The sequence below is a fragment of the Acipenser ruthenus genome, chromosome 38 (genome assembly GCF_902713425.1).
Source record: "Acipenser ruthenus chromosome 38, fAciRut3.2 maternal haplotype, whole genome shotgun sequence".
Lineage (NCBI taxonomy): Eukaryota > Metazoa > Chordata > Actinopteri > Acipenseriformes > Acipenseridae > Acipenser > Acipenser ruthenus.
Genome location: NC_081226.1, coordinates 697,319 through 829,678, shown reverse-complemented (window position 1 = coordinate 829,678; position 132,360 = coordinate 697,319). Strand labels below are relative to the sequence as shown.

The following is a 132,360-nucleotide window of genomic DNA, read 5'->3' as shown; positions in this document are numbered from 1 at the left end:
TAAATATAAAGAAAAGAGCACTAAAGTTTTGGATGCACCTAAAGAAAAGTGAATCAGACTCCCTCCAGTATGAGGCCATGCAAACCCAGGCGATATATATATATATATATATATATATATATATATATATATATATATATATATATATATATATATATATATATATATTCATGATGCATTGTATATATACATGTATGTATTGTATAATTGCTTTGGCAACACCTGCTATTGTAAGTCATGCCAATAAAGCACCATTGAATTGAATTGAATTGAATTGAATTGAAATGGGACTGATGATAAACTCGTTTATTCTTCATCTTCAGGTTAGTCTGAAGGGCGCGTTTCACCTGTCTTTTTTAGATGATTAGCGCTCTCTATCTGTAGTCATTAGTCTTAGCTGGTTTATTCATGGGTCGGATCCATAGATTGGATCCGAGGTGACAAAACGCCATGGTGTCAATATTGTGTAAGTTCAGCGTGTAGTCATTTCTTTAGATTTCTACAGAACGATAGATATTCCTTTAGTTATATTCAAAATCTAAACATCGAAAGGAAAATGTTTAAAACAGCATATAGTTTCTTCTCTCTCTCTCTCTCTCTCTCTCTCTCTCTCTCTCTCTCTCTCTCTCTCTCTCTCTCTCTCTCTCTCTCTCTCTCTCTCTCTCAAATTCAAAGGTGCTTTATTGGCATGACCATTATTCACAGTATTGCCAAAGCAATGCATACACAGTACATCATCTAAACATTAAATAGACAATAACACTGATGAGAATAATAATGATAATAATAATGGTAAACAAATATAAATAATAACCACGTTATTAATAAGTTAACAATAACAACAATCTCTCTCTCTCTCTCTCTCTCAAAATGTGTGCTTGTTAATTTTATCCTTGGTCAAGCGAAGTTAGCCATTTATAAATCTCGAAAAAACAAGATTTTAGCCACTGGTTTTACTGATGCCTGGAGTGTTTTTAGAGTTCTGCTTGTTAGCAGGATTCAGGTAGATTTTTTTATTACCGTTTGGTAAAGGACTTGGACAAGTTTAAAAGAGGTGATGTGAGTGAGGAGGTGGAGCTCATTTTGTTATTTTAACCTTGCCACGCTAAAAGATTTATATTGTAACTTTTGTTGTTTTTTGTTTTTTTTTTACTGCTTAATTGTTGTTTTTTGCTGTGATGGTTTCCTTTTGTGGCTGTCTTGTTTTATGTATTTTGTTTTTTTGTTTCAATAAAGGGATTTAAAACACAAAACTCTCTCTCTCTCTTATTAGTAGTCTTAGTCCTCGGAGTAGTGTGAGATAGTTGCAGTATATATATATATATATATATATATATATATATATATATATATATATATATATATATATATATATATATATATATAATTTAACTCTTGTAATTCAAACACACATACACACACAAAGTTGAACACATTACGAAGACACCTAATTTTCCTAACGAGAGTAACTTGGCGCCCCGTTCTTAACACAACTATGTTATTTTTTATTTAACCAGTAGACTACCCTCTTTGCCTGATAACAACATTTGGTCAACATGGATTAATAGTCTTTACTGGGCAAATACAGTAAAAAAAAAAAAACAAACTCAAAAGCAAAACAGATGAACTTTACTGAAATCCGCTTCAAACACTGCGTGGAACGCTTTACGTGCAGGCAGCTGTTACAGGACGGTCTGTAAACGGTGTTACACCAATTCAGCGGCCCTGTTGGGTGCAAAAAAAATAAATACAAATTTTAAAAAGTGTCAACAAAACAAAACATAATTAAACATTTACTGTGGCGTTATAAACATTGTGCTGGCGGCAGTTTTGAAAGGTAAGTTACATTAATAACACTGTCTTTCTATCGATATATTATCTATCTATATATAAACTATATTGACCACAGTGACGCCAGTTCAAAATATATTACCCTTTTATACAGTGTTTGAGGGACGGTTGAAGTTTTCTTCGCTAAGCGGTTACTGTTGAATTTTTAGGATGACGTAGTTTGTACTTTTAACACCTGTCTCACCTGGCGTGACCAAAAGCCACGCAAAACACGCGTGACGTCATTGTTTGGTCGTTGTTTTTATTTATTTAAGTGTTCTTAACGTTGTTCAGCCGTCTCCTCCACGTCATAATGTTTATTTGAATTGCCACAGATCTGCAGAACTGTATGCAAAAAAAAAAATTTAAGTATTATCATATTTTGCTGAATTATGTTAACTGGATGCACCTTATTTACACAATGGGGTGAATTTACAACTCCTACACTGGATTGGAAATAAGACTCCTATTGCACAGCAGCTTCCCCCAGTCCAGGTTTTACTACGAGCGCGATCAGCCCCAGTGTATCGGTAGCAAGCTCAGGTGTGTCTCATTAAACTCGTAGCGAAACCAGGAATGGATCGCACTGCTATGCAATGGGAGCCTAGGTGGGCTCAGTTCTCTCCCTTTGTGGTTTGAACACAGAGCAGCTCAGCGATGCTGTAATTCTGAGGATCTGCGTTTTCAATGTTGCTCCTTATTGGCAGCTCTCCCTTCTTTTTCTTCAGCGCACAGATGCTCCAGTGAGAACGGTTTCGCTTCGTGCCAAAAGAAAACAGCCATGGAATCCCTTTCCATCGCCTCCAATAACGGGGTCGTCTCTGAAGAGGAGGGGAGAGACGACCAGGAGCGGGCTCCACGGTCTGGGCTTTCAAACAGTGGAGAAGGGGAGGCGGAAACGGGCGACTCGAGAAAGCTCTGCGCTGCAGAGGGCAGCACAAACGACAGAGAGAGAGAAGTCAACGTCTCCACCGAGAGCGCCCCTGCCCGCGTTAAAGACGAGGTTCCGGAACTAAAATCCGGGGTTCCGGAACTGGAATCCGAGGTTCCGGAACTGGAATCCGTCACCATTAAGGAAGAGGTCTGTAACGGTGAAGAGGAGGAGACTGAAGTTGAGTCCCTGGAGGTAGCTTGCATGAAAGATGAAAGGTTTGCAGAGGACCACTCTGACTCTAATGAGGGCGATAGGTCTTCCACAGCCAGCAGAGCTGGTAAGTGTCGGACCGGTTCTTAAACAGAAGTTTTTTTATAATCAGTGTCCAATGGCAAGATGTTGATTGTCTTAATACCCAGGAGTTTGATCAGCAACGTGATACCACCGATGATCAGATGTGACAGATGTCACGGAAGTTACTATATCTGTGGTGTAATTGTAGAGACACTAATGCTAACTGCATGCTAAACCAGATTGCAGTTTATTCAGGTGTTGACTTGATTTAGTTCCCTTTAGTGTGTGTTTCGCTGCAGTGCTTAGTCTCTGCTCAAGAAACGTTTGGGTAAAGCTAGCTAAAAAGATTGATATGGATCCCTTCTGTGGAGGAAAGTGAACTCTTTAGTAATAAAGAAAACTCAAAGCCGCGGACTGTTTAACAAACCTAATATTGAAATCTTTTTCCCTATTTTAATTTTTTTTTTTTTTTAACGCAGATCTGTGCAAGGATCGCGTGGATAGCATCGAGGCTGCAAACTTAAACACGCAGCGGGGCACCAGCACCGAAAACGCAAAATGTGGGGGACAAGACGCTCTCAAAAAAACATTGCCGCCTCGTCTACAGACAGAGGAAAAAGACGGGGCGCGAGTGAAGAATCGCCGGGAGTGCAAGGAACGCGAGCAAAGCACCCGGGTTCAGAGGCATCTCCGAGTTAAAATAAGAGTGCCGGGAGGAGGAGGAGGAGGAGGAGGCGGAGAGCGAGCGTACGAGTGCGCGGAATGCCAGCAGAGCTTCGAGACCCGCAGGACCTTCAACCTGCACAAGAAGAGCACTCACCAAGCGGAGTTCATCTGCAGCGAATGCGGCGAGACCTTCGGCAAAATCATCGCCCTTCAAAAACACCAGCGGATCCACGCAGCCGAGAAGCCCTACCCCTGCCCGGAGTGTGGGAAAAACTTCCGTCACTCCCGAGCTCTGAAACGGCACGTGGAGATCCACAGGAGAGTGCGCCGCTACCCCCTGCAACGACTGCTCCAAGAGCTTCAGCCGACCGGACAGCCTGGAGACCCACAAGCTGGTCCACTCGGGGACGAAGCAGCACCGCTGCCCCGAGTGCGCCAAGGGCTTCAGCGATCCGGGGAACCTGAGGCGGCACCAGCGGATCCACACGGAGGACAAGCCGCACCGCTGCTCCGAGTGCGGGAAGAGCTTCAGCCGGATCGGCAACCTGGAGATCCACCGGCGGATCCACACGGGAGAGAAGCCCTATCGGTGCTCCGAGTGCGGGAAGTGCTTCAACCACTCGCAGCACCTCAAGACGCACCTGCGCCTGCACAGCGGGGGAGAAGCCTTACCCCTGCCCGGACTGCGGGAAGCGCTTCATCAACTCGGGGGCCCTGAAGACCCACCGGAGGATCCACACGGGAGAGAAGCCCTACCTGTGCTCCGAGTGCGGGAAGAGCTTCAACCAGTCGGAAAAACCTGAAGACGCACCTGCGGATCCACTCCGGAGAGAAGCCGCACGCCTGCCCGGAGTGCGGGAAGAGCTTCGCTCAGCTGGAGAACCTGAAGACCCACCGGAGGGTTCACACGGGAGAGAAACCCTACCGCTGCCCCGACTGCAGGAGGAGCTTCAGCCAGTCCTGCCACCTGAAGAGACACAAGTGCGGGGGGGGCGACGAGGAGGAGGAGGAGGAGGAGGAGGGAGGGGCCGGCAGAGGAACCCGGGGCCAGCCAATCGGCGGGTCTGACATGAACTTTAAATCCGAAAGAACTAGACAGGCACGTTTCTGCAGCGATCCAGCAGGGTTTGTAGGTAACCCTTAATCGCCCATTTCTAAAGACTCGATTTCATTTCGACGAGTGAAGCCGCCGGGGCTCGGTTGGAAGGTGCTTCCGTTTCTTCCGTTTCTTCCGTCATGAGTCCTACTCCCTTATTGATAGTGTTATGGCAGGTTTTTCCAAGCCCTGCCGATCGTATTTGGGGATCAAAGTGTTAGACTGCAGTACAGTCATGTTATTATTGATTTGGCAGGCACCTTTATGAACAGGTGTTACAGGGCAGTACAAGGTTACAGTGCAAGCTTCATATTTAAACACAGTGCAGTTTACAGTGAGTGCAAATAATACTGCTGCTAGAATACAATATACACCAGGATGCAGCAAGTTATATCTGCAATGACATGTTAGCAGGACAACAGTGCAAGGATAGTGCATCAGCTGAGGGTCCAGTAACGCGGTGCTGAGCTCAGGCAAGTCCAGTACCTAGTTTTGGGGGGGGGGGGGGGGGGGGGGGGGGGGGGGGGGGGTACATCAAGAGATCTACAAGTGCAGTTTAGACAGGGGGGGGTCTGGAGGAGGCAGGGGAATGACATCGTCATGCAGGCTCTTGTATAAACCGCGCGTTTCGTTTTTGTACCAAGCTTCTCCATGTATCAGCGGGTATAAATAAAGGCTCCCATTGGAAGTGGGAATATATTGGTCCTGTTTTTTGAATGCCAGAAGATGCGGGTGTTTTAATGCGTGTATTTCGTCGAAGCCTCTTGTCTGTAGAACACACTGTGCAGTATTAGATTCTGTTACAATAAACGACTGTGCTTTGCAAAGAGACTGGATTGTTTTGTTGCCCTGCTTATCTGTGCATTGCTGTGTAGCGTCACCGCCCTGCTCTTTACTGGTGGGGGGGATGTATTTTTTATGGTGTTATGTTGCCACCTGCTGGACACTTCTGAGAATTGCAGCGGTAGGTTTATTTCTTTTCCCCATAGCCTTGTATGGTATTTTTTTATTTTTTTTATTTAATAAACAAAAATGTTCCGACACCTTAACATCTAAGTGCTGACATCTTCTCTTCACGACTCAGTATTATCAGCCCGCCCTGTCCTGTTTATCACTGTTATTACTTTCGCTGCGGGCAAACGAAAATCAGTACACGCTCACTTACTGTTGGCTGTGTTAGCGAGGCGATACTGTCTACAAACAGAGCCAGCTGTCTATGACTGCTCCTGATACCCTCTCTGTCGTGACTGGTGTGGGTGTCGGAGCATTCCTCCACTTTGTGTGGGAGGAAGCCCAGCCCGCTGTCTCTCTCCTGGGAAGTGTTTTCTCAACAGCGCTGGCAATGCATTAAAACACCTCCTCTGTTCATTCAAGCAGCTGTGGGCTCCCTGTTGTTCTTCCACCTCGCTTTTCGACCTCGACGTTTCTCCGAAGCTGCGTGGCTCAGCATTTTATGGCCAACGGATTTGCATCACCCTATAGGCTTAGGGCAGCAGTGTGTAGTAGTGGTCAGGGCTTTGGACTCTTGACCGGAGGGTCGTGGGTTCAATCCCAGGTGGGGGGACACTGCTGCTGTACCCTTGAGCAAGGTACTTTACCTAGATTGCTCCAGTAAAAAAACCCAACTGTATAAATGGGTAATTGTATGTAAAAAATAATGTGATATCTTGTAACAATTGTAAGTCGCCCTGGATAGGGCGTCTGCTAAGAAATAAATAATATAATAATAACTCGTTGTGCTGCTTAAAGTCGAAATGAAACCTTCTGAATAATGTTACATTAATCGAATTACGTCGTTTTCTCCATATGCTTGACAGAAAAAAAAAAAAAAAACTTGACAAAAATAAATTTCAAACATCTAATATGAAATACTGTTCTGGCTTCCGGTAGATTTGCGATATCATTTTGTAGTTTCTTTTGATTACATGATGTTAAATAAAAGATCTGAATTACGTTCATCTAGGTGTTTTTTCTCTATTGCATTTAATGATGTGTCAGTCCTAAAAGTCTAGGTGATTCAAAACTCTTCCGCTAGAACTGTAGATAGAGTGTGCTCCATACGGGTGCACAGAGCAATGTAATTATCCACCATCGAGGTCAGCCGGGTGGACAGTCCTCATTGCCAGTGAGGATGCTGTCGATTCTCTAAAGACACTTCGAGTGACCCCCACCTCCAGCTGAAGATCAGCTCCTGAACTCAGAGTCAAAGCACTTAAACACAGAGAGGCTCGAATCCCAGAGAGGTTCAAATCCCACCTCAGCCGCTGACTCACTGTGTGCGACCCTGAGCAAGTCACTGAACCTCCTTGTGCTCCGTCCTTCGAATGAGACGTAAAACAAACAAGGTCCTATTGGAAGTGACTCTGCAGCAGCAGTTGTTGATGAAGCAGAGTTCACCCCCCTAGTCTCTGTGAGTCGATTTGGATAAACGTGTCTGCTAAATGACTAATTCATAATAATAATAATAATAATAATAATAATATAATAATTGCCCTAAGAACCACTCACAGTGATTGAAAAAAAAAAAAATCTATTCTTGAATACCATTTCATATGTAATGATTTTGTGAACGTCTCCCAGTTAGTGTTATTAGCTCTGTCTAGCAGGCAGTCTCTCTCTCTCTCTCCCCCCTCGCTGTACCCCGGCTGTGCTGTAGCACCTTGATATGTGAGCCTCATTACGCTGGGTCTTATTGGAAGATGACCTCACCATACACTACCATTAACACCAGTCCTTAGGTGGCTCTTACTAAAACATACATTAGCAACTGCTGGCAGGAGCTACGAGGAAGCAAAGAGGGGACACGATGTGGAAAATGCTATGCCAAGGTGCGGGGGCAACGTGATCAACAGGGCTGTATATAAGACCCAGAGCTGTTAGTCTGTAAAATAGGTAAACAGATGCATCACTGGCGCCCAAGATGTGACACGTTACAGCAAGGTAAGAGTTAATGAAAAGATGATAAGTACAGAAACTACGGCGAGGGTGCAAGCAAGCCGTTATGTCGGCAGTGTGTGCTGCTGCAGGTTTTTACTGCCTGAGAAAGGGGGGCATAAATCGAGCAGACCTGACCTGTGCAAGCAAGAGCTCTCTGTCTAAATATTGAATGAATGTTAAGGTTATATATTGGAGAACATGTTTGTATTGTAAGATTGTATGTGTGTTATTTGAAAATGTAGCACACACACACACATATATATATATATAAGATTGCAGTTCATTTTGGCTTGGTATTCCCTAACCCCCTGTGTATCGTGCAGTGCTGCATGAGAGCTAATCTACACAGCTGACATAGAGAGAGCTCAGGTCAGGATCCAGCCCACACAAACACATGTTATCTCTCTCTCAGCTCACACAGTCACCTGTAACTCAAACTACACAGTGTTTTGACAACAGCCGCAGCGGGAGGGTATCCACACTGCCCTGGTAATGCAGCCTGAACTCCCAGCAGAGCCTCCGTGCACACAAACAAAGACACGTGACACAAAAATCCAATTAGCCAGGAAGACGAGAACATGCACAGAATTTTAAACCACCGACACCAAATACATGCCAAGTCCGGATGGATTGGATAGAAGTAATTATAAAGGCTCTCAGTTGAGTCTCGTTATTAATACCATGGTTTTTTGTATAAGGTTTGCATCTGCTTTTCAGTTCCTGCCATTACTGCACACAGGCCCTGTGGCAGAGTGTGCTGGTAACTTAGACAACGCGCTCTGTCACTTTGCATAAAGTATTTGTTTCGTTGTGAGCACCAGACCGCAGCGCGTCGAGTTCAACACAGAAGAGTTATGCGTTGTAAACTTTGGGTACATTAGACTTCTTGTGATACGTCTGAAATCTCCTAAGATTGATTCCAGCAATGTTTCAGGCGAGGAGAAGTGACAGCGCTATTTGTATTCATGTCTGCTTATTGCTTATTTATGTAAAGTCTTTCCAAAAAAAAAAGCCCTGCACTTCATTAAAAAAAAAACACATTATTATTATTTTATTATTTATTTCTTAGCTGACGCCCTTATCCAGGGCGACTTACAATTGTTACAAGATATCACATTATTTTTACATACAATTACCCATTTATACAGTTGGGTTTTTACTGGAGGCAATCTAGGTAAAGTACCTTGCTCAAGATTGACCGGGGATTGAACCCACGACCCTCCGGTCAAGAGTCCAGAGCCCTAACCACTACTCCACACTGCTGCCCTATACATACCTTGTTAGCTTACCAGTTTGTTTATGTGACCGGAATTAGTTTTAGCTGCAGGTGTTAGATTATGAATTAAGGTAAACCAGGAAGTAACTCGTTCCTTACGTTCAATTTTAACAGTGTTTCACCATCTATCAGTTACATTATATTCTACATTGAATGTTATTGTTTAGATACAATGCGTGCCGCTGGCATTAACAGAGATAGGCAATTGAGGAGATTACCTGAACCCCTGGATCTGCTGATCTGCTGATCTGCAGGTATTGAGAGCTTCTCTGTGTGTGTGTCTCCTCTATGCCCTGTATTTATAGTGATGATCTGGGGGTATTGAGAGCTTCTCTGTGTGTGTGTCTCCTCTATGCCCTGCTATTCATAGTGATGATCTGGAGGGAGCTTCTCTGTGTGTGTCTCCTCTATGACCTGCTATTCACACGCTAGCAGCTCAGAGCCTATGAGACTGTTTTTGTTATCTTACTAATTATAATATAAATTATTATTCAGCTGTCCCTCCATTCAAGTGCAACCAACCGCTAACTACCCTCTCTTACAAGGTTACAGTGATTCATTGTTCCTCATATTTCCTCGTCCCACGCATGCTTATCGCTTCAATCATTCTGTTACCTTAGCAACTCTTTTTGTGCCAGAGTCACCCCAGCAAAACAGGTCTAACGTTCCCATTTTCATATATGATTACCAAATACATTTTCTCTCGCAGAGGCACACAAGTAAACAAGGCCTCTGTATATAGATAGATAGATCTTTATATACAATACACACTGTGCTGGGGCTGACAGAGTGGAAACTGTCCAAGCCTCTATGACCTCCCAACAGGTAATTCAATTTGGATGAAGAGCTGTCACTATATATATGAAGGATGGGAACTTGTGGAAGCACGACAATGAAATGAGAGAGAGAGAGAGAGAGGAGAGAGAGAGAGAGGAGAGAGAGAGAGAGAGAGAGAGAGAGAGAGAGAGAGAGAGAGAGAGAGAGAGGAGAGAGAGAGAGAGAGAGAGAAGGAGAGAGAGAGAGAGAGAGAGAAAGAGAATATGACTGTCTGCCGGAATCACAAACCGAGACAATGCGGCCTCTGGGGTCTGTCATAACACGCTCTGGTAATGTATTGGTGAGATCAGATTATAGTTATGACTCATTATTCGCTTCTGTTTACAGTCTGGCCCCGTTTGATCTATATGAGCAGCTCGGAGTTGTGATTCTCAGGATGTAGCAAGCTTACTGTTTCTAAAAATCACAGATGCGGTGCAGCTTGCATTCATGCAATAGTTCTCAGATATGCCAGCATCTCTCTCTCTCTCTCGGCCCCCTCTCTCTCTCTCCGATATGCTGCTTAATACTGTTCAACTGAAAACAGCGTGTATCGGTGCAGAACCGGACTTCTTGTGGTACAATGTCGCCACCTAGTGGCCGAACTGCGAACTGCAGTGAGTCACAATGAGACCCAGGAGGCAGTGAATAAAGCCTACGTGAATTGTGTTCGTGCGGGAACTCAGCGTGCTTTTCTGTGAAGCTATTGACACTGTATTTCCTAATAGTTGTCGTAATTACGATGAAGTTCTCTACAAGCCATTTATAACTTTGCAACCTTGTGCCTTTTATTAAAGTTTTACATTACGTTGGGTGGTCGTCAGTTGCATTACTGATCAGAGAGAGATAGATTGATGAGCAATCTCCTGGTCTTAATTACAGCGTGTCTGCATTAAAAACGGGGAACGTTACCCAGGGGCGTGACTACCGGCTGCCCTTGAGCTCCTCTGTCAGAAGAACCGGCCACGTGGAACGGAGGTGTGCCTGTTCCGCCTCCGCAGTGTCAGACACAAGCGATGAAAAACGCTTTTAATTACTTTCCAGCGCTTCGTTAAAGGGCAGGAGCTTCGCGTTTCATTTTCTTCGGTTTACCCCCCCCCCCCCCCCCCCCCCGGATATTTTGAAGCTGTTGGCAGTCATTAGTAACGGTTCCTTTTCCAGTTACTCAATCACTGTGTGTGTGTGGGTTTTTAAGTCGGTACTAAGTTGCGTTCACCCGCGTTCATGAGCTGCTCTGCCAGTTTGTTTCCTGCCATAGATATATGTAACACAGGCTGGATCAGACCAAGCATCTTTATCATAAAGTAAGAGCCAGCGCCATCTAGTGGTCTGCTACTTTGGATCAATACACTGCTGTGCTCTAGGTGGTAAACCCGAGCTCCTATTGGACGTGACTCTGCAGCAGCAGCAGCAGCAGCAGCAGCTGTTGATGATGCAGAGTTCACCCCCTTAGTCTCTGTAAATCTCTTTGGATAAAAGCATCTGCTAAATGACTAATTAATAATAATAATAATAATAATAATAATAATAATAATAATAATACAGGCATCTAGAAATGAAGAGCTGTTTCTGAATACATAGTTTAAAGCAATAAATAAATAAAAATAAATAACTCTTTTAAAAAAAAAACTGCTGCATCCTGGTACCCAAGTTACCTCACTTCCTGTACTGTAGGTCACGGGACCTCATTGATCCTCGGAGTGAAGTCGACCTACAGCACACAGGAAGGTACCCGAAAACAAGTTAAAAAATAACCCAGCACAGAAACAGAGGTATTGTTTGAACTCATATAGACGCGATACTGGCTTTTTAAATGTCTCTATAATGTTCCTCTCAAGAGAGAGAGAGAGAGTAGTTTTGTTTCTTAGCTACATGCATCATTTCTTAGCAAATAAACCGGTCCAGCTATTCGTGGTGACTGATCACTGCAATACCACGAGCCCCTGGAGCTGATAGGAAACCAATAAATCATTTACAGAGACGGAAAAGGAACCGTTCATTTATTTTTTCTTTTGTTTGCTAAATTATGCAAAGGTTGCATTGCACACAGACACACACAAAGTGCCCTGTATTGTGAAGGACCGGCCAATCTGAAAGCACGGGAGCGAGACGGGATCAAAACTCTACTCTTCCTCCTTGAAGTCCCCAAGCCTCCCACGGGTATAATTATCTGCTGCTGCTTTGCAAAAAGTATCTTTCTTCAGCGCTAAAAAAAAGCGAAATGCAATTAAAATGACTCGTCTGCTAAGCAGGTTGAAATAACTGCGACTGTTCTGTTTGAAGCTTTGCTCTTCAGACTCGTTTCCTAGCTCTTTGTCATCTCTCTCTCTTTTATATTTTACTTTCCTCGACATTAAAAGAACTGTTTTAATGCCAATTATCTTCCTCCCCCCCCCCCCTTGAGAATTTAGATTTTTTTTAAAAAGCGCCCGGTCTCTCTTCTCCTGTCAGCCAGACCTCCGCAGTCTCCTCTGCCACTCAGCCCAGCTTGGGAGGAGTGAACAGCCCAGGCGGACTGTCCTGTCAGAGAGCAGGGGGAGAGGCAGAGCTGGGGGTTCTCACAGAGGGGTAGAAAACCCTGCTGAGGACCAGAGATTCACCCAGATAATTTCCCAGCTGATTTAGAAATATGTGCCTTATTCAAACCTGTGCTCCGTGTTTTGCATTCATTAGACAGAGACGTGCTGCTCGTACCGTGTCTGTGTTGCTGTAGGCTTGGTCCCTGGTCACGAGACCCGTCTTTCTCAACATGTTACTGCAATGATCAGCCCAGCGACTTGCCGGTGATTTTAAAAAGTCGCGGTAATAACTTATAAGGGTCTTCATGGATTATGGCCACCCCATCTCCAAGAACTACCAAGAGACTGTGCAGTGTGTGCGTGTGTGCAGGAGACTCTTGTCCCACTCTGTACCCCCGTGATGTTTTCCTCTCTCTCTTTCTGGGTTTGATGTGCTCTCACAGTAGGCAGCAATGCCCGCGCCGGTGCCCCTGTGCTGAGAAGTTGGCTGCCAGCTGGCTGGTAGCGTGGACTGGCAGCCAATATGAGAGGATGCGAAAGCTCTTACCTACAGCTATGGCCCACATTCCCTGCATCACCCTACATACAGAATTAACTTTTGCTTCATAAAGTCGAACGAAACCTGCTGAATAACGTTAGTTTAACATCTCGAAGTGCACATCGCTTTGTAGTTTTCCATTTACTGACAAATGTGACCTTTCAAAATCTAACGTTGTACTACAGCTATGGCTTCTGGCAGGCAATTCTGTACATTATGTGCGGGTCAATTTGGGTGCGAATTATCACTTTTCTCTAAATCTGCTTTTTCTTGCTATGCAATAGGAGTCTTATTTCCATCCCTGGACTAGAAATCATCCCGAGCGAAAGTCACAGGACTGAAGAAAGAAGCAGCCTTCGTAGTTTATATATAAATAAATAAATAAATACAACCTTTGTTTTCTGTATTAAAACTTTATTTACATCAAAAGGTTCCCCTTCCCCTTCCACGTTTACAATGCAACGTGTTTTTTTTTTTTTTTTTTCGTATAAACAGCGATCTCATTATATCTTCAGACTACGACCCAATCAGAACACAGCATACAAAGATCACAGTAACCCCACTCGGCACAGAATTAGGGACAGACTCCACCACACAAGGAATGCAGGTTGACTGTAAGGCTAAAGAAGTGTATTGTAGTCTGGTAGAAAACCAAATAGAATTAAAAATAAATGGTTTACAGTTATTTATGGAGAGGTCTGAAGTTACTTGACATAGCAGAGAACTGCGAATACTAAAAACAAATAGCTTGGGCTTTACTGCCATCTAGTGGCGACTTGGGAGAAAACAAATAAACTGTCAACAGTCAATATGTAATTGTTCTGAGAAAACCCGGTCAGAACAGGGAGGGGGGATTTCTCTTGTAACCCTTTTTCTCAGCAGTAAGTACCTTCAAAAGTACTTAGAACGACTGACTGTGTTGTCTGGAGTCACTCCGAGTGGTTCTGGGTTGCTCCGATATTGTTATGGTTTTGTCTCTAAATCTACCCCATTTGCCTGGAGCCAGTTTGCAGATTTAGCTTTTTAAAAAGAGGCAGCCTCTATAAGTGATGCTGGACTCCTCCCACCTCCCGCAGGGACACACACAGACTCATCTCTCCCCCACCCCACACTAACAAACTCCCTCCACCCCTTATCTGGGTGTTCTGTTGCTCTGTAATGGAGTTATTGTGTTTCTCTAGATCTACCCCCTTTGCAGATTTCACCTCCAAGTGAGAGACAATACCACCCCACCCTCCCTCCTCTCCCCTCCCCTCCCCACCGGGACACACAGACCCGACCCTCCCCACCTCACAGACACACAGACCCTCCCCACCCCACATACACACACAGACCCTCCCTCCCTTATCTCAGTCCCAGCTTCTTCTTATCTTTCTGTTTCTTGCGAACGACCTCAATGTTCCGGTCCTTCCACATGCTCTTTCTCAGCTTGATGGGACGACTGCCCACGTATTTACCTGAGAGAGAGAGAGAGAGAGAGAGAGAGAGGGGGGGGGGATGCAATCAGACCTGGGCTCAATCTCAAATCACAGCAGCACTGTTGGCTGAATTCCGCTCACCGTTCATCTCCCGCATGGCGCGCACGTAGTCGTTGGGGTCCTTGAAGCTCACAAAGCCGTAGCCCTTGGTCTTGCCTGTGCGTTTGTCCCGGACCACCTTGGCTTTGAGGAAGGAGGGGTAGCGTCCGAACGCCCGGGTCAGGATGTCATCGTTCACCTCGTTACCCAGGTCACCACAGAAGATCCGGAAATCATCTGAGAGAGGGAGAGGGAGAGGGAGAGAGAGGGGGAGAGAGATAGAGGGGGAGAGAGAGGAGAGAGGGGGAGAGAGAGAGGGGGGAGAGAGAGAGAGAGGGGGGGAGAGAGAGAGGGGGACAGGGGGAGAGAGGGAGAGGGGGAGAGAGATAGAGGGGGAGAGAGATAGAGGGGAGAGAGGGGGAGAGAGAGGGAGAGGGGGAGAGAGAGATAGAGGGGGAGAGAGACAGAGAGAGGGAGCGTGAGAGGGAGAGAGAGAGAGAGAGACAGAGAGAGAGAGAGAGAGAGAGAGAGAAGATGGTTAGGAACGCACACAGTGTAGAAGAAACAGCGTTGGATCCCAATACAAAAACCTGAGATCAAATAGAATTACAAATACAGAAGACCTGTTTGCTGGAATTGTTTTTTTTTTTTTCTTTTTAGCATTAACCTACAAATCCAACAATAAAAAAAATAAAAGTAAATAAATAAATCACAAGAACGCACACAGAATATGACTAATTATAAAGTGCAATTACTGCAGCCTCATTGTAACTGTCATTTGGAATTGAACAGAGGATATTAATGGCAATCTGAGCAAACTGTGCTGCTGTAATTGGAATGTGTAATTGTAATGTGTAATTGTAATTGGAATGTGTAATTGAGCCCAGGTGTGCTTGCTTCACGGGGTCTCACCCGTGTCCCACTCCAGCAGGCTCTGGTCCTCCCAGGACGTCCCGGCCGCCGTGCGGATGCAGCGCTTCGCCTTCTCCTGCTTGCTCTTCTTCCTGTCCTCCGCACTGCTGCCCTCTAGTGCCTGGGGGGGTGAATCGAGACAATTCAGAACATGTGCTGAGGAATGCCCGTACCAAGTGCCATCCCCAAAAAATAAAAAATTATATACATATATAATGGCTTCACTGTGAGTTTAATAAGACACACCTGAGCTTGTTACCTGTACACTGTGGCTAATCAAGCTCGTACTAAAGTCTGGAATGGGTGAAACTGCTGTGCAACTGGAATCTGTCTCTGCTTTCCCCCCTGCCCCCGGTCCCCCCTCCCCTACCTCAGTGTTCACAGGCTCCTGCTCAGGCATGCTGGGTCCGATCACCGACTCGTCCAGCGCAGCGGAGGCCTCCTTCTCTTCCATCAGCGCCGCTGCTGCCGCCAACGCTGCCTGCTGCTGCGCCACAGACGCCAACAGCTCCTCCTGCAGAGCAACACACAGGGGTGAGAGCCACACACACACACAGGGGTGAGAGCCACACACACAGGGATCAGAGCCACACACACAGGGGTGAGAGCTACACACACACACAGGGGTGAGAGCCACACACACAGGGATCAGAGCCACACACACAGGGGTGAGAGCCACACACACAGGGGTGAGAGCCACACACACAGGGGTGAGAGCCACACACAGGGATCAGAGCCACACACACAGGGGTGAGAGCCACACACACAGGGGTGAGAGCCACACACACAGGGATCAGAGCCACACACACAGGGCTCAGAGTCACACACACAGGGCTCAGAGTCACACACAGGGGTGAGAGCCACACACACACAGGGCTCAGAGCCACACACACAGGGCTCAGAGCCACACACACAGGGGTGAGAGTCACACACACACATGGGTCAGAGCCACACACACACAGGGCTCAGAGTCACACACACAGGGATCAGAGCCACACACACAGGGATCAGAGCCACACACACAGGGGTGAGAGCCACACACACAGGGGTGAGAGCCACAGACAGGGCTCAGAGCCACACACACAGGAGTGAGAGCCACACACACAGGGGCGAGAACCATCCTTCAGATGAGACGTCAAACAAACAAGGTCCTACTGGAAGTGACTCTGCATCAACTCCAACCACAAGTACATTGAATTCCAAACGCATCTCACCAGTCCCAGTGCGAGCGAGCCCGGGTGTGGCCAGCAGTGCTGCCGGGCTGTCACTGCAGAGAGAGAGAGACACGGAGAGAGAGCGAGACACGGAGAGCTGCTTCTTACCACGCGGGCCTGGCGGGCTGCATTGCGGGCTTCCTGCTTCCTGCTGACGGGCGCTGCGGAGTAGACGGTGGGGGCCGCCTGGATCACAGTGGGGCTCATCTTAGGAGGAGCCTGCATCACCGGCCTGGACACAGGAACCATGTGGCTCATACCACCCCCCTGGGGAGAGAGGGGGGGTCATTAGTCAGCAGGTGGATGTTTTTTTTTGTGGGGGGGGGGGGTAAACCTCGTTATAACTTGGCCAAGACAGTTTACCTAGACAATGCTGTTTCGGAGGGATCGGTCCCGGACTTCTTTCGAGGGAATCGGAATATTTTAAAAGAGACGTTTTAAGAATTGCCAGCGATTGGTCGAGGGTTTTCATTTTTGAAGCCGATTTTTAAAAAAAAAATAAATCTATGAACAAAAACAGTGACTGTTTATTCAAGTCATTTGAAGACAAGAACGCTCTGCAGTTCTGATCAGTGATGACGTTCTGGAATTGATTTTAAAGAGGGATAGGAATTAAAAGAACAGGAAATGAGCCCAACCCTGGTCAGCAGTGTTCAAAGTACTTACCGGCGACATTGGTCCCATATTCCCCATATTCCCCATGTTGCCCATATTCCCCATGTTGCCCATATTCCCCATGTTGCCCATGTTGCCCATATGCCCCATGTGATGCTGTGGCGGTCCAGGCATGGGGGGTCTCATCATCATGGGGGGAGGCGGAGGGGGTCTGGGCATGGGGGGGGCCACCATGGACTGAGGAGGGGGGCCGCGCATCATCGGCATTCTGTGCCCGCCTGCAGAGAGAGCGGGACGGTTACGAGACGGGTCTGATAACTATGCAGATCTGCAGGAGGCTGGTTCTTCCTGCAGCTGCACTTCTCTCTGCTGAAGTGAATGTCGGAAAACTAGATCCGACATCTGCTTTTTTTTACTTACAGAAAAACACTAAAAAAGAGACTCACATGCACTATACAGAGTTGTCTATTTGACATTTTAGGCAAAATATGTAATTACTATAACTAATCAAATTAGACTTCTATAGGACAGATAGATAGGCTTCCAGTAGACACTTCTGTTTCGTAGTTTCTTTGATTACATGACATTTCAATAAAAAAATATAAATTATGTTCACATTGTTTTCTTCCCCAATCCTAAAATTCTAGGTGAACTTTTTGGCTATAGCTTTGTCTGTCTAACTCTCTTCACCAGGGATGGCAATAAGGCTCCCGTTGCACAGCAGTTTGATCCAGTCCTGGTTTTACTAAGAGTTTAATAAGACACTTGTTACCTAGACGCTGGCGCTAATCAGGCTCATTTTAAAACCTGGAACGGGTGAAACTGCTGTGCAATATGAGTCTTATTTCCACCCCTGATTATTCACACACAGACAACACACTGACAAAAACGTCCTCTGATTTCATAAGCAAAGTTTTTCAGTCGGACGGAGGAACACGGCTGAACAGGAAGCAGTACCTGGTCTCTGGAGGATGTGCGGCACAAACGCTGGCCTCATAACGGAAGGAAGCTGGGGAGGGACAGCTGGCAGAGAAGGACACAGTCAAGGTTGAAGCACTGAACAAAACAGGGTTATAACACAAGAGGGGCCGACTGCACCACCCTCTGCTATTATTATTATGAATGAGTCGTTTAGCACTTTTATCCAAAGCGACTTCCAGAGTCTAGGGGGGTGAACTCTGCTTCATCAACAACTGCTGCTGCTGCTGCTGCAGAGTCACTTCCAATAGGAGCTCGTTTGTTTTACATCTCATCCGAAGGTGAATGAACTGTTTGTTTGTCTCAAAATCCAGAACTCATGGAAAAGGTATTTTGTACACCTCTGATTTATCAACTTGATAGATTTTTTCGTAGACCCACCTGGCCCTACGAAAGCGCCGGGGGGCGGCACCACGAACGCAGCGGCTCTGGCTTCCAGGCTCTGCTGGACCTGCAGGGGAGAGAGCGAGAGAGGACACTGGGTCAGAACACGCAGGAAAGCTCCCTGCTTCACAGACGAGGCCGGACTCTTCGTAAACAACTCCGCTGCCTCCTCCCAAACACAAAACGACCTCTCCTTCAGTCACTGTATCACGTTACCTTTCCTATCCATCTATCTAATTTACAATGCATGCTTTTGCAAAGTGACGGCTGGGCAACTTCTCAAACTCCATAGAGTTCAAAACTCAAATTTCAATTATTAAGAGTCTAGTTTGCATTCTGAAAGCACAGGTTTTTCCCTCACAAAGAACAGCCAGTTTCCATCAGCTGCTGAGACTGACTCACTCAGCCACTCGCTCTCACCTGTCTGTAGGTGTTGGTTCCTATGATGGCCCGGATCACGGGTTCCGTTGGCATGGCGACGGCTACAGGCCCTGTCTCTGTCTCCTCCTCCTCCTCCTCCTCTTCCTCCTCCTCCTCCACCTCCACCTCGTCTGTGACTGGGGGCCCTGAGACTGGCGCGCCCAGCACCTCCTGCTCAAACCTGGGGGGAGAGAGAGGCGCTGCAGGGTAAGGCTCTAGGATCAGGAATGTACCAGACAGACAGCTTCCCCAAAGCAGGGATGGAAGTAAGCCTCCTATTGCACAGCAGTGTCACCCATTCCAGGTTTCAATACCAGCTTGATTAGCCCACAGTGTATAGCTAACAAAATCAAGTGTGTCTGATTAAACTCGCAGTTAAACCAGGAACGGATCACACTGCTACGCAACGGGAGTCTTATTTCCATCCCCTGCGATGTGATATTATCATCACGGGCTTGTCACTGTAGACTCCCATTATGCGCTGGCCCTTGGGGTGACTGTAGTTGTATTGACAAAGGTGGGTCTCAGTAAATGAAACTGAAATACTCACAGAGCCATCTCAGCCTCCATCTCCTTCAAACGGTCCTCTCCTGTCTTGACCGCCATCTTCGCTGTAGTCTGCAAGATGATTTTAAATCGTGATAATTCACTTTAATTCAATATACTGTATCTCTTTCTCGTTACATGTCTTATTGGTTGTTGCACTACAGGGATTTACCATTTTAAAATGATGCTGATATAGAGTAGCCTACATATACTGTATGATCTCTCTCACAACACAAAATCTTGGTTGGTATTTAACTGCAGGTATTTACCACGGTTTAGCAAAGACGTTAACTCTTTAGTTTTTAATTAATGAATTAATGTATTGTTTCTTCCCACACTTGTAATTGAAATACATGCACTATGATAACCAGTCTCCTGTTTGTTTTCTGTCCTAATTATACAAAGTACTGTATGTAAAAATAAATGAAAGAACAAATATAAAATAATAACACTGTATAAGCAACGTTTTTCATGTACATCATGTGATTGCACCGTGGCCTAGTTAGTAATCGCAGCATGGAGCTTCATTTTTTCCGTGATTGAAACTCATGCTTTAACTTTTGGACAATCGCTTGCATACCTGCTGTCCATACTGTAGTGCTTCCCAAAACAAAAACACCTCCAGAAATGCAAAATAAGGTCAATTGGTAACACATTTAGCTAGTTAACATATATTACACAAACAGAAATACACAATCAGAAATGTACAATCATACAATTCACTTTAAATTATTTATTGTTCATTAATATATCCGATCTGCTTATTTCCTAGCCTAGGCTCGTTTACATTAGAAACAATGGAACCCCCCCTTTAAATTCTAGAGCGTGATCAACTTATTTCCTGGGACACCGGCATAGACAGAAATCTGATCTGAAGTGCAGGCAGATATTTTTGAAAAATATGAAAGCATGGCGCTCCTAGGGGGTTTCCCCAAGTCTTCATGACTCAGACAGTGTTTTTTTTTTGTTTTTTTTACTGTATCTACACACTGTTTGACTATGAAGCTCAGAACGCATTCCTCCTCACAGGCACATCACCGGAGCCCCTGTGGAAGTTATTTTGAATGCAGCTCTGTTCGGTGAGTGTTATTTAAATTTCAGTTTTCAACTTGTTACTTACATATCTGATGCTTTGCTGGCGATTTCTATAATGTTGACAACTTCTCTTTACATCGCGATACTAATAAACCTGCGCATGAGATGCATTCTCTGGTCTGAATGCATTTCATTTATATTCTTAAAGCCGTAAAGGTTTAAACGATGAACGAAAATAAAAATCTAAATCAGCACAGCATTTTACTAAACATTTAAACTAAAATGTCCCGTTTAAAGGTAGATTTACAGACTACATTTTTAATTTATCTCTACAAACAAAAGCACTGAAAGTTATCGGTTTAGACTAGTTTCTAAATATGTGGCTAGAAATGTAACACGTTTTGTTTTAATTAGAAGTGCTGTTTTTATATAAGGTTACTCAATTACGGTGCAAATATTTAGGCCTATTTTGGTATATATATATTTCAAAATATATACTTTCGCTCTTCAGTTAATTTCGGCTGACACGCAAAACCGAGGTTCTAGTGGAAGTGACTGGAGCAGATGAGATTCATAATTCACGACCAAGTCTCTCCACTTTCATGATATCTGTATGCTCATATTTACCGATATGTAGCTTCTTTTTTAGCACGATTCACACAGAACTAAAAAACAGACTTCGAGATCTGGTCAAAGCCGAGGACGTTAGTCTCTTTGGATAAAAGCGTTTGTTAAATTACTAACATATCCACAAATAGGGTCATTATTATTATTATTATTATTATTATTATTATTATTATTATTATTATTATTATTATTTATTTATTTATTAGTAGACGCCCTTATCCAGGGCGACTTACAATCGTAAGCAAATACATTTCAAGTGTTACAATAATACAATAAGAGCAAGATAAATACAATGACTTTGTCATAGTTCATTATTCGTTAATAAACAATAAAAAAATAAGCTAAATGTAAAAGCAAGATCTCTTTTAGTAGTGAAAACTGCGGTCAGTAATACTGTCAATATGCCAGCCACAGAAAACACATGATAATGTACCCCCGCATTGTGATATACAGTAGTATTAATTAATCATTAACACATTCAGTGCCACTGCCTAATTTGAGGAATGGCTACTTTAGAATTTGATGGTAATTTTGTCGTATTTGAATTTTCTCTTTAACTATATTCTTACGAGAACTTATTCAAATTGTGTTTGCTGCAAATGGTATCTGTGTGGAAACTGTATACGCTATATTTCCCTGCAGTGTGGGAGCTCTTTAATTTACGTGCTAAACGAGAATATATATGTAGATTCCATCATAACAAAAAACGTAAACGACTCATTAACTTCCTCACCCGGCAGACGCCTCCTGTGTGACCCCGATCTTCTGAAAGAACCCGGTTTTGTTTGTTTAATCTCGTTAAATCTTCAGACTCGCACCTTCCACAAAACAACCTGCGTCCACTAGACCGGACGCGCTCTGAAACCGTCATCAACGCGTTAGACGGAAAGAGGTTTTGTTTCTGTTTCCGGTAACGTGGTGCTCTGGGAGCTTGTGTTTTATGAGAGTGTGCTGATGGCTGATTCTGTGTGTTCAGTTCAAATGTTCGTATAGGGAAATCAAGGAATACCAATACAAACTCTGCGAGATTGGGAGAATGCGCTTAGTTATATTCTCAAACAGCGGTTACATACATGACAAAAGTCCCTGTATATAGTCGCCAAGTAATAGAAACTTCATAATGATGATGAATGTGGGCATATTGGTAATAATGTCGAAACAGTGGAGCGTTTTCGAGAGTAGTCGGGCGGGGTTACGGATTTGGTGAAAAAGCTTCTTTCTTTTAGTACATGTGTTTAAACTGTGTACATTGCTTACATTCCGTATGGTGCGCGTAGAGAAAGCAGGTGGGAATGTGTGTGTGTGTGTGTGTGTGTGTGTGTGTGTGTATACATACACAAAGGAAGACGATTCGAAAGATTGATATATTAAAATGGTGCTAAATAAAATAGACGTAAAGCATTCTATTGAGAGAGACCAATAGGCATACTAGAAAAATAATAATAATTATAAATGCGCTAGCAAATGGTAACTCCCCTGGAAAAGATGGTTCCTCTTTCGAGTTTTTCAAAAATGCCCCAGTTTTGCCAGAAACTTCTTATAAACTCCCATGAGATGGTATGAAGTCAGCATTGCTAGTAAAAAACACACCATTGTAAGCGGCTAAGAGGCATTTTCTTTAAGGTGATTTTTCTTTAAAATATTCTGAAAAAGTTTCCAGTAACACTGTGTGTGTGTGTGTGTGTGTGTGTGTACACACACACACACACACACATACATACATACATACATCCATACACGTGTGTCTCAGACTCTAAACGAATCAGACCGAATGTGTATCTTTTTCATAACATACAGAATACTATGGGCATAGCTGAGTGATATGCAGTGCCTAGTTGAGCCTCCCAGTCTGTTCAGGAGCCTTCTGTCAGAGCTTCCACGCCCGCCTTGAGGACAATAGCAGAAACTCTGATGATTTATTCTATTCGATGCAAATATCAGGACCTTGAAGTTACTGAAATAAGCTTTGAGGCTTTAAGGGAACTGTATGGTATCAGAGCACAAATACACAGTGCCTTTTATTTTATTTTTTTAATAGTTCATTTTTTTTTTCTTAAAGTTTAAGGAGGGTATGTTTTAATGTTTTGCAAGATGTATTAAATGCATATCAAGCAACAGAATCAGTTCATGTAACTGAACAGCACGTATCACATGTTTTGCATCACATATTTTCCACAGCCTCCAGTTTTGCTGTCTGCTCGTCAGCTAACGCCTCAAAGCCGCTCACGCTCAGAGCCAGGCGGAAAAGTATCACAAACAGCGGGGGTAAAAAAAAATGCATTTAGGGGCCCCCTCTCCAGAATAATAAAAACAGAGTGCCTATCGTACAGGCTTCATTTTTGCAAAGATGTCAACCAGGACAGCAAAAACAAGTTGTTGTTGTTTTTTTTTTTTACCAATGATTTTTCAGTTGCGCCACCGATAGTTTCTATTCTCTTTTTGAGCTGGTAAAAAAATACCTGTTTAGTTTTTCGTTCCACTTATTACTCGTTGGGACTCCCCCCACACACTTTACAAAAAAATATATATTTTTAAATTTACTTAGAAAATTTGACAGTGTACTTACTGCAGTTTTTATTTCTTTATTTCTTTATTTTGTAGTCTTTTCCTTCCGTTTTTGACATCCAGATTTGAGTTTCTTTTTATTTGGAGGTTCCAGGGGCTCGGCAAATTTCATTTTTGATGGTTTAAAATCGTAGGATTAGGCGTTATGATAGTGAGGCTCGACAAAAACGCTTCTCAAATGAAAGTCTTGATTGTTTGAAAGCAAATTAATATAATGAATGTCGAGGTCAGCCAATAGCTTTCGGCTTTACAAAGCCCTGTGGATGACGGAAGCCAATCGGGAATGAGAAGAGGCGGGACTAAGGAACAGGCGGCAAACAGGAAAAAAGGAGGGAGATCTGAAAAGCTTCACGGCACTGCGCGTGTTTTTTGTCTGGGTGCTGTCGCAGGCCCTGGCTATTGTTTTTCTGTTTGCTTAGTTGTTGTGACGATAGATCTTAAGAACATAAGAAAGTTTACAAACGAGAGGAGGCCATTCGGCCCATTTTGCTCGTTTGTAGCTTATTGATCCCAGAATCTCATCAAGCAGATTCTTGAAGGATCCCAGGGTGTCAGCTTCAACAACATTACTGGGGAGTTGGTTATTATTATTATTCGTTTATTTAGCAGACGCCTTTATCCAAGACGACTTACAGAGACTAGGGTGTGTGAACTATGCATCAGCTGCAGAGTCACTTACAACTACGTCTCACCCAAAAGACGGAGCGCAAGGAGGTTAAGTGACTTGCTCAGGGTCACACAATGAGTCAGTGGCTGAGGGGGATTTGAACCGGGGACCTTCTGGTTACAAGCCCCTTTTCTTTAACCACTGGACCACCCAGCCTCTTCCAGCCCCTCGCGATTTGTCATTCAACAACATTATGTTAATGTCGGGCTAGTCCCTGCACTCTCGACGTATCGAAGCATGAACACTTACCTTGAAGCCTTTTAACTTCTCACAGAAACTGCCATGTGGGGGCGCCCCTGGCGATCTTGACGCCACATTAATTTTCCCACATCATGACATTTACTGATGTAAAAGGTCAGCTGTGACACGAGTGTTAAACTCATTGAGGGCGTGGGAAGGCTAAACCTCACGGGGTAACTATATATCTTATTTTTACAACGAAAAAATAATAATCTAGCAGTTTCTGAATGCATATACAATGGGAAAATAACAAGAGTTGATTATGAAAAAAAAAATAAGCTTCTGACTTCATGCTGTAATGGTCTAACTGATTCTAGAGACGTTATACATCTAATAAATACAAATACATTTGACATAATAAAAGGTAACAATAAAATAAACTCACACTGCTTTGACTGAGCCATGACTCTTGAATGAAGCAGCCAGGAAGTGGATGGCAGCACATGGAGAGCAGGATGATAATCTTCCAAAAAATTATATATCACCTCTACTGGTTGTTTACTTCTGTTTTATTAGTTATATAAACATGTAAAACACTTGAAGAAAGTATGAAGCAAGAAAAAACAGAGAGGCATAGACTTTGGCAACTGTTGTGACCAGCGGGCTTTTAATGGGGACTTTTCCAATAGCAGTATCACGTGGAATGTGCCCTAAGGGACGGACTCCATGTAGTTTTGTATCGTGAGGTCAGTTGTGTGCGACAGCTGGTCGTTATTAAAATATCTTGGCACATTTTGTATCGGGTCTTTTCACTAAAACACAATGATCACGTTGCAGGTGCGCTGGAATCGAAGGTCTTGCTCTGTCTCTATCCTATGAACAAGCTGCTGTTCATACACGTTTGGCTGCATGGTAAGTTACTGAAAACAAAACAAAAAAAGTTACATTTTATTTTTATTTCTGACAAGCTTGCCCCAGAACTACAGAGTACAGGTAAAGTGGAAAATAATTAGCTGTGAAACATGGTGCGACTATACCATTATTATTATTATTATTATTATTATTATTATTATTATTATTATTATTATTATTATTATTAATTTAGCTATACTATGATCTTCTGTTTTGATTTTTTCTCAAAACCTGTTCAAGTACACATATACATCAATGGCTGCTGTTTTTCGTTCCAGTCTGTGTTGCAGTTACAGTGCCCCGGTCTCCAGTGACGTCACCTCCCGGCAGTGATGTCACTCTCAGCTGCTCTTTCTCCTATAAAGCGGGGGCTGATCTCACCAGAGTGGTGGTTACCTGGCAACGCCCTCCTGCCGATCATGTCGTCCACAGTTTCTATTACGGTCAGGACCAGCTGGCTCTGCAGAATGAAACCTACAGGAATCGGACCCAGCTGTTCCCAGAGCAGCTCAGTGTGGGGAACGCCTCCCTCAGACTGAAACAGGTGCGGGGGGAGGATGAGGGCTGGTACACCTGCTCTGTCACCAACCAAGTGGAGAGCACCAAGGGAGACGTGCAGCTCATAGTGGCAGGTGAGTGTAGTCTTACTGAGAGAGCTGCAACACTCCAGTTCTGCAATGCATTCACACTCCCTGCCACTTGGGTTTTGTAAAATAGAGAATGACTAGACATGACATTTACAGCAAAGTCACTTTGAAGTGCTGAGGTTATTTATTTATTTATTATACAGTAATTGATTTAGCCACTGGCTCATTTCCGTTGATTTGGAAAACATGATTTTAAAATGCTGTTTTCGTTTCTGTTCCCAGCTGAATTCAGCGAGCCTCAGCTGGTCATTACTGACCATCCGGACAGTCCAGACAAGGCTCTCCTGAGCTGCATCTCCACAGGATACCCCAGCGCTTCAGTGCAGTGGCTGAATGAGACAGGATGTGACATCACAGAGAGCAGCAGGACTAGCCAATCCGTGGACAGGGATGGGCTGGTGGAAATCACAAGTCACATTCTAGTGTCCAGGGATGCTAATTATACCTGTGTTCTTACCCACAGCCGACTGAACCAAACCCTCATGAAGACGATCACCTTAACAAAGAAGGGTAAGAATATGACATGACTGGATCATCACTTCAAACCTGAGCCACTAACTCCATTTGTAATGGAGACGTGACTTGCCGTAATAGTTTTTGATGTCAGTTTTTCACTTGTGGGCTTTTTAAAATGAAGCTATCCCACACAACAGAAGGGGGACTGGATTATAGTAATTACAGGGCACTTAACCCCACCTGTCCCCCAGCATCTCTTTATAGACACATTGACTTTCTGCTTTTCTCAATCCCTGTACAGAAGCGTTGGGTTGAAGAAGCATTCCTGATGTTGATCCTCATTTTTTTTTTTTTTTATAATCCACAGGTTATCCGGACAGGCATCGCATTGTTTTGTGGGTTGTCTTGACAGTGGTAGGGGTAGCAACAGTGATCATTGTAATCTGCCTGCTTTTCAAGCGCAGCTGTGATGCCAGCACACCAACAGATCCAACAGAACAACAGAACATGCCCTGTCTGATTTAACGGGTTCCAGGGGTCCATCAGATGTGTAAAAGTATCACATCTCATGGAGTTGTTCTCATACATTGCAGTTGCTTTATTAACAGCTGGGCAGTATTGAGCAATACCGGACCGCTCAAGGGTGTAATGCAGCCCTGACGCCACAGGCACCTTATCGCCCCTGGAAGGTGCGGTATTCCCCAATAACGCCCAACCTGTCGGGTCTTAGAAAATCGGCAACTGTTTACGAAAAAAAAAGACAGAAACAAATTTTATGGTTTAAAACGTGAACATTCAGAGGCTCAAGGATATCTATCCAGGTGAAAAGGCACTTATGCCGGTACTTTTTATTTCGTGGTCATCTATTGAAAGTTAATGGACCCCCCCCCGCCAAGGATACTAGCCAATGAGATGCCAGGAAATACAAAAAAAATGAATGATGTCTAAAACACCAAAGCACGGTACAGCACTTACACTATATGAAGACAATCTGTGAACATTACTGCAAATAAGGACTGCACTTTAATACAGTATTTGGAAATGTACTAAATAGTATTCCAAAAACTGTTCTTGCTGTGCTTTCTCAGCCCTAAAGTATTTTTTCATGTTTTTATTTTTTTGTACTGCCCCGTGTGTGTTAACCCGTGACAGAATCAACAACAAGAAAGCGCGCTCACAAACACAAACTGGCTTTGGACTTTGGCGTAAAAAAATCGTAATTCTATGAATTGCTTGCTTTCTTGTTTTCTTTTATTTAACACGGTTAACTGATTTTTAAACCAGCATGTTGTATATTCAACACATCTATAAATAAAGAAGCCACTCCACTGGACTGGAAAATTGGCAATGTCTGAACTATATTTAAAAAGGGAGATCAATTTCACCCTGGCAACTACAGACCTATGAGCTTAACTTCAATTGTATACAAAGTCATAGAAACTATAATAAGGAGCAAAATATAAAGAATATTTATATAATAACAATATTATAGGGGGCAGCCAACGTGGCTTCAGGAAGGGTAGATCTTGTTTAGATTTATTAGATTTCTTTCAGTGGATGAAGGTCTAAAGTCAACTTGACAAGTTATATAGCCGAGAGAGTTGAATTCAAAGCTAGAGAAGGTATGGTGACCCATTGGAACAGGCTGCCGGACAGCGTTGTTGAAGCAGAGACTCTCGGATCCTTCATGAATAGACTGGATGCTGACATGAACAATCCTGTATCACCTCTCTGTGACCATAATGAGACCTTTAGTTAGCCATCTGGAGGAAGGGCGGCCACTAATTTAAAAGAACTGAATTTAATATATTTTTTTAATGTTTTGTAAAAAAAAAAAAAAAAATCTCAATTTCTATGCAACAACCGTAATTTTCAAATGTTAAATAATACCTGTAAAAGATTTTTGTTTTTACTGAAATGAATACTTCAATGTATTTCACCTTTTTTTCCCTCTATACTGTAAGAAACATTAAAATGTAATGCATTTGACTTTAAAAATACGTTTTGTTTATAAATGAACTGTTAAGTGCGGGTAAAATGAACTGTTTCTACCTTTATTTGTAAATTTACGGTGTTCTACATTTGTGGCTGTTGCCTCCATAGAATCAAAAAATCTTAATCTTGAAAGTTCGTCTTAGTATCTCAAAAATATTGACTTTCAATCTCATAATTATGATTCTAGTTTTGTTGTTAATCAAAGAAAACCTCCTGCATAGTACTTAAGGCTATTATTATTATTATTATTATTATTATTATTATTATTATTATTATTATTATAGACTCGGTGGACCTTGTGTGCTGCAATATGTAAACAGGCGCAAAGGACGCTGGGACTATGATGAGGTTTTTTGGAAAAGGATTTCCTGAGTAAAGCGTGGAGACGTTTCATAACCAAATGCAATACCAGAGGTCATTTTTAAATGCAATACCAGAGCTCATGTTTAAATGCAATACCAGAGCTCATTTTTAAATGCAATACCAGAGCTCATGTTTAAATGCAATACCAGAGCTCATGTTTAAAACGACAATACGTATCTGCTATGTACTTCTTTCTAAACTGCGTATCTGAGACCCATGCAGCTAAGACTGATGGAATCATCTTGTCAGCTACTCTCTGTAACAGCACATCACGTCGGCAAGGAAGACAATCACATGGGGGGTGACAAATTATTGTAATGCGTTTCTTTTGAGTATTACTTTAATTTAGAAGTCTTTCAGAAAGTTTTCCGAAAAAAGTTTTTCGTCTTTGAGAACAGGGTGCGGAGTTTGTGAAACACGAAGGAGAGGAGGCTGCGTCTCTGGTGTGAGTGGCTGTTACAGAGGCTCCCGGTACAGCACTGCTTCCCTCCTCCGACCCTGTCCTTCAGCACGGGATCCTCTGCGCTCACACACACGGGGTCCCAGAAGCACAGCCCCGGATCCGCCACTCCTCCTTCCCGACGGACCCTGCAGGAGGAGAATTCAAGACTAACCCATCCAATTACAACACGAAAAAAGAAACGACAATTAAGAACATGAAGCCACTTTTTTTCAGAACCGCGGCTTGAAACCTGGTTCCAGGAGCTAAGCTTGCCTTGCACCCAACTCGCCTTACAGGTCTCGGTTGAGCTGCACCGCTCGTCTATGTAATACCCCTCGTGTTTATTTCCCCGTTTCTGTACATCCTCAGGATTTGTATTTTTAGAGCACCACCTTGCTTTCCAACGCTAAGAAAAGACATTCCGGCGTCGGGTTGCGTGAGTGGTGCGCTAAGCTGACATCTCGTTTTTATTCTCGGTGTCACAGCACTGGGTTGCTATTTTTAGCTGCGGCTGAAGTACTGTCTTTGGAGTTTGGAGTATGTGTCAGTCTGAAATATTTCCGCTTCAGTTCCGATTTGGAGGACTGCACATTTTAAAGTTTTATTTTGAACTATTGTGTTTGCCATAGACAAACCGGATGTAATAAGGGGGAGAGGGTTACACTGTGGACCTATGCTTTTGTGTTGGATAAACTCCGCTGTGTTCCGCTAAAGAAAATAAAGAAACCATTCATTACAAATACCTACATTACACGAGTTTGCTAGAGAACATGTAGCCGGTATCCTTTCTTACAAATACAGGTTGACCGGATAGCTTATCATTATTATTATTATTATTATTATTATTATTATTATTATTATTATTTATTTCTTAGCAGACGCCCTTATCCAGGGCGATTTACAGTCGTTAGCGTGTTTCTGTGCTTGTAACACCCGCTCCAATCAGAACACGAGCTGTAACTTGATAATTCAGAATTAATATGTATTAGTTTTTCCGGGAGGCGTGCCCACGAACGCACCTGTCATGACCGCTCACGTCGGCTTTTTCTATTGGCTGCAAGATCCAAAGCGGCGAATTCAAATGTAGCACAGGGACCTGCAGACATCCATTCATACACTACATCATCAGAGAAGAGGTTGTGGAGGCGGCTGCTTGTGCGGTTTATAACAGAAGAGTACTCAGGAAGTAAGGATCGTGCATCTGGTGCATATTTTAAGTTTGAGAGAGAGGGGGGTACTGTTTACTATATATATATAAATATGTGTGTGTTTTCTTTGTCTATATATTTTAGTCGGTTGTGCCATGCATGTGCTTTGGCAACACAATTATTTTTATTGTCATGCCAATTTCTATATGAAATTTGTACTAACGAACGACATCGTTGTAATTTATTTTTAACGTGATATTAGTTTTGTGCGGCAGATGGTCCTCATTATATATACAGTGTGTGTTATTTTAAGATTTAACTTAAATCTCGTATTTTTTCCCCAGATTTATAAATGTTGTGAAAATAAATAAATATTTTTTAATGTGTACATTCAGATATAATTTATAAACCTATTTAGCAACTTTTCAACATTTAAATGTTAAATCTTTATTTTAAAAATATTATATAATATATATATATTGTTAAATCTTTATTTTGAGAATCAAGATTTAGCGTTCGCAAATAAATCTTGATTTTGTGAACTTAAATATTTAAGTAAATCTTAAATCTCTTAACTAGATTTAACATGTATAATTTGTGTATATTAAAAAATATTTTAAACACGTATATCACCCCTAGCAGAGGAAGGACATCCTGCATGTTTCACTAAACACAATTATTAAATTGCAGGTGTGCTGAAAATTCCTGTCTCCAGGCTATGAAAAGGCTGCTATTCCTACAACTTTACCTGCATAGTAAGTTACTGAAACAAATACAGTTACATTGTATTTTAATTTCTGACACGTTTGCCCCAGAACTATAGAGTACAGATTAAAGTGAAAAATGATTGTGAGACAGTGTCTTCCGGCAGTCCGACACTCGCTGTCTAACCCGGCTCTTATCCCCAATGTTGTTTCCATCTTCTCTGCTGTTTTGCGACGGCTGGAATGGGTGCAATTTACGTAAAAGTGGCTTCAACAACTATTGTTAGTATTTAAATGAGAAACCTATATATTGAAGATACATTTAATAGAACCAAATAATAATGCAAGTACATCAGGACTCAGAAAAAAAGTACAGTTAGGAGAACTCCTTTTAATATATATTGTATTAAATTATAGTTTGGGTTATGCAGGATTTTTTATACCAAAAAGAAAAATAAGTACATTCATAAATGAATACATAGAAATACATACATACATAGATGTTGAAAAAATATATATACACTGAGGATGGAAGGTGCCCACGTGAAGACCCCAGAGATGTACCCTACTTCGCTCAATCCAGACGGTTGTCCTGCTGATGCGCTGGGGAGACCGCACTGTGGTTGATCCCCGGAGCCAGCATCGCAGCCATTGTGTGTGCTGATGCGCCAGGGAGGCAAAATAAGCTGATCCCTGGAGCCAGCATTACACTTCAGCCATTAACACCAGATAGAAGGATATCTACATCATCAGATGGAAGGAAACGTAAATGGATGGAGACACATATGGATCACATTAGTTTACTGTAAAGCTACGTCTTAGTTGGTGCTTATCTTGGCGAGAGCCGAGTTCAAATCAGCATGAGAGTTTGAACATCTACTCTCATGTAATGGAAATCATAATATATATATATATATATATATATATATATATATATATATATATATATATATATATATATTTTAAGTAAATTTAACGGTCAAATGACTGGCAGCACATAACTTAAAAATAACTGGTGTGATCGCACAAACGGATTTACAGCAAATAGACGATCACACTGTATAAACTGATTTACAGAAAGTAACCGTAAGTCAATGCACACGGTCACACAGTCACACTGTACAAATGACAGTAATTTGTTTACTATACATTTTACAATACCATAAAAATGAGAGTTTGATATTTTATCAGACTACAGGTCTTAAAATTAAGAGACGCTCTGCACAAGTTAGCAGTTTCAATGCTCTTCGATGAACTGAAACAGCCGCGCTGCGAGCACTGAACTCGGCAGAGGAGGGAGACGCAGACACGGGAAAGGGGGTAGCCCACTCTGGGTCCTGACTCTCAGGACAGGGGGGGGGGACCACACACACAGCATGAGGAAAACACATAGAGTGAGGAGACACAAAGGACATGCAAATTTACAAATAACACTGTTAAAGTACAACTACTGATTAGAGGAGAAACCTCAAAATGGAGCGAAGTAACCAGTGGAGAACCACAGGGATCAGTATTAGGTCCTCTGCTCTTCCTAATCTGCATTAATGACTTAGATTCTGATATAGTAAGCAAACTTGTTACATTTGCAGACGACACAAAAATAGGAGGAGTGGCAAACACTGTTGCTGCAACAAAGGTCATTCAAAATGATCTAGACAGCATTCAGAACTGGGCAGACACATGGCAAATGACATTTAATAGAGAAAAGTGTAAAGTATTGCATGCAGGCAATAAAAATGTGCATTATAAATATCATCTGGGAGATACTGAAATTGAAGATGGAATCCTATGAAAAAGACCTAGGAGTTTATGTTGACTCAGAAATGTCTTCATCTAGACAATGTGGGGAAGCTATAAAAAAGGCCAACAAGATGCTCGGATATATTGTGAGAAGTGTTGAATTTAAATCAAGGGAAGTAATGTTAAAACTCTACAATGCATTAGTAAGTTAAAGCCCTGAAACAAAAGCTTTGATATTCAGGGCGACGATTACCTGAATAGACACCTGCTTGGCCCTACAGAAAACCGAGTGCTACGAGTACATGGATAAAGCTACCATATTGCATTTGTCTTTCTTTGCCACCCGTTGTTTGTATGATGTCCTGTTGCACACTCCCGTGTTACTCATTTTCATAAAGTGCAACCGGATTCATGAAAGTATAACTGAATACAGAACATACATTTACAAAATCACATTAAAATGAGCTCTAACTTTACATGCTTTATTTTACTCTGTCCAGATGTACAGCAGAAAAGTGTTTCATTTTATGATGGAAACAGCGTTCAGGATAAGAGTCGGGTTAAAACAAACGGAGCCAGCGAGTTTCAACCTACACCGTGAACTTCTGTTGTGATTTGATATATATTTTTTTTTTCTAAAGGTTTTTCACACTGGCATTTACAGGACCTGTTCAGGTACACATTTACATCAATGGCTGCTGCTGTTTTTTGTTCCAGTCTGTGTTGCAGTTACAGTGCCCTGGTCTCCAGTGACGTCACCTCCCGGCAGTGATGTCACTCTCGACTGCTCTTTCTCCTATAAAGCGGGGGCTGATCTCACCAGAGTGGTGGTTACCTGGCAACGCCCTCCTGCCGATGATGTCGTCCACAGTTACTATTACGGTCAGGACCAGCTGGCTCTGCAGAATGAAACCTACAGGAAACGGACCCAGCTGTTCCCAGAGCAGCTCAGTGTGGGCAACGCCTCCCTCAGACTGAAGCAGGTGCGGGGAGAGGATGAGGGCTGGTACACCTGCGCTGTCACCAACCAAGTGGAGAACACCAAGGGAAACGTGCGCCTCATAGTGGCAGGTCAGTGTCGTCTTACTGACAGAGCTGCAACACTCCAGTTCTCTATTCACAAGCACACTGCCCTGACACTGTTTTGTAAAATAGAGGCTGTGACATTTACAGCAAAGTCACTTTGGAGTGCTGAGGTTATTTATTTATTTATTTATTTAATTGTATTTATTTCTATGTATTTGTCAGGGACAGCTTACAATTACAACACTGGTTCCATGTAAACATGATGTCGGACGCACTCCACTGTGTACAGTAATCGATTTAGCCACTGGCTCATTTCCGTTGATTTGGAAAACATGATTTTAAAATGCTGTTGTCATTTCTGTTCCCAGCTGAATTCAGCGAGCCTCAGCTGGTCGTTACTGACAGTCCGGACAGTCCAGACAAGGCTCTCCTGAGCTGCATCTCCACAGGATACCCCAGCGCTTCAGTGCAGTGGCTGAATGAGACAGGATGTGACATCACAGAGAGCAGCAGGACTAGCCAATCCCTGGCCAGGGATGGGCTGGTGGAAATCACAAGTCACATTCTAGTGTCCAGGGATGCTAATTATACCTGTGTTCTTACCCACAGCCGACTGAACCAAACCCTCAAGAAGACGATCACCTTAACAAAGAAGAGTAAGAATATGACATGACTGGCTCATCACTTCAAACCTGAGCCACTAACTCCATTTGTAATGGAGACGTGACTTGCTGTAAAAGTTTTTGATGTCTGTTTTTCGCTTGTGGGCTTTTTAAAATGAAGCTATCCCACACAACAGAAGGGGGACTGGATTATAGTAATTACAGGGCACTTAACCCCACCTGTCCCCCAGCATCTCTTTATAGTCAAATCGCTTAAAGAAGGAGAGAAAACAAAACCATCTCGGGATCCCTGCCGCTGATCTCGGACCGAGAAGTTTGGGGTCTCGGATTCAGTCCTCTCACCTGGTTTTGTGCAGTAAGTGCCGAGCACCACAGTTTCATTCCCCCAAAAAATCTCATCATAATCGGGCACTTCCGCCAGTTACTCCACAGTACTCTGGATCTCCACCATGATCTGTGTCTCAACTTCCTGCTTTTCTCAATCCCTGTACAGAAGCGTTGGGTTGAAGAAGCATTCCTGATGTTGATCCTCATTTTGTTTTTTTCTAATCCACAGGTTATCCGGACAGGCATCGCATTGTTTTGTGGGTTGTCTTGACAGTGGTAGGGGTAGCAACAGTGATCATTGCAATCTGCCTGCTTTTCAAGCGCCACTGTAATGCCAGCACACCAACAGAGCCAACAGAACATGCCCTGTCTGATTTAACGGGTTCCAGGGGTCCATCAGACTTGTAAAAGTATCACATCTCATGGAGTTGTTCTCATACATTGCAGTTGCTTCATTAGCATCAGGGCATTATAAATGATTCATGTCGGGTACATCAGTGTGTCTAAAACACCAAAGCATGGTACTGCACTTATACTGTACAAAGACAATCTGTGAACATGATTGCAAACGAGCACTGCACTGTAATACAGCATTTTGCAATTTACTAAACAGTATTCCAAAATCGCTGCTTGCCCTACTTTCTAAGTATACCACAATTCGAAGACGACCACCAACATTGCTATGGGATAAAATAGTCTGCTAAGAAAATAATAATAATAATAATAATAATAATAATACATATTTGGCGCCAATCCAGCGTAGCGGGCAAAGTGATTGTTCAATCGACCTCGACCATTGCTGCACTATCTGCTGCCATCACAGTTCCACTTTAAGTTGTTTTCAACGACAAGAGTTTTGAATAATTCCCAAATTTTCCACGAGATCCAATATGGCGGTCGAACCATGTGACTTTTTCATTCGGGGACGCCAGTCTGGTTGTCCAGCCATAGGCATCTACTTAGGTAAGCGTTTTCATAACTCTGCGATGTTTGTGCGGAAAAAAAAAAATAATAATAATAATAATAATAATAACAATAATAATAATAATAATAATAATAATAATAGGCTTCCCAGCCTTTGGCTTGGAAGCCTAATAATATGCCTGCCTATTGGGATCTTTATATAAGAGCTGCCGATAGGCCCCTTCCTGGGATGACGCACTCGGTCCCGCCCAGTGGCCGCGGTACTCCCTCCCCCGCGCTCCTGCGTGGGGCAGGTCTAACCACTGACAAGCTCCTCCGATGTGGACTGCCACCAGGACAGTACCGGTTTCCACGGCTCCAGATTTAAACATTTTATATTATTTTACTATGCCAAATAACTAGTACGTTTCTTTTTTTATAAAGACAATCAGAATTTAAAAAAAAAACCACACACACACTAAAGTTGTACACTCTCAATGTTATACTACAACAGTATTAAGATCTATTATTTGCTCAAAATGACGTGGTGCTGTAGTCTGTTAAATCATTTTAACGTATACAATAACATAAATACATACATTAAATAAATAAATAAATAAATAATACTAAGCAATAAGACCGATAATTGGAAATGATCGCTCTTATTGCTTAAAACACAAACATGTACCACAGGTTATTATTTAAGAGCAGAGATTAGTTGTTTATTGTTTCAACCGGATAAATAAAATACGTATAGCAAAAAAGAATTTATTTTAATACTAAAGCATGTTATTGGATTTATAGCTAGATGTCGACTGCACAAGTAAGCTTTGATGATTATTACACGTGGAGTTTGTAAAAAAAAAAAAAAGATTTCTTCCCTTACCTAAGAAAATTGGAATACTGTTAGAACTTGTTTAAACAAAGCTACGTTGATAATAAGCAGGCTATCCTGCTGCAGTCGTGGGACTCTGCTAGGTTTAACTGCGCTGCACAGAACCGCGGAGATGCGCTGTAGACGTCGCTCAACACCCACAGAAATCTGTGCGGATTCTGCATAGCCCAGCGCAGCTTTGAAAGGTTGCTGCGGGAAGCTGGCTGCGGCTGTGAACCAAAGGGACGATGCAGAGATCATGAGGGACCTGTTCATCGTAATGCAAATAACCACTAAAACTACTGCTGCCACCTTGTTAGCGGAGGCGAACGACGTTTTATCATTATACAATGAAGCCGTGAACAGCCTTGTCAACGTTATATTAAATCAATCAATTATTTAAACTAACATAATGTATTAAATCCGTGATAAGTGGTGTATAATTTTACAATAAAGTTAATGTTAATCAATTACATTAAACTGACTGTTGATAATCCAGACAGAATATAGCACGTTTAAAATGTGTGCTGCGCTGCAAGGTTTGGAGAAGGCCTTTCTCTAAAAGCTGCGTGTGGCGTCAGAAAGACACCAGCCAAGAGCAGCCGGCTCTGGGGAACAGAACAGAGCGATTGAAACGTGTATTCTGTGTCGTTGACAGTTTCAAAAACATTATCAAAATACAGTATCCGTTCACAAAAAGATCTTCCTCAGACACTTTGCTAAGGCTGCAAGTACCATCGCTTGATTTAGAAGAAGCGTGTTTGCAGTTGAAAAACTGCGTTAACCGGTGTATAAAGGAATTACGATAATTGCGGTGCAGAATAAATGAAAGGAACGGTATTAATACCATAATGTACCTAAACCGCGGTAAACCGAAAAGCCGGTATACCGACCCATCCCTATAACGCAGTATAGTGAATAATAGAGAAAAATTGGGTATAAATCAGTAAAAAACGACGTCCAGTTAAAAAAAAAAAAAAAATCTGTAATTTTTAGTTAAATTCGGAAGATCTGGCCAAAGCGCTGGGTCATTAGATAACATGCTGCTATTTGCGGTGCTAGCCGCTGCATGATGCGAGAGACAGGGCCTTCCTAGGTTTCCACGTCATCTGCAGGTGTTTCAGCTCGTGGTCCAGTAACATCTTTAGCTGCAGCCGACGATGTACTACAGCTAGCATCTTCTTATCGCCTGCCGCTTGCTGTGGTGCAAAGAATGATGTTAGATTAGGTAAAGTTGCCATACGCTTTGCTTTATCAGGTGAGTGTTTTTGCTTGCGCCGCTTCGTGTTTCTTTTTCACGCTCCCACACCTTGGTAATTAAAGAACAAGCAACGGTCCGCGCTACAAGGTGGGTTACTCTACTCCTTATGTATGGGGGTTGTTTTTTAGACTACAATTAAATGCACTATGAAATTGAATAGGCCTGTTACACAAATAATCAAATCATTTAACCGGTCTAGGTAATCGCGTGTAAAAATAAGTTCTACCTTCTTTTTAATTGTGTTTGTATTTGTTAATACGTAACCCCCCCCCCCCCCCCCTCTGTTTTTTCAGTCTTGTCAGGTCACGCGGCTGTCAATATTAGTAATGTAGTTTTTCCTCCTAATAGTCGTGTGTGGTGTGCACTCCGCAGCGCTGTGTACCGGCAGAGCACCCTACCCCTGCCCGAACTTCTCGGAATGAGATATATACTACGTTTTGACTTTCTCTAGTCACCAGATGTCTTGACAATGTTTTGAAAGCATTTCATGTTTTACAGTATGTGTCTTGCCGCTCTCAACCATATGATGGAAATGTTGTGCAGCTCGTAGGGTCAGGAAGTTTGGCCTCCCTTGCCCTATACATTTAATTTGACTTTATGATTTGGTTAAATTGGCATTTTGTCCTCTAATTCGGCTGTTCTTTGCATAATTTGGTTTGATTTGGCTTTTTTATCTTCCAATTTGGTTCTATTGGCTATAAAAGAATGAGATCCCTTTCAATTCGTAGACAACCACCAACCAATACATTTGGGATACACCTGCACAGGTCAGGTATTCACTGAGCATTTCATATCAAAGCTGCCGATAGGTCTCTTTTGCCTCTCTCAACCAGGTAGGTAAGGTGGGTATAAACTAACCTCTTCCAGATGTTGATTGTCTCTTAAAAAGAGCCCTTCTCTCCGAGTTTTCTGTAGTTCCCTTGCAATTTATTGCTGGAAGCTGGCTTGCCATTTCCACTGAACCAGAACTTGGCAGCTGAAGCCTGAGCAAAACGCTGCGCAACGGTGCTCCGTTTAATATATATATATATATATATATATATATATATATATATATATATATATATATATATATATATATATGTATATTTCTACAGCCTACGTCGCCTGTCTTTTCTAACCTTGCAGCTTGCTGCCTGTGTTTCTGTCTTTCATCTGCCTCGAGCAGCTTTTTTGGAAAATCCACAGAGAGAAAGACGCTTTCCTCCAGCGAGACTCAGCTCTGCTGCGCCCGCTGTGGAGTCGAGGACTCTGGGCTACCTCGGCACGCACCCTCGCTGTGCAATGCCTAGCCTGCCCCTGCAGGTTGTAGATTACTGTTGAAATTACTGTAAGTAGTTCAAAACAGAAAATACTGCCCCCCCCCCCCCCCCTTACACTCCAGCTTGCTGTCGAGTGTCTGTGCGTGTTACTGCCTTGCAGTTTTAAAAAAAGAGGTTTTTTTTCTTTTTTTTCTTTCTTTCTTCTCCCTCTTTCTCCAGGTCTGTAGGCTGTGCCACCCAGCTGCAAGCTACGCGCTGCACCTGTTGTGTACTGCATGAGTTCCAGACAGCACCTCAGGATTGCTTCACTCCACTGTAAACTTCACGCTGCACCAGTTGTGTGACTGCACTGCAACTGTCTGTAGGCTATGCTCCACACCGTTGCAAGCAACGCACTGCTTCCAGTTGTGTGACTGCAGACGGGTCGCCTCAGAGACTGACGCGACCCCTCTCTCAAGCTCAGTTCGTGCGCTCATGGAGCAAGCCTCCAACTTCCCGGATTTTCTAGAGGAAGTCAACTCCTCCTGGCAAAACCCGGCCTCGGCACCCAGTGTGCAACAGAGTGGCCTCACTGGCCTCCTTGGAAGGTGCAGAAGCGATGAGGCACAGTTCCTGTCGGTGAACTCCACCATAGCAGCCTTGGTGCGAGCCGCCCTGGTAGGAGGCCTGTCCAAGGATCCTGTATGGCCTAACAGCCAATGCAGGATCACAGAAAGCCACCTCAAAAAGGCGTACTCAGCTGAAGCACAAGTGCCAACACAGGAGGGCTCTTGACAGCCTACCTGGATGGCATGCTGCAATCTGTAACCCTTCCCGAACCACTGGCTTCAGAGCTACGCTTGGTCTCGGGTACTCTGCTACAGATCTCCGGCTTCCAAGGGCAAGCCCTGGCAGAAGCCTGGCAGGTTTGGTGGTGGCACGCAGACAGCTGTGGCTTTCTCAGGCGAGGGTCCCAGATGCAGACAAGTCCACCCTATTGGACGCGCCTATCTTCCCAGGCCATGCTTTTGGACCAGCGGTAGAAGAAATATTGCAACGCTCTCATAGGGAGCGAGAGGTGTCTCGACAGGTGGCTGTGATGCTCCCCTCCCGTGCTCCGGCACGAGAGAGGGGGAAGTGATGGCGTCCGGCAGTTACCACGGTAACCCGGACAGTTCCAATCCCCACTGCGCCACGGGGCGAGGCATCGCCTTCACGTCTCCGCGGCAGCTAATACACAGAGCCGTTAGCAAGGACTGGGGACCCCAGCGCTCAGGGAGACAGTTCCAACGGGACCGTCCCAGGCAGCCTCCAAGACAGGCTCCGCCCCAGCCTCCGCAGCCCCAGCAGGGGCCCTGAAGGCTTGCAGCCTCAGACCCACCCGTTCGCAAAACACCAGCTGCAATACTGGCACAACTGCACCTCATATTCCTGGGTGCTCACCACCGTACACAGCGGTGACGTGCTGCAGTTCCGTGCAGAACCTCCTCCCTTTCGAGGGATCACGGTCACATCCGTGAACGACCCACTCCAGGTCTTGGCTCTCAGACAAGAAGTAGAAACGCTACTTATCAAACAAGCCATTCGTAGAACACATCGTCACTTCACAGAGGGGCCTATCGGCAGCTTTGATATGAATTTTTTTTTTTTTATTTTATATAGAGATAATTTGGTCCAATTGGCTCTTTTTGTCCACTAATTCGGATTGATTGGCTGTATAATTTGATCTATTTTGGATTGATTGGCTAATATTTGAATATTAAAATGTTTTAACCTCCCATGTCTTGTGTAAGTCGTCGTTTGTGTGTGTATTGGTTGGGTACAGCATTGTGTCATGAATACTGTCTTAATTTCCATTTCAATAGCCTAGTTTTTTTTTTTTTTGGGTTGGGGGGTATTTTTATAACTTGGAGTACTTCTAAGGGTCGTGGGGGGTACGCAGACGACTGAAAAAATAAAAATGAAAGAAAATAATGATCTCAGTTTAATTCTCCAGTTTTCAGAAAAACAGAATATAGCAAAATCATGAATCTATTTTGTATATACATTTACAAAAACCATAAATGCATCAAATACAACAAAAAAATAAATAATAATTCACTGTTATTAAAACAATATATAACAATAACAACCGATCACAGATGAAAAACAAGCCTGTATCAAGAGAAACTAAAAAAGGAGAAGAGAGAGAGAGGGAGTCACACTTTTTAATGACAGGAGATTGTAAGATTGTGGGATTTGTCAACATAGCAGAGGTTTCCGTGGATCCCAGCAGGGAGGAGGGCTCACAATGCAGGTATTCCTGTTCTGATCATGTGTCGCTATCTCGGTGCGTTTGTTTGGAGCAGGTGTGAGACGGGAAGGGGCGGGCGAAGTTAGTTATTGAGAAGTAGTGCTTATAAATCTTATTGAAATTGACTTTCGCATCCGCAAAATACACTTTGCTATGCGATTTATCTTGTACTTCAGTGAAAACGGAGATCTGTTTGTCATGTCGGTTGAACAGTCCAGTTCCAAGAGGAAAAGATCGTTTTAAGGTAAAAATCTCAGCTGATTTGTAAACCTAACATATATAGCCTAGTACTAGTAGTCATTTATGAATAGTCTAGTTATTCACACGGGGTCGTTTTGTCTTCTGAATTTACCATCCTTACAATTAAACACATTTAATACTGGAACTATTGTTGCATTCGTTTATGTCATTTAGATAAATCGCTACTCGTGGGCTTTGAAAGTATTTCAACAAATGACCAAAGACACAGACCGGACTCGATGTCTTAGCGTCTCTTTTCTCGCTTTTACTGCTCCAGGTAAAGGAAGGTGTGTCATAAGAGCGCCGTAGAGTTACGTGAGGTTGACAGAACGTATTCAATTCTCCAGTTTTATTTTATATACAAAAACAGGACATAATTCACCGTTATTCAAAGATTATTGTGCATATATAAAAATAACAAATCGATACCAGGTGAAAAACAAGCCTATCTCAAGAGAAACTAATAAACAAAAAAAAGAGGAGAGAGAGAGAAAAACAATATATAACAATAACAACCGATCACAGATGAAAGGCAGCAGTGTGGAGTAGTGGTTAGGGCTCTGGACTCTTGACCGGAGGGTCTTGGGTTCAATCTCAGGTGGGGGACACTGCTGCTGTACCCTTGAGCAAGGTACTTTACCTAGATTGCTCCAGTAAAAAACCCAACTGTATACATGGGTAATTGTATGTAAAAAAATAAATAAATAAATAAATAAAAACAATGTGTAAAAAAAAATAAAAAATAATGTGATATCTTGTAACAATTGTAAGTCACCCTGGATAAGGGCGTCTGCTAAGAAATAAATAAGAGAGAGAGATCACGAAACTTGCATTGAATCGAAACTAAAAACACGTTCGCTCTCTGGGTGGTTGTGGTTCTGCAAATCATGTGCTTTTGCTTCCTGTTTGCTTCAAATCTATGAAATATAAGAAACAGTCAAATAGGCATAAAATAATATTCGTTTGTTCCTTTATTCACGGAATTGCTGCTTGAAGATTATTGGACAAATACTATCAATAAAATCTGTGGTGCTTTGTAATAATCAGATCTTGTTCTGATGCGTCCAATGTAGCCTGCCCCTTCTGCTTATTATTTATTTCTTAGCAGACGCCCTTATCCAGGGTTACAATTGTTACAAGATATCACATTATTTTTACATACAATTACCCATGTATACAGTTGGGTTTTTTTTACTGGAGCAATCTAGGTAAAGTACCTTGCTCAAGGGTACAGCAGCAGTGTCCCCCCCACCTGGGATTGAACCCACGACCCTCCGGTCAAGAGTCCAGAGCCCCTGACCGCTACTCCACACTGCTGCTCTACGACACGTTTCCCATAGTAAAAACATATGTGTAATAAACCATAGTGAAAGCATGGTTGTATAGTACCACCCACCTTCACCAAGAGAGAGATACGCTCAATTGTATGTAACATTATTTCACAAGTTCAAAATAAATACAAAATTATTATAACAATAACAAATCAATACCAGGTGAAAAACAAGCCTATCTCAAGAGAAACTAATAAAAAACAGAGAGAGAGAGAGAGAGAGAGAGAGAGAGAGAGAGAGAGAGAGAGAGAGAGAGAGAGAGAGAGAGAGAGAGAGAGAGAGAGAGAGAGAGAGAGAGAGAGAGAGAGAGAGAGAGAGAGAGAGAGAGAGAGAGAGAGAGACTTTTCAACATACAGTTGAAGAGGTTGCCATGCCTTGAATGTTTCCGTGGAGCCCCTCAGAGTGTATGTGTGGGGCTGGGGGCTGGTATAACAAGGCTAAATAAAGAGATCAAGGAAGGTGTGGCATAAAAGTCCCGTAGAATTACGTCAGATTGACCGAACTTGTTACATTGTTTTAAAATCAAATGCCAATATAAAAAGTTTTTTTTTTTCCCTTAAAGCACTAGACATTTGACTAATACCCGTGTCATTTATTACTGTAATCACCATTTCTACAATTTGTAAATTAACTCATTTGCATTTGGTTTTCTTCAAAACGAATTATTGGTACGAAGTCGATGTATTGTTAACTAAACATGATCCTAGAAGGAAGTGTTCTAACTGGATTGAAACAGAGTCGCGTGTTGCTGCCTCCACCTGTGATAATCTGGGATAATCTGGGAAGGCCGGGGCAAAACAAAACGAGGAGAGAATAGAATACTTATCAAACCGTTCGTATTCACGATTATGGAGGACTTGCGGTTGATAAAGGCGACCAACTTTCTGATCGTAGTTTAGTTTCTAATTGTGAATTTACAGCGGGGACCGGGTGTATGATACTGATCTTGTTTCATCTCTATATGATTTTTAATGCACGTGTCTCCTGATGTAACGAACACAATGAATGGGTTTGATATTAAAATAGGAAATCTTGATCTTTAACGTGTTTCCAGACATAAAACTGCATCAGCACAGTGCTCCTGAAATAGACACAGAAAATAGTGCAGCTCAAAACCTGAAAGGTCTGACATTGATTTCATTGGAAACCCAAACTCTTTATATTAAATATCGCTAACAAACCAATACATCTTCTCTATGTATCACTTCGTAGATCTCGCATGTTATTACTGTATAGGAAAGATGTACCCATTACGTTAAACTTGCATAGGATTTTTAATGATATTAACCTCCATGTTGATTTTAAACAAAAATGTTTATTTCATTTCAGGTCATGACTCCAGTCCTGCCTCCAGACTATGAAGAAACTGACATCCTTAATGTACATTCTGCAATTGATCCAGAGTAAGTTACTGAAAATATATTTTTAAAAAGCACTTCCCATGCTCACATTATGTTATACCTGTGGAAAAATCTGTTGGTGCCAAAAAAATCCATAAGGTCGGTGTAGCAGTGGGGCAGGTTAATCGTTACACTCTGGTGTACCAGATGTACTTGGAGATTAGACATGTTTCTGAGAGCTCTACTCAAGCCACAGGGGTGCAGCACACTTCTTAGTTTAGCTTGGCTGGAATTGCTGTGTAATGAGAGGCTTGCATTGTTTCTTCCTCCAGCTTATGTTGCAGTTACAGTGCCCCGGTCTCCAGTGATGTCACCTCCCGGCAGTGATGTCACTCTCGACTGCTCTTTCTCCTATAAAGCGGGGGCTGATCTCACCAGAGTGGTGGTTACCTGGCAACGCCCTGACTATCAGATGGTCCACAGTTTCTATTACGGTCGAGACCAGCTGGCTCTGCAGAATGAAGCCTACAGGAGTCGGACCGAGCTGTTCCCAGAGCAGCTCAGTGTGGGGAATGCCTCCCTCAGACTGAAACAGGTGCGGGGGGAGGATGAGGGCTGGTACACCTGCGCTGTCACCAACCAAGTGGAGAACACCAAGGGAGACGTGCGACTCATAGTGGCAGGTGAGTGTCATCTTACTGAGAGAGCTGCAACACTCTAGTTCTCTATTCACAAGCACACTGCCCTGACACTTTTGTAAAATAGAGGCTGTGACATTTGCAGCAAAGTCACTTTGGAGTGCTGAGGTTATTTATTTATTTATCATACAGTAATCGATTTAGCCACTGGCTCATTTCCGTTGATTTGGAAAACATGATTTTAAAATGCTGTTGTCGTTTCTATTCCCAGCTGAATTCAGCGAGCCTCAGCTGGTCGTTACTGACAGTCCGGACAGTCCAGACAAGGCTCTCCTGAGCTGCATCTCCACAGGATACCCCAGCGCTTCAGTGCAGTGGCTGAATGAGACAGGATGTGACATCACAGAGAGCAGCAACACTAACCAATCCCTGGCCAGGGATGGGCTGGTGGAAATCACAAGTCACATTCTAGTGTCCAGGGATGCTAATTATACCTGTGTTCTTACCCACAGCCGACTGAACCAAACCCTCAAGAAGACGATCACCTTAACAAAGAAGGGTAAGAATATGACATGACTGGCTCATCACTTCAAACCTGAGCCACGAACTCCATTTGTAATGGAGACGTGACTTGCTGTAAAAGTTTTTGATGTCTGTTTTTCGCTTGTGGGCTTTTTAAAATGAAGCTATCCCACACAACAGAAGGGGGACTGGATTATAGTAATTACAGGGCACTTAACCCCACCTGTCCCCCAGCATCTCTTTATAGACACATCGACTTTCTGCTTTTCTCAATCCCTGTACAGAAGCGTTGGGTTGAAGAAGCATTCCTGATGTTGATCCTCATTTTGTTTTTTTCTAATCCACAGGTTATCCGGACAGGCATCGCATTGTTTTGTGGGTTGTCTTGACAGTGGTAGGGGTAGCAACAGTGATCATTGCAATCTGCCTGCTTTTCAAACACCACTGTGATGCCAGCACTTAAACAGATCCAACAGAACAACAGAACATGCCCTGTCTGATTTAACGGGTTCCAGGGGTCCATCAGACATGTAAAAGTATCACATCTCATGGAGTTGTTCTCGTACATTGCAGTTGCTTTATTAGCATCAGGGCATTATAAATGATTCATGTCGGGTACATCGGTGTGTCTAAAACACCAAAGCATGGTACTGCACTTATACTGTACAAAGACAATCTGTGAACATGACTGCAAACGAGCACTGCACTGTAATACAGCATTTTGCAATTTACTAAATAGTATTCCAAAATCGCTGCTTGCCCTGCTTTCTCAGTCTGTACCAATCACGTGACTAACTGTAAACTTCATTTGAATTTATGATTTGGTTAAATTGGCATTTTGTCCTCTAATTTGGCTTCACTGTTCTTTGCATAATTTGGTTGTTTTGGCTCTTAGTCAAACTCGCTCTTATAATTGACTGTATTCTTTATTTTGCTCTTGCTTGAATTTGATCTTATTGTTTTTTTTCATAACTGCTCTTATCTGTATTACGATATTCTGTACTGTGATATTTTATAATGTGATACTTTGTGATATTGTGATGTGATATTTTGTAACAATTGTATTGTCCTGGATATGTTTTTTTTAGTTGATACAAAGTATCCATGAAGAGATAATTTGGTCTATTTGATTCCTTTTGTCCACTAATACAGATTGATTGTCTGTATAATTTGATATATTTTAGATTGATTATCTGTAATTCGGTATCCTATTGCTGCTTGCCACTGAACGTTCAGTTGTAAATGTGTTGTTTGTATCTGATACACATTACACTGACATTTCAGATTAAGTTGAATACATCAGACGTGCTTCTTTATTACTATTTAAATAGTGTCTTATTGTGCAGCACTTTATTAAAGTTTGTACAGTATTTTAATGAAACAAAAAAACGAAACCAATCTCTTCAGAACACTTTGTTCCTCGACTATAATAAATTAGACAAATACTGATTTCCTATCCTATCGCTGCTTTATTACACTTTGCTGTGCTTTTACTATGGTGAACGTGAGTTGACTATGGCTTGTTTTAATATGCTTTACCAGACCTCTCTGTGCTTTACAATGCTTCCCTATGCTTTACCAGACCTCTCTGTGCTTTACAATGCTTCCCTATGCTTTACCAGACCTCTCTGTGCTTTACAATGCTTCCCTATGCTTTACCACACCTCTCTGTGCTTTACAATGCTTCCCTATGCTTTACCAGACCTCTCTGTGCTTTCCAATGCTTCCCTATGCTTTACCAGACCTCTCTGTGCTTTACAATGCTTCCCTATGCTTTACCAGACCTCTCTGTGCTTTACAATGCTTCCCTATGCTTTACCAGACCTCTCTGTGCTTTACAATGCTTCCCTATGCTTTACCAGACCTCTCTGTGCTTTTACTACAGGACACTTTTATAAGGGCTGAATAGTGTGATCTCTCTGTATCTTATTCAAGATGTCGTCTCTTCAGACCACCACCATGTGCTTTCATTGGCAGCGTTCTTACTAGGGGAGTGGTCACATTTTAGTTTTTGAAACACTTTGTTTTGGTGCCAGATAATTATGAAACTCCCTTTGTTCTGATAGAGCTGCTGCTTCATAGATAAGCTCTCCAGTTGGACCCCCATACTGGCATTCTAACCACAGAGCTAATTTACACAGGGAGACACCCCCCTCACTTTCATTATTTCACATAGAATAATCTTTATGCATGCATCCGCTACAGGAACTGCCCCTCCCCCCTTTTGAAACCAAATTTACGCCACTGCTTCCAACGGTTGTTTTATATCTGGGTTTCCGCTGCGGATTGTGGTGATGAGAGAGAGGAAAAAGCTAATCCTATCGAGAAGACGGTGCTGCGTGACGTCGTTGCGCAGGCGCCACGAGGGATGGAGTAAGAGTGGAGGCTGAGTTGAGCTGTTTGTGTTTCTTAATAAGCCTGTGATTAAAATACAAGTTGAATTCAATACTGGGATTTGCGTCAGTTATTCAGAAGAACATAAGAAAGTTTACAAACGAGAGGAGGTCATTCGGCCCATCTTGCTCGTTTGGTTGTTAGTAGCTTATTGATCCCAGGATCTCATCAAGCAGCTTCTTGAAGGATCCCAGGGTGTCAGCTTCAACAACATTACTGGGGAGTTGGTTCTAGACCCTCACAATTCTCTGTGTAAAAAAGTGCCTCCTATTTTCTGTTCTGAATGCACCTCTATCTAATCTCCATTTGTGACCCCTGGTCCTTGTTTCTTTTTTCAGGTCAAAAAAGTCCCTTGGGTCGACATTGTCAATACCTTTTAGGATTTTGAATGCTTGAATCAGATCACCGCGTAGTCTTCTTTGTTCAAGACTGAATAGATTCAATTCTTTTAGCCTGTCTGCATACAACATGCCTTTTAAACACGGGATAATTCTGGTTGCTCTTCTTTGCACTCTTTCTAGAGCAGCAATATCCTTTTTGTAACGAAGTGACCAGAACTGAACACAATATTCTAGGTGAGGTCTTACTAATGCATTGTAGAGTTTTAACATTACTTCCCTTGATTTAAATTCAACACTTCTCACAATATAATTTAAACATATAAAAGCTCAATAAGAAAACAGTTAAAAGACTATATACGAAAAAAATAAATAACAAAAAGTGGAGGCGCTCTCAATCCTATAAAAAGCAGTTGCACAATTCGCTCGGGTGAGCTGCTAAAAAATAAAGCCAACAGTTCCACCCGACAAAACAACTTTTTAAAATTAGCCTCCCTTAGGCGCGTCCCGTTTAATCTTTCTTTTCATGCGGCTCGGCATACAAATACCAAGAATTATAACAGTTAACAAAACAAAACACTGTTCAATCAAAGAAATTAAAAACACACTGGAGAAGAGGAGGAGAGGAGAGGAGAGGAGAGCGCAACTGGTTCAGCAGTGCGGGCTCGACACCCAGGAAAACAGCTACCAGCCGTGAGCGCTCGAAGGCGGGCAGCGTGGGATTTAAAAGGTGTGTGTTACCTGATCGCTTGATTACCTTAGCGAGATCAAGTCAGCAGCGCCTGTGATCCACGATCAGTAAATAACTCGTGCTAGCAACACCCGCTACATAAAATAAACACTGCATGGGGAGAGAGAGGGGAACACCAACAACACATTCAAGCCCTGTGTATAACACGCAGCTTCATGTGTATTGCTATAGGGTTGTGCAGTAACTGGATTTATCAAGCAATTCCCTTTAAGATTTTTTTTTTTTTTTTTTGGTCGGCAGATATTAAATGAACCCAAACAAGCCCGTTAAATCAATGTGAATTTCATAAGAAACGTAAATAAGAAATACTTATACAGATATACAAATAATAACAGAGAATTAGTAACAAAGAAACAAACAAAACGTACCTTCATAAAAGTGTATGCTACCTCCATGTATAAATGAATACTTTACAGTCGCTTGTATAACTATAGTCTTAGATCTCACTAATTATTGTATTTTACGGTTCCTAAAGTGCGTAATGAGGCTGCTAAAAAAAAAAAAAAAACATTTGTTTATTTTTCTCCATGGTCTTGGAATGACTTACAGTCTAAACTTAAGTACAGTCCCGAATAACCTTAGCACGATTATTTCATTGAGAGCTGTGCTTGTTTTAATTAGTGGATTACACCTGTCACTAATTGGTTGTCACTAACTGTTTTTTTTATATATATTGAGTCTGACTTGTCTGTGTTTTAAATGAATTTCATTTCTGTTTTTGTATTGTAATATGTTGTGTTGTATCGCCGCTACCTTTCTTGGCTAGACCACGCTGGCATTGTTGTTGTTGTTCCCAAACAGGATCTGAAGGGGGCGCTGAATCATTCTTTCATTCCTTATCAGAACCGCTTCATCCTTTTACAGGGAGCCGGACGCGGCGCAACGCGGGGTGGCTCTGAATCAGAACATTTGAAATATTTGTAACAGTAATGCATGTATTTTACGATATTATGAGCTAATAATCATTTTTACAATGTTACAAATAGGCCGACATTTATACATATATTAATTTGTCTCTAACATATATTTATATGTGTGCACGTAATAATTTATTTTTTTATTATTTAAGATATAGGCTGTATGCATGGTAAAATACTCCCATGTCAGGGCACACGGACTGCCTCTAAAATACTCAACCAAGTGCAATGCCATGAAATAAACTAGCAAAGCTGGTTTCATTTTATATTCTGGTTTTGATTACATTAGCTTTATGGGCTGTTTTGACACCGATCTCATTGGACCACAACAAGTACAAAACAGGGAAGGGGTGGTATTGCGAAGACGTATCCTAGATAATCACTTCTAAAAACACCCTGAGAAGAGCACTGATTATTTTATTTTTTCAATGTGCCCCCAGGTCCTACTACATAAAATAACACTTAACTCCCATTCTACCCACCGTGTCCCTACTCCTCAATATCCCTGCTCACCCCTAAGAACCACCAGTGTGGAGTCCCATCAAATTAAAGGGAATGAAAAGACTAGTTAGTTTCCTCTAGAGGGCAGCAGCGGTTATTTTTGGGTTCGTTGCAATTGATACCTTTTTTAGTACGCAGCTGGGGACTAACTTCAGCCTCAAAAGTTTGTTGCAATCAGTATTTAACTTGCGTACTAGTTTAGTACGGAGCTGCGTACTAACCACGGGATCATCCCCAGTTAGTACGCTGCTTTCAGTTCAGTGCAGTTAACCCGGCTTGTGCAAGATGGACCAGAGAAAAAAGGAGTTTTGTTTGGATCTCTGGGCATTTGACGGTTCATTAATGGCTGCAGTTTATTTAAATTAACTTTTATGAAAGTATTCTTTTAACACACACATTTATATATATATATATATATATATATATATATATATATATATATATATATATATATATATATATATATGTGTGTGTGTGTGTGTGTGTGTGTGTGTGTGTGAAAAATAAAAAATATATATTTATATTATTTTTCTTAGCAGACCCCCTTATCTAGGGCGACCTACAATTGTTACAAAATATCACATTATTTATTTTTTTACATACAATTACCCATTTATACAGTTGGGTTTTTACTGGAGCAATCTAGGTAAAGTACCTTGCTCAAGGGTACAACAGCGTCCCCCACCTGGGATTGAACCCACGACCCTCCAGTCAAGAGTCCAGAGTCCAGAGTCCAGAGCCATAACCACTACTCCACACTGCTGCCGTGTGTGTGTGTGCGTGCGTGCGTATAAAAGATAATGATAATATAGTGTATTATTATTTTAAACGTGTGTATTACACATAGGGAGCGATTAGATAATGCGCTGGCTTTAACCATGGCTATCTTTAACCATGCGCTGGCCAAAGATAACGGGGACTAGCCTGAATGCGTGTGCAGCACGTTTATCAATGGATTGTTCAGGGTATCGTAGCAACCACAGACTTCCAAAGTTATATTTAAAAGACAAGGAAAACAAACGAATAAAAAAAAACAGGAGCAGCTCCGGACTGTGGAGGATTTCTTCCTCTCTGCTTCAGGAATCATCCTCGTTGAAAAGAGATCACTGAGCTTGATGGAGAAGAGAGTCTATTAAAAATCCCTGTCACTGAAAACACAGTGCGTGTCGCTTGCTTTCATTTATTCAAATATATCTTAACAAGAACATGTGCATCTGTTTAGTTTCAGTGCTGCAGTTCAGCACATCTGATGCCTGGAAATGACTGAGAGGAAGCATCTCAGAGCATTAAAGATCACAGAGCTTACACGGCCGACCCAACGACCTGAAGGAGCGACACTAAAATCTCACTGCTTCTTATACCGTTCCCAGGGGATAATAAAAAATGCGAAGTGGTGTTTCCGTGCTGCTCCAATAGATGGCAGTGTTGCTCCAGCTTTACATCCCGCCTACAATTTGTTCAGTCCAATTGGTAGAGTCATGCTTTGATTGACAGTCCAGCCAGCCAGTACAACCTTGCTGCAGTAGAACTAGACTGATTACTCCCAGGAAGCAAACTCAGAGACAGGAGTTTTGCAGTTGAAGCGGCAGGTGCGCATATTTATTAACAAAAAAACAACAAAACAAAGGAAACAAAAAGGGTTAAACAAATAAACTAAGAAGACAAAAGCAACATCTATCTCTGCGCTTGAGCTGAGAGCACATCCGCCTACGACCATTTCAAGACAAATCACTTTTCACCTCCTTTATACCAGGTGGCTGGGACCGGATTGACCGTCAATGAATCAGTCAAGACCCACATAATACACGTGGGGTCTGGCAGGGGTGAGATTATAACCCCAGCCCTGCCAAACTTAAATTCAAAACATGTCAACTTTATTAACATTGAACACACACACACACACTATTTACCTACAGGGCTTCCACCCTGTCACACTGCTGGAAGTGTGATGTCACCAGCTTCTCCCAAACACAGGCAGATTGCACGCTTGTATATACAACTGCATTTCCAGGTACAAATTAGCTCTCCTGTCTAATTGGCCTGCCCCTCAATAAGCTGGGGACCGACCAATCCACAATACAAAATGTACAATATTTAGTCAGATCTTGTTTTAGGGGTGTTCGGCTCAGGAGATCAGCTGTTATCAGCACTAGGGGGGTGCTAACTGGAGCGGCACGGACAGCTTTCTCCATCGGGGAGGATTGCGGGGTCTGTGTCCTCACTTGACCCCCCCTGGTCCAGCCTTCTTGACCTTCATCTCAGCACAGGACCGGAGTGTCTTAACCGCAATGCAAAAGAGCCGGGCTCGTCTGCATTCATGGCTTTAGAGGTCTTAACCTCATCTCACCAACGGGACAGAATCCGTAACGGCAGTGCATCGTCCAGAATTCCTGGAGGAGTTGCAGGTCAAGATCCTTCAGGCAGAGTTCCCCTGCTCCCTCCATCCATTCACTGCAGTGTAAAGGTATACCCTCAGGGGTAGCTGGGCTGGTTTCTGAGCAGAGGGAGGGATCGCTCAGCCTGTCACAGCTCCATAAAGAAACATGCCGAGCACCAGCAGCAACACAAGCAGCAGTGAGAATGTAACAGGCAGCCGGCTTCTCTGTTCAATACGAACGCCTGCAGAAAGAGGAGACGAGCGCTGACATACTGTACCAACATGGAGCAGAGTGGAGGTGTACAGTGGGAAACTACTGTCCTCAAGGGGGGTTAGTGTCTGACAGGGGACTGCATTGGGAGAGGACACCAGATCAACATGAGGGGGGGTAGTGTCTGACAGGGGACTGCATTGGGAGAGGACACCAGATCAACATGAGGGGGGGTAGTGTCTGACAGGGGACTGCATTGGGAGAGGACACCAGATCAGCATGAGGGGGGTTAGTGTCTGACAGGGGACTGCATTGGGAGAGGACACCAGATCAACATGAGGGGGGGTAGTGTCTGACAGGGGATTGCAAAACAAGGGGTATTTGTTTCTCAAAGCCTGAAGTATACTGTCCAGTCGATATATGATTAATTAAAGCTTCTGCATTCAGTGTCTATATAATATTAACTGAACTGTAAAGGAGAACTCTGCTGCTATCTTAATGAAATGAAACAAAGCTCGCCTTTAATTTCTTTATCTGAGCGTGTTCAACATTTATCAGCGTTCTCTTTGTGAATGTTTTATTTAACAAGGCCAGGCACTTTCACAGTTCATGGCCTGACTACTGCACACATGACTAATCTGAACAGGGTCTGGTAGCAACGGACAAGGAGTCTTCTGTAATCGGCTTCCCGCTGAACTAAAGAGTAAAGAGCTGCAGCGGAGAGGGAACAGAATCGGACGTTCTGAATTGAGGTTGACTCGGGTTGACTGAATTATAAAAACGGTGCACCCTCACCCCCGCGCGCTCAGCCCTGATTTCTCTCCACATGCCCTTACCTGTGCTTGGGTGCAGGGTGACAGCTCGGCTCACTCTCTGCTCCATCACGGGGTGATCCAGCTCGAAGGTGAAGGTCTCTGCTTCATTCACCACCGCCTCCAGCTCGCTCTGGATCTGGTAGAGCCCCCTGCTGTCCACAGACTGGTTGGTGCGGCTCTGGTTTGTGATGTCACTTCCTGCCGCATTCAGCCACAGCAGTGTGGGCCGGGGATAACCGCCCGCCACCCTGACAGTCAGGGTCACAGGATCACCGGGGCGAGGCAGGCCAATCGCTAACTGCGGCTCGCTGAAAGGGGCTGGACAGAAACAGAAACACAGCCAATGAACACTGAGGATTCTGGAGCAGAGAGCCTTCAATAAAGCACATGGTTAATATGCATGGAACACAATGTTAAGAGCACATCAACGTACTATCATGGATTCCCTTGTAAAAGTAATAGCACAGCAAAGTGTAATAAAGCACAGTGAAAGCACGGTAAAGCAGGAGGTAAGTGTTATGAAGCGCAGAAAGGTATGGCAAAGCACATTTAAAAACCATGGCAAACCAGAGTAAACTATGGCAAACGCACTGCATGATCATGGGGAAGCTGCTAAATAACCATGGGAATTTACAGTGATAAACTTGAATAAGGGTATTTCCACACACGCTCAGGTTAGTATTAAAACCAGCACCACTGCAAGTCAGCAATGCAAAAACAAAACAGAGGGGATACAAATGATCCAGACCTGTGATCTTTACAATGCTAGTTAATGAAGTGTCAGCATCAGTGCCGGGGTGAGCGCTCCCCCGTCTCCTATTACAGGTGGTACTGTCTGTAGGAACATGTTGCACAGAAAGCTGGCTGACAGAAGGACTGAATAGGGGGGGACAAACATGCTTAGGCAAGAGAAGCTGCAGCTGCCAAGCTTGTCTGAGTCTGTTTCTTTGTCAGGGACGGTTTCCTCTCATCTGCAGTGCCAGCTAGTGTTGGGATCAATTCCTTTTATCTTTTAAAGCAGTTCCCAGTTGTTATTTTAGAGACTTAATAATAATTGCCGCGATGGTTCAGCTGCTTTCAATTGAAGCCAATGTTAATCGATTAACAAAACAGCGACTGATTGAAGTAATTTGTTGTCACTGTGTGAGGAGCTCGTATGAACAGGATGCTGCTAAATGCAATTTTGATCAATGATGTGTGGGAGCTAATGAAAAGGGGATTGAAAAAAAAGGAATTGACGAATTTCAGCCACCTTCTAAAGAAAAGAAAGCCTCTGCGTCATCAATACAATCAGAATATTTAGCACTGGTATTTACACGTACTAGATCTGAGGACGACCCAAGACCCCAGTGCGGTATTTATCAGGAGGTTTTGTCAAATGAAGCTCTTAAACCTGCAAAATTGATAGGCCATTTATCTACAAAGCATTCAGAATGCGGAAAAGAAAAAACGGGACTTTTTTTAAACAAAAGAAACAGCTTTTCAATGTGCGAAATGACAACATTGCTTGATGAACTGGCGGTGAAAATTCCACCCCAGGGATCTCATTAAGTTAGGTCAGTTATATAAACACTTTACTCTCTAAAATGCCCAATTATTTAACCCCTGATTTGGTCCCCTATGTAGAATGTCCTGTCTCCCCTCACTGTAGCGATTCCCCCCACAGCTCAGGAGAACTGAAGGTTCAGCGGGCATCCTCCGATCCCACGAGCGAGCCAGCTTCCTCTTCCACACCCAGGAACTCCAGAGCGGAGGTCAGCGAGCGACCGGCCTCCGGGGGACAAAGGCCAGCCCTGCAGGTGTCCCCCCGAACTCACTGGACGCCTGGCCGGTAGGGTCCGCTGTAGCACGATGAGCTCGCCTGGCATGTGCTGTGTGTGTGTTTAACATGTCCCCTTCCCCTTGAATTACCTGCCACGGTATAATAGTCAATGTCAGGCTGGTTTATAAACACGGACCTGCCACTATGAGCTGCACGTCTCCCCTGGTGTTCTCCACTTGGTTGGTGACAGCGCAGGTGTACCAGCCCTCATCCTCCTCCCGCACCTGCTTCAGTCTGAGGGAGGCGTTCCCCACACTGAGCTGCTCTGGGAACAGCTGGGTCCGATTCCTGTAGGTTTCATTCTGCAGAGCCAGCTGGTCCTGACCGTAATAGAAACTGTGGACCACCCGATAGTCACGGCGTTGCCAGGTAACCACCACTTTCCCGAGATCAGCCCCCGCTTTATAGGAGAAAGAGCAGCTGAGAGTGACATCACTGCCAGGAGGTGACGTCACTGGAGACCAGGGCACCACCACTGCTAATGAAACTGTGGGAAGGAAGGCAGACAAAGAAGTCACTACATTCTGAATTCAAGCTATCTCTCTCTGTGAGATGTCTGCTCATACATACAATGCCAAGTGTGTGTCAGTGTGTGTGTCAGTGTGTGTGTGCGCGTGTCAGTGTGTGTGTGTGTCAGTGTAAGTGTGTGTCAGTGTGAGTGTGTACGTGTGCGTGTGTCAGTGTGTGTGTGCGTGTGTCTGTGTGCGTTCATTTCATTCAGGTTGGACAGGAGGGGGTATTTCAAGCCACTCTTCGGGGGAGGAAATCGGGGAAAATAATTGGGCACGCTAAATAAACAAAACAAAAACCTAAAGGAAAATGAAAGGAATTGATCTTGTCACCATGAAACAAACTTTTAAAAAGTTCCAGATAGAAGGTACTTCTCTGATGAAATGAACTGTAACACACCACACACACCTGCAGGTTAACCACTAGCTACTGATATATTGCAATCATCAGATTCATATTAAAAATCAAGTTCGCTCGACCATTTTATAAGTAACTTGAACTCTGCAACTGTTTAAGAGCTGAAAACAATTAAAAGGTCTAATTAAGCAAATAATCATTTCAATAAAGGGTCTAGTTGAGTAATTGAGAGCTCGGTTGGAATGGAAACCAGCAGACGCAGGGGGTCCCTAGGACCACAGTTTTGAACCCCTGCTCTAAGGCCGCGCTGTTTACTGTAGGTCAGAATAAAGCTGTATAAAATAATAAATCTCTTACTGGTTAGAAGCAGAGGCAGAGCAAACAGGCAGGAGCTGAGCGTACTCATCATAACAGCACAGAAGAGCTGGGGAAATACAATAATAATAATTTGTGGTTTGTCTGTTTGTTATTGAAGAGGTGCATGTATTGTCTGGGATAGGACCATGCTGGGGAGGTGTCTCTGTGTCTGTGTCTGTGGGGAAGGTTCATGAGTTCTGGCAGTCCAGTCGGATCACCCCCTGGTGAAGAATGGTGCAGCTCCTGCGGTTGCCAGGGAGCAAGGGAGAGTGATGTGCTGCAGTGATTGGTGAGAGTCTTTATATACATTCAAATTCTATTCGCGAACATACGCGTCACTTTACTGACAAGGGCGGTGGTCTCACTGAAAATACAGCTGCCAAAACACGTGTGACAAAATACAGGACATAAGAACATAAGAAAGTTTCCAAACGAGAGGAGGCCATCCAGCCCATCTTGCTCGTTTGGTTGTTAGTAGCTTATTGATCCCAGAATCTCATCAAGCAGCTTCTTGAAGGATCCCAGGGTGTCAGCTTCAACAACATTACTGGGGAGTTGGTTCCAGACCCTCAATTCTCTGTGTAAAAAAGTGCCTCCTATTTTCTGTTCTGAATGCCCCTTTATCTAATCTCCATTTGTGACCCCTGGTCCTTGTTTCTTTTCTCAGGTTGAAAAAGTCCCCTGGGTCGACATTGTCTCTACCTTTCAGGATTTTGAATGCTTGAATCAGATCACCGCGTAGTCTTCTTTGTTCAAGACTGAATAGATTCAATTCTTTTAGCCTGTCTGCATACGACTTGCCATTTAAACCCAGGATAATTCTGGTTGCTCTTCTTTGCACTCTTTCTACAGTGTTGTGCAGTGGATATGCAGCCATGTTTAAAACCAGACCCCCCTTCGTTTTTAAACAAATAACAGCTGCCATCTGCAGCAGTGCATATGAAGCTGCATGTTATACACAGGGCTTGAATTTGTTGGTGTTTAATTTTTTTACCTCTCACAAAAGGCTTGAACAAAACCAAATATTTTACAGTGGTGGGGATGAACATCAGCTGCCTGCTTGTGTGGACCTTGTGATGCAGATCAGATGATGACTGTGAATCCCCCCCCCCCCCCCCCCCCGGCCACATGGAAATGAGTCCTATTACATAAAATCAATCTTGTGATTAAGAACAAAAGCAGTCTTTCTCCTGATGAATGATCTCATGGTCATTTCAAAACAGCACACTTACATTTTCTAGACAACTAAACCAAACTGGAGAGAAGTTATAAACAGGGCAGAAACGTACCATTTATGTTAACCTGGCCAGGTTTAATCCATCCTAATTAAAGAACAGAAAATGCTGTATTTTAACACCATTTATGTAGCAGTTGCCACACTGTAGTCTCGCACACTTTCGTGTTTTAGTGCATCATAAAAAAGGGACAAGTGTTTCTTTCAAAACTACACATCAGAGAGCTGTTGGAGCCAATGAAATGGATATACAGTTAAGACTCCTAGAATGAATATGAAATTAATCATTAGAATATTTATTTTTAAGGGCGGACTGATGAAAAATATTTGACATGTGAAGAATACACACTAAGCAGGAGAATAGGATAATGCAGTCTATATACATTTAAGGCACAGTCCAAAGCACCTTTGACCATTGTTCCATCGTTTCTGTGTTCTTGTGCATATTTTAGCCTTTTAGTCTTGTTCCCCTTTCTTAACAGAGGTATTCTTACTGCAACACATCCTTTCAGTCCTGATTTCAAAAGAGACCTTCGTACTGTTGATTTGATGGACAACGACACCTGTCCCTTCTGCCAGTTCTGTTGTCAAGTCAACGCTTGTCTTCTTTCTATTCTTAAGGATATTATCTTCAAGTATTGCTCATCCTTGTTAGACAGCTTCTTGGGTCTTCCAGTCCTGGGTTTGTCAATTACAGATGATGTTTCTCTCTACTTGTTGATTATGCTTTGGATACCACACCTTGAAAATCGAGTGATGTGAGCGATTTCACTCAATGTGTTTCCTTCGTTATGCAAGTCAAGGTTGTTATAATAGTAGAAAACACTTGTGGAGGCTTTGAGTAAATTGTTGATGCTCATAATGCATCAGAGTAGAAAAATGCAACATGTCTAAGACTTTTGCACAGCAGTGTGTGTGTGTGTATAGATAGATAGAGATAGATAGATAGATAGATATATGTAGGGACCTTAGAATAGACACCCCCCATAACGTATTTTTGCTTGGGTTATTATAGTGAGTAGTCCTGTGGAGGAAAGTAACCTGAAACTCTTATCTAATAATATAAGGTAGTTATGACGGCCTCCAGCCACTAGGGAGCAACAGCAGGTACACTGGAGGTTGGGTTAGTACATTAGACCTGATAGTGCAGTGTAGCTGAGTGAATAAGAGTGAGACTGCCTGTAAAACAAATATTATTGTTATCCGTTTCAGAAATTAAAGCTGGATAATTGAACAGCAGTGGTACTGTGCTTTGTGTCTTAGTTTTAAGCATTGGGAAGAAACTCACAGCAGAGTGCCATTCAAGTAAACATCCAAATCGACTATATATGTGACATAAACTTGCCCGGCCCATCAAGTGTGTTACATATAGATATATATATATATATATATATATATATATATATATATATTCAGACGATATATCGGTCCGTTATTATTATTACTTAGTCATTTAGCAGAGGCTTTCATCTTAAACTGCTGCAGAGGACCTCTGTTTTACGTTTCATCCGAAGGACGGTTCAATGTAAAATACAAAAATAAAAAAAAATTGCAGTCAGGGTATGGTGCGTTTTCTATTTTGCTTTTTTATTTGATATTTTAATGTAACTCCCACGGTAGTACAATTTAACGTTCGTTAGCAGCAGCTGTCTGTATTTGACCGATTGTTGCAGATTAGTACCGCCACACACAGAGTCATCTCAACAGAGCGCTGTTAATCGAATCAGACAGTAGCATCCGGTTCTTGAATTTGTCAAAGTTCTGCCGCATCAATGCCGGCTGCCGCTGCCTCGGGAACATACGGTCTTGTACTTGCTTGAACCAAAGTCATTGTATTTATCTTGCTCTTATTGTATTATTACTTGTACCGTGATACTTGAAATGTATTTTTGTTTACGATTGTAAGTCGCCCTGGATAAGGGCGTCTGCTAAGAAATAAATAATAATAATAATAATAATAATAATAATAATAATAATAATAATATACTGTTACTCATTTCAGCATTTATCCAGAAATTCAAACAATGAATCAGAATTGTTCTTACCTGGTGAAGGGACCGACGGTCGCAGCTGGTTGCGGTCTTCTTTAACGTAACGCTGGCAGCTCGAATCGGTCATAAAACACAAGTATTTATTTCTAAATGGAACTGTATCTCCCTGTATTCTTTATTTATTTAATTAATTACACTATGTAACACAATTTTTGTTCCTGGGTAGTAAGTGTTATTTCCTAATTGCTTATGCCTCAAAAGTATAGAAAATGGCTATTATTCCCCACAAACTTTGCTTTTGTGACCAGGACAGTGATATTTTGAAATTTACCTATTTCCAATGAGAAAGCGGGCGAATTTGTGTCTTTTCGTTCACATAAAGTCAGAAAAAAACAACATATGAATCCAAATTAACATGTATTTATACTAAAGTAATACAAAAATACTACAAAAGATTTAGATGTGAGTAGTTTTTCGAGATTTACGATTATACCGTAAATCACTTTCACGAATCAGCTGCCAAATGTAGTCTCCTATCATGTTCTCGTTATACTGTCCTCCATTGACAGCTTATCCAGGAGCCTCAAAGCCGTGCTGCTCCATAATGGTAACAAGTACCCGTCTCTTCCCCTGGCTCACTCGGTGCACCTCAAAGAGGATTACAACAGCATCAAGACCTTGCTGGACGCCTTGAAGTATGATGAGTACGGCTGGGACCCCCGGAAGGTGCTGATGCCACCACTGCACATCAAATTGGGCCTTATGAAACAATTTGTCAGAGCTCTAGATAAGGAGTCGGCAGCCTTCAAGTACCTTCAAGACTTCTTCCCTAAGCTGTCTGAGGCAAAGGTCAAAGCCGGTGTCTTCATCGGACCACAGATAAAGAAGATCCTGGAGTGCAATGAATTCCCCAAGAAGCTCACTAGTAAGGAGAAAGCGGCTTGGAACAGCTTTGTCGCAGTGGTTCGGGGCTTCCTGGGCAATCACAAGGCCGAAAACTATGTGGAGCTGGTTGAGACTCTGGTGAAGAACTACGGCACAATGGGCTGTAGGATGTCCCTCAAAGTCCATATCCTTGATGCTCATCTTGATAAATTCAAGGAGAACATGGGAGCATACTCGGAGGAGCAAGGCGAGCGCTTCCACCAGGATATACTGGACTTTGAACGCCGCTACCAAGGACAGTATAACGAGAACATGATGGGAGACTACATTTGGGGGCTGATTCGTGAAAGTGATTTACTGTATAATCGTAAAAACTACTCACTTCTAAATCTTTTGTAGTCATTTTTGTATTACTTTAGTATAAATACATGTTAATTTGGATTCATATGTTGTTTTTTTTCTGACTGTGTAAACGAAAAGACACAAATTCTCCCGTTTTCTCATTGGAAATAGGTGAATTTCAAAATATCACTGTCCTGGTCACAACAGTGTTATCTGTGACGTATGCGCCGTGGTAATGATGTTTTAAAAAGTCTAAATATAAAATACTTGTCGATCATCCCGGTCTCAGTTTCCCCATCATCTTTCTTTTGGCACAGTATGGCAATCATGTCTGCAGTAACTAAGTGAGTCATATTGTATGGATTAGACCAGAACGATTCGCTCAATACAACGATTAATCAGTTAAATATTAGTACTTTAAAAGGCAGTTTTGTATACCAGTTTCGGGGAGGACAGCGTGTGCACTCCTGGTTCATTCCTCTGATCCACCAAATAAACTCTAGATGAGACTGTTATTATTATTATTATTTATTTCTTAGCAGACGCTCTTATCCAGGGCGACTTACAATTGTTACAAGATATCACATTATACATTATTTCACATTATACAGATATCACATTATTTATTTTTTTTTAATTTTTTTTTTTTTACATACAACTACTCATTTATACAGTTGGGTTTTTACTGGAGACTGTGGTGACATCATTCTTTAACGACCCATTACTCTTTCAATAGAGCTTGGTATTCCCCTTTTAATAGACATGTATTCATGGTGCGTTTTGATTGGGCTTCGGGTGATTTCCCACGCTCTCTTGTTTTGTATCCCTGGGAGTGTATGTTCAGTTATCATCCCAGGGGGAATTACATTCAGTGCTGGATATAATTATCTTTCTCTCGCTCTCACAGCAGCCGCACTATCCGCAGAGGAAAAACACATAAAAAAAACCGTTAAGCGTGTCAGTTACGGGATGCAGCTGTCAAAAGCAAAATAAAGAAGAAAAACGACGTGGTTACATTTAATAATACGAACTTGTACTGCATTAAGCTAATCTATTCCAGCAAAATGTATGTTGTCATTGGCTAAACCGCCTTGAGTTGCTAGTACTAACTAAACAGCAGCTAACTGTTCTCCCTGTATATCGGGATAATTGATATACAACTTAAATCTTTAGATTCTGATGCCGTCTGTCTGATTGCTATTAGTTGCAATTGCTAATTTGTGAAGACCTGTTAACACTTACCTTCTGTCACGAAGCTGATTAAAACCCTTGAGCCTGGCACGGGGTGGAGAACACATCAAATAAACACTGGTGTTCAGGTAGGCTCCTTGTCTAATCTGCTAAAGGATTAATTGTAGATGTTATTTTTAACAGCTTTTAAGCGAAGCAGCAACACCTCAGGTATTTATAAACGAGGCCAGAGCTCGGGCTTATACTTAATAATGTCCATCTAGACAGAGTATTTTTATCAGTGTGGTTTGTTCTTGCAGTATAGCTCGCTAGAGATGGGTTTTTAAATAAGCGGACTGGAGTCTATTTTGTGTGACGGTGTTGTCAAGCTGGATAACTAACACGCTAAACTTATTAATTAAATGTGATAAGCTTATGATTTGTATTTACTTAAACTAATGTCTTATAATTATATTTACTTAGAGTAGTCTGTGTATTTTGCTTAAACATGTTGAATATTTTGCTACATAAGCTTGATAGCTAGCAGACACATTGTAACCATATACCGCTGTGGTGTGGTGACGTCATAAAAGGTGGGTAGGCAGCTGAAAGAATGGACATAAAAACTTTAATCAATCGATGCCAAAGCATTCTTTTTTCCGACCTCTGACACCCGATACGCATGCCAGCGTCAGTAACACACTGTCGCTGGAGGTGAAAAACGCGCAGTGTCTCCTGGCTCTGGTGTGTAACACCTGTAACATGTTAAACCTTGCTCACACACGCCCACATCCAAGCACACAGCCTCCACTGAGATGATGCAGACAATCTCAGAATATATCACATTACGCTTATTAAGGGTATATAGATTAAGTGTAGGGCAAGTTTACTTTTAAAGAAATTCTTCATACAGCAATATGAGGTAGATTACTTATAGTTACTTCATCAAGTTTCACTAAAAGTTATTTCACATGCAAAGTGTGCAAACTAAACAATTAACAGTTCAATTCTATGTGAATGTGTTAATTAATTAATTTGTCCACGCTACATAACGGATCTCAAGCACCGTACTCGAAACCGCTCTAATTAATCCAGGTCAAAGCGTCCACACTGAAGTACCGTTTCATGTTTAGTCAGGCTTAATGCATCCACACACCATTAAAATAGTTCAGTTACAATTCCCAGCAGCGCAACGAACGAAATTAATATGACAGTATCCCACCATGCACTGTATTTTATTTTCAAATAATGTGTTATGCCCCATATTAAGAGGTCCATATTGCATAAATGAAATATAACAAGTATTGCGGAAAAAGTAAATCCGAACACACACACACACACACACTCACACACACAAGTAGGGCTTAAAGTTTTCAGGTTTTATTTTTAATCAGGTGAAGTCCCTTTAAACAAATTGAGCTGATTCTGTTTTATAATTATTCAGAAAAAGCTGTTAATTACAAAACAATCTTTGTTTTTACCTTCATATCTTGCCTGAGCCTAATTCTGGTCCTCTTAATTTTTTCGAACAGAGCTGACAAATTACTTAATTTGTTCAACCCCGATCCTACTTTTAACTCACATTTCATTTTTGCAGTCGCCTAATTTAACGTTGTGTTTTTATTATTATTTATTATTATTATTTATTATTATTATTATTATTTATTTCTTAGCAGACGCCCTTATCCAGGGCGACTTACAGTCGTAAACAAAAACACATTTCGAGGATCACAGTACAAGTAATAATACGGTTAAGAGCGAGATAAATACAATGACTTTGGTTCTAGCAAGTACAAGTATAATTAAAGAAAAATACGATTTTCCCCACTAGTTTAACAGAGATGTCTTGACAGATTTTTTTGAAGAATAAAAATACTCAGAGCGCCTGCTCTGAGTATTTCGCCAAACATACCACAAAGCATTTTGGGATATTGGAGGATACACAAAACATGTAGTTTGGTATTACATCTAGACTTCTGATAAACCGCACTACCTGATGCGATCTAATTAGAACCGGACTCGGGACTACCTCCTGAGGTGGTCTCGAGTCCGGTTCTCGAGTACGGTATTAAATGCTGCGTAGTGTGGATGCAAACCGTATTTAGCACTTTTAAGCAGGCTTAAATGCAACTAATACGGTTTAAAGGCATAGTGTGGACAGGGCCTTTGTTCTATGAAAGGAAAATGCAACTGGAATTATACTCAACGGTTCCTTGAAGCTTAGATTTTTGGTCCGCTGGTTTGGAAACTCAATCTGTTGATGAAGTGTCCAGTACAAAAACTCTCCTCTCCGCAACGAAGTCTTCAATCCTACACTGGATCAAACTCGGCAACAGAGCTTTCAATTCTCGATAGACTCAACAAACAACTGCAACAAAGTCTTCAGTCCTCGGTATAGGATCCACAACAGCGCCCGTCCGCTCTCTCCTCTTCGCTTAATCTTTTAGCTACACAGATAGCAGAGCACAGTTTATTTTGGCTTGTCTGATAACAGTCTCTTGTAGGGGCGGCGCCACGAGGGGCCTGGGCGCCGCGCGCCTCCCCTTCCCTCCCCTTCCCTCCCCTCCACTAAACAACAGCTGCACATTTCATGTGCAGCTGTTGTTTAGTTATTTTTTACATTTGCAATTAGCTATCTAAGTACCTACACAGGGCAACAGTGTGGCGTAGTGGTTAGGGCTCTGGACTCTTGACCGGAGGGTCGTGGGTTCAATCCCAGGTGGGGGACACTGCTGCTGTACCCTTGAGCAAGGTATAAATCGGTAATTGTATGTAAAAAATGTGATATATTGTAACAATTGTAACCTGCCCTGGATAAGGGCGTCTGCTAAGAAATATAGTACAGAATATTTAGCGAACTTTGCAGTAAACCATAGCTATATTTGTGTCTTACGCATTAGCAATGTCACGACACATTTTGTAAAAAGAAATCAACGAATCAACAAATGCGCCAGTAATGTAAGTACCTTCATTTCATTTTATTTCGATTTTACAATTGTGTATGTAGGCCTACTTATAACCAGTGTACAGCTGGTTACACAATATTTTGTTTTCAAGTGTTTATTTTGTTATAGTTTTTCATTTTTTGAAGTCGTGCTATGCAGTAGGGTAATGTGAAAAAAGCATTTTGTTATTTTTGTAAATAATGACTTCGTTTTCACAATTTTGTGTGTGTATATATATATATATATATATATATATATATATATATATATATATATATATATATAATCAGTTTACACAATATATTCTTTTGAAATGTTTATTTTATTATAGTTTTTCATTTTTTTACGTCATGCATTATATGCGCTAATTACTGTTTTGACAATGTTGTAGGTACATAAAGCAGGAAAAAATAATAAATCATGCCGCGAGTGGTACCGGATCCGGGCTAATTAGGTGCCGGAACGAAAAAAGTCAAATCAAATTAAGCACGGAGGGGGGAGGAAGGAAAAGAAAAAGATGATTGGATATATTAGGGAAACAGGAAAAGCAGGCATTTTATAGATGATAAATTAAGACGATGTGAAAAAAAGAGACTAATGAGGGCACTAATCATCTAAATGTATAGATGGCATGCGCTCCTAATGAATAAATAAATAAATATATAAGCCACACCCCTCGCCCCTGGTCCTCTCCTCTGATGAGATCCAGGCAGACTCGAGCGTGCAGCTGCGACCGCGGGTCCCTTCTCCAGGTAAGAACAGGTATGATTCATGGTTTGACTCGCAATTGTATTTTTAGTGAGACCGCCGGCCTTGTCAGTAAAAGACTCAACAAATAATGTTTATTTGAGGACGGTGTTTATACGTTTAGAGCACCAGAAAAACACGCATAGTGTTTCAGTAACAACACTGATTACTCGGTACAGTGCATATGCTTATCAGATTAGAGTTCTTAATTACAGTGACTCATCTAGGAAAGAAAAACAGAAATAGAAATGAAATCACATTTTCAAACCGTTATGTCTACCACGAGATAATTTATTACTCAATATCCCGAGATCATTGACAGGGTTTTTTTTTTTCCTCGCATTTGTTTCCTAAGATACCGTGGCTTAATGTTCTATCTACCTCAAAAAATAAATGTGAAATGTTTACTTTACATTCAAACAATCACCATGAACACCTGTTCCATCTGTTACAGTTATGTTTAGCTTTTGAATCTGCTTTTGCTGTTTCGTTTTTCGGTTATTTTTTTTCGGTTAGCCTATTTTCTGTTTTGCTTCATCTAATCACACTGGCACCTGTAAGGATGTTAATATGTAAACACATTATCACTGTGTTGGAAAAAAAAGTCGTCTTTGTTCTGTTCTCTGACTAAATATCACAGTATATTTGCCAATTTTTTCTGTGATCTGTAGTGACAGATGAACAAAATATTGTTGGGTGGTTTAAATGCTGTTTCAGTTGTATGTTGACATTTTTACCTACAGAAACACTGTTTAGATCATTGTCACTATTAAGGGGTAGTAATATTAATAGGTCCGGTAAGTAAGTTGGTCTATGATGTCATAGCCGTGGGGTAAGACCATTCTTAGCACATGGTTTATGAACATTGGTTTAATACTGTCAGTGATAATTATATGGAATTATATTGCTCTCTGTATTAGTTTAATTTATTATTATTATTATTATTATTATTGTTGTTATTATTATTGTTGTATTTCCCCAGCTCTTCTGTGGTGTTATGATGAGGATGCTCAGCTCTTCTGTGCTGTTATGATGAGGATGCTCGGCTCTTCTGTGGTGTTATGATGAGGACGCTCAGCTCCTGTCTGTTTGCTCTGCCTCTGCTTCTAACCAGTAAGAGATTTATTCTTTTATACAGCTTTATTCTGACCTACAGTAAACAGCGCGGCCTTGGAATGGTCTGATCCAACAGGGAATGGTACAGTCCTTTAGCGCTGTCACGTCTGCTTTACCTGTGCGACAATCTCGGGATCTGTGATCCTCTTTCTTACAATCCCTCTCTCCAGAACCAGAAGACGACATTTCAGTCTCTTATTTTTATTTATATTAATATATTTGTTTGATTATTCACTGATGGTGAAAATATAATGTATTTACAGCCCTGGGAATGCTGTAGACATGTTGGCTTTATGGTAATAGTTAATGAAGTTTCAAAAGGTTTAATTGTAGTAAGCGGAGGATGCAAAAAACACAGATGGATTTTTATTGTTTGTTTTTTTTAAATCTGATTATTTAAATATATAGGTAGCATGCAGTTAAAAGGGTGTTACTGGTGGTTTCCAGCTCATGAAAGTACCTTCTATTTTGAATTTTGTTCTTTAAGTTTCAGATTCATGGTGACAATAATAATAATAATAATAATAATAATAATAATAATAATAATAATAATATATTTTGTATTGCGCCTTTCTTTAACAGAAGTTCCAAAGCGCTTCACATAAAAAAGGATAGATATATATAGATATGTATGTATGTATGTATGTATGTATGTGTATATGTATATGTGTATATGTGTATATGTATGTAGAGCGGCTGAGAAAGACCGCCTCTCATCCCGAGTCCACAACTGCAAAGTCGCTGATCTGAATGAACCCTGTCCGGTCTGTATCATTGGTATCGTCTCTGGTTTGTTTTTGCTGAACTACAGTAGTTCTGGCTTCATTGTTAGCTCTTAATACTCACCTGTAAATGTATGGAAACACCCTCATTGAAATCAAAATTACACATGACAGTTCCATTGTATTTTAGACAAAGAGGAGTTCCATTGTATTTTAGACAAAGATGAGATACGTTTTATTGGCACCGTTTTTTATCGGGCCTTTTTGTTTGAGTGTAAATAGTCCTTTTTAAATGCATCTCTGAACGCCAGTGATGACCTTGCAGGTGCGCTGGACTCAGAAGGACTTGCTTTGCCTCCAAGCTATGAAACTGCTGTTTCTCTGAACCCCAAACACAAAACACAATGATCACCCTGCAGCTGCGCTGGATTCACAAGGACTTGCTTTGTCTCCAAACTATTAAACACTGGAAAAAAAAAACAAAGGTTACATTTTATTTTTATTTCTGACCGGAACTTTGGAGTACAATAGGCTGTGAGACATGCTGTAGCAGATGCGTTTATCCAAAGGGACTCACAGAGACTAGGAGGTGAACTATGCCTCATCAACCAAGTTATCAAGCCCCTTTCTTTAACCACCAAGCCAACTAAATTATTATTATTATTTATTAATAATTATTAGTCATTTAGCTATACTATGATCTTCCGTTGCGATTTCTTCTATACGTTTTTCACACTGGCATTTACAGGACCTGTTCAGGTACACATATAGCTACATAAATGGCTGCTGCTGTTTTTTGTTCCAGTCTGCGTTGCAGTTACAGTGCCCCGGTCTCCAGTGACGTCACCTCCCGGCAGTGATGTCACTCTCGACTGCTCTTTCTCCTATAAAGCGGGGGCTGATCTCACCAGAGTGGTGGTTACCTGGGAACGCCCTCCTGACTATCGGGTGGTCCACGATTACTATTACGGTCAGGACCAGCTGGCTCTGCAGAATGAAACCTACAGGAATCGGACCCAGCTGTTCCCAGAGCAGCTCAGTGTGGGGAACGCCTCCCTCAGACTGAAGCAGGTGCGGGGGGAAGATGAGGGCTGGTACACCTGCGCTGTCACCAACCAAGGGGAGCTTACCAGTGGAGACGTGAGGCTCATAGTGGCAGGTGAGTGTCGTCTTACTGAGAGAGCTGCAGCAGTCTATTCACAAGCACACTGCCCTGACACTGTTTTGTAAAATAGAGGCTGTGACATTTACAGCAAAGTCACTTTGGAGTGCTGAGGTTATTTATTTATTTAATTATTTAATTGTATTTCTTTCTATGTATTTGTCAGGGACAACTTACAATTACAACACTGTTTCCATGTAAACATGACGTCGGACGCACTCCACTGTGTACAGTAATCGATTTAGCCACTGGCTCATTTCCGTTGATTTGGAAAACATGATTTTAAAATGCTGTTGTCGTTTCTGTTCCCAGCTGAATTCAGCGAGCCTCGGCTGGTCGTTACTGACCGTCCGGACAGTCCAGACAAGGCTCTCCTGAGCTGCATCTCCACAGGATACCCCAGCGCTTCAGTGCAGTGGCTGAATGAGACAGGATGTGACATCACAGAGAGCAGCAAGACTAGCCAATCGCTGGACAGGGATGGGCTGGTGGAAATCACAAGTCACATTCTAGTGTCCAGGGATGCTAATTATACCTGTGTTCTTACCCACAGCCGACTGAACCAAACCCTCATGAAGACGATCACCTTAACAAAGAAGGGTAAGAATATGACATGACTGGCTCATCACTTCAAACCTGAGCCACTAACTCCATTTGTAATGGAGACGTGACTTGCTGTAAAAGTTTTTGATGTCTGTTTTTCGCTTGTGGGCTTTTTAAAATGAAGCTATCCCACACAACAGAAGGGGGACTGCATTATAGTAATTACAGGGCACTTAACCCCACCTGTCCCCCAGCATCTCTTTATAGACACATCGACTTTCTGCTTTTCTCAATCTCTGTACAGAAGAGTTGGGTTGAAGAAGCATTCCTGATGTTGATCCTCATTTTGTTTTTATCTAATCCACAGGTTATCCGGACAGGCATCGCATTGTTTTGTGGGTTGTCTTGACAGTGGTAGGGGTAGCAACAGTGATCATTGTAATCAGCCTGCTTTTCAAACGCCGCTATGATGCCAGCACACCAACAGATCCAACAGAACATGCCCTGTCTGATTTAACGGGTTCCAGGGGTCCATCAGACGTGTAAAAGTATCGCATCTCAGGGAGCTGTTCTCGTACATCAGGGCATTATAAATGATTCATGTCGGGTACATCAGTGTGTCTTAAATACCAAAGCATGGTACTGCACTTATACTGTACAAAGACAATCTGTGAACATGATTGCAAACGAGCACTGCACTGTAATACAGCATTTTGCAATTTACTAAATAGTATTCCAAAATCGCTGCTTGCCCTACTTTCTCAGTCTGTACCAATCACGTGACTAACTGTAAACTTCATTTGACTTTATGATTTGGTTAAATTGGCATTTTGTCCTATAATTTGGTTTGATTTGGCTTTTTTATCTTCCAATTGGGTTGTTTTTGCCTCTTAGTCAAACTCACTCTTAATTTACTGTATTCTTTATTTTGCTCTTACTTGAATTTGATCTTATTGTTTTTTTTCATAACTGCTCTTATCTGTATTATGATATTCTGTACTGTGATATTTTATAATGTGATACTTTGCACTGTGATATTTTGTAACAATTGTATTGCCCTGGATATGTTTTTTTAGTTGATACAAAGTATCTATGAAGAGATAATTTGGTCTAATTGATTCCTTTTGTCCACTGATACAGATTGTGGGCAGCAGTGTGGAGTAGTGGTTAGGGCTCTGGACTCTTGACCGGAGGGTCATGGGTTCAATCCCCGGTGGGGACACTGCTGCTGTACCCTTGAGCAAGGTACTTTACCTAGATTGCTCCAGTAAAAACCCAACTGTATAAATGGGTAATTGTATGTAAAAAAAATGTGATATCTTGTAAGTCGCCCTGGATAAGGGCGTCTGCTAAGAAATAAATTATTATTATTATTATTGATTGTCTGTATAATATGATATATTTTAGATTGATTGGCTGTATAATTTGATCTATTTTAGATTGATTATCTGTAATTCAGTATCCTATTGCTGCTTGCCACTGAATGTTCAGTTGTAAATGTGGTGTTCGTATTTGATACACATTACACTGACATTTCAGATTAAGTTGAATACATCAGACGTGCTTCTTTATTACTATTTAAATAGTGTCTTATTGTGCAGCACTTTAATAAAGTTTGTACAGTATTTTAATGAAACAAAAAAACAAAACCAATCTCTTCAGAACACTTTGTTCCTCGACCATAATAAATTAGACAAATACTGATTTCCTGTCCTATCACTGCTTTATTACACACTGCTGTGCTTTTACTATGGTGAACGTGAGTTGACTATGGCTTGTTTATTAATATGCTTTACCACGCCTCTCTGTGCTTTACAATGCTTCCCTATGCTTTACCATACCTCTCTGTGCTTTACAATGCTTCCCTATGCTTTACCACACCTCTCTGTGCTTTGCAATGCTTCCCTATGCTTTACCACACCTCTCTGTGCTTCCCTGTGCTTTATTACACTCTGCAGTGCTTTTACTACAGGACACTTTTATAAGGGTTGAATAGTGTGATCTCTCTGTATCTTATTCAAGATGTCGTCTCTTCAGACCACCACCATGTGCTTTCATTGGCAGCGTTCTTACTAGGGGAGCGGCCACATTTTAGTTTTTGAAACATTTCTTTTTGGTGCCAGATAATTATGAAACTCCCTTTTGACTAATAGAGCTGCTGCTTCATAGATAAGCTCTCCAGCTGGATCCCCATACTGGCATTCTAACCACAGGGGTAATTTACACAAGGAGACACCCCCCTCACTTTCATTATTTCACACAGAATACTCTTTATGCATGCATCCGCTACAGGAACTGCCCCCCCCCTTCCCCATTTTTGAAACCAAATTTACGCCACTGGTTCTAACGGTTGTTTTATATCTGGGTTTCCGCTGCGGATTGTGGTGATGAGAGAGAGAGGAAAAAGCTAATCCTATCCAGAAGACGGTGCTGCGTGACGTCGTTGCGCAGGCGCCACGAGGGATGGTGTAAGAGGGGAGGCTGAGTTGAGTTGTTTGTGTTTCTTAATAAGCCTGTGATTAAAATACAAGTTGAATTCAATACTGGGATTTGCGTCAGTTATTCATAAGAACATAAGAAAGTTTACAAACGAGAGGAGGCCATTCGGCCCATCTTGCTCGTTTGTTTGTTAGTAGCTTATTGATCCCAGAATCTCATCAAGCAGCTTCTTGAAGGATCCCAGGGTGTCAGCTTCAACAACATTACTGGGGAGTTGGTTCCAGACCCTCACAATTCTCTGTTAAAAAAAGTGCCTCCTATTTTCTGTTCTGAATGCCCTTTTGTCTAATCTCCATTTGTGACCCCTGGTCCTTGTTTCTTTTTTCAGGTCAAAAAAGTCCCCTGGGTCGACATTGTCTATACCTTTTAGGATTTTGAATGTTTGAATCAGATCGCCACGTAGTCTTCTTTGTTCAAGACTGAATAGATTCAATTCTTTTAGCCTGTCTGCATACAACATGCCTTTTAAACCCGGGATAATTCATGTTGCTCTTCTTCGCACTCTTTCTAGAGCAGCAATATCCTTTTTGTAACGAGGTGACACAGTATTCTAGGTGAGGTCTTACTAATGCATTGTAAAGTTTTAACATTACTTCCCTTGATTTAAATTAAACACTTCTCACAATATAATTAAAATATATAAAAGCTCAATAAGAAAACAGTAAAAAGACTATATACGAAAAAAATAAATAAAAACCTACCTTTCTTGGCTAGATCACGCTTGCAAAATGGATTTTAATTTCAATGTGATTTCCTAATAAAATAAAGGAATAATAATAATAATAATAATAATAATAATAATAATAATAATAATAATAATAAATAACTCCAAGAATTAATATACCGTCAAATGCCCACAGATCCAAACAAAGCGTGTTATTATCCAGTTCCTTTATCTCGAGGCGTTTAAAACGATTCCAAATAGGAGAACATGTATCCAATCACAGCAGCCGCTCAGTTTTAGCCACGCCCCCTCGGCCCTGGTCCTCTCCTCTGATGAGATCCAGGCAGACTCGAGCGTGCAGCTGCGACCGCGGGTCCCTTCACCAGGTAAGAACAGGTATGATTCATGGTTTGAAGCTCCGGATAAACGTTGAAACGAGTCCGAGTGCAGACCGTATGTTCCCGGGCAGCGATGCGACAGAACAGATCCAATCTGCTTAAAAACTCAACCGCCGCACATCGCCAGCTGGCAGCTGTTATTTTTATTTATTTATTTATTTATTTTTAAAACTAAACAAAGGTGGCGTTATATATCTTTTCAAACGTGTTTTGACTCGCATCTGTAGTCAGTAAAAGACTTTACTCAACAAAGAATGAAGTATTTCATGTAATGTTTATTTGAGGGCGCTGATAGGACGGTGTTTATACGTTTAAAGCACCAGAAAAACGCGCACAGTGTTTCAGTAACAACACTGATAATCTTTCTTTGTGTTTTTATCTGCTCAGGGATGGAAAACAAGGAAAACACGTCACATTTGCGCGTCAATATATTGTATATCTTTTACATACACCTATTTAAAATGAATTTTATAAACCTCACTGTTTAAAATCTAAACGAAAACGCGTTAAAGCAATTTGATTACAGTAGCGCGTCGCTTATTACTCATTACAGTGCATATGTTTATCAAATTAGAGTTCTTAATTACAGTGACTCATCTAGGAAAGAAACAGAAATAGAAATGAAATCACATTTTCAAACCCTTATGACGACCACGAGATAATTTATTACTCAATATCCCGAGATCATTGACAGGGTTGTTTTTTCCTCGCATTTGTTTCCTAAGCTACCGTGGCTTAATGGTATATCTACCTCAAAAAATAAATGTGAAATGTTTACTTAACATTCAAACAATCACCATGAACACCTGTTCCATTTTTTATATTTGTTTAGCTTTTGAATCTGCTTTTGCTGTTTCGGTTTTCGGTTATTATTTTCGGTTAGCCTATTTTCTGTTTTGCTTAATGTAATCACATGGGCACCTGTAAGGATGTTAGTATGTAAACACATTATCACTGTGTTGGGAAAAAACCCAGCAACGCCATAGTCAAATGAATACACAACTATACGTGGCTGTATTATGTCCTATCCTTACACTGGGGGTTAAGAAATAGTCTCTGAATACATATGTTTTGTATTTATTTGCCTTAAACATTACAGTGAACATTCCCATTTAAAATGGCATTTGGGAAGTGAAATCAGACTGATTTGTTTTGTTTGTGTGTGTGTGTCTGTAGGAAATTATCCTTCTCGGGTTTTGCTGTGTTAAAGAGAAGTTGGTCAATACTTTCAGAGGCTGTTTTCTCATCGATGGCCGGTAATTGGCACCATTTCACTAGATTGTAAACCAGCATTAGATGATATTTGTGGACTAAAAGACTAACGTGTCAGTTTGCACAGTGCCGCAGCCCTTCTGTCCGCTGCACAATAGAATTCTATACCAAACCCGACCGTGTTTAAAAACCCAACGGGGTGTGTCAGCAGAGAGCAGGAGAGATTTGAATTGTGTTTTAAATGTGTTTCTGAAATCGGAGGGTAGTGGTGAGATGTATCTGTGGTCCAGGCCGTAGGTTTGGTTTGAACATTGGTGGGGACACAATTTTTTAGGGGGGTGGAGTCGCGGTCGCTAGGGGGGTTAAGGGGCGTGCCCCCCCGGGAAGACATTTTTTAGGAGACAGCTGTTAAATGGTCACTTCTGGTGGCTTGAAATGAATGAATCGAGGATAATCTGATTGACATGAAGTTGGCTGGTATACACTTAAAACACTATTATAAAGTGTCCCTCCTGGAAGCTGGTTTGACATCCCTGCTATAGAATTACTAATAACCTGAATTACAACCTATCCCAGCCTTACTGTAATCTACCAATACCCCTGGCGCTACAAGCATGAGCACATGCACGCTCACGTGCTCTGCCTGCCTCTCCTGTGTCTGTGCTGCTGCTCGTACCTGGGTGCATTGCTTCATTCACCTGATAAAATAATAAATTGATGCATGCCATATAGAGAGAGAATATATGGCTATGCTAACTTTATTTGCTGAGTATTACTATACAGCATTAGCCTACTATCATATCACAATGTGCCTCAAACAATAATATATCTCAAAACGGAGTCTAACACTTTCACTGTTATAATCACTAAGTCATTACAGACCTCACCGGCGACCCTGTTGCTTCACCAGCCTCTGTACTGCTTTTACCAGGTTGCACTGCTTCACTCGCCTGACAAAATGATAAATTGATGCATGCTGTTTAGAGAGAAAGTATGACTCTGCTAACTTCATTAGTACATTATTTTTACATTTGCTATGAGAATCATTATCAATTGTGTTTATTACTTTAACAACATCTTCCTACTTACACTTTGACTTTTTGTAAAAAAAACTTCCTTATGTCCATCTTTATTTTTTTGGCTGCTATTATGCTTTAGTCACCTAAAGCCAAATTGAAGTGATTAGCTAACGTGAGTTGGTTGACGATATCAAAACATGCTCACGCACACTCACACACACACGCATAATGATTAGCTGTGAAACAAGCTAGCTAGCCACCAAGGACGTGGGGTTAGCAGCTAGCAATGGGTTGCTAACGTAATAAACCTACTTACCTACCCATTAGGTAGGTTTATTCTCTCAAACTATGTTGCTGACGAGCTGACAATACCTTCAGCCCCGGCACCTGGCTTTCATTCAGTCAGTGGCTCACACTCACATCAGACTGACCACCCCCCCTCCCAGTTAATTTGACTTTTTAATATATATTTTTTTATGACTACCTATATAATATAGAGCGTTTATTTAGCCGCCTGGATAGTCACACTGTCCATTCAATCAAATATATGTTCGTGTTCGCTTTTTACACACACGATACAAAAATATCAAGCAAGGAGTAAGTTAGTTAGAAGGGAGGAAGGAGGAGGATTGAAATAATGTGACAACGCATTAACCAACAAACACAAAATAAATATCGAATTTAACTGATTATATTTGTTCTTATTTTTTAAAATAAATGTGAAAAATGTGGCACAATATACACCGTTTAAGATTGACTAGAATGTTCCTTATTTTAAACCCGGAGAATCACCTTTAACTCCCGAGTCCTTGTTCACTTTCGCGCCTCAATGAAAACAGAACACTCTGCTTGGTCCCTGACGTCATCCGCGCACTGAGTCCGTGTTACAGTGATGCATTATGGAATTTGTAGTTTTCTTGTCTGCTGATTACACCCCAAAACCCCACCAAACACCTACAAATCCCAGGGTGCCATTCTTTTTAAAGCTATATCTTTTTCTCTCTTTAATAACTCGCTGCACTCAAAGGGCGAAATCGGGAGTATCGTTGGGCACGTCACTGTTATTATTACTAGTACGTTATTATTCAAACGTTCACCGCCCGGTTGAGAACCTAGTGCCTAAGCCAATCAAATTAGCGTTTTTTTTTTTTTTGGAGTAGGGAGGAGCAGCGAGGGGATCTTGAGAGAGTTAACCCTTTGTGGAGCGGATAAAATAACATGACAAAAGACGTTTCAGAGTTATCAAAATTATTGGTAGGGACAATTCAACGGTCCCTTGACATTGGTAGGGACATGTCCCTACCGTCCCTAGCTAAATCTACGCCAGTGTCTGTGGTGTCTAATTTAAACATGGCATACTCACTAGTCAGGTTTATAAAGTGATATTTATTTTAAGAAGTAGATGCCGCTGCTTCATAACCTGTATATTTTACATGCTGAGTGAGACCTGCGTGTGTGATTTCTCAGATGGCTTTTGAATACAGGGTTACTGCTTCTGCTTACCTCAGAGTTTTCTTTGTTCTGTTCTCTGACTAAATACCACAGTATATTTGCCATTTTTTTCTGTAATCTGTAGTGACAGAGATGAACAAAATAGATTGTTGGGTGGTTTAAATGCTGTTTCAGTTGTATAATGATATTTTTCCTACAGAAACACTGTTTAGATAACTGGTACTATTAAGGGGTAGTAATATTAATAGGTCCGGTAAATAAGTTGGTCTATGATGTCATAGCTGTGGGGTAAGACAATTCTTACCGCATGGTCATGTGATCTTGTTAAGCCAATCACAGCACTTGATTTAAACAAGCCATTTTATAAACTAATAATAATACATAATAATAACAATATGTTTTATAAACATTGGTTTAATATTGTCAGTGATATGTGGAATGATGTTGCTCTCTGTATTAGTTAAAATTATTATTATTATTATTATTATTATTATTATTATTATTATTATTATTATTATTGTTGTTGTTGTTGTTGTATTTCCCCAGCTCTTCTGTGCTGTTATGAAGAGGACGCTCAGCTCTTCTGTGGTGTTATGAAGAGGATGCTCAGCTCTTCTGTGGTGTTATGATGAGGATGCCCAGCTCTTCTGTGCTGTTATGAAGAGGACGCTCAGCTCTTCTGTGGTGTTATGAAGAGGATGCTCAGCTCTTCTGTGGTGTTATGATGAGGATGCCCAGCTCTTCTGTGCTGTTATGAAGAGGATGCTCAGCTCTTCTGTGGTGTTATGATGAGGACGCTCAGCTCCTGTCTGTTTGCTCTGCCTCTGCTTCTAACCAGTAAGATTTATTCTTTTATACAGCTTTATTGAGACCTACAGTAAACAGCATGGCCTTAGAGCAGGGGTTCAAAACTGTGGTCCCACACGCCCTGTTTATTTATTTTTTTCCAACACAGCTTTTTTTTTCTTGCATTAACATTGTAGGGATTCAAAATGGGTTATTTATATTAAACTTCTGATGCCACCTTTGAATGTCACATCAATCTCTCTCTCTGCCCTACTTTCACCTGAAGAAGAGACCTTTGAGGTCTTGAAAGCTTGCGATTCTCAAAATCCTAAAAGGTATTGACAATGTCGACCCAGGGGACTTTTTTGATCTGAAAAAAGAAACAAGGACCAGGGGTCACAAATGGAGATTAGATAAAGGGGCATTCGGAACAGAAAATAGGAGGCACTTTTTTACACAGAATTGTGAGGGTCTGGAACGAACTCCCCAGTAATGTTGTTGAAGCTGACACCCTGAGATCCTTCAAGAAGCTGCTTGATGAGATTTTGGGATCAATAAGCTACTAACAACCAAACGAGCAAGATGGGCTGAATGGCCTCCTCTCGTTTGTAAACTTTCTTATGTTCTTATTAATCATTGTTGAGTTCATCCAATAAAAGTCATCGCCTCTCCTTCTGTCATCTCTGGACAGATGTGGCTCCTGTTTCATCGATCAACGACATTGTATTTTGAAATGGAAACGATGACGCTGGCTGGGCGTTGTGTGTGTAACAGGGTCACTAATGCCCCTGTTATCTTTCACATATGTTTTTTGTCACTTGTGTGTTTAAATTTTTATAATTAACACTTTGTAATTGATTTGTCACTTTTTAGTAGCTTCTCCACTTCATTCACTTGTTATGCCTGATTGGGTACCGACTAATTGAATTGTTGATAGTTTTCCGCATATGTCTGTTATGATGACCTGTTAGTGGACACTGTTGATCACATGGATATTGAACAATGTGTTGGTGCTTCTTTTAACTGCGCTGTCAGATAAAAACGTTCGGCTTTTATATGGATCTGTTGACTCTGTTTTTCTTGGTGACGCTGTTCCCAGTATTTTAACTCTGTATCCAAATAAAAAGAACCTGATCAGTGATCTAATACTGCTGTGTGCTTTTATCGCACTGAACTGGCGTAGTCGGGCTACATGTTCCAAAATAACCCCCTCTGTTTGTAGCCCCCTGTCACAAAGACGGCCGGAGTGGGTGGCGTCAGACCAGAGCCGGGAAATAAATAAACAAAGACTTGGAGTTTTGGTGAAGCTGAGCGCGTGATCGCGCTCAGCATTTAATAATTAACAGACCAGAAAATAAAAGGTTTTAAACATAAAAACAGGACACGGCACTATACGCCAAAATAAAGAGACAAACAAAACAAACACGGTGAGTGAAACACTTATATTTACGTTCTTACTTTCTTTACTATTTAGTTTCTCCTTCTCCACACTCGTTCTCCACTCACCGAACACCCAACCACGAGTGAAAGAAATGTGCATCTATATATACTGTTGTGCTGGGATTCAATTACTAATTAATTATTCACTTGAATCCCAGCACGTGAATTAATTCTGTGCAACCCCGTGCTCACATATTACATTTAACCAGCACGTGAAGTGATCTGTGCCATCCTCGTGCCTAAATATAAATCTACATTTTTAAATACACATGAAACACAGACCCGTTTATATCCCGTGTACCAATGACTATACACCAACATTAACACACGCAACATACAACATATAACACAAATTCACACAGGGGCGGGGCACATTGCCACACCCCCTCTGAGCGAGCAGACATCTCACAGAGAGAGATAGTTTGAATTCAGAATGTAGTGACTTCATTGTCTGCCTTCCTTCCCACAGTTTCATTGGCAGTGGTGGTGCCCCGGTCACCAGTGATGTCACCTCCCGGCAGTGATGTCACTCTCGACTGCTCTTTCTCCTATAAAGCGGGGGCTGATCTCACCAGAGTGGTGGTTACCTGGCAACGCCCTCCTGCCGATCATGTCGTTCACAGTTTCTATTACGGTCAGGACCAGCTGGCTCTGCAGAATGAAACCTACAGGAATCGGACCCAGCTGTTCCCAGAGCAGCTCAGTGTGGGGAACGCCTCCCTCAGACTGAAACAGGTGCGGGGGGAGGATGAGGGCCGGTACACCTGCGCTGTCACCAACCAAGTGGAGAGCACCAAGGGAGACATGCGGCTCATAGTGGCAGGTCAGTGTTTATAAACCAGCCTGACATTGACTATTATACCATGGCAGGTAATTCAAGGGAGAGGGGACATGTTAAACACACACACAGCACATGCCAGGCGAGCTCAGGTTTCTCCTCATCGCGCTGCAGCGGACCCTACCGGCCAGGCGTCCAGTGAGCTCGGACGGACACCTGCAGGGCTGGCCTTTGTCCCCCGGAGGCCGGTCGCTTGCTGACCTCCGCTCTGGAGTTCCTGGGTGTGGAAGAGGAAGCTGGCTCGCTCGTGGGATTGGAGGACGCCCGCTGAACCTTCACTTCTCCTGAGCTGTGTGAGGAATCACTGCGGTGAGGGGAGAAAGGACATTCTACATAGGGGAGCAAATCAGGGGTTAAATAATTGAGTACTCTAAATATATGAAATAAATACACTAGCATGTCATTTGAAGCTGTACACATTTCAAAACAAGGGAAGCGCTGATTGTTATCGACGGAGAAGAGGAACGATGATCTGTATTCCTGCAGAGAAATCGGAAGTCGGTCTGAAGGTAACAGGAACCACACACAACGCTTTGATTCATAACTGCCACCAGGGTTGGGGTCAGTTCCGTTTTTTCAATTCCCTTTCCCTTTTCATTACCTCCCACACCTCATTGATCAAAATTGCATTTATCAGCATCCTGTTCATACGAGCTCCTCACACAGTGACAACAAATTACTTCAATCAGTCGCTGTTTTGTTAATCGATTAACATTGGCTTCAATTGAAAGCAGCTGAACCATCGCGGCAATTATTATTACGTCTCTAAAATAACAACTGGGAGGTTTTTTTTTGTTTTTTTTTAAATAAAGGAATTGGAATTGATTAAAAAAGGAATTGATCCCAACCCTGGCTGGCCATGCAAAAACAAAAGCGTCTCTTTGCAGACGAGAGGCAACCGTCCCTGACAAAGAAACAGACTCAGACAAGCTTGGCGGCTGCAGCTTCTCTTGCCTAAGCATGTTTGTCCCCCCGTATTCAGTCCTTCTGTCAGCCAGCTTTCTGTACAACATGTTCCTACAGACAGTACCACCTGTAATAGGAGACTGGGGAGCACTCACCCCGGCACTGATGCTGACACTTCATTAACTAGCATTGTATAGCTGACAGGTCTGGATCATTTGTATCATCTCTGTTTTGTTTTTGCATTGCTGACTTGCAGTGGTGCTGGTTGTAATACTAACCTGTGCGTGTGTGGAAATGCCCTTATTCAAGTTTATCACTGTAAATTCCCATGGTCATTTAGCAGCTTTCCCATGATCATGCAGTGTGTTTGCCATAGTTTACTCTGGTTTGCCATGGTTTTTAAATGTGCTTTTTCATACCTTTCTGTGCTTCATAACACTTACCTCCTGCTTTACCGTGCTTTCACTGTGCTTTATTACACTTTGCTGTGCTATTACTTTTACAAGGGAGTCCATGATAGTACTGTGATGTGCTCTTAACACTGTGTTCCATGCATATTAACCATGTGCTTTATTGAAGGCTCTCTGCTCCAGAACCCTCAGTGTTCATTGGCTGTGTTTCTGTGTCTGTCCAGCCCCTTTCAGCGAGCCGCAGTTAGCGATTGGCCTGCCTCGCCCCGGTGATCCTGTGACCCTGACTGTCAAGGTGGCGGGCGGTTATCCCCGGCCCACACTGCTGTGGCTGAATGCGGCAGGAAGTGACATCACAAACCAGAGCCGCACCAACCAGTCTGTGGACAGCAGCGGGCTCTACCAGATCCAGAGTGAGCTGGAGGCGGTGGTGAATGAAGCAGAGACCTTCACCTTCGAGCTGGATCACCCCGTGATGGAGCAGAGAGTGAGCCGAGCTGTCACCCTGCACCCAAGCACAGGTAAGGGCATGTGGAGAGAAATCGGGGCTGAGCACGCGGGGGTGAGGGATCATCGTTTTTATAATTCAGTCAACCCGAGTCAACCTCAATTCAGATCATCCGATTCTGTTCCCTCTCTGCTGCAGCTCTTTACTGAAGTTCAGCGGGCAGCCGATTACAGAAGACTCCTTGTCCGTTGCTACCAGACCCTGTTGAGATTAGTCATGTGTGCAGTAGTCAGGCCATGAACTGTGAAAGTGCCTGGCCTTGTTACATAAAACATTCACAAAGAGAACGCTGTTAAATGTTGAACACGCTCAGATAAAGAAATGAAAGGCGAGCTTTGTTTCATTTCATTAAGATAGCAGCAGAGTTCTCCTTTACAGTTCAGTTAATATTATATAGACACTGAATGCAGAAGTTTTAATTAATCATATATCGACTGGACAGTCTACTTCAGGCTTTGAGAAACAAATACCCCCTTGTTTTGATCTAGAGTCCTCTCCCAATGCAATCCCCTGTCAGACACTACCCCCCCTCATGTTGATCTGGTGTCCTCTCCCAATGCAGTCCCCTGTCAGACACTACCCCCCCTCGAGGACAGTAGTTTCCCACTGTACACCTCCACTCTGCTCCATGTTGGTACAGTATGTCAGCGCTCGTCTCCTCTTTCTGCAGGCGTTCGTATTGAACAGAGAAGCCGGCTGCCTGTTACATTCTCACTGCTGCTTGTGTTGCTGCTGGTGCTCGGCATGTTTCTTCATGGAGCTTGAGCAGCTGTGACAGGCTGAGCGATCCCTCCCTCTGCTCAGAAACCAGCCCAGCTACCCCTGAGGGTATACCTTTATGCTGCAGTGACTGGATGGAGGGAGCAGGGGAACTCTGCCTGAAGGAACTTGACCTGCAACTCCTCCAGGATTTCTTTTAACATGCCAGTGATGTGTGATGCTTTGCCGTTACTATGCTGCCCCCTGTCGGTGAGATGAGGCAAGCTCTAAAGCCACCAATGCAGCCGAGCCCTGAAAGTTCATTTCTGTGTGGAAATTCAGTGTATATAAAAGTGTCCCATTTGTCTGCGTTTGGGAGAGAAGCTGGTGACGTCACATTCCCAGCAGCATAACCCTCTTTCTGGGATTAGAAAAAATACACCGCAGCAAGATCGTGTTGGCCGGACTGTCAATCAAAACACGAAAGTGCAAATCAGAGCGACCAGATTGGCAGTTGGTCACGTGATTGCTCAGCTGCCTGATGTGTCTTATTATTTACAAAAGCTATTTATTATTATTATTGTTGTTGTTGTTGTTGTTATTGTTAATTTATTTATTTTTTGAATGTCAGTTTATTAAATGAAATAAGATGTGCCATTGTTCAGTAAAGACAACACAAGCACACGATGGGCGTGTTTGTATTAAACGTAACTTGGTCAGCTGCACTGTCTTTATTCATTCTTGTTTTTGTTTTTGTTTTGTTTGGGGTCTACTTCAGTCTTACACCAGGGCCCCGTCAATCCTAATGCGCCAGGGTTGTTTCTTATTTCCGTTTTTCTATCAAATCCAAATCCATTTCCAATTTCTTTTTAAAACAAATCTCTATTCCCATTTAATCGATTTCTAAAACATCATTGACTAACATTCTGTTAAAATAGAGCTTGGTGACAAATGACCTCAATGGAAGCCACTGTTTGTTAGTCGATTTTAAATCGGCTTCAAACGACAGCAGTTGAACGATCGCAACAATGATGTCTCTAAAATATGAATTCCAGTTCCTTCGAAGGAAAAACCTCAGCGGGGACGGCTGTTCGTCATTCAAACTGATTAAAAGAATGCGCTTGTTTCATGAAGCCAGATTGTCTTCGGAAGTCTGAAACTCAGAGACACCCAACCCCTGTCTTCAGAATGATTCAAATAGTCTCAAATGTTTATTAAAAGTCATAGATTTACTTCCAGACCTCGCCTCTGAGTTCCTCGCTGTATGAATTCAACACCGGACGCTTTACGGAGCAACACTGCCATCTATTGGACCGGCACGGAAACACCACTTCACATTTTTTATTATCACAAGGGAACGGTATAAGAAGCAGTGAGACCCATTTTAAAGTCTCGCTCCTTCAGGTCGTTGGGTCGGCCCTGTAAGCTCTGTGATCTTTAATGCTCTGAGATGCTTCCTCTCAGTCATTTCCAGGCATCAGATGTGCTGAAGTGTAGCACTGAAACTAAACAGATGCACATGTCATGAATGATCAGTTTGTTTGAGTATGGAACGAATTCAATTAGTTTTTAACTATTGTGTGGACTGACTGTTATTTTTCACTCGTATTATTCTGAATGTTTTGTTTTATTCAGTAATTGTTGATTTATGATGCTTGAGCACCAACACCTAATACAGATTGAGCTTGCTGACGCCCGACTCTCACATTAACTATCACAGGTGTGTTCACCTGCCCTAATCTCACTGTAAAACCGAGTGTTTAACTTTAAAACACTTACTTGTAACACTTTTCAAACACGTCATTACGTTTACAATTCTAAATGTGTTTAGGATTTAAACACCTTGTGGTGTTTACTTTGTAAACTCCTGGACGTGTTTATGATTTGTAACACTTAAAACATTTGTACGCGTTTATTATTATTTATTTAGTAGCAGACGCCCTTATCCCTTATAACCGGGCTGCTGTTTAAAATCTAAACATTAAACTTAGCAAAAACGGTAGAGATTAAACACAAAACGTTTAACAGTTATTTAGAGTTCCAAATGACCAAACACCAGTGTTACACCTGATGACGTATAAACACAGCTGTTTAGAAACAGAACGCTTTTATTTTTCTATACACGGGTGCCATTTAGATATTAAGCGCGTAACGCGTTCTTTGGTTTTTACAGTATACCCTTCACAGACAATAACAAGAGGGCTCTGACTCGCATGAACAGAGAGAAAAACACACGAACGGTGCCAAGGTAAGAGAAATACAGACCAGCAAGATCGACCCGCGTACTAGTGGATCAAGTAGGTGCGCAGAGCCGGTGAAAGATGCAAGCCAATCCACACACCTTTAAACCCCCGGAGTGCGAGAGAGGAGCACGGAGACTGGAAGAGACGCCACCAGGGCAGCAAGGAGGGAAGCTGCGTGGATCTGTACTCGTGTCTGGCTGCAGAAGACTATTTGTATTATATGCCACCTTCCTAGCCAGGTCTCACTTGGGGGGGAAAAAAGAGATTAAAATCTCAACAGGACTTTTTTAGTTAAATAAACAAAACAACACAAATAAATAAATAAATAATTCTCTAGCTAACAAGCGTGAGATTCATGCCTCAGCCTCAGCCCTGGCCTCTACCTTCAGCCTCGGTTCTTGCCCTGGCCTGGTAATCTCAGAACCTCACCTTCTTCTCCTCTTTCTCTTTCAGTTCGGGTGTTTTAAAGCTTCCATTTCTCCGGCGTGACGGAGGGCTGTACAGAAGCTCGTCCATAACGCGACTCAGACCCTTTAAATCCAGACTCTCCAAATCCTCCTCCTCTGCTGGGGTCACCTGTATAAAAAACAACAAACAATTGGGCGCTGTGCCTCCTAAAGAAATGAAATCTCTGAATAGGAAAGACTGCAGTGGTTTGACAAAATCTCCAGTGACGTTGACCAGTATTGCTATATCTGCTGAGTTTGAAGGGTGTGGCATCAGTATAAATACATTTTGAGCACTCGCTAGCTAAAAATGTCTGAGATTCATGCCTCAGCTTCAGCCTCAGCCCTGGTCTCTACCTGAGCCTCAGCTCTGGGCTCTACCAGCCTCAGCTCTGGCTTCTACCTTCAGTCTCGTTTCTTGCCCTGGCCTGGTAATCTCAGAACCTCACCTTCTTCTCCTCTTTCTCTTTCAGTTCGGGTGTTTTAAAGCTTCCATTTCTCCGTTGTGGAGGAGGGCTGTTCAGCAGATCGTCGATAATGAGGTCGAAATCCAGAATCAGCGCATCCTCCTCCTTCTCTTCTGAGGTCACCTGTAAAAAAAATAAATAAAATTGGGCGCTGTGCCTCCTAAAGAAATGAAATCTCCGAATAGGAAAGACTGTGATCAAGCAGTGATGTCACTCTTCACAGAATCTCCAGTGCTGTTAAGTGGTATTGCTATTTGCGCAGAGTTCGAAGGGTGTGACATCATTATAATGATTTATTTATTTATTTATTTTAATTTAGTATTGATTTTACCGTTTTCTCCCAATTTGACATATCCAATTATTATTTAGGCTCAGCTCACCGCTGCCACCCCTACGCTGACTCGGGAGCGGTGAAGACGAACACACGCTGTCCTCCGAAGCGTGTGCCGTCAGCCGACCGCTTCTTTTCACACTGCAGGCCTGCCATGCAGCCACCTCAGAGCTGCAGCGTCGGAGGACAACGCAGCTCTTGGGCAGCTTACAAGGTCGGCAGTGGAATAGCCTGGACTCGAACCGACGATGTCCAGGCTATGGCTTTTGTTTTATGCTGGTGCCACACTTTATTACAGTCGTTCTGCAGCGTGGCTGTGTTTACATTACAGGAGTCTGCTTTGAGATGAGAAAGTAAAACTTACGATTTAAAAGACCATTTTGTTGTTTCACAGAAAATAAAACCCTGTCAATTAAATTAATTCTACTATTAACACGTTTCTCTGTGATTAACACACACACAAATGGCTGAACAGGGATCAATTGAATTTGTAAAGGAGAGTGGAAAAGTTGGCGGAAAACACTGAAAATCAGAAGCCCTTATTTATATGTCACCACCTTGACCAGACCTCTCTTGGAGAAAAAAAAAGAGAGATTTAAATCTCAATGGGACATTCCTGGTTAAATAAATACAATAAAATAAAATAAAAATAAATAATAAAATAATTCTCTAGCTAACAAGTCTGGGATTCACACCCCACAGCATTGCCAAAAACACTTTTCAAAATGATGATGTCACGTCATTCCACTAATACCACAGTGATGCAATAACAGCAAGCGATGATGTCATAGAATTCTGAAGTCATTTCATTACATTTTTTTTTTAATAACAGTGTGATACCCACGCCTTAGCTGTCTTACACTGACAAATATATATATATATATATATATATATATATATATATATATATATATATATATATAGACACACACACACTCGGGCAGCACTTAAGACACGTTGATATAGATATAAAATATCTATCTTAATAAGCAGTTTTACCATTTTTTTTTTGTTAAGAGATAATAAATGTACATAATTGTACAGTGACTTACTGTGAACAAGCAGGTTGCCTTGTTACTCTGCGCATCCATTGTGACACAAGGCCTTTTCCCATGGGCCATCTTGAAAAACAAGTTAGACGACATCAGCATGTTTTATCTCAATCCAATGAAAACGGTCTCCTTAAAAAGTCAACTCAAGACCCCCCCCCCAAACATAATCCAGTTAAAGGAATAAAACGTACGGATGAAACTCCACAACCGGTCAGTCTAAATATTATTTAAATCTGTTTAGTTTAAAGACCTTCCTCATCGCGAAGACTTTGTTAGTTATCGTGCTTCCCGCCTTTTTTTTTTTTTTTTTTTTTGAGCGCCGCTCTCGTGCGTTCTAAGTGCGTGTCGCGGGACAACTTATAAAACTGGCACGTGACTCGATCGCAGTGACGTGCTTATGTATTGTATATTATATTCTAAATGCTATATATATATAGGGGCCCCTAAAACATATATAGGGGTTCAAAGAGTCCCCGGCCTGCAGCCCTCCGTGTTATTGGCGACTGTGGGTCAAATTGTTTTTGTTGTCTTTCATTTTCTCAAACAAACCAATAAAAACGACATCTGTGTTGTTTGAAATAAAACACAAATAATCGTTTCTGACAACAACAAAAGTTACACAAACTCTACCACGTATCTCTGATATAAAATAAGCTTGTTTTCTGAAGTCAAGAATATCTGACTAAGGTTTCCCTGACTTTACTACCCAGAAAACAAATATTAACCTCTAGAAAATTAACCGGCTTTCACATTTCCATTTAAATTAGCTTATAAAAGATAAAAGACAAACTCACCTATTTTTTTAAAATCCTTTCGTCTCACTTATGTTTTTTTTTTTTGTATTATTATTATTATTATTATTTAGGAACTTAAATAAATATGAAATACTATATTTTCTAAAGAATATCACACAGAAAAAAAAGTGACCATCTCTGTCAGTACTCTGAAACACAATAAATCAAATCAGGTAACTTTTCAAAAAGATAAGTGACTTTCAAAATTCAACGTCACAAAGACTGACACCCAACGTCACAAAGAAGACACGCGTGGGTCACATGCGTCATTCTTTGTGACGTTAAATTTTAAAAGTCTTGTTTCTTTTATGCCGTGACGTTTTGGTTAAGATGTGTCTTCCGCATCCAGGCTTCGTTTCCAGGTCTGCACGTAACGGATGCTGGAAAAAAAAGTCGAAAAACTGCCATGTGCCTACAAATACTACAAATCGATTATTTTATTACTATTTAAGATCGTTTTTAAACAACACTGACTACCTTCCGGCACGACACTATCCATTTAAAATGTGAACTCCGAGCTGTAGGTCCAATTATTATTTGTTTATTTTCATTTTATCACATAAGCCAATATAAACATCGTCTATGTTGATTTAAATAATAATAATAATAATAATAATAATAATAATAATAATAATAATAATAATAATAATTTTGTTTCAAAATAAGTTACACAAACTCTACATCGTATCTATAAAATAAAATAAATCTTATTTTCGGTATTGGTGTTGAAAGTTAGGCCAGGCTTTTCAGCTACGGGGAAAGACAGATGTTCTGTTTTGCTGAACAGCTGCAATATTGTTTTTTTCTGTGTAAAATACACGCACACGGGGCTGGGCGGCGCTCACTCGGAATACACTGTCGCCATCTCCTGGCACAGAGTGGCATCGCTCCGTCATTGTGCGGTTTAAATGCTGTAATAGGATTATTATAAATAACATACCATTCATTTTCCACATTGTGCACGCTCTGTGTATAACAACGTGCAAACTGTTTCTAACGGGGTCTGGGTATTTAACTTAGCAGAATAGATGTGTTGATGTATCTAACGAAACTAGGGTTCCCACCTGTGACTTACAAAAAACCGGGACACCAGAGTCATTTCGTACAAAAAATTAATTAATTAATTATATACGTTGGCATTTAATGTCCCGGGAAGTCTTACAGATTTCCCAGGACAGCTGCCTCAAAAAGAGAACAATCCAGGCAAAACCAGAACGGGTGGCAACCCTAAATCTAGGACCATAGAAAGAAGGATAGGACAGTCAATCCCGTGATGCAGTTCGGTGCTCAATTACAGGCGCCATTTCTGGAGCCCACTCCATACAGAATACATTGCGGCGATGCTGTGTTGCAGCGCCAGGATATACCGGTATTCTTTTTAATAACAGTACAAAATATCGTTACTATAAAGTGACTGATTGTTATTTATGAGAATTAATGCTTAATTATGTCAAGAGACATTTTGCCAGGGCGAGCGTGAACACGTTAACAGCATTGCGAGTGCGCTGTTAAAGTGATCGACGGGCTCCAGAAATGCGCCACTGTTTGCTAACTCTGCCCACTTGTGACATCATTTTCCTATCCTTCTTATAGTCCTAGCCCTAAATGAAACACATGAACAGAGAGGCAGAGGGTGCGTTCACGGAGATCATTCTGCGCAGGTTCTGTGCAGAATCTGACCAGTTCATAGAAGATCATTGGCTAAATTGGTCAGATTCTGCACAATATCTGCGCAGAATGATCTCCGTGAACGCAGCCTGAGTTCTAGTAACTCCTAAAAATCCCGCGTCGCCTGCGGGAGTCTGCCTCTGACGTCACCGTCTGCGTAGACGAAGCGAGGACAGATTTAGGAGGTTTCCCAGCACCGTCGACTGAGCAAACAGAGCGACCAACTTCATTGCCATTGCAGAAGAGATAGAAGCAATTGAGTTTCCCTTCGTGCTCCACCACCTTCAACAATTACAGCAACCTCGGAAAATAAATAAACACATGCATATATATTGTAACATCGTCATGTCTGTGAAGCAGGGCTCTGGGGAAACAGTGTTAATTCTTAATACAGGTTTATTTGAAAATAAAAGAAAGAGGGGATTCCTGTGAGGCCACAACAAATACCCTGGACAGCAGCAGGACAAAATAAGACAGACAAGACAAACGTTTTGGTTGTTAGTAGCTTATTGATCCCAGAATCTAATCAAGCAGCTTCTTGAAGGATCCCAGGGTGTCAGCTTCAACAACATTACTGGGGAGTTGGTTCCACACCCTCACATTTGGCAAAACTCAATTTCATTTTGTCATGCCAATAAAGCATTTTTTGAATTTGATTCGCTCGGGACGTTTTATTCCGTTAGGGGGGCTGGACAATAACTCAATGAGCCAATGAGAATGAAGATTGCAGCGGCTGCGCGGTCCAGGAAGTTGTGCAGCGCGAAAAGTTTGAATTGATGCTGTTTTTAATTTGAATGCTGGTCAAATCCTGTGCAGTCTAAGGTAAGCGATGATTATAATATTAATTATCAGTGCCGTAGCCATCCATGGATAATATAGAAGACCATAAGGGATGCAACCATGCCAGAATATGCGTTGTAGACACTAGATTTAATTTTACATCCTAATCTTGCAGACCACAAGCCTCTAAATAAAATGAATAATTATTAATTCTGCGTTTGCATTATAAGAGCGCTACTTATGAATGCAGAGCGATTCGTTTTATTCTGCACGTTATTGGCGGGGAGTAGAAGTGAATCCCCGCGTTTAAAAATAAAATAAATATCGAGTGGTTGTCTTTGTAGTCTGCAATGACAGTAAAAGATTATGAAGATAACGGAGGCTGCAGATATCAGCGGGACTTCGGTATTAATGCAGGCACACGACCAGGGAGGAAATGCATTTGATTTTGTCTGCAAATCAACGTGTAAAAGAGCCTTAAAATAAATAAATATATATATAATGATTTTAACCGAGGCTTGTGCCTCATAACTTGCTACGACCTTGATAATAATAATAATAATATAGAAACGATTTGAAAAGTTGTTTTAAGTCTATCAAAACTTAAGTTAATACACAAAACAAAAAAAAAAATACTGTATTCATATAAAACGCGGTGATTAGACCGTTGATAAATGTCCCTGTGTTACATCTACCCTCTATATGGAGTTTTCCTTGTGTTCTGTAGGTTTGGATTTTTCCCAGCGTCTTCATGGGGCGCATCCTGATAGTCTTCTGGTGTGTTTTTCACACGTCTCTTCACGGTAAGTTTGCTTTCGGGGGGGGGGGGGGGGGGGTATGCTTGCAGGAGCTGTATGCACTACTGGGGGAAAAATAATTTCAAAACTTGTTATGTTCCCATCAGTGTTTAAGATGCTTTGACCCGAGTTCAGGAGCTGTTGCTCGCTTCTAATTATTATTTATTATTTGTTTATTTAGCAGATGCCTTTATCCAAGGCGATTTACAGAGACTAGGGTGTGTGAACTATGCATCAGCTGCAGAGTCACTTACAACTACGTCTCACCCGAAAGACGGAGCACAAGGAGGTTAAGTGACTTGCTCAGGGTCACACAATGAGTCAGTGGCTGAGATGGGATTTGAACCGGGGACCTCCTGGTTACAAGCCCTTTTCTTTAAACACTGCCTGTTATAGACACCTAGATAAGACAGCATGTGTTTGTTACGCACCTGCGCTGTGTAATCAACTCCGGCCTGAACTCTAATGCCAGAAATACAAAGGGAGCTGGATGGGACGGAGGGTTACTGACATAAAGACACTGGCTGGTCTAGTCTATGTGACGTGTGTCTGTGACTGGCAACTGAAGAACAGCTTCTCAACTATCATTTAAATCTTGTTCCAGTCTGTGTTGCAGTTACAGTGCCCCGGACTCCAGTGATGTCACCTCCCGGCAGTGATGTCACTCTCAGCTGCTCTTTCTCCTATAAAGCGGGGGCTGATCTCACCAGAGTGGTGGTTACCTGGCAACGCCCTGACTATCGGGTGGTCCACAGTTTCTATTACGGTCAGGACCAGCTGGCTCTGCAGAATGAAACCTACAGGAATCGGACCCAGCTGTTCCCAGAGCAGCTCAGTGTGGGGAACGCCTCCCTCAGACTGAAACAGGTGCGGGGGGAGGATGAGGGCTGGTACACCTGCGCTGTCACCAACCAAGTGGAGAACACCAAGGGAGACGTGCAGCTCATAGTGGCAGGTGAGTGTTTATAAACCAGCCTCTATCAGTATATCCCCCCTGAACTGGAACCAGACACCCATACTGTTCTGCTCTTGCTTCACAACCTCCCCTTTTAATTTAAATTCCACAATCAAGGTTGTTTTTTTTTTTGCTTCCTGCCCCCATGGCTTGCTGTGGAATCCAGGGTAGCGGAGTCATCTGGGCTCAGACACCAACCCTTCTGGAAATCCCCAAACTTCCGCACGATCAAATAATTACACATTTATCTGCCCCAGATTTGTTAGTTTTCAACTTGCATCTCTGAGTGTCTGCTCTGTGTGGTATTGATGCTCGCTCGTTGATTCTCCAGCTGAATTCAGTGAGCCGCGCTTGACCATGGACTTGGCGATGCAGCCCGACTGGGTGGTGCTGAGATTCAGTGCCTGGGGCGGGTATCCCGCGGCGAGGGTGGAGTGGCTCAACGAGACCGGAGAGGGGATCACCCAGCACAGCCACACCACTCAGTCCCTGGAGCCCAGTGGCCACTACAGCATCTCCAGCAAGATGGTCCTGCCCAGCTCTCTGGAGGCCAACTACACCTTTGTGCTGATTCACAGAGTGCTGGAGCAGAGGCTGACCAGACCCCTGACTGTCACAGCAGCCAAGCACAGCACAGGTGAGCATTCACAGCAAGAGCACGGGGGGGAGGGTAGAGGTATTCAGAGCTATCATACAGGGAGGGGGTAGAGGTATTCACAGCTATCATACAGGAGGGGGTAGAGGTATTCACAGCTATCATACAGGAGGGGGTAGAGGTATTCACAGCTATCATACAGGGGGGGTAGAGGTATGCACAGCTATCATACAGGGAGGGGGTAGAGGTATTCACAGCTATCATACAGGAGGGGGTAGAGGTATTCACAGCTATCATACAGGAGGGGGTAGAGGTATTCACAGCTATCATACAGGAGGGGGTAGAGGTATTCACAGCTATCATACAGGAGGGGGTAGAGGTATTCACAGCTATCATACAGGGGGGGGTAGAGGTATTCACAGCTATCATACAGGGAGACCTTATTGTAGATTTCAGTGCGTAGGGTTAACACATGACTCCATGTACACTAGCACAGTTTGGGTCCTATCAGGCTTTTTACCCGCACCCCAGTGCATTCTGGGAAGTGTAGTCCTGCTGTGAGAGGTTCCTTTCTGCTTGCTTACACAGGCCCGGCTTCACTTCCTGCAGATCTGGATTAGTCATAACTTGTATTTATTTATTTTTTCTCTGTTTTGTGTATAGTTCCTCCTCTTGTATTGGGAATGCACCAAAGACAGTTTCGGATCCTCCTAGTCGTGGCTCCAGTGATGGTATCCGCGCTGGCGGTGGTTTTGCTCTTCATGACGAGATGTCGACGGCAGCGCTGTGCTTCTGAACCGTCGACTCCCCTTACAGACCACAACAAACAAACAAGCAGCGTTCCTGAAATCGTTTTGCATGTACCAGTAGATGAAGGGAGGCGGGCAGATGAAAAAGACAGAAATCACTACATTTGTAAAAAAAAAAAAAAAAAAAAAAATACTATTTGTAAATTTGTGTAATTGACTTTTATACATTTTCTACTTCCAATAAGATGCGTGCAGCTGTAAGAAATGTGTAAAGGTTGTAATGTTGTTTTTATTATTATTTTATTTATTTTTTCACCTCATATCGCGCTGCGGCTGCTGAATTGATGCATTTTATTCTGTCACCGACTTTGCGCTCGGTTCAGCCACGAGATTGATTGTCCACGGATGGAAGGTAATTGTGTAAATATTGTGTGATTGTGTGTGCTTTTGTTAAAAAAAAAACATAATTAAAAAATAAATTACTTTGGCAGGTGTGGAATGCGGACAGTTATTAAATGGGTTAATTTGTGCTGATTTGGTATTTGAAGGTGTGTGTTTCGGGGAGGGGGGGAGTTGGTTGGTTGGTTGGTTGGGGGGGGGGTTGTGTTTTCAGGAAGCTGTTTCTTAATTACATCTGCTCCACTTGCTCTGTTTAATTGATCGCGTTTGAGATGATGTGATTTTCTTACTGGCGTTTGTACAAGACAATAAAAATAAAATAATAATAATAATAATAATAATAATAATAATAATAATAAATTCCAAGATAAGCATTTTCACTTTTTTTTTTATTTTTTATTTATTTATTTTTTTAATCTTCAAAACTATTATAAACATGCTTTCCAAGTTACTTTCATCTGGTTTTATTTTTTCCAGTAAGAACATAAACACATTTAGAAACCAGAGCCGCCCTTTCAAGCCAGCCGTGCTCATCCGGGTCCCAGCAGCGGATTAACCCATCAGGTGCCGTTGTCCTCAATGGAGGCCAGGCTACTTTCCCATTTTATTTATTTATTTATTTATTTATTTATTTTGGGAGCATTTTTAACTGGCTGGCATCTACCCGTTACTTTACTTGTGTCTTTTAACTACAGTGCTGTAACTTTCTCTCATGTTTGTTAACCGCAAAACTTAAGCCTAAATGGAATGTATCACATCGCAAAAATAAATATACAAATACAGCTTGCGTGTCGACTTTAAAAAAAGCGTTTCAAAGGACAATGTGTTTGGTATTTAACGGATTCATCTCAAAAAGGGCGCCTCGTGGTTCAGCCTCCACATCACGACCAGCGAGTCCATCCCACCCCCCTCACCACTCTCTCTGTGTGAAGAAGCGTCTCCTCCCCTCTGTCCTGAGTCTGTCTCCTCTTCATGTCCAGTCGTGTGTCCCCTGGTCCTGTTTTCTGTGTGTTAGGGGTTAACTTTACCAGCCCCGCAGATTTTAAAGACAGCAATCACGTCACCCCTCCTCATTACTTGCCGGTATTAATTTCTGCGAGGTCGCGGCACGAGTTTCCAAAGGTTAGCATATATATATATATATTTTTTTTTTTTACGTCATTCACTTGTGATCTGAAGAACGGATTGGATTTGAACAGCACATAAAACTGAGCAAAACTCAAAAATGAGGTACCCTTAATTAGGAACGCCCTTTATACCTCGTACCTCACGGACGTGTTGAAGTCCGGAGCCCGTTTAACAAACAATTCATTCGGGTGTGGGGACTGCCTGCAGTACCGCGTTTCGACCACTAGATGTCAGCGTTGACTCGCATATTACACGCTTGTATAATTAATTCCCTCTCGCCCTCCCACGCCGGAGCTAAACTACACAAAAACAACGACAATGCTCCAGCGAACTGAGTGAGTTCAGAGTCATGGGGTTAGACAGACGGTACTGTAGATTGTAAATGCAGTTCAAGATCACTCTACTGTCGTGAAATAACATTGTAACCACAATTTCTGATTAATAGACCACATTGTAACGCCAGTACTAGAGATCTGTAGGAAAGAGAACTCAACACTGCAGAGCTGTATAGAGGTCTATAGGAAAGAGAACTCAACACTGCAGAGCTGTATAGAGGTCTATAGGAAAGAGAACTCCACACTGCAGAGCTGTATAGAGGTCTATAGGAAAGAGAACTCCACACTGCAGAGCTGTATAGAGGTCTATAGGAAAGAGAACTCCACACTGCAGAGCTGTATAGAGGTCTATAGGAAAGAGAACTCAACACTGCAGAGCTGTATAGAGGTCTATAGGAAAGAGAACTCAACACTGCAGAGCTGTATAGAGGTCTATAGGAAAGAGAACTCCACACTGCAGAGCTGTATAGAGGTCTATAGGAAGGATAACTCCCCTCAACACTGCAGAGCAGAACTGTGTTGTTTATCCTGTGTGCTGCTCTCTAGCTCTGTGCTCTGTTTGTATGTTCTGGGTTCCGATTCCGGGTTCCGGGTTCCGTGCTCCGTGTTCTGTTCTGTTTGTTCCGTGTTCTCTGCACCCTGCTTGGCGTTTCCCTGAAGTGTCAGTGAGATGTCGTGTCACACGGAGGCTCTGTCCCTATTAGACATGAGAGGAGGCTGCGGTTGCTATGAAACCCTCTCCTTCTCTCTCCTCTCTCGCTATTTATACACTTCTGTTTCTCCCTGTCTGGTGCCGGCACCGCGGGAAGCCTGGGTTCCAGTCTGGGGTGCTAGGCGGCGCAGAGTGTGTGTGAGTGTCTGTGTCTCAGTGTGTGTCAGTGTGTGTGTCAGTATTGCTCTCAGCTCCCTGTCTTGCTGGTACAGTGCAGTGTTGTGGTTTCTCTCAGCGTGTCGGTGTGTGTCTCTCTCTCTCGCTGTGGTTTCTCTGCAGAGCTGCAGCAGTGGCTGTGTCTCTGCTCCACCTGCCTGCTTTACCAGCCCTCTCTGTGCTTTACAATGCTTCCCTATGCTTTACCAGACCTCTCTGTGCTTTACAATGCTTCCCTATGCTTTACCAGACCTCTCTGTGCTTTACAATGCTTCCCTATGCTTTACCAGTCCTCTCTGTGCTTTACAATGCTTCCCTATGCTTTACCAGACCTCTCTGTGCTTTACAATGCTTCCCTATGCTTTACCAGACCTCTCTGTGCTTTACAATGCTTCCGTGTGAGAAAGGTGAGGAAGTGGAAGCAGGCAGTGTGGTCTCCGCTGTGTCGTGTGATTTTCGAGAATGCAGAGTTCATGGGGGGGGGGGGGGGTTTCCACGAAAGCATGCGAGCGAGAAGAGAGGTGGGGGGGGCAGAGAGAGAGATAGAGAGGGAGCTGAGGTTAGTGTGGTAACACACACAGCCAGGTTTACCAGCACAAGCAGAGATGCACAGAGGATAGTAAAGCACTGACTCTCATTCAGCTCAGAATACACACTCTCGATATAAAATAAATAAATAAATAATTCTACTTATTCAAGTCATTCAAGGGAGTCCAAGATGGTGTGAAAACACTGATGAAACATTTGCACACATAATGTAGATTTTATTATCTCAGGTTAATAGAGATCTTTTTTTAATTTGCACGGCTCCCAAGAAAGTTGTCTTTTCTTAACTTTTCTGCATTCTACGATTTTACTTCAGAACATACAAGACAGGCACAGTAACTATCCTTCTAAAAGTTTCCCATAGTAAAAGAGAGGTGTGGTAAAGCATAGGGAAGCATTGTAAAGCACAGAGAGGTCTGGTAAAGCATAGGGAAGCATTGTAAAGCACAGAGAGGTGTGGTAAAGCATAGGGAAGCATTGTAAAGCACAGAGAGGTCTGGTAAAGCGTAGGGAAGCATTGTAAAGCACAGAGAGGTGTGGTAAAGCATAGGGAAGCATTGTAAAGCACAGAGAGGTGTGGTAAAGCATAGGGAAGCATTGTAAAGCACAGAGAGGTCTGGTAAAGCATAGGGAAGCATTGTAAAGCACAGAGAGGTCTGGTAAAGCACAGGGAAGCATTGTAAAGCACAGAGTGGTCTGGTAAAGCATAGGGAAGCATTGTAAAGCACAGAGAGGTGTGGTAAAGCATAGGGAAGCATTGTAAAGCACAGAGAGGTGTGGTAAAGTATAGGGAAGCATTGTAAAGCACAGAGAGGTGTGGTAAAGCATAGGGAAGCATTGTAAAGCACAGAGAGGTCTGGTAAAGCATAGGGAAGCATTGTAAAGCACAGAGAGGTCTGGTAAAGCATAGGGAAGCATTGTAAAGCACAGAGAGGTATGGTAAAGCATAGGGAAGCATTGTAAAGCACAGAGAGGTCTGGTAAAGCATAGGGAAGCATTGTAAAGCACAGAGAGGTGTGGTAAAGCATAGGGAAGCATTGTAAAGCACAGAGAGGCGTGGTATCCAAGCTCCCCAGCCCGAGGAGTGGCGTTATATTCTCATGTGTCACACGACCCCATGCAGTATTTTTTTTTATCATCTCTGGTGAGCAATATTATTTTTCCTGCCAAAGTTCTGTGTTGCTTGTTGTGGTGGTGGGGGGGTCGATGCCAGGGAGTTATTAGCTGGATAAGCCCATGGAAAACGTTGCTCAACAGTTTTTATGAAACAGACACCGAAGTAGGATACTTCTCAGGGTACCAGTGTGCCCGCAGCGCCTCAGGGGGAGGTGTGTTTGAAGCAGGACGGGGCTCTGCGCTCAGCAGGTGGGTTTCCTGCCTTGACCACAGAAGCACGAGGCTGCACAGCGATACCAGCAGCAGCACAAGACTTTCTGATCAGAGCATCTCGGGGAAATTCTGCTTCCAAAATTAACTGGTTGTTTCAGCAGTTTCCAGGAAGCTTTTTTTGTTTTCTTCTCCTCCTCCCCCCATGGTGTTCATGCACTGACACACGCTGTGCACATGTGAAGGCACACTGCCATGCACAAGGAGACACACACACACACCCTGTAAAAGGCAATGACTCGTGCACAAACAAGCAGACTCCCATTAAAATGCACACCAACGCAGACCTGCTCTCTCTCTCTGTCACACTCAAACACACAGAGACCTGCTCTCACACACAGAGACCTGCTCTCACACACACACACAGAGACCTGCTCTCTCTCTCACCCCCCCCCCCCCCCCCCCCGACACAAAGACCTGCACTCACACACACACACACTGAGCGAGGCAGCGCGGAGCTGCAAACTCCATTGAACCGAACCCTGAGTCAGCAAACACAGGAGGGACTTTGCGCTTGTAGAAGCACACCTGTGGAATGAGATTAGCCACACAAACAACCGCAGAGACGAGAACGGCTTCCAACCACTTTTAATGAACCCAAAAATACAGTTTAAAAATCACAAGGCAAAATAATAAAAACAGAAAAAAAAAAAAAAAAATTCAATGTTACATCATAATAATAATAATAATAATAAAATCATTATCATCACCTCTCATCATTTATAAATGTTATATTACACCTATTAACAAGAGCGCAGGGCTGGTACAATTACAAGATCAGGTTTGTTTGTTTTTTTTCAAAAGTATTACATTTTATGAAGAATTTTGTGTTTTTTTGTTTGTTTCATTTCTCTCCCCCCCCCACATTATTACTATTATTGTGATGTTTTAAAAAAAAAAAAAAAAATGAATATACCCAGAAAGAAAGAAAAGAGGAAATATTTATATATATATAAAAATAGGAGAAGAGAAAATCCATTAAAAAAAAAATACAATTACTACAATTAATAATACAATCAACGAGGGGGGGGGACGGCTATGAATCAGAGAGATCTAGGGAGCAACAGAGGAAAAATAAACACCATGAGAGAGGGGGCGATCCCCAAGAACAACAACAATAATAATAATAATAACAACAATAATAATAGGACAATTATCAGAAAGATGATAAAACACTAAAAAATAACACGCTGTATAGAAACCCTCTGAGTTGATAAGGCAGCAATCAGTTATATTAGATACAATTCACGTGTGTGTGTGTGTAAAATCAATTCTCTTTTTCTTAAAATATCAGCCCCCCCCCCCACACCCCGCCCCTCCCTGAATTCTCATTTATTTACTATTTATCCAGGTTGCATCTCATTTCAATATATATAGATATATTTTGTTTAAATGTACTTCAATTTATTTATTCCGTTTGTCTAAAATCTTTTTTTTTTTTTATTATAAAAAACAAGGCAAGAAGGTATTAGTATTTGCAGCTCAGCAAAGAACGAAAGAACGAGACTGAATGAACGAAAGTAAGCCCCCCCAAGCGTAGCCCCTATTTGTCAGCTGCCTGTGGTGGATTCAGCCCTCTGCGCTGGTTCGGAGCAGCGCTCCTGCTGTTACTGGACTTGATCTGATTTCTACAGGAACACGACCCACACATGGTGTCCCAACGTGGCGGAGAACTAAAAACACACAGAGTCCCGGCCTATTGCTGTAATATACTGTGATTTTATATTCCTCCTCTTCAGGTCACTGTGTATAATTGTACTATGTTAAAGTCTCCTGTCTGACGTGGATCTGTTTTTATAAAGCTTGTGTGTGTTGATTTATTTTAAAAAGTTATGGCAGGGCAACTTCTCAAACTTTCATGCAAACCGTTTTAAAATTCCTAAAAAAAAATAAAAGAATTAAAAAAAATGAGCCTCGCTTTAGCATTCAAGTGACAGAGAGAGAGAGAGAGAGAGAGAGAGAGAGAGAGAGAGAGACAGAGAGAGAGAGAGAGAGACAGAGACAGAGACAGAGACAGAGACAGAGACAGAGAGACAGAGAGACAGAGAGACAGAGAGACAGAGAGACAGAGAGACAGAGATATAGGCACCTTGATTTAAAGCACAGCAAATGCTTTGTCCATTTTTTGTGACCAGTGCCAACTTCAGACTGGAGTTGTAGACATCCTACAGGAACCCCCTCCTGCCCTACATATAAAAATCTAAAAAACCCAGAAAACTGCTCAAATCAAGTCTGTTTAAATGTTGATTTGTGGAGTGGAGGGGAAGGGGCGACTAATTAAAATGAATGCAGTTTTTAAAAGTTACCTCAGTACTTTTATTTGGCAAACCTCTCTCTCTCTCTCTCTCGAGAACGCGGTCGATGGACTGCTGGTTGAAAACGGGCTTCGATAAAGTTACCGGACTTTTTAATCTGACTGTAATTAAAAACTTTGTTGTTTTGTTTTAAAACGTCACCCCCAACTACCTGGTTCAGCAGACGCTGGATAAGTTATCTTTGCGTTTACTTAGGAAAAAAAAAAAGTGAGGCAGAGAGGGGAAAAATCCTTGATGATGGCTTGAGAGAGAATACAGGTGTGTGCGAGACAGCGTCAGTGTGCGTGTGTCAGAGAGAGAGAGAGAGAGAGAGACAGTCAGTCAGTGTGTGTGTGTGTGTGTGTCCATAAAGTTTTGACAGATCCCCTCAATCCACAAAATCCAGGGCAGGTTTTAAAACTGCAGCCCGTGCACTGGAAACCAAATGGCAAAAATATGAAATATATATACTTGAGTCTCAAACCAAAACCTGGGGTAGGAGGATGACGATGACTGTGTGACTAAACTGGAGCTGTACAACATTGATGAAGAGAACACAGGAGTCAACACCAGCGCACACGCCTGCACAGATGACACAGGGGGGGGGGGTCGCAGGCTGTCTGCCTGCCTGGATCAGCACTCCTTGTTCTCCAGAGAGAGCTGTGCTGTGGCTCTGTGCAGCTCGGTACTCACTCTGCGCGTGGCCACACTGTTCTCCGCTGGGTCAGGGCTGCTGCTGCTGCTGTTATTATTGTAGATTTCAATCTTCCCCTTCTCCTCTCTGCTCCTGCTTTCTGCATCCCTGCTGCCTTCCTCTTCGTGATCCATCATCGCCAGCGGCGTCATCGTCACTTTCCCAGCGCTGCTGCTGCTGCTGCTCCCCCCTCGCTCCCCCTTTCCCCTTTCCTCCTCTCCCCGAGGCGTCTCCTGCTTCTGCTCCTCGCCCCTCACTTTCTTGTCGTCGGACTCCTCGGAGCTCGCCTCCATCCTCTGGTCCTCGCTCCAGCGTCTCTTGAAGCGCAGTTTGAGGGGGATGCACTTGCTGCTGCTCCCACCGACCCCTCCTCCCGTCCCCACTCCGAATCCCGGGCTGGAAGGAACGCTGGCGTTCCCGCCGCTCCTCTCCCCTCCCGCGCTCCCGTTCCCAAATCCCGGCTGCGATTCCAAATCCAGGGGCTCCGGTTTGGGGGAGACTGGGAAACCAGCGGAGGAGGAGGAGGAGGGAGTGTGGTTCCCGGTCCGCGATGAAGCCAAGGGGGAGGCCAGGACAGAGGCAGCCCCTCTCCGGCTGCTGGCTCCTGCTGGCTGCTGGTACTGCTGCAGGTGTCGGCTGTGGGTTTGATGGTAGTGTTGGTGGGGGTGGGGGCTGTGATGGGCCGTGAACTGGTAGCCGTCCAGCAAGCCGCCAGGGGTGTGGGGGGAGGGGGCCGCGGGGGTCTTGAAGACATCCTCGTCCAGATAGTCCTCTTCGTCCCCGAAATCCTCTTCCTCCCCCTCTCTGGAGAAGCTCTCGTCCTCGCTGATACCCTCCACCTCCACCTCCTCCGACTCAGACTCGGAGATGGGCTCCACTTTGATCTGGGGGACCCCCGGAACGGCAGAAGAATGACAACCGGAGGCATTTGAGGAGGAGGAGGAGGAGGAGGAGGAGGAGGAGGAGGAGGAAGGGGCGTTACCCCCTGCGGAGGACGAATTCGGGGTACCGGAAGCCGAGGAGCCGAAAGAGGAGGAGGGAACCCCGCTATGCGCGGTGCTGGTACCGTTCATAACCCGCTCCCTGTGCTTCTTACCCAGCGGAGGAGGCTGGAGCTTGAACTTGAAGGAGGACAAGTGATCCTCTCCCGAGGGCTGCTGCTGCTGCTGCTGCTGGGGGGCTGGGTGGTGCTGCAGGTGGTGAGCGGAGGGCGGGGGTGGTAGAGGGTGCTGGGAGGAGGAAGAGGAGGAGGATGAGGAGTGGTTGCTGTGCAGGCTAGCGTGCAGAGGATGCCCCTTGTCCAGCCTCTGGGGCTGGGGCACTATGATGTTGGGGTAGTGCATGAACGCCCTGGGGGAGAGGTGGTAGTTGTAGACGCTCTGCGTGTGAGCTTGCAGGTACCGCTTCATATCCTCGCTGTTGAAGGAGAAGTGGCTGCTGTACATGGGGCTGAGTGTGGGGGACGGGGTGTAGTTCAGGTGGCCGGGGGTCATGGGCAGGGCCGGGGACAGCTGGGGGCCCATCATTGACCCTCCGGGGCCCGGGAGGGGGGACACGGGGAAGGGGCTGAGGGGGTCCACCCTGTGCGGCCGGCCGTGGGGGTAGACCCTGAAGAGGGAGTCGTGGGACAGCCGCGGGTGGAGGGAAGGGGGGAGTCCGCGGAACCCGCCGGGCACTGGCAGGTCTCTGGGGACCCCGCCCCTGTCTTCGGAGTTGGCTCCCCCTCCGCCTCCCCCTCCCCCTCCGATCCCCTCCTCGATCTCTGAGTTGACGGAGGTGCCGTCGCTGCAGTCGCTCACGGATCCCCGTGCCATGCGCCTCGCCACGGCGGAGAACAGGTTGGGGCTGCGCAGGTCCTCGTTCGGGGAGAGCACGTCCGAGGGGGTGGACGGGAACCGGAAGTGGGGACCTCCTGTGGGGACTGGAGGGGCGCTTTGGGGGACCCCGCCTAGAGAGACAAAGAGAGAGGGAGAGAGAGAGGTGGTCAGGGCTAACACAGACACCCTGATTTAGTCCCTTCATATCAGGGTCTAGTGCTATATATTATAAAGACATTTCAGAGGGCTGGATCTCATCAATATCAGGGTCTAGTGCTGTATATTATAAAGACATTTCAGAGGGCTGGATCTCATCAATATCAGGGTCTAGTGCTATATATTATAAAGACATTTCAGAGGGCTGGATAGCATCAATATCAGGGTCTAGTGCTATATATTATAAAGACATTTCAGATAACTGGATCACATCAATATCAGGGTCTAGTGCTATATACTATAAAGACATTTCAGAGGGCTGGATCTCATCAATATTAGGGTCTGCTGTATATTATAAAGACATTTCAGAGGGCTGGATTTCATCAGTATCAGGGTCTAGTGCTGTATATTATAAAGACATTCCAGAGGGCTGGATCGCATCAATATCAGGGTCTAGTGCTATATATTATAAAAACATTTCAGAGGGCTGAATCTCATCAATATTAGGGTCTGCTATATATTATAAAGACATTTCAGAGGGCTGTATCTCATCAATATCAGGGTCTACTGCTATATATTATAAAGACATTTCAGAGGGTTGGATCTCATCAATATCAAGGTCGGCTACAATGCTAGTTATTAATGTGATGCTTCGTCTCATGACTCAGTGTTAGTTGAACGGCTGAACTGTGAAGTGGAGGAGGAGGGGGAGGATTTGTAACCCTGAGTCACTCATCTCTCAGCCAGACCCCGCCCCCCCGCACCAGTCAGACTGATAGCGAGAAGGTTCCTCTCCAAATCCTGTTGCGTCTGCGGGACACCCCCAGTGGAACCCAGGTCACATGACAGCGCGGGGTGTGCGTGTGTTTGCGTGTCACCACTTACCTCCAGGCCCCATGTCAATGAAGGGGTAGTTAACCAGGACCAGCTTATTGAAGTTGAACTTGTAGGTGAATCGCTTTCCTTTAGTCTTGTGAAGAATACGCTTGTTGTAGTAATACCTGGAGAGAGAGAGAGAGAGAGAGAGAGAGAGACTTTTAGAGACAGTAATTGTTCAACTGCTTTCATTTGAAAGCCAATTTTAATCGACTGACAAACAGCGACTTCGATCTGCAGCGATGCGTTGCCGCTGTGAGAAGCTCTGTTTTAACAGAACGCCGCGTCGTTGGGATTTTGATCAACGCTGTGTTGAAATTGCTTTTAAAAAAAGCCAACGGGAATTGGGAGTAGATTGAATTAAGCCGGACCCTGTTCTGTAGCCGCAGGTCGATCTGCTAGCGATAAGAAACTATTTAAAAAAAAAAAAAAAAAAAAAAAGACGCGTATGAACGCGATGCTCTTCACTGTAAATGTTTCATCATGTCAGCTAATGCTGGCTTGGGACGCGCAAGGGTTTAGAGTGATGTTCTTAAAAACCAAACCAAAAAAAAAGAGTTTATGTTGAGAGGGGGAAGGCGACACTTCAGCAATGCTGTTATTACAGTGAGTTAGTGAAGTGCAGTTCAGACACAGTGTCCTTACACTGAGACAGACACACAGCGAAAAAGACAGAGACAGAGACACACAGCGAGAAAGGCATACAGAGACAAACACACACGCAGCGAGACGGACACACGGGGAAGAAAACAGCATCTATTTCTGAGCGTCGCAGCGTGCAATTTAAATGAAAGAAAAACACACACATACGGTCGACAGTAAAACATCACATGGGAGTCGTTTTAGTTCCACCCACCAATTACTGAGATTTTAAGTGTGGTTTGCATTTAAAAATAAAAAAGGCACACTGGCAAAAACACACACACACACAGAGAGGAGACGGAGCTGGAGGGAGGTCACTGTGTGAAACTCTGTTAATCAACCAGGGATACACCACTGAAAACAACACACACGTCTGTGTAGGCTAGCAGGCAGAGGGTAAAGGGGGTAAGTACTGACAAGAAAGAAAGAACGAATGAAAGAAAGAAAGAAAGAACCTTCAAAGCACAGGTGTTACAAAAACTAGCAAAAAAAAAAAAAATCCTCAAGGCTCTCATTTTATTTGAACCCTTTCAACTCCTGGCAGCACCTCAGTGTGGTTTAGAGTTCTTTAAAAAAAAAAAAAAAAAAAAAAAAAAAAAAAAAGCACATTTCTTAACTATGAGCTTTTCACAGAAGAGAAAGCCGTCATTTCACACAAAAAAAAAAAAAAAAAAAAACTTTACCCAAAGTGACTTTTTGTTTTGTTTTAAGCCCCCCCCCCCCCCATGCCCCGCCCCGCCCCCCCTCTAAAGGATTAAGACAGCAGCAGGCGGCAGGTTCATTACACACAGGATCTTTGATCCAGTTCAAATGATCCTCAAAAGCAAGGCACAGCACTGACTGAGACAGGCAGAGTCTCACACCTGGGCTTCCTCGCTGGGGGGTCCTGGCTAAGGGGGGGGGGGGGGGGTACACTTAAAATCAATGCTGTCATCACTGGCCAATCAGGGCACTGCTCCTGTATCCAGGGGAGTGCAGGCTTGTAATAATTTGTAATAGGAGAGACACTCGCCTCCCATCAGCAGGGTCTGTGTAGTAATACGATAGCACGGATGGATGCAAGACTCTGGTTGCGCAGCAGTTTCACCCATTCCAGGTTTTCTTATGAGCCTGATTAGCCCACAGTGTGTAAAGGTAAGCTCAGGTGTGTCATTTAAGTCATACCAAAGCCAGGACTGGATTAAACTGCTATGTAACAGGAGTCTTATCTCCACACCTGGATATACAGGGATGGAAGTAAGACTCCCCTTGCATTAGCAGTTTGATAATCAAGCTGATAGTAAAACCTGGAGTGGGTGAAAGTGCTACGCAATAGGAGTCTTATTGCCCTCCCTGCAGTTACACGCTGAGAGGCAGCACTGCCTGCTGTCTGAATAAAGCTACCAAGACACACAGACTTGCAGAAACACACTCCTGCACGCGCACACACACACACACACACACACACACACACACACGCATGCATGCACACACGCACACACACACGCACACACACTGCAGCAGGGAGACTTAACACTCTCCACATTCTTCTGCAACGAGGAAACTTTTTTTTTTTTTTTTGGCCAAGTCAAAACTTGTCTTAGCCTGTAATGAATCGAGAGAGAGAGAGAAGCAGCACTGTGCAGGAGTTTAAATAAATAAATAAAATGTAAAACATGACACGGAACTCGTTCGGCGACTTGATGATTAAAGTTTTCGGAAGGACGTCGACAAAAACAAGACAAACAAAAAAAAGAAGTCTAAGTCGATCACGCTCCACCCAGACAGACTCTGGGTGTAATTAAATCTTCCAGACGTCACCTGAAACTTTGCCAAGTGCGGCGAGAGAAACCACGAGCAGCCTGTCAGGGACGCTGTCTGGGTTTGCCGGAGTCACCGCGAGAGGAACACGGCTCCACCGAGAAGCACGAGCAAAACAATCACGGGACCGCACTATACAACACTCATATAAAACCCTGTACAGAACTACAGCAGCTACCCAACATGGTGTCTATATAAAGTGCTGATCTAGTGCGCTGGCATTGCCTGCTGTGTGCTGGGCAGAGCCTCGCTGTGCTGTACTGCACACAGGGCAATGCTGGCGTTACTGCACTATATAACACTAATATAAAACCCTGTACAGAACTACAGCAGCTACCCACCATGGTGTCTATATAAAGTGCTGATCTAGTGCGCTGGCATTGCCTGCTGTGTGCTGGGCAGAGCCTCGCTGTGCTGTACTGCACACAGGGCAATGCTGGCGTTGACCGCACTACGTGACACCACAGTTATAAAAGCATTTTTTGTTTTTTTTTTCCTGCTGCAGTGGTGTGCCGTTTGAACAGTAGTGCAGTTGTGGTGGGGTCTTGTCGAAGCGTGACGCAATCCGAGTCGTGTTTAACCCCTGCCACGCCAGGCCACGTCCCTGACAGGGCCCCCTTTGTGGCTTGTTTACAAACACAGCGTCTGTATGCAGATGAGGGGAGCTGGGGAGAGCTCATTGTCAGACTGGGACAGAGAAAAGGCTCTTTACTGGAGAACAGAGGAACCACTGATAGCAGGGAGAGGGGCGAGAGGAGGAGTGGGGGGCGAGAGGAGGGGGGGGGGGGCGAGAGGCACGTCACGGTTTAACTCTCTCTCCACAGCACTCTATGGAAAACACCAGAGAGAGTGAGGGGAGCCAGAAACACACACCGACACAGTCAAGCGCTCCCGAAGCCACTTCGCTCTGTGGGGCAGCTGCTGTAGTTCTGTACAGGGTTTTATATTAGTGTTATATAGTGCGGTCCCGCCAGCATTGCCCTGTGTGCAGTACAGCACAGCGAGGCTCTGCCCAGCACACAGCAGGCAATGCCAGCGCACTAGATCAGCACTTTATATAGACACCATGGTGGGTAGCTGCTGTAGTTCTGTACAGGGTTTTATATGAGTGTTATATAGTGCCCTGTGTACAGTATAGCTGCACACAGCCTATTGAAATGAATAGCAGGGCTATCACTGCCCCTGAACACATGTTATGTAACAGCAGCATTTCTTAACGGTGGGTGTTTCACATCGGCTCACACAGCCCATTGCAATGAACAGGAAGGCTCTCAATCACCACTGCATAACGCACGTCATGTGACAGCATTTCTATACAGAGAGCGTTTACCTGGAGGTTATGCAACGTCACACAGCCCACTGAAATGAACAGGAGGGCTACAATGGAGGTCCTGGGTCTGGGGGGGGGGGTGTGTGTGTGCGTGCGTCTCACCTGAGCTTGTCGGAGTTCGTGTGTGCGTGCGTCTCACCTGAGCGCCCGGCTGAGCTTGTCGTAGTTCGTGTGTGTGTGCGTGCGTCTCACCTGAGCGCCCGGCTGAGCTTGTCGTAGTTCGTGTGTGTGTGTGTGTCTCACCTGAGCGCCCGGCTGAGCTTGTCGTAGTTCGTGTGTGTGTGCGTGTGCGTGCGTCTCACCTGAGCGCCCGGCTGAGCTTGTCGTAGTTCGTGTGTGTGTGTGTGTGCGTGTGCGTGCGTGTGCCTCACCTGAGCGCCCGGCTGAGCTTGTCGTAGTTCATCTGGGGTTTGCACTTCCTGGCTCCCCAGAGCCGCGCCACCTCGTCCGGGTCCTTGATGACGAACTCGCCGTAGTCCCCCTGCCACGCGATGATGTCGTGGCACTCCTCCTTGCGCAGCAGCTCCAGGATGAAGTGCCACAGCTGGATCTGTCGCGAGCCCGGGCTCGACTCCGGCTTGTACGCCCAGTCTGGGAAGGCAAGCCCAGCTGTCAGAGAGGAGGAGCGCACAGAGAGAGAGACAAATATTCGAATCAAACTGCCACAATACAAGGAGGAGGAGGAGGAGGGTTGGGGGGTGAGAGCGGGGTCACAAATCTCATGACTGGCAGACATCTAAAAGGACGGCAGGCACACACACACACAGCCTAGCGCCAACACCAAAAAGGAAAAAGGAAAAACGTCCGTCTCAGAGTTTCAATCTGCTTCTTTAAAAGACAAAGAGAGACCCACAACACAACTCAGTCATAGAAACAAAACATGTTCCATTGCCCACTTTCCTGGTGTTAAACCACCACCTCCTCCTCACACACATCACCCTTTCCACAGCTGAACTGAACCACACTAGCAAAGCAAGTGGAGACTGTCTCGCTCAGTTCAGTGTGCATCGCACAGAACGACCAAAAAAATAAATAAAATAAAATCGCAGCACTGAACACACAAAGAAATTTGAATAAACTCAAAGAACAGCAAAAACGTTTGAGAACAAAAGCCCGCTTATGCACGCCAAGGCACACGACTGCACTGCACTCGGGTGCAAGGCCCGTGGCAGCAGAGAAGACTGTCCACAGCACGGCACACCTCCGAACTCAAAAACAAGCTACAAATAAAAACAACGTCCGATTCTATTAACAGAAGAGGGGGGGGCGAGTTATAATACTTTTTTTTTTTATATATATATATATAAACACACCATAAATACTACGGTATGTTCTTCATGGACAAATGCTACTAAAAAATTATCTGTAGTTAAAGTTATTGAGATAGTTGACAACTAGAAGTTTGAGTATCTGGATGGATAGTAATCTCGATTTTAAAAAGATCCATATTGATAATCTTGCAAAAAAAATGGAAAATTCACGACGAGCTTCTTTAATAGACCTGTAGCTAAAAAAAAAAAAAAACAGGCTAACTATATTCTTACCACAAATTGATTCTAGGGACACAGCCTATAGGTTTGCATCGCCCTTCACATTAAGCAAACTGCACCCTATAGATCCTGCAGCCTTGAGATATACATTACGAGTTCAGGGTGTTGCAGTCTGGCTGGCTGGGCCTCCTTGGCTTCGAAGGCTGAAGCTCTGGTATATTCCGTTACAGAAGGCTGTTCTTTGTAAATTACCTCCATATATAAAATGAACACTTCAGAGTCTCTTTCTGTAACTGCAGTACTGGTACAGAGGCTGCTCAAAGATCACCTGCCTGCGGTATTCTGCTCCTTGGTCTTGTTTTACGATCTAAACTTCAGCTGCGGTTCTGAATCATTTTAGTCCGATTCCAGAGGCAGCTGCACGCTGATCTGCTTGAGAGCTGTGCTTGTTTTATAGTTGAGCAGGCTTCTTTCTATCTGATTGCTTTATTACGATCTGTGTTTTATTTTTGTATCTGTTTTTGTAGCGTGTTTTGTTGTGTTGCTGCTGCCTGTCTTGTTTAGGCTGCACTTGTAAAAGAGATTTTAAATCTCAAAATGTGCTTACCTAGCAAAATAAAGGTTTTAAATTATATATATATCTTTTTTTTTCAGTGGTCTGAAGTTTTATAAAAAAACTGTTTAAATTTTTTTTTTATCCTTTTCAGATCACTAAAAATACAGCCTTTGTTTTTATAAAAGGTCAGGAATCAATGACCCTACTTGACCTCATCACGACCCCCCCCCTCCCTCTCTGTTTACCCTCCCCAGGGGTGACTGAGAATCTCCATTACAGCTCCTAAACAGACCAATCAAAGCTCATCCATAATTTAGGAGCAAGAGTGGTGGCTAATGTGTGCTCGGGGAGCGAGGGGGGGGTTGGGGGGGGGGGGGGGGGGGAGAATGAGGTCATCACCACACTACCAGCCCAGGACACAAAAACAACACCACTAACACGACACTTATGCAGCTTAAAAAAAAAACACCTCACACAGACATGAGAGGGAGGAAACAGAGATTATTCACTGCGGGATCAAAACACGCCGAGCGAAAATGAAAAATCGTGACCAGACCCCTACAGACCTGGTCTGGCGTACAACACGGTCATACGTGGCACTGCTTGGCAGTGTCCTGCAAAACCACTCCACACATTACTAGCAAACCAGCGCGGCTCAAAAATCGATCTGAGACTGGAGGATTTAAAAAACGATCAATAGAAAGAGTCATGATTAAAACAAACCATATACCCCATTTATTTAAATGAATAAATACAAAATAAAATGGTATTTTTATTTATTTTTTTAAAACTGATGTCAATACAAAACATCTATAGAACAGAACGCTCCCGGAACACTCGGGAGCGCCGCGTTCTATAGAACAGAACGCTCCCGGAACACTCGGGAGCGCCGCGTTCTATAGAACAGAACGCTCCCGGAACACTCGGGAGCGCCGCGTTCTATAGAACAGAACGCTCCCGGAACACTCGGGAGCGCCGCGTTCTATAGAACAGAACGCTCCCGGAACACTCGGGAGCGCCGCGTTCTATAGAACAGAACGCTCCCGGAACACTCGGGAGCGCCGCGTTCTATAGAACAGAACGCTCCCAGAACACTCGGGAGCGCCGTGTTCTTTGCTTCACCCATCCTGCCCGCTCCACGGATCTGCAGCCGCGCAAAGCAAAATTCATGCAGTCTTATTTAGAGAGATTTATTTTTGTTACAACAGGAAAAAAAAAAGGTGGGTTGCTGAAATGTTAACCTGAACCAAACAAACACAAGCGCGTGCACACACACACATAATTCCAGGACACACACACACACACACACACACACACACACACACACACACACACACACACACACACACACACACACACACACACACACACACACACAATTCCAGGACATTTGATCTCAGAGGTCAGGCAGAAGTGAAGCGCTGATTCAATAAAATATTCATCACTTTTAAAATCTCAGCTCTCAGACATCTCCAGCTCTCAAAGAGCTTTACCCCTCAGCCCAACCCAGCCCCTGAGCACCCCAGTCCAGTGCAGCCCCCCCCCCCCCCCGCAAAGACAGAGACACACACACACTCTCTCTCTCTCTCTCTCTCTCTCTCTCTCTCTCTCTGGGAAGGAGTATCGTTTCTCCACGAAGCTCAGACAGACAGACAGGGCTGTGTTTCCAAACCCTTCACTCCAGTCGTATTTAATGAACTCCTATTTTTACAAAACCTCTGTTATATTAAAAAAAGAAACCCCAGAACAGTTAATTCAGGAATCACAACAGTTATTAAATGTCTCTAAAATATCAAGTCCCATTCCTTTTAAGAATTTAGGAATTGAATTTAAAAAGGAATTGAACATTTAAAAATATAAATAAATAAACAAATGAATGAATAGAGGAATTGCGTCGGAGCCGTCTTGAGAAACAGCCTGCGGCCTTGGAGAGACAGAAATAACCAAGAAGAGACACGAGAGCCATTGTGAGAGAGAGAGAGAGGAGAGAGGAGAGAGAGAGAGAGAGGAGACGAGAGAGAGGAGAGAGGAGAGAGTTCAATGAAGCTGCCCGCTCCGACACGCAGCCCCAGAAACACGGGCTGGACTGCGTTACGAGTCTGGGGAGCACGAGAGTCGGAGCGAGCACGGGCACGAGGAAAAACTACCTGCTGCACTCCGACAAAAAAATATTACATTTTATATTGGAACCCAGGCCTCCAGAGGAAGGTGAAATGCTGGTCTAGTGCATTAACATGAACCCGCTAGCGCCACCTAGCCCCCCAGATTGGAACCCAGGCCTCCAGAGGAAGGTGAAAGGCTGGTCTAGTGCATTAACATGAACCCGCTAGCGCCACCTAGCCCCCCAGATTGGAACCCAGGCCTCCAGAGGAAGGTGAAAGGCTGGTCTAGTGCATTAACATGAACCCGCTAGCGCCACCTAGCCCCCCAGACTGGAACCCAGGCCCCAGAGGAAGGTGGAAGGCTGGTCAAGTGCATTCACATTATTTTTTACACCAAAGCGTTGAAGGATAGCTACAGCAGGGTGGGCAAGTCAGCAGGAGGAGAATGCCGTTCCCAGGTGCAGAGTGGAGAGGCGTACTGCATTAACTCTTCATTAGAAAGGTGAGGAGACACTCCCACACCTCCCTCCCCTCCCCTCCCCTCCCCTCCCCTAAAGCTGGTGTTTACCCTCGTTAGCGCGGTTCACCGCTGCTCCCTAATGGAGTCATTAGCAGGCCACTCGACAGCTCACGAGCCTTCCCCCGAAAGACCACGGAGAGGAGCCACAAAACGACTTCCAAACAAACACAGGCACTGAAAAAAAAAAACAGCAGCGTCCCAGAACAGTTTTAAAAATAGTGTTCACTGTGCTGTCCGCACTATACAACACTAATATAAAACCCTGTACAGAACTACAGCAGCTACCCACCATGGTGTCTATATAAAGTGCTGATCTAGTGCGCTGGCATTGCCTGCTGTGTGCTGGGCAGAGCCTCGCTGTGCTGTACTGCACACAGGGCAATGCTGGCGGGACCGCACTATATAACACTAATATAAAACCCTGTACAGAACTACAGCAGCTACCCACCATGGTGTCTATATAAAGTGCTGATCTAGTGCACTGGCATTGCCTGCTGTGTGCTGGGCAGAGCCTCGCTGTGCTGTGCTGTACACAGGGCAATGCTGGCGGGACCGCACTATATAACACTAATATAAAACCCTGTACAGAACTACAGCAGCTACCCACCATGGTGTCTATATAAAGTGCTGATCTAGTGCACTGGCATTGCCTGCTGTGTGCTGGGAAGAGCCTCGCTGTGCTGTCCTGCACACAGGGCAATGCTGGCGTTACTGCACTATACTAATATAAAACCCTGTACAGAACTACAGCAAATAACAAGCTTATCTGAAAACCTGGCAGGACTAATCACACTACAACACGCTGCAGAATGATCCAACACTCAGTTCAAGGGGGCTGGGTGCGGGTGGGGGGTCTCCAGCACACCAGGGGTTAAGAGCACAGATTTCAGAGAAGTGGGGGGAGTGTGGGGGGGGCGGACTTCCTGGAGTTTCTGGCTAAACCAGTCAGAGCAGGAAGTTGCTATTGTTCTACAAAAACCACTTCCCAGTGACTGCACTTCCTGTCTGCCAGCGAGCAATTCAATATTACACAGAGACAGCGAGAGAGACATGCAGAGACAGCGAGAGAGACATGCAGAGACAGAGACACAGAGAGAGAGAGAGAGAGAGAGAGACGCAGAGACAGCGAGCGAGCGAGGAGAGAGAGATAGAGACATGCAGAGAGAGACACGCAGAGACAGTGAGAGAGAGACACACACACAGACAGCGAGAGAGACAGAGATACAGACAGAGAGAGAGAGAGAGACACACACACACACACAGAGACAGCGAGAGAGACACACACAGACAGCAAGAGAGAGACAGAGACACAGACAGAGAGAGAGAGAGACACACACACAGACAGCAAGAGAGAGAGAGACACAGACAGAGAGAGAGAGAGAGAGAGAGACACACACACACACAGAGACAGCGAGAGAGAGAGAGAGAGAGAGAGAGAGAGAGAGAGAGAGAGACACACACACACACAGAGACACACACACAGAGACAGCGAGAGAGAGAGAGACACACACACACACACAGATTCAGGTTCTTTTCATTACAGTCTCCCACTTTCACACTCTCCTGTACAGAAAACCAGGCACATTGTAATAACGCACTCATCTATTGAGGTGCGCTGGTTCATTTGTTCCCTACACCCTTTCATACAACTCCTGCGTAGAAAAGCATTCACACACACACACACACACGCGTACGTCAGCGCTGACTCGGACAGCGCGTCATCACGCGTCTGCTGGCCTCCTCCCCCCCTCCGACAAACACACACTTCCTCTGCCTCTCTCTCTCTCTCAACTCTGTCTCTTAGCAACCGATATACTTCAGAACTAAAAATAAAAAATAAAATAAATAAATAAAACTAAGACAGGATCAGAGGAGCCGGAGAAAACTAAAACGAAAACAAATCCTTTAAAACCAGGAGACAGAGAGAGATGCAACAGGCAGAGCCTCTGTATAGAAGCTACTGAATCACGCGGCTGTGCGAGTATCCCATAATAACACCGAGATCATCCCACTGTCCCGGGGGGGGGTCTCTGGACTCTTGACCGGAGGGTCGTGGGTTAAATCCCAGGTGGGGGACACCGCTGCTGTACCCTTTAGCAAGGTACTTTACCTAGATTGCTCCAGTAAAAACCCAACTGTATAAATGGGTAATTGTATGTAAAAAATAATGTGGTATCTTGTAACGTTTGTAAGCCGTCCTGGATAAGGGCGTCTGCTAAGAAATTCATAATTAAAATTCAAAATGAAAGCGGGCGAACAATTGCAAATCTCTCTAAAATCAACAAAAATTGATTTTAGAAAGGAATTGAAAAAAAACAGGAAAAAATGACCCCGACAGACAGACAGACGGACGGACAGACGCGTTACATCCCCCATCGTCCGCGCTACACAGCCCTGCGGGGGTGGGAGAGAGCGCAGCCACTTCCTCCCTCCCAGAGCGCGTTCAGCTCAGAGAGATTACAGCAGAGTGCTGATAAGCCTGCCCAGCGCAGGTCACCCTACCTGGCTGCAGAATCACTTATCAGACAGCATCGCTGACTTCACACAAACAGAAACCGTGAGAGATCCGCTCTGAAAATACTTCCAACTGCCTGCCCTGAACCAGGGAAGCAAAAATAAAATAAAGACTCCTGTTGCACAGCGGCGTCACCCATTCCAGGTTTTACTACCAGCTCGGTGAGCCACAGCTAACGAGCTCAGGTGTGTTATTTAAAACCGCACAGCGGATCACAGAAATGGATCAAACTGCTGTGCAATGCAATGGCAGCCTTACTGTCACTGTCAGGGTCTGTCAAGTCAGCTCAATATGGATTAAGTGGTCGATTGCCAGCCCTCTGTACAGACCGCTCGATTCAGGGTGTGGAGGAGCAAGACGGTTTTCACTGGAAGGAAATTTCCAGCATCGAATTCTGCCGACGTGCTCCAAGCGACACCCAACACCGCGCAGTGGCAACGGAGAGCACCCTCCCCTATCAATCTCTCTCCGTCCCGTCTTTATTTAGCCTGGGGTGGGGGGGGAGGTATTCAGGATTTCCGAAGTCCGAGAGAAGGGGAGAGAGGGAGGGTCTGCAAGGGGAGAGACGGAGGGTCTGCAAGGGGAGAGACGGAGGGTCTGCAAGGGGAGAGACGGAGGGTCTGCAAGGGGAGAGACGGGGAGTCTGTTTATGGTTTGTTGAGGTTTCATATAACTAGTTTTATTTATTTTTTGAAGCACATGTTATCGGACACACAGTCAGATCGCACTGCAAAGGAATTTTGATACTGTGGGACTGGATTGCAAAAAATAATTGAAAAAAATTGATCCTCAACCTGGATTATTAATAATAATAATAATAATAATAATAATAATAATAATAATAATAATAATAATAATAATAATAATAATATGCATCTGAAACGCCTAGCATCACATTAAAGTTTTTGCAAAGTCCCAGCGTTTGTTCCCTGGCACGGCTCTGACACCAACAGAGTTCTCAAACAGAAACCCAATCTCACTGCGGGCAGACTCGGCACAGCGACCCTGTGACCTGGAAGCAGTATAAATATCCCAGCGCATCGCTCGCATAGCTGAACCAAACACCCCTGACACACACACACACACACACACACACACACACACACCTCTCTCTCCTCTGATCCGTCCCTCAAAGCCGATTACCTCCTCAAGTTCAAGGTATAATGACAAACTGCGCAGGCGTGCCAAAACCAAACTAGAATTACAACCCATTATGACCCCCCCCCCCCGCCCCCCCGACAAAATCTACATCCACAGAAATGTTTATAACATGATTCCCATTCCTTTAGCCCCAATAACTTTCATTACTGCACTGGTGTTGAGAATTAAACAGAGCTGGAACTGGAACTGGAATTAGAATTAGAATTCCTGTTTTTTCAATTCTAAATTCTAATTCTATCTGCTCCCATTACACTTCACTGACAGAAACTCCCTTCTATCACACATGGGTGCACAAATAACTATCTGTGTGTGTGTGTGTTTTATATCTGTAAAATCTTTTGGTACAATGTTTTTATTTTATTTTTTTTATTATTTATTTTCTAATTACTTTGGCAATACTTCTGCTCTAGTCGTGCCGATAAAGCATCAGAGAGAGAGAGAGAGAGAGAGAGAGAGAGAGAGAGAGAGAGAGAGAGTCCCCAACACGCTGTTTATTTCAGCACTCCAGATCAGAAAGGGAATTCATATTCCCAGCTGGAGAGAATAATCCGTGGTTTGGAGTTACATAAAAGGGCTGCCGATGATGTAACCTCCGCAGAACGAGGGACCAGCCGAGGAGCAACAACAACACAGAGCAGCAGCGCCGCGGGACGGATAACACGGGCTCACACCTGCACAGCCTCAACGAGGGAGGAGAGGAGAGGAGAGGAGAGGGGCACACACACAGAGCCCAAACTGTGCTCAAGAGCCGTCAAACAACGCCATCGCACACGAGACAGAGAGAGAGAGAGACACAGAGACAGAGAGAGAGAGAGAGAGACAGAGAGAGAGAGACAGAGAGAGAGAGACAGAGACAGAGAGAGAGACCGAGAGAGACCGAGAGAGAGAGAGAGACCGAGAGAGAGAGAAAGACAGACAGCGAGAGACAGAGAGAGACAGAGAGAGAGGCTTTCTAGGATTACATAACTGGTCATTCGCGACTCGCTGGACGGATCAATAGTAAAAAGGGTTTTTGGTTTTTTTTTTAATCCGTTCCAACACAGTTTCAACGCAGTGACGCGCACACTCCAAAAATAAAATCACCTACCCAAAGAGCCCCCCCCACCAGGTTTTGTTTTCCCCCCCCTCCCTGTAAATTCGCGTTATAAAAAGGTCCATTTAGAACCGTGATTTAAAACACCAATTTTTAAAATAAGTTTGCTCACAGAAACAGGCCTGCGTGTCGCACTGAAAAAGAAAAGGCAAGTCCACGGTGATTCTTAGTATTGAAGTGAGTCAGCTATAATAATAATAATAATAATAATAATAATAATAATAATAATAATAATCTATTTTTATAGCGCCTTTCATAGTGGATCACCGTCACAAAGCGCTTTACAGAGGTAGGCTGTGAACTGCGCATTATATGCAGAGTCACTTCCAATAGGACGTTGATTTAACATCTCATCCGCAGGACGGAGCACAAGGAGGTGAAGTGACTCGCTCAGGGTCACACACAGGGAGTCAGTCAGTGGCAGAGGTGGGATTTGAACCGGCGACCTTCTGGTTACAAGCCCTGGACTTTAACCACTGGATCACACTGCCTCCTTAATGGTTTGGTCCGCCATCGTTGTTTCCCCCCTCCCTCCCTCCCTCCCTCCCCAGATAAAAAAATAAATAAATTCAGGTGATCCGCTGAACTGGATGACAGGACAGGGAAAACAGCCAGGCTGCAGACTTCCATAAACTCACTCGGGACACAGTTCAGAGGGACCGTTGCTCGGATTTGCATGGCCTCCCAGCGACTTTGCCGCTATCTGAAACAGAAATGTCAAGCAAGCGTGTGTGTGTGTGTGTGCGTACACACACGTATAGGATCCCTGCACCCTCCTGAGAGAAAGGGTGCTCCCTCCAGTCCAGGGCAGGCTTGAGGCACGGAGCCCCACCCCCCAAAAAAATAATTCCTGGGTACTGACAGGAAGTTGTGAATGCGGCTCAGTGAAGTCTCAGCAGCAGGCCAGACTGTGCAGTCATGTGTTTTTCTCTTTCCCAGGCAGTGTTTGATATGGAAACTATGCAACAGGCAACCTCAGAGAACGCCAGCAGAGAGAGAGAGAGCTTCACACGACTGCTGCCCTGCTAGCACAGAGACACGCCTCGCTCACACACACACACACACAGTATTCATCAGACACAAAACATATTTTTAAAAAAAGAGGAGGGGAAAGGGGAGAAAGAAGGTGACACAAAAGGAGAGAAAAAAAGACAGGAAAGAATGAGCAGGTTTAACTTGTTTTAACACTGCAGAGCTGTATAGAGGTCTATAGGAAAGAGAGCTCCACACTGCAGAGCTGTATAGAGGTCTATAGGAAAGAGAACTCAACACTGCAGAGCTGTATAGAGGTCTATAGGAAAGAGAACTCAACACTACAGAGCTGTATAGAGGTCTATAGGAAAGAGAGCTCCCCTCAACACTGCAGAGCTGTATAGAGGTCTATAGGAAAGAGAACTCCACACTGCAGAGCTGTATAGAGGTCTATAGGAAAGAGAACTCCACACTGCAGAGCTGTATAGAGGTCTATAGGAAAGAGAGCTCCACACTGCAGAGCTGTATAGAGGTCTATAGGAAAGAGATCTCCCCTCAGCACTGCAGAGCTGTATAGAGGTCTATAGGAAAGAGAACTCCACACTGCAGAGCTGTATAGAGGTCTATAGGAAAGAGAACTCAACACTGCAGAGCTGTATAGAGGTCTATAGGAAAGAGAACTCAACACTACAGAGCTGTATAGAGGTCTATAGGAAAGAGAGCTCCCCTCAACACTGCAGAGCTGTATAGAGGTCTATAGGAAAGAGAACTCCACACTGCAGAGCTGTATAGAGGTCTATAGGAAAGAGAGCTCCCCTCAACACTGCAGAGCACTCTAATAGTATAGGAAATCCTATCCAGGGTGTGTGTCTCCCCACCCCCCCAGTGCTGCAAAATGCTCTTAAAGGTGAGCGAGGGCCCTCCACCAAAACCTCTATCATTACATCGTTACAAAGTCCTAGGTTTTCAGCACCTGTAATTACATACCATGATAATCCCCTGAATTACAGCATACTGCAGTGAAAGAGCAGCACCTCCCTCCCTCCATTCCTCCCTCCATCCATCCCTCCCTCAGCTTGAAACTCACACTAGCCCTGCACCCAGGTCCCCGGGCGTCAGAAATACCTTCAAAAACCCAAAAGTACATTCTAGAAATGATCGCAAGTTTTTGAGGGTAAACAAATACTTTAACTATTACACGAAACGTAGTATTCTTAAAATCATTAGATACAAAATAAATATAAACAATTGAAAGAAAAATAAGGAATGGAGAGAAAGAGAAGAAAAAAGAAAGGAGAGAAAGAAAAGCGAGAGAGAGAGAGTGCAGGTTACAGGATCTCTTAGTAACGCTACAGGCTCACAGGTGAGACTTGTACATTCACGCTGTGGTGAGCAGCGGGGTCACTCCATTCAGAGCTGGCTCACCAGCGGCCCCCGATTCTGCAGACTCACTACCCGGTCATTTTAAACCAGGGGGGGGCAAACTCTGCTCCTGGAGGGGGGGGTTAAAACATCAACAAATCTAACAGGTCATGGGGGCCATTCGGCTATATGTACCTTTTGGTGTTCAGGTACATTGTTGAATTAACCTCGGGTGCCAGAAATTTAAACAAGAGACGCACGTCTCACCAGGGAGTCTGTGGGTTTAGCAAGAACTGTTTTTGTAGAAACTCCTGGCTCAGGTTCAGCTCAGTAACAGACATCACTGAGCCCTGAAGCCCTGGACTGGGTGCAGCAGCAGCAGCATCACAGCTAGTGCCAGTTTCTAACCTTAACTTTTAGGCTATAATAATAATAACAACAACAACAGCTATGGGAAGCTTCAAAATGAATAAACAGATTGTTTTGTATTTTAAAACAGGAAACTCTTTGAGTTTCAGTTTTTCGGAAGGACAATGTTTTATGGTTTTGTGATATTAATCACATTAGCAACATGGCAAACAGACACACACCCAAAACACAAACACACATCGATGGCCATTTATATTTAAAAAAAAATATATATATATATATGAGTCGACAGGTTTTCTGACCAGGAGTTAGGAAATGCCTAGTAAATCAAACAGAATAGTTTGGGGGTTTTTTTCGACACGTGGTGGTAAACTAAATTAAACGGTTTTACAATTGGTTTACTAAAATGTAATTTAAAAAAAAAAAAATTCCAATGTAGTCGTAAATTAAATATACTGGGGGGAAAAAAAACTACGGCGCTCACACGTTGCCAACCCTGCTACTCTACTACACAATACTGAAGTGTCTGTGTGTTTTGTTTTTATTATTATTTATTTCTTAGCAGTTTTTTTTTTGTTGTTGTTTTTTTTTTTACGGGGCAGAGGATAATTTGGACTGTTAATGAAAAGTTTGAGTGAGAGAAAGAGAGAGAAACAAGTCACAGACGAAACGAGGCAAGTTTAAACACTGAAAAAAAAAAAACTTCAAAAGCCCCAACAAATTCCTGCCGAGTGAGAAGGGAGGAGGGAGAGGAGGGAGAGAGGAGAGGAGAGAGGGAAGGAGGAGGAGAGGAGAGACGGGACGGTGGGGGGAGGGAGAGAAAGCTCACATTTAAGGTGGCGCCACGTGGATATCCCACACCAACAAAACAAAGTGCCCTTGTGTTCAAGTAGTTTTGGTGGGAAGGGGGTGGGGGGGACGACAACACGACTTTAAAATATGTATTATTATTATTATTTTTTAATTAAATTAAATCAGGAGTCTGTATTTACAAGACAAAAGAGTTTCTACCCGCAAATTTAAAAGCACGCTCGAGCCAAGCGAGTTGGCGCCATTTGCAGGCCGGGGTGTTGGAATCTTGATACGGCTCAATATTCCAACGCCAACGGTCAGTCTCGTGCTTCACTCGGATTTGAAAATATTTTAAAAAAATAACCGATTAACACTAACGGAAACTAAAAAAACAAAAAAATACACCATACGGGTTTAACCTCTCTCAACTGCGACGTTAGCCTACACAATACAGCCAGACCAACTTCATGGAAAGTGAGTGTTTTGGAATTTGTAATGCTCGACAATATCTTTCTTGTATCGTCTTTTTTTTTTGGTGTAACTTATTAGTTAAATTAACGTGTGTATTTCTAATGGTAGTAGACGTGTATTAAGAGTTTCATTCACTATCTGCTTATGAAGGCGATGTGTGTGAGGCTCTGGTTATTTTAATAAGCTGTCCTTTGTAATGGCAGTTGTTTTTGTTTCGCTGTCTCTGCGTATTTGAATAGGTGGTGGTTTGTGTAGGTTCGTACTGTACAGTTTCACTGAAGCGAAGGTATACAGACGACAATTTTATATTTATGAGATGGCCTGGCTACACCGCTAATGTTTTTATACACACTGACAACTAATGTACATAAAAGGAAATTAATACAACGGGCACCTTTTTTGAACAACTGTCTGTGTGTTATTTTTACCTGTCATGATATAGTTAGTGGAGAGCACAAAAACAAAACCACATAAATAACTACTTTGTTGTCTCGCCGTTATATTAATAGTTTGATCAATGCAAATCACAGGCGTTATCCATTAATAATGATGTGCTTATTTTAAATTGACAAGATTAAATTATCTTTACAAAACAACAATGGTCTGTACTTGGAATAAAAACACACACGTAACTTTTAGCAAAGTAAAAAAAGAAAAGATATGATTGTTGATTTACACTGAATGCTTCTTATCTGATCAGGCGAGACTAGTAAATGAGATTGTTTAGAAGTCTATTTGCACCCACACCCCCCCAATAAATACCGCTCCGGCTGGCAAATAGTTGGGAAAACAAAACCGTGCTCTTAAATGATATGCATTTAATATGATAACCACTCCCATCTTACAACCGACTATAGAAAGAGCTGTCCGCACTTATACATTAGCAGCCTATTTACTTTAAAAATTGTTTTGATTAAATAACCCGATAAAAATACATCGGTATGTCAACATGCTTCATTCAAATTAGCGTTCCCATCACCAGACTGTCCTATTGAACCCCTCAAGTATACACATGTTCCAGATAGGACAAGAAACTGCCTTCTTACCCCCTTTAAAAAGACATATTTATCAAGGCTGTGCGTGTCTGTGGTTGCCATACATTCACATGGCTAACTATTTGCATTTCATTACAATACTTATTTATATAAAAAAGGCGCCCTCGCTATATCTTCCCCCGGTCTACCTTAAAACCACGTTGTTTTTTTTTTTTCCGAAACAAAGTTCCTTTCTGAATTGTGCGAGTGTCTCAAACTCGACAAGGGGGGGGGGGGGGGGGTCAAAAAAAATGTGTTATTAAAATACATCGCGACATTAAAAATCACGATTCGGGAGTACTGCTGTGTTTTAATACTCTCAAAATATCTGACTAGCGAGAGAGAGAAAGAGAGAGAGGTTTAAACCTCATGCTGCCAAACTGTTAAAACGTGAAAATTGCGAGGCTGGTGAAAGGTCATTAAACTGCAAAGCCTCGGCCTTGTGGTTTGAAAAATAAAAATCCAGACACCGCCGTTCACTGATAGCACTATCAGCAACCCCAATACGGGATGCACTAACACGGGACCAAACAAACACTCACAAATAAAAAACACTTTTAAACATTACAATTCAACTGTACCAGACCCATTCTGAAAACGGAGTGTACGTACAAGTCTTTAAAAAAACTATAGAAAATGAACAGGAGACTGTTTCTATAACTGCTTTTACTTTCATTTAAAAAAAAGAGGGGCGGGAAAGAAAAAGGAAAAGACGACCCACGTCACTTATCTTAAAATACGATAATTTGCCAGACGTGTAGGTTTCATAAAAAAAAAAAAAAAAAAAAAAAGTGTGTGCTTAAATAAAAGTAAATTCCGTGTGGAAAAAAATGGCGCCTACAGTGTGGAAAAGAATAACTGAAAACACGCAGATGTACACACTACTATTCAAGTCACTAGGAAAATACAAAGCATGCATGTGTAATTATATATATATATATATATAGATAGATAGATAGATAGATAGATAGATAGATAGATAGATAGATAGATAGATAGATAGATAGATAGATAGATAGATAGATAGATAGATAGATAGAGATAGATAGATAGATAGATATATAGAGAGAGAGAGAGAGAGTGTGTGTTTTAATCCCCCCTCCTCTCTCAATTCGAGAGATCACCAGATGTCTAAACGCTGCAGCCAGACACCGCTTGCAAATCAAACCTACAGGTTATCTCAATGAAATGACAGCACACGGATCCGACCAAGGTTCCGCGGATAAGACTCTGTATCGCGATCATTAATATTCAACTTCTTAAATGCTTTCTAAATGAACACTGCTGGGGCGAGTACTCCAGCTCACAAACTTAATCACGCCACCCCCTTCCCCTCTCTCTCTCTCACCCCCGAGGTGGTTCTCTTAAGGGTATTTTTTTTAAGTTTTCCAGAGTGCTATATGGTTTATTGCTTTTAAAACCGCTCGCACAGCTACGTGTAGCAGGGAAACTTCATATTGTAGTTGCCAAGATGTCATTAAAAGTGTATTTGTTGATGACCTCTGCAGAGATTTAAAGGAAACAGATATTATCTATTAGACATTGCCCTGTCAAGCACTCAGTTCAATATGTGACACATCGTGTGTGTGTGTGTGTCAGTATGTGTGTGGGGGGTGTGTGTGGTGTGTGTTTGTGGGGGGGTGGGGGGGGTGGTATTAATTAGTCTATACAGTACTATGTTTTACAGGACATCCTGTTCTTAAAGTAAAACGACACCAACACAGGACTGGCGCATTTTAAACACAAACCATTAAATTGTCATTACTATCTATCCATTATTATTGGTACACAGACTCCCCCCAACACACACAGTAATAGGTTTATTTACAATAAACACATTAGCGCATCCGACTCAGTGCCTTCCTTAACAACCACCTCCACAGACAAGATGAAATAAAACACACATGAAGTTTCGATATTGGGAACGGCCCGTCTTTGTGTAGGTCTGTCCCCGATAGTTTATCCAGCTCGGACACTGTATTAGAGTGGAATAGGACACGCATCACACACCAAAAAAAAAAAAAAAAGAAACGACAAGCGGACGTCTGACTTCCGGAAATGCCTTCTTACTGTATTTAGTAAACCGAAAAGGAACACACACAGAGTCACGATAAAACACTTTGCAACCCCAAAAACACACATATCAACAAGAAAAAACACCAGACCCCCTGTTTGTGTTACGTATTAACTTTTTCTAATCCGCCCTCCTTTAAAAAAAAAAAAAAACACAATTACTGCAGATTAATATGTTAGATATTATATAAATAAAATAAGACAACGGTACATTGAAGTTAGAAACACAGTCAGGCTTTCTCGGTTTCTACTAAAAGAAGTTAAATGTAATTTTAAAACACACACAGAGAAAGGGCAATGAACGCATTCAACAGGTCATCTCTCTCACACGCGAGATTTTTTCATTCCCCGAATTTATGACCTCGGTCTAGTAGTCGCTTACTCATTTAGAAATACGCCAGCTGATCGGTTTAAAACAACACACACATATACATTCGCATCGGGGTTTCTATTCCGGCTTCGCCAACAAAAATCAAAAGAAAACGAAACGAACAAACTCCATATTTGTTTCCACCAAAAATGCAGCTGCACTGGAACCCTAAACGCGCTCTCTCCCTAATACAAAACAGCCCGACATTAAACTATTACTCTCTCTCCTCACCCCCCTCCCCAACACCGCAACGAAACGAAAGCATTTCACCTAGCTACCCCCTTCCTAAAACTGACCCCAGCTCAACACACACGCCTCAAAACAGCGCACAGCAACACCACAAATAAATACAAACTACACGAACACAAGCACGGCGACTCACTTCACAGCTGCACTCCACTGCGAGACACGAACGCAAGCCCTCGACAGACACGGCAACGCGTTTCTCTCTCAAATCAAACGAGAAGAAGGAGAATAATCACGGATTGTGCGCATACCTGTTTCGCCGGGGGTTTTCATGACGCTGTGATTGTGGGGGGAAATCGAGTCCCTCTCTTTCTTCTTCGCTGTTTTTTATCCTCTGCTTTTCCTTTCTCTGTGTGTGTGTGCGAGTACACAGAGAGTGCCGCTGGAAACTTTTCCCCCCTCCTTCTCTTCTCTCTCTTTCTTTCAGTCACTCCTCTCAGTGTGGCTCGCTTGCTCTCCCCTCTCCCTCCTTCGGTACAGAAGCGGTACTGCGATGGGTGTTTTGAAAAAAAAAAAAAAAAAAGTAAAATGGTGTTTCTGTTTTGGAGTTGGAGTGGTGGTGAAGGGGAGTTACTTTTCAGTTTAGCAGGACAGTCTGGAGAAATGTTGTCCACTGTTTTCTGCTATCCCAGCGTGCATATTGAAGGAATCCAAACCGCGTCCGTTCTTCCAGTAATACAGCACGCAGCTCACTGTCTGCTTGCTTCTTTTTCTCAGTTGTTTCCTACTCTGTGACACTCGTTTTTTTTTTCTCTCTCTTTTTTTTTTTCCTCCTCCTCCTCCTCCCTTTCCCTTTGCTCTCCTCGCGCGGTGGTTTAATATTTCACTCCATGGGCCGCCCACGCGAGTCCCGCCCACCGCCAGCGTTCTCTGGCGTCACTGCAGCACGCGGCGTTGCCATGGAGACACAGCGGCGCCACACGAGCAAAGCCATCAGACGTCCCCGCCTCTTTCCCCCTCGACACCACGCAACGTAGTCGGCGTGAAGAGCTGCGTTGCCTCCACGCACTCCCTGCTCGCGCATTGCTTTCACTTTTTACTTTGTTTTTCAAAAATAAAAATTATTGTTTTAAAATATGTTTCTGTACAGAGGATTAAGATGTTTATTAAAAGCAAACACACAAATAGTTTCTTATACATTTGTGTTAAAAACAGTGTTATTGTTAACTGTCTTTAATGTCTAATCACGTATTTACTGCTTATGAAATCTGCTGCGGGTTGTGTTAACGACCATCAGCTGGGTTGTCCTGTAGTCGAATTGATTAATGTTTTCTTGGGACACTCGATGCGTACTGAACATGATGTGCGCACCCGGCCGTTACATAACCATCTCTCACCATTCAAACCGTGAGTCTGCTTTAGTCTTTGTTTTTTCCGGTAATAACAAATTACTTGAATATACTTTTTGTTCTTGTTTCCTCTGCTCCTAATAAATGGAGTTTTTTTTTTTTGTTTGTTTGTTTTGAATGTCTGGCAGCTGAATAAATAGTAGTTTGTGTTTTTACCTGCTTGATTTGTATCTGGGTCAAGCTAATCTGGGTGTTTTATGTTTTAATGTTAAGTACAGAAAACAAGGAGTTCATTGTTGAGCTTTGATCGCGGTTTGTGTGTGTGTGTGTGTGTGTTTTTCTCAGTTGTATCTTGTTGACAAATTCTATCATTTATATATTTTAAAATAAAAGGATTATAAAAGTTACATAAAAAGTACTTATTTCCCCTCTTTCTCCCTCCCTCCATCCCTCGCCCCCTGTGTGTCTCAAGCTGTGCTCAGGGTGCACAGTGCTGCCATTGTGTGAACTACAGACTCAACATGAGAGAGAGAGAGAGAGAGAGAGAGAGAGAGAGAGAGAGAGAGAGAGAGAGAGAGAGAGAGAGAGAGAGGAAAAATAAGGGGAGTTAAGGAAGGGACAGAGGTAAACACACACAAAGAGAGACACACACTAAACACACACACATACACATTAGTGCTCTATAAAATAATATAGACTGTTGAACACAAACTATAGAACACAGAACACACATAGAAAACAAACTCAAAGGAAGTCCTCCCTCTCTGTCTCTCTCTCCCTCCCTCCCTCTTTCACCTCTCCTCTCACTTTCTCCCTGTACCCTTCTCTCATTTCTTCTTTGTTTTTCCCCAATCTCTCCTTCCTCCTCTCTTTCTGTTCCACCTCTCCCTCTCTCTCAATAGTCTTTTTGTAGTTCAGTTTGTTTATTTTTTTAGAATGCCAGCCCTCACATAACTTCACTAACTCACCCACTCACCTCTCTACAGAGTGTGTGTGTGTGTGTCTCAATGTGGGTGTGTGTGTGTCTCAATGTGGGTGTCTGTGTGTGTGTGTGTCTCAATGTGAGTGTGTGTAAGTGTGTGTGTCAGTATGTTTATGTGTGTGTGTCTCTGTGTGTGTGTTTCAGTGTGTGTGTGTCTCTGTGTGTGTCAGTATGTTTATGTGTGTGTTTCAGTGTGTGTGTGTCTCTGTGTGTGTGTTTCAGTGTGTGTTTGTCTCAGTGTTGAAATGATACAGTATGTTTAAACAATATTAAACATCATTTTGAAGCTGTTGACTATTAAAACTATTTACTTTAGTCCCAACTTTCAATATTGTGGCAATTCCTATTTATCTCTCCCTCTCTCATTCCCACTCTCTCCTTTACTTTCCCTCTCTCTCTTTCCCGCTCTCACTTGTTCCCCCTTTCCCAGTTAGCAGCTGCGGGTCACTAATCAGATTATCACGCCGACTCTGCAGCACAAGAGAAGAGACTGACAGCCGTGCGAGAGAGAGAGAAAGAGAGAGCTTATATTTGCTGTACAGACTTTAGCAATGCTTGTATGACTTGTCAGGTCAGTAAAGACCATTTGAAGTTGAAGTGAGGAATAGGAGAGAAAGTTACTTATATCTGTGAGTGTGATGGCTATAGATAGATAGATAGATAGATAGATAGACAGACAGACAGACAGACAGATAGATAGATAGATAGATAGATAGATATTAGTTTTATTTCTGTATATTTGAGTCTCTAACTTTAGTTTTGGCAATGCTTGTATGACCATTTGAATTTTATTTCAAGGAGAGTGGGGAGGGAGAGCGAGAGGGGGAGGGAGGGTGTCTGGTCTAATGAGGGGAAGCTGTGCTGTGCAGGCGAGGTGCCAAAAGGAAAAGTTTGTTCCTGAGTCAGAAATAAGCAGTGTGGAGCCGAGACTATAAACAGCAGAGCGCTCAAGATAGCAGCACTGAGCCAAGACACAAATAGCAGGGAAACTCCTCCCAAACCTTTCTCACACTCCCTCTCTACACCCTTCCCTCCCTCTCTCTCACACACACTCATTCTCTCTCACACTCACACTCCCTCTCTCTCACACAAACACACACCCTCTCTTACACACACACCCTGTCTCTCACACTTCCTCTCACACTCACACACACCCTCTCTCTCACACTCACACACTCTCTCTCACACTCACACATACACCCCCTCTCTTACACACACACCCTCTCTCTCACACTTCCTCTCACACTCACACACTCCCTCTCTCTCACACTCACACACTCGCTCTCTCTCACTCTCACACACTTGCTCTCTCTCACACTCACACACACTCCCTCTCTCTCACACTCACACACACTCCCTCTCTCTCACACTCACACACTCGCTCTCTCTCACTCTCACACACTCGCTCTCTCTCACACTCACACACTCCCTCTCTCTCACTCTCACACACTTGCTCTCTCTCACACTCACACACACTCCCTCTCTCTCACACTCACACACACTCCCTCTCTCTCACACTCACACACTCCCTCTCTCTCACTCTCACACACTCCCTCTCTCTCACACTCACACACACTCCCTCTCTCTCACACTCACACACTCGCTCTCTCTCACTCTCACACACTCGCTCTCTCTCACACTCACACACTCCCTCTCTCTCACTCTCACACACTTGCTCTCTCTCACACTCACACACACTCCCTCTCTCTCACACTCACACACACTCCCTCTCTCTCACACTCACACACTCCCTCTCTCTCACTCTCACACACTCCCTCTCTCTCACACTCACACACACTCCCTCTCTCTCACACTCACACACTCCCTCTCTCTACACTCCCTCACACACACTCGCTCTTTACACCCCTCCCTACCTCTCTCTATGTCTCTCCCTCCCCTCCCTCTTTCTGTCACGAGCAAAAGGAAATGACCTCAACCCAGCAATTACATAGTTAACCTGGACCCCCTTTCAAATCAGAAGTTCTGTGTCACTCGTGAGTGTGTGTGTGTGTGTCTCTGTTTGTGTGTGTGTGTGTGTGTGTGTGTGTGTGTGCGCGCGCCCACGTTTATAGTGCCTACAGGGAGAAAAAAAATATGTTTTAAAGAAAACTCTTAAACACTAAACAAACGCGTGTGTCTGTGCCAGTGTGTGTGTGTGGTGGGGGGCACTTTAATTAGTTATGAATTACCCTTAACGAGACACAGACTTCATCAAAGAAATACACAAAATAAAAAAACATCTTGAAAATATTCCAGCCCTTAGTAAGTACTGAGTCAGTGTGGTTTTGATCAGTCGCAAAATGGGTTAAATACCCTCCTCTCCTCCAAGCCACAATAAAGGGGAGAGATGGCAATGAAAATGGAATAAAAGAAAGCGGTTGATTTCTGTCTGCTGAGTAAAAAACCAGAGCAAATCCTTTCAGTCGTTTCAGTAATTCCAGCAACTTCAAAAAGATTTATTTCTTTAAAAGCCTTATTTTCTAACAGCAACTACAAACCAGTGGCTTCTGTTTCCCATTAGTGGGATATGTGTGAAGTATCTCCCTCTCTCCCCCTCTCTATCTCTCCCCCTTTGTCTCTCTTTCTCTGTCACTCCCCCTCTTTCTCTACCACGCCTTGTTTCTCCCTCCCCCAATTTTCTCCACTCTCTATCCCACCTCTACCTCTCTCCCAGTTTCCCCCTCTCTCGCCTCCCTCCCACTTTCTTTCCCCATCACATTTTCCCTCTCTTCCCCATCGTCCTTTCCCTTCCCCTCAATCTCTCTCCCCTCCCAACCCCCCTCTTTCACTACTCTCCCCCTCTTTTCCTCCCTCCCCTCTCCTTCCTCCCTCCTCCCTCCTCCTGCAGCATTAATATTTAATAATCTTTCCTTCAGTGAAGTTCTGTCAAAGCTCTGAAGATTAAATAACAATTCCTGCTCAATCTCAGTTTCCCTCCCCCACCCCCCTCCTCCCCCTCCTCCCATTTAATAGTCCATAACTGGAGCATAACCCAACATAACCCACCCCCACCCCACATAGGCACTAAACTAATACTCTGGGGTATTGAAAGAGAAAGGGAGCCCCCTACTGAGCTAAACTGTTCCTGCAGCTCATCTGAGCAGGTCCCAGTCCGAGATGAAGCAGTACTGGCCAGGGCTGACCCTGCTGCTGTTCCTGTTTAGTTGATCTCTCTGAGTGGTATAGTTAGTTTACTCTGCTGCCATTCTACCATTGGCAGCCTCGTCCAATTTTGTAGCTGCCCAATATTTGTGCTCCCATTGCCCCTCAGTGTAATACAGCACTGTCATTACATTGTAGTGCCACTGTCCGTTTGGAAAGGGTGTAGTTAGCACACTGCGGTCTCATTCTACCAGCCTCGCCCCATTGTAGCTGCCCTGTACTCGTGCCACCATTGCCTCTCAGTATAATACAGAACCATTGCATTGCCACTGAAGCGCCCCAGCCTGTTTGTCTGCAGTGCCATTGAAGATGATTGGGAGAGGGGGGCGTCTCAGTGAAGAGTAAGTGTGTTTTTGAGAATCAGTTCCACTTCAGCGGGGAATTCAATCAGCACCTACCAGCTGATGATATCAAACTGTGTTTGAAATGCAAATCTACTATCTGCTGCAAAAACACTTAATGAGGATCCTGGGGAGGGAGGCAGGCACAGCCCCACATTCACTGGCCTCCCTTTAAACGAGTGCTAACCATTGCTTCTTCAATCCACTTTCTTATCTCTCATGAGCACTAGTTTACATGATCACTGGCACCCCTTTGAAGGAGTGCTAGCCAGAGAAACATTATTTTAAAGAAGCAATGGTTAGCTGTCCTGAAAGAGGTCAAAATAGATTTGTATAAAGTGTATGTGTTGTAGAAACTGCCACAATCTAGAACTGTTTCACCAATATCAACCTGTATTTAATTATTATTATTATTATTATTATTATTATTATTATTATTATTATTATTATTATGTGAAGGTTTAAAGGACCTGTTAGTATGGAATTGTTTCATTGCTATTGTAGTGCTGTCTGTCTGTCTGTCTGTCTGTCTGTCTGTCTGTCTGTGTGCATTGCAGCGGGGTGGAGGGCTGATTGACAGTTGACATAAAAGAACGTTGTAGGGGTCACGCTGGGGTGCAAACAGGAAAGGTCGTGGTCTAGTCAGGGTCAGGAGTCCTGCAGAGAAGTTTAAGAAGAGTCTGAGAAAGGAGTGGGGGGGGGTGGTTGTATGGCCCAAAGCATTTACATACAACAGACCATGAGCTCCCCTGTAAGAGACTTCCCTTTAAGAGAATGATGATCCAAATCTCTGTTAATGTAATAATGGTAGACAATGCTGTGTTTGTTGTACTGCTCCCTTACTTTGTGTAAGACATGTGCAGCCATTCTGAGTGCTTCGTGTTGCGATTACTCCAATGGCATTGCTATTTGTATTCGTTGATACGTCTGTGTTGCTTTGACTATGAGTTCAGGAGCTGCCCTTTAGTTCTAGTTGTCTAGTTGTTCATAATATGTAACACACTTTACTCACTGTCACTCACTGACAATTTGCACTTGCTTGTAAATAGCGCCCTCTGTGTTCATCCTTCATATCACAGGATACCAAAGCAGTAAACTTTGAGAAGGGGGCTGGTTCATTATCTTCTCTGTGCTTTACTGCACTGTGCTGTGCTTTTACCACACAATGCCAAAGCAGTAAACTTTAACAGAGAACTTTGTGTATGTGTGTGAGTGTATGTCTGTGTGCTATGTCTGTATCTGTGTGTGTCTGTGTCTGTGTGTGTCTGTGTCTGTGTGTGTGTGTGTGTCTGTATGTATGTGTGTCTGTGTGGTTGTGTGTGTGTGTATATGTGTTTGTGTGTGTGAGTGTGTCAGTGTGTGTGTATGTCTACAGTACTCTAGTGGTGAGAGTTTAGAGGCTGGGAAGGAGGGAGGGAGTCTGCCACGGTTTAGCCTTCAGTTTAATAGATTGCAGCAGCAGTACAGTTGTCCAATCTGCCATTATTAATACTGTATATAACAGTGCACACAGCTGAGCTCTGCTAAATCTCTTTTCTCTATAAAGTGTACTTTTACTTAAGCTGCTTTGCCCATGTAGGTCGGTAAGCAAATATATTTATTTATTTATTTATTTATTTATTTATTTTATTCAAACACATGCTCCCTTGATAAAGATATGTACAACATATCGAAACCTTGGGCAGCTGGCTGTTTGAGCTATATATATATATATATATATATATATATATATATATATATAT

General features: G+C 43.2%; 9 protein-coding genes across 18 annotated transcripts; 6 read left to right on the top strand and 3 right to left on the bottom strand.

Moving 5' to 3' along the window:
- Positions 1-1,476: 1,476 nt before the first annotated feature.
- LOC131707156 (zinc finger protein 892-like) lies at positions 1,477-4,465 on the top strand. 2 transcript variants are annotated; one of them, XM_059009416.1, is made up of 3 exons: positions 1,477-1,837; positions 2,538-3,041; positions 3,478-4,465. In XM_059009416.1, exons 2-3 carry the CDS (start codon positions 2,612-2,614, stop codon positions 4,380-4,382), a joined length of 1,335 nt encoding a protein of 444 aa, XP_058865399.1. In that variant the 5' UTR covers positions 1,477-1,837; positions 2,538-2,611; the 3' UTR covers positions 4,383-4,465. The 2 variants fall into 2 exon arrangements, with proteins under 2 accessions (XP_058865399.1, XP_058865398.1); XM_059009415.1 differs by having other exon boundaries at positions 1,484-1,837; positions 2,559-3,041.
- Positions 4,466-14,147: 9,682 nt separating this feature from the next.
- On the bottom strand, positions 14,148-22,018 carry LOC117433939 (RNA-binding protein 42). The gene is made up of 11 exons (XM_059009401.1): positions 21,828-22,018; positions 19,437-19,504; positions 18,887-19,067; positions 18,464-18,533; positions 18,062-18,127; positions 17,156-17,382; positions 16,598-16,756; positions 15,646-15,789; positions 15,276-15,396; positions 14,406-14,600; positions 14,148-14,303 (listed from the first exon to the last, which is right to left on the bottom strand). The coding sequence occupies exons 1-11, from the start codon at positions 21,963-21,965 to the stop codon at positions 14,191-14,193; spliced, it is 1,482 nt and encodes a 493-aa protein (XP_058865384.1). The 5' UTR covers positions 21,966-22,018; the 3' UTR covers positions 14,148-14,190.
- LOC131707155 (CD276 antigen-like) lies at positions 20,494-28,729 on the top strand. The gene is made up of 5 exons (XM_059009413.1): positions 20,494-20,511; positions 25,344-25,418; positions 25,697-26,050; positions 26,288-26,575; positions 26,889-28,729. Exons 2-5 carry the CDS (start codon positions 25,382-25,384, stop codon positions 27,044-27,046), a joined length of 837 nt encoding a protein of 278 aa, XP_058865396.1. The 5' UTR covers positions 20,494-20,511; positions 25,344-25,381; the 3' UTR covers positions 27,047-28,729.
- Positions 28,730-29,665: 936 nt separating this feature from the next.
- On the top strand, positions 29,666-38,967 carry LOC117964936 (CD276 antigen-like). Its single transcript, XM_059009412.1, has 5 exons — positions 29,666-30,507; positions 31,160-31,224; positions 33,631-33,984; positions 34,308-34,595; positions 35,119-38,967. Exons 2-5 carry the CDS (start codon positions 31,188-31,190, stop codon positions 35,295-35,297), a joined length of 858 nt encoding a protein of 285 aa, XP_058865395.1. The 5' UTR covers positions 29,666-30,507; positions 31,160-31,187; the 3' UTR covers positions 35,298-38,967.
- Positions 38,968-41,201: 2,234 nt separating this feature from the next.
- Positions 41,202-82,968, top strand: LOC117964801 (CD276 antigen-like). 5 transcript variants are annotated; one of them, XM_059009410.1, is made up of 5 exons: positions 41,202-41,464; positions 44,362-44,435; positions 44,705-45,055; positions 45,282-45,569; positions 45,880-47,972. In XM_059009410.1, exons 2-5 carry the CDS (start codon positions 44,390-44,392, stop codon positions 45,993-45,995), a joined length of 801 nt encoding a protein of 266 aa, XP_058865393.1. In that variant the 5' UTR covers positions 41,202-41,464; positions 44,362-44,389; the 3' UTR covers positions 45,996-47,972. The 5 variants fall into 5 exon arrangements, with proteins under 5 accessions (XP_058865393.1, XP_058865392.1, XP_058865394.1 ...); XM_059009409.1 differs by lacking the exon at positions 41,202-41,464 and adding an exon at positions 41,507-41,705; XM_059009411.1 differs by lacking the exons at positions 41,202-41,464; positions 45,282-45,569; positions 45,880-47,972 and adding exons at positions 41,517-41,705; positions 81,588-81,884; positions 82,542-82,968.
- On the bottom strand, positions 52,003-56,949 carry LOC117964937 (CD276 antigen-like). The gene is made up of 4 exons (XM_059009414.1): positions 56,883-56,949; positions 55,795-56,145; positions 53,858-54,154; positions 52,003-53,052 (listed from the first exon to the last, which is right to left on the bottom strand). Exons 1-4 carry the CDS (start codon positions 56,932-56,934, stop codon positions 52,949-52,951), a joined length of 804 nt encoding a protein of 267 aa, XP_058865397.1. The 5' UTR covers positions 56,935-56,949; the 3' UTR covers positions 52,003-52,948.
- On the top strand, positions 65,259-71,443 carry LOC117962861 (CD276 antigen-like). Of its 4 annotated transcripts, none has more exons than XM_059009405.1 (5): positions 65,259-65,462; positions 67,179-67,309; positions 68,840-69,193; positions 69,509-69,796; positions 70,107-71,443. In XM_059009405.1, exons 2-5 carry the CDS (start codon positions 67,258-67,260, stop codon positions 70,283-70,285), a joined length of 873 nt encoding a protein of 290 aa, XP_058865388.1. In that variant the 5' UTR covers positions 65,259-65,462; positions 67,179-67,257; the 3' UTR covers positions 70,286-71,443. The 4 variants fall into 4 exon arrangements, with proteins under 4 accessions (XP_058865388.1, XP_058865386.1, XP_058865387.1 ...); XM_059009403.1 differs by lacking the exon at positions 65,259-65,462 and adding an exon at positions 65,862-66,211 and having other exon boundaries at positions 67,211-67,309; XM_059009404.1 differs by lacking the exon at positions 65,259-65,462 and adding an exon at positions 65,863-66,201.
- A 7,293-nt stretch (positions 82,969-90,261) lies between the features above and the next one.
- LOC117969732 (CD276 antigen-like) lies at positions 90,262-93,935 on the top strand. Its single transcript, XM_059009402.1, has 5 exons — positions 90,262-90,393; positions 91,079-91,154; positions 91,753-92,103; positions 92,435-92,740; positions 93,362-93,935. Exons 2-5 carry the CDS (start codon positions 91,103-91,105, stop codon positions 93,658-93,660), a joined length of 1,008 nt encoding a protein of 335 aa, XP_058865385.1. The 5' UTR covers positions 90,262-90,393; positions 91,079-91,102; the 3' UTR covers positions 93,661-93,935.
- Positions 93,936-98,680: 4,745 nt separating this feature from the next.
- LOC117433773 (ETS domain-containing transcription factor ERF) lies at positions 98,681-125,740 on the bottom strand. Of its 2 annotated transcripts, none has more exons than XM_059008883.1 (4): positions 125,096-125,740; positions 108,090-108,309; positions 103,956-104,071; positions 98,681-103,045 (listed from the first exon to the last, which is right to left on the bottom strand). In XM_059008883.1, exons 1-4 carry the CDS (start codon positions 125,115-125,117, stop codon positions 101,037-101,039), a joined length of 2,367 nt encoding a protein of 788 aa, XP_058864866.1. In that variant the 5' UTR covers positions 125,118-125,740; the 3' UTR covers positions 98,681-101,036. The 2 variants fall into 2 exon arrangements, with proteins under 2 accessions (XP_058864866.1, XP_058864865.1); XM_059008882.1 differs by having other exon boundaries at positions 108,090-108,327; positions 125,096-125,739.
- Positions 125,741-132,360: the final 6,620 nt, after the last annotated feature.

Excerpts from the sequence above, each read along its gene's own strand:
- LOC131707156 (XM_059009416.1), top strand. The coding sequence starts at position 2,612 with ATGGAATCCCTTTCCATCGCCTCCAATAACGGGGTCGTCTCTGAAGAG. Across the intron at positions 3,042-3,477 it reads TTCCACAGCCAGCAGAGCTG|ATCTGTGCAAGGATCGCGTG; the intron begins GTAAGTGTCGGA and ends TTTTTAACGCAG.
- LOC117433939 (XM_059009401.1), bottom strand. The coding sequence starts at position 21,965 with ATGACGGTTTCAGAGCGCGTCCGGTCTAGTGGACGCAGGTTGTTTTGT. Across the intron at positions 18,534-18,886 it reads GAACCAACACCTACAGACAG|GTCCAGCAGAGCCTGGAAGC; the intron begins GTGAGAGCGAGT and ends TCTCCCCTGCAG. Across the intron at positions 16,757-17,155 it reads ATATGGGACCAATGTCGCCG|GGGGGTGGTATGAGCCACAT; the intron begins GTAAGTACTTTG and ends CTCTCTCCCCAG.
- LOC131707155 (XM_059009413.1), top strand. The coding sequence starts at position 25,382 with ATGAACAAGCTGCTGTTCATACACGTTTGGCTGCATG. Across the intron at positions 25,419-25,696 it reads CATACACGTTTGGCTGCATG|TCTGTGTTGCAGTTACAGTG; the intron begins GTAAGTTACTGA and ends TTTTCGTTCCAG. Across the intron at positions 26,576-26,888 it reads GATCACCTTAACAAAGAAGG|GTTATCCGGACAGGCATCGC; the intron begins GTAAGAATATGA and ends TATAATCCACAG.
- LOC117964936 (XM_059009412.1), top strand. The coding sequence starts at position 31,188 with ATGAAAAGGCTGCTATTCCTACAACTTTACCTGCATA. Across the intron at positions 33,985-34,307 it reads CGTGCGCCTCATAGTGGCAG|CTGAATTCAGCGAGCCTCAG; the intron begins GTCAGTGTCGTC and ends TTCTGTTCCCAG. Across the intron at positions 34,596-35,118 it reads GATCACCTTAACAAAGAAGA|GTTATCCGGACAGGCATCGC; the intron begins GTAAGAATATGA and ends TCTAATCCACAG.
- LOC117964937 (XM_059009414.1), bottom strand. The coding sequence starts at position 56,934 with ATGATGAGTACGCTCAGCTCCTGCCTGTTTGCTCTGCCTCTGCTTCTA. Across the intron at positions 56,146-56,882 it reads TCTGCCTCTGCTTCTAACCA|TTTCATTAGCAGTGGTGGTG; the intron begins GTAAGAGATTTA and ends TCCTTCCCACAG. Across the intron at positions 54,155-55,794 it reads CGTGCAGCTCATAGTGGCAG|CCCCTTTCAGCGAGCCGCAG; the intron begins GTCCGTGTTTAT and ends GTTTCTGTCCAG.
- LOC117962861 (XM_059009403.1), top strand. The coding sequence starts at position 66,148 with ATGAGATCCAGGCAGACTCGAGCGTGCAGCTGCGACCGCGGGTCCCTT. Across the intron at positions 69,194-69,508 it reads CGTGAGGCTCATAGTGGCAG|CTGAATTCAGCGAGCCTCGG; the intron begins GTGAGTGTCGTC and ends TTCTGTTCCCAG. Across the intron at positions 69,797-70,106 it reads GATCACCTTAACAAAGAAGG|GTTATCCGGACAGGCATCGC; the intron begins GTAAGAATATGA and ends TCTAATCCACAG.
- LOC117964801 (XM_059009407.1), top strand. The coding sequence starts at position 73,235 with ATGAGATCCAGGCAGACTCGAGCGTGCAGCTGCGACCGCGGGTCCCTT. Across the intron at positions 73,299-77,721 it reads CCTTCACCAGGTAAGAACAG|CTCTTCTGTGCTGTTATGAA; the intron begins GTATGATTCATG and ends GAGGATGCCCAG. Across the intron at positions 77,821-79,678 it reads TCTGCCTCTGCTTCTAACCA|TTTCATTGGCAGTGGTGGTG; the intron begins GTAAGATTTATT and ends TCCTTCCCACAG.
- LOC117969732 (XM_059009402.1), top strand. The coding sequence starts at position 91,103 with ATGGGGCGCATCCTGATAGTCTTCTGGTGTGTTTTTCACACGTCTCTT. Across the intron at positions 91,155-91,752 it reads TTTTCACACGTCTCTTCACG|TCTGTGTTGCAGTTACAGTG; the intron begins GTAAGTTTGCTT and ends ATCTTGTTCCAG. Across the intron at positions 92,104-92,434 it reads CGTGCAGCTCATAGTGGCAG|CTGAATTCAGTGAGCCGCGC; the intron begins GTGAGTGTTTAT and ends TTGATTCTCCAG.
- LOC117433773 (XM_059008882.1), bottom strand. The coding sequence starts at position 125,117 with ATGAAAACCCCCGGCGAAACAG. Across the intron at positions 108,328-125,095 it reads GAAAACCCCCGGCGAAACAG|CTGGGCTTGCCTTCCCAGAC; the intron begins GTATGCGCACAA and ends CCTCTCTGACAG. Across the intron at positions 103,046-103,955 it reads CATTGACATGGGGCCTGGAG|GCGGGGTCCCCCAAAGCGCC; the intron begins GTAAGTGGTGAC and ends TTGTCTCTCTAG.